Genomic DNA, 144,179 nt, shown 5'->3' on the forward strand with positions numbered 1-144,179 from the left:
GAGCCTGTTTTGAGCCATGTGTTAAGAGTTGTGTTGCTTGAAGTGAGTTTTGCAGGTGATGTGAACTGTTTAGCTCAGGTGACTGTTGGTAGTGCAGACTGTAGTTAGAGTTTTGCACATGTAGCTCCAGTTGTGCTCACTGTCGTTTAGCAATCGAAAAAAACTGTAATGATCCTCGGTTTTGTTTGCTTTATAAGTTCATCCCTCACATTCATTCTCTGTTTGGTGTGTGTGTGTGTGTGTGTGTGTGTGTGTGTGTGTGTGTGTGTGTGTGTGTGTGTGTGTGTGTGTGTGTGTGTGTGTGTGTGTGTGTGTGTGTGTGTGTGTGTGTGTGTGAGACAATGTGTGTGTGTGTGACAATGTGTGTGTGTGTGACAATGTGTGTGTGTGTGTGTGACAATGTGTGTGTGTCTGTCTGTCTGTCTGTCTGTCTGTGCGTGCGTCTGTGTCTGTGTCCGCTCTGCTGCCTGTTTAGACTCACACCTGTTGGGATTATTCCATTAAACCGTGTGTTGGAACTGTGGAAGCCTCAGACCCCGCAACGATTGTTCATTTTCTTGTTTTCTGTTTCATTCAACCAATAACTGATTTGATTGTTCACTTCCAGTTTTAAATGATTGTTGTCCAACTATTTTAGCTTTAATAAAAATAAAAAAAAGATTTGAATGGGAACTCGCGCCTCTTGCCCTCTTCTAAGTGTGTCTTTATTTGGACAGTTTTTCCGCGTTATTTCGAGCTGGTGTAGAATTGAGCACTTGCTATATGAGCAATAATGAAAAATACATTTGTATTGAATTCCACTTGAATTCTAGTGAAGCAACACTTATCAGAGTTTCATCTCTCAGGCTGTCAGACGAGAGGAAGTTAATAACCACAGGAGGAGATGATGATGTTTAAAGGAGGAGCTGTAACTATATCTAATGAAGAGGAAGACTGACAGAAACAGAAAATGGCTGATAAGTGTGATCTGTGTCTGCTGGGACTGATCATTCTCTCTTCACTTCTCACAGGTAAAGAAATCTGTATTTTCTCTAAAGACATTTAGTGGAATTAGTCTGGAAAGAGTTCATTTGAACATGCTCAGTTTATTCTTGCACACATTCACGTTGTGATCTCAGAGTTGTGTATTGATACACACAGATCATACTGTATTATTCCTGATACTGGACATAGTGTCACTCAAACATCTGATGATGAAGAATTATCTTCATATTAAGAGTGTGTCAGTGATTTGAACAGCTCTCTGATAAAGACTAATAGTTTATTCTGGAGAGTGTGTTGTTTGCTTTAAGTCAGGAAAAATACTATGATTTAAAACTTCTGCTTTTTATGCTGGTGTGTTTTATGTTTCATTTATTAATATATATCATAATGATCACTGAGATATACTGTGTTTCAGGAACCAGTGGAGAGGATGTGTTCATCAGTTCTGGTGAAAATGTCTCTCTGTCCTGTAATAAAGCTCTTTCTGGCTGCAAATCAACTACATGGGCCTACTATAACAGATTCAGTCATCCAGAAGAAGTTAAACTGATTATTGGAGGGATAAAGAATAAAGACACAGAGAGACATGAGAGACTGAGTCTGGAGTCTGACTGCTCTCTGAACATCAAGAACGTCACATTAGAAGATTATGGATTTTACAGATGCAGACAATATGTGAATTATAGACCACAAGGACCTGATGCTGATATTTTTCTGCATGTTCTTCATGGTAAGTTTATGATTATGTGGTCAATTTAAAAAGGGCAGATTCTCCCTTTAAACTCAGATGATGATTGAAGAGTCTGTGATTTGTGTCTTGTGTTCAGTTTCAGTGTCTCCATCATCATCATCATCATCATCATCACCTTCATCATCTTCATCCTCACAGACTGAGATCAGTCCAGGCCGCTCTGTGACTCTCTTCTGTCAGTTGTATTCATATGATGGACGTTCCTGTAATGATCGGGTCAGTTCTGAGGGAGTTGAGCTGTTGTGGGTGAATCAGGCTGGTGTTGATCTGAAGACAGACTCCAGATATCAGATATTATCATCATCAGCTCCAGATCAAGATCGCTGTATCATCACTCTGACTACAACACTCCTGAATGAAGATGACAACAGAGAGTGGAGATGTCAGCTTACTCTCAGAAATCAACTCGAGACCTCAGTCAGATACACTGTCAAGTATTCAGGTGAGAAAACACTCTTTTCTGACAGATTTGTGAAAACTTCCACAGATTGGCTCTACTCTTTCTGATGGCTTCATACGTTTTGGAGTTGTAAAATATTAGTGGTCAAAGTCATAAACTGCATAACAATCCTGTAATGATATTAGCTCAAAGGGGAAATATTAATAATAATCCATAATTACCAATTATGATAAATTATGAATATTTGGGTCAGTTAATTAGATTAACTTTGAGGTAAGCCAAATTAATATTACAATCAATTAATCAGTTCCTCTTTGATTATTCTGTTGATTTAAAAATCTTGCTTTCCCCTGTTGTTTAATTTCATGGAAACAGACACCAGTGATTTTGCAAAGAGATCTCTTATTTAATTGGGTTATAAAACATAGGAGGAAGAGACAATGGACCAAGCTAAGGTCTAATTCAGCTTCTCAGTCACCTTCTTTACATTTCCGTCTCTTCCTGATTTTCGGACAAACAGGGCTTGGTTTTTATATCCCTGACCAAGGAAAAAAACTACATCACCATAGGAACACATACATTCAGCAGAAAAACATATGGTTTCCATTAACGTTGGAATGTATTCCCCTTATGCTATGCATATACATTTCAGTCCAGCAGCAGCACACACTCAAGTCCAAAGTCTCCCAAAGTCTCTCCCACATATTCACAAAATACAATGAGTACAAATAATTATGAATGTATATAAAGAGTATAAAAGAGATACATAATACTACTGATTATGAATATTAATAAAAAGTAATAATAATACTAAAAACAACAGTAAATGATGAAATTTGAGTCTTCAGTCCCTCCACTGGAACTACGGCCGTCAGTTCCACCATCATTCCCAGGTTGCGACCCTATAGAAGTGATAGTGAGGAGGAAAAGCAGACCAAGAAATAGAATAGAAGACAGAAGAATAGAAAAAGAAAAGAAGAAAAACAAAATAACAAAGAACCCCAACCATGTTATGTCCCCGTACTATGTGTTAATTTAACATCTATGTGTAAGCATTTAAAAATGAACCCCAATCATCTAAGAAAAGAAAAGCTAATAATTCTTCCGCCAGTGCCTTGACTCGTTAATTACTTAACTCCTCAAGTTCCTGGCCAAAACAACAAACTAAAATAAACGTTGATCTTAAAGGATTCTATCCCTCGGGGTTGAAAATCAATAGGCGGGTGTTCATTGTTTGTGAGGTTGTGTTTTGTATGTAGTGTAGAATGTGTAAAATCTCTTATTTCACACAGAATTTCCCATTCTTGGATCTATCAATATGTCTCGTATTGAGAATAACTTACAACCATCTCTAATCAATGTCAATGGACTTGATTCCTGAAATGGAAGCAGAGAAATAATTAAACATCACTTCTTTATTCCCAATCTTTAAAGCTAATGGATGAACAGTGCTCAGTATCAGGCCATAAGCCGTCATTATCATTTTGTTCATTCACTAAGCAAGGTTTAACTTGTGACCAATGATACCATCTATCTGTTCCTACACCCTTCCCTTTAAGGCAAACACTTGTATCGGTTGTTAAGAGTATCTCATATGGTCCCTCCCATCTAGGCTCTAAACCTTTCCTAGCAATGCGTTTGACCATAACAAAACTGCCTAACTCAGGAATGTGTGGAATATCAGTAGTGGTATGTTTTTCATCCCATTGCTGTTGAGCTTCTCGCACTTTCTTATTATTGTCTTTGGTAGCTTTGTCCAGCATTGTGAGATAATGTCGTAACTTCTCTTGGAACAAAGTAGAATCTCCTCCCGTTCCCGCAGGTGGCGGAGCATCAGGAGGTAGGACCATTGCTCTTCCAGTCATCAGTTCAAAAGGAGTTAGTCCTGTTACTCTGTTTGGAGTTGCTCTCAAGTTCCACAGAATAGCAGGTAATAACTTATGCCAACCTTGGCCAGTTTGCAGAATGGCTTTGGTAAGAGCGGTTTTCAACGATCTGTTCATTCGTTCTACCATGCCTGAGCTTTCCGGATGGTACGGAATGTGAAACTTCTGTTTGATCCCCATCAATTTCATTGCTTCCTTCATCAGTTTTCCAGTGAAGTGAGTTCCATTGTCAGAATCAACTTCATATGGAAGACCCCAGCGAGGAAAAACTTCTTCCACCATTACTCGTGCTGCCGCTTCAGCTGTGCAAGTTCTCGTAGGGAATGCTTCCACCCACCTAGTAAATCTGTCCATGATTACTAGAATGTATTGGTACCCTTCACTGGGTGATAAAGGTCCTGTGAAATCGATTTGGAGGTGTGTCCATGGACCCGTTGGTCTGGGTGCATGTGACATTCGCACCTTTACAGATTTTCCCACATTTGCTTTCATGCAAATTAAGCATCTTCTACAGTAATCATCAATGTCTCTCATCATTCGTGGCCACCACCACGTCTCACTGATTTGAGCTTTCATTGCTTTTGCTCCAGCATGCACTTTTCCATGATACAGCTGCATTAGTTCTCTTCTTGTTCCAATCGGCATCACCACTTGTCCGGTTGGAATTCTCCAGATGCCTTGATCATCCTCTTTTGCTCCTGCTTTTATCCATTGTTCTTTCTCTTCATCTGTCTCTATTTGATATGACAGAAGATGATGCTCAGGATTATCTTTGCTGTTTTCCTGTACCATGGTAACAGGAGTAAGAGGTAGTAAAGCTGCTTCTCTAGCTGCTGCATCTGCTGCCGCGTTTCCTTGACTTTCTTTGGACTTGTCTGATTGATGTGATTTTACTTTGATCACGGCTGCTTCTCTTGGTAAGTGACATGCTGCAATCAAGCGACGAATTATGGAAGCGTGTTGTATTTCGCTCCCGCTACTAGTGATAAGTCCACGTCTTTTCCACAGAGCAAGATAGTCATGGACCACGCCAAAAGCATAACGACTATCTGTGTAGATGTTGACTCGATCTCCTTCTGATAGTTCAAAAGCTTCCGTAAGTGCCGTGAGCTCAGCTACTTGTGCTGAAAATTGCCCAGGAAGAGCTCCTTTCTTCACAACAGTTCCATCAGCTTCCACTACAGCCCATCCAGTATGTCGTTTTCCATCAACGTAATAACTGGATCCATCAACCCATAACTCCTTATCTGGATTTTCAAGAGGGATTGGATTAACAGGACCATGGCTTTCCTCTTCTACTTGTTTTTCACACTCATGTGGTGTTCCCTCATGTGGTTCTAGCATCATTGTTGCAGGGTTAAGGGATGTGTCTCTGATTATTTCAACTCTCAAATCCTTGTTCAACAAAGTTGCTTCCCATTTTGCTCTTCTTGCGTCAGTTATGGTCTTGATGTTTGTGTTGTTCAACAACGTCACTATACTGTGTGGAGTGTGAAGTATGATAGTTTGTGCTCCTATCAAATTTTCCACAGCATCCACTGCCCATGTGGCACCATCGAGAGCTTGTATACATCGTGGTTGACCAATCATTGTGACAGGAATCTTTGTGGAAAAGTATCCAACTGGTCTGTATCGATCACCTGGTTTTTGACACAGTACTGCTGAGTAGGTCTCATTTCCCACCCTGGTCCACAAATGGAATGGCAATCGTCCATCGGGAAGTCCCAAGGCTGGGGCTGATGTCAGTTTCTCTTTCATAGATATAAATGCTTCCTCAGCTTCTGGTGTCCAGGTTATCTGCTCCACTCCAGGCTTTCCTCCCTTGTACAAGTCGATGAGAGGACTAGTGATGCTGGCAAAATCAGGTATATACTGGCGACAGTAGTTGAAAAGTCCCATCACCTTCCGTATTCCTGTAACTGTTAGAGGTTTTGGGAGTTTCCGTAATGCCTCTACACGCTCTGTTGTCATTCTCCTTCCCTCGACAGATATTTCTTGGCCCAAGTAGATAACCTTGGTTTTGGCCAACTGTGCTTTGTCGGGGTTGACTTTGAATCCTCCTTTCCTAAGGGCTTGTAGGACAACATTCAGAGCAAATATATGGCTGTTTTCATCTGGGCTTGCAATCAACAAGTCATCAACATATTGGATGCAAACACTCCCTGAACTCTCAATTTCAGCTTTTCGCTCCGTTAAGAACTGATCCAAAGTTCTATGGAATACCACAGGAGATAAATTTAGCCCTTGTGGGAGTCGGTTCCAGACAAACTGTTTTGCCCCCACTGTGAAGGCCAATTTCTCTTGAGATCTTTCGTCAATAGGTATAGACCAGAAAGCCGACAGTACATCTAATACTGTGAAAATTCTTGCGTTTCCTGGAATATCATTCAGAATGGTGGCTGGATTGGCCACAAAAGGATGCGGTTTTGGTGTTACACTGTTAAGTCTTGTGTAATCGATGGTTAATCTCCATGAGTTATCCGATTTCTTGACAGGCCATACAGGACTATTAGTGGTTGATGAAGATTGTCTGATGATTCCTTCAGCTTCCAAGTCTGCCACTATCTCTTCCACAGCTTGTCTTGCTTCAGGTCGGATAGGGTATTGTTTATGAGGGGCATGTATCGGTCCCTCAATAACAACAGGGTCAATGTTGGCTTTACCGCAATCCAATTTGTGTTTAGCCCAAACATCTGGATATAAACTGCACAGAAGTCCCCACACACCATCTTTTCCCCAATCTCTGATAATTGGTTTTGCTGTACCAACAGACGTTAGATTACATGTGCGATCTTCGTGTGGTATTATTCCAGCTGTTGTAGCGATTTGACGACTGTCGGTAAATATGATCATGTTCAACAGTGGAAGAATGTCCATGCCAATAAGGCTTCCTTGTGAATTCGGCCCTACCCAGAAAGATGTCCATAAGACTTCATCTTCATGTATTTGCAAAGGAACTTGTATACTTTTGCAAAATTTAGTGATACCTCCTCCAACTCCTTCAACTTCCATAGTTTCATCTGTTGTAGGTAGGTTCAGATCTGTTATCGAAATCGCTGCTCCTGTGTCAACCAAAATGTCACATGGGTGGCCCCCTATCAATGCATTGACGAAAAGGCGATTGTCTCTTTTCTTACTAATACAGGGGGCCGCTAATTCCTATTGCGGATGCATAATTCCCTCTATGAGCTGACGGACTTGCGCTTCAGTCCACATCTTCCCTTGAGAGGTTTCATCATTTTTTTTCGCACTGACTTGTTTAAATGATGGACCTTGACCTTCTGCTCCACCTCCTTTAGCCCAACAATCTTTTATTGAGTGGCCACGCTTTCCACAGTTGGTGCAGAAAATCATCCTCTTCTTTGTGTCCATGTTGTATTGAGCTGTTACCACTCCTCTTCGATTTGGCTTGTTTCCTTCTTCCTTGTTTGATCTCGTAGCCATCTCTAAGCGCCCAGCCCATTGTAAAATCTGATCATATGTCTCACCTGGATTGACTCCAAGTGATAAGGCTTGTTGGTATTTTGTACTAAGTCCATCCACAAGTGTGTCAGTGAACTGTACATCATCTCTGTCAGGTTGTTTCTTAGCACAGAGAGCCCATCTCTCGTAAGCATTCCACTTACGCAGAGCATATTCATCTGGAGATTCATCATCTTTTTGCTTAATCAATGTCACTAATGTGAAAGGAATTTTTCCACTGCCCAAGATTTCTTGGATTTCTTTTCGAAACACATCTAATGCTTGCCAAAGACCCAGGGGTCGCCCCTGGTCATCAACCCACAAATTTATCCATTGGGCTGTGGTTATCGAAGCTGGCAAGCGTTCCCATCTGTCTCTTGGGATTTTAGCTTTCACAATGGTGTGTATGTCTTTTAATGTCATTTGATGTGCTTCAACCAGAGAGTCTAATTCTCGCCAAAACTCCGTGTTTGGATCTTGTCTCTTCAGAGGAGGCAAGGCTGTGAGAATGGCTTGACGTTCTCCTGGTGTGAATGGTCTCTCTTCTGTCATCATTTCAGATTGTAAGTCTTCCCTTTTAATAACAGGTGAAGAAAATTCAGGACCGATCTTGTCAACTGTGATCATGTCGTCATCTCTTGTCTCATCATCCCAGTCAGATCCATAATTACGAGCTGGTGTACATTGCAACATGTCTCTGTTTGGCTGGGCTGATTTAGATCTTGTTATTACTGGAGCTGCTTGTGCAGATGCAATGTACATCTTGTCAACTGGACCTCCATTTGATCTCGAAGGTTGAGACTGTGTCACAGGTTTAGATGAACTTGTATATTGTTCAGGCAAAGCTGGATAGATTGGTTTATAAGGAGGAGGCGTTACTGTGGTTGCGGATTTCACTGGTAGTTGTGAATATTTTCTTTCCGCTTCAGTTATTATATTTGTCCAATCTGGATCAAACGAATCATCATTGGTTGTATTTTCTCCATCTGAACATTTAATAGACATGATTTTGTTCAACTTATTAAATGCTTCAATTTGAGGCTTCATTGCTTCAGCAAGTGGAACTGGACCGCCATTTATATCACAACAAATTCCACCTTGCTTTACAATCCAATGAGCTGCCAGTATTGGAAATGCTTGTGATTTTATCTTGTCTTTTTGAGACTCGAACCAGTGTAACTGTGCATCCATATTTGCATTTATGTCAAGTCCTTTTTTCAAAAGCTTAGCTTGTTTCTTGTTCTTTCTTTCAAGGTACCAAGCCGAAATTGTTCTGCTGTTACAGTCACTTTCTGCCATCTTGCAAAGTTACTTTGTGCTGCTCAGAACAGCAGGGATGTGTGTGTCTGTGAGTGTGTTTCTCTAAGGGTGGGGCTATGGTACTCTGCTTCTCTCTCGCTCTCTCTGTATATTATGTGTGTGCGCTCAGAACTGCAAGCCTATGTATGTGTGTGTATGCATATGTGCATGTATGTATGTGTGTGTGTGTGTCAGAGGCTACCCTTCTCTCTCTCTCTCTCCCTTCTCCAAACTACAGTATGTGTGTGCATGAAGGTATGGAGCAAATTCTGAAGGGAGGGGCTGCCTCACTCTTTCTCCCTTTACAGAACAAAAGAAAATTTTATAGAAAAGTTAACTTCAATGTTTTTCAGTATTTTGTTTAGGTTCCAGTTAACTCAAAACAATTTTTTTTATTATTTTTTTTAAATATTTGTGGATTTTCTCTCAGATTAATTTCTTGTTTTCTTTTTCCTTTTTTTTCTTTCTTTAAGCTTACTCTGATCAGTATCCTCAAAATATTTGAACAGCTTTACGGTCAAAGTTGGAATGCACGCGATCCTAACTATTTTAACTCGTATTACTCCAGTGTATTAACGTGCTTTAGAGTTTTACCTGCCATCGTTTTAAACAGACTCGCCACACTTTAACCACTCATGTCAATCGAGCTTTGCTTGTGTTTCACCTCCTCGCCTCGAGTACGAATCTTCCGTGTGTTGGATATATTTTAGAGATTACTCTGCCATCGTTTTAAACAGTCTCGCCATATTATCCAACCACCAATCAGTGACAACCAGCAAATAATAGTTTTACTGTCTTACAGCTAATTCTCCCAAATTTTTGACTAGATGGTCTTTTTTCTAAAAAAGATCCTTCTCAATCCCAGCATATCAAATAACTTTAGAGGTTTACTTTTCAGAGAACTTAAATAAGCCAAATTAAATTGAATTATTTTATTTTTTTATTATACTATGTTTTATATTCTTTGGCAAAACCACAGGCTCCTTAAACAACACAGTTCTTTTTAGCAGTTACAGTCATTGTCTCTAATCATCAGGCAGACTTAGAACTTTTATATAAAGGAAAAAGTCTTACCTTGAAACATTATTTCTGGATATACTATCTTGTTCTTCGTGACGCCAAATTGTTGATTTAAAAATCTTGCTTTCCCCTGTTGTTTAATTTCATGGAAACAGACACCAGTGATTTTGCAAAGAGATCTCTTATTTAATTGGGTTATAAAACATAGGAGGAAGAGACAATGGACCAAGCTAAGGTCTAATTCAGCTTCTCAGTCACCTTCTTTACATTTCCGTCTCTTCCTGATTTTCGGACAAACAGGGCTTGGTTTTTATATCCCTGACCAAGGAAAAAAACTACATCACCATAGGAACACATACATTCAGCAGAAAAACATATGGTTTCCATTAACGTTGGAATGTATTCCCCTTATGCTATGCATATACATTTCAGTCCAGCAGCAGCACACACTCAAGTCCAAAGTCTCCCAAAGTCTCTCCCACATATTCACAAAATACAATGAGTACAAATAATTATGAATGTATATAAAGAGTATAAAAGAGATACATAATACTACTGATTATGAATATTAATAAAAAGTAATAATAATACTAAAAACAACAGTAAATGATGAAATTTGAGTCTTCAATTCATTTATTCTAAGAAAAGTGTATCTTTCATGGTCACTGAAAAATAATTATTCCTTAGTCTGTACAGCGCTTAGAGCATGTAACAAGATCAAGATCGTAAAAGGGACTTTGTATGCAAAAAGAGGATCAGAAACCAAATGCATAATTGTGCACAAGTTTTATTAACTAAATCACAAACATAACTAAACTAAACAAACAAACAAACATACATACATTCATCCATACATACATGCATAGGTAAGTTGGTGAGTGTTATGGAACCGGAAGCAGGTAATAGAACTATGGAAAAGATCGATTTCAGTATGAAAAGAACCATCAGCTGATCATTTTCAGAGCACCTCATTAAATTGATACTTGCATGGTCAGTTGCAATCGTGGACAATTCTTGAAGTGGTTGAAAATTGAATTTAGTGCTGGGCGGTATGACCAAAAATCCACATCATGGTATTTTTCTAAATTATACCGGTTTCACGGTAAATGACGTTTTTTTTTTTTTTTTTTAGCATGACTGGGTGTTAACCACATTTTCCACTGAGTGAGAGAGGAAATACTGCAGTAGATTGACTTATAATGCCCTATTTTATTGTCATGAGTGAATATTATAGAAAAAATCCACACTAGTATTAATACAGGTTTGCAAGGCTGTTTACAAAGAGGTGCCAGCAGGACGCGCTTTAGGAGCGGCCGAAATAGTGGTTTCCCCGGTAACGGCTGTACACAAAGTGGTTTCCCCAGTAACGGCTGTACACAAAGCAGCAACGCTCATAAACGCTGCTTTATCAGGGAAGATAAAGAAAGATTCAATCGTAATAACAAAAAAACTTTTCTAAAGACCGTCAGTTCACTTCAGATACATTCATGTAAAAACACCCACGCCGCGTGAAAAAGGACCCTCTCTAACAGACTGCCGCGCAGCGCCGCGTTCCGATCGTTATTAAAGCGACATACACCGGTATTGCGGTATATTAAAAATTCATATCATAACAAAAATAAACACCGGTATTCGGTATGAACCGGTACACTGCCCAGCACTAATTGAATTCGTTGATGAGTCCGTGGGTGTCAAAAGTCATGGTGCAAGTTGCAGTCGTTTTCTGTATTGAAGAAAAGTCCCCCCCTCCCCCCAGGTCTTAAACCAATCAGAAAGGGGGAATTTCTGGCGGGAGTTTCCTTTGTGGGAAAGATTTATGATGCTGTCTCAAGTAATCTTTTCTGTTCATTAATACTCAGATAGATATAACAAATCCACACTGCATTCTAAGAGAAGGTGATGTACATCAAAGTGTAAGTCATTAAATGAGGATTAATTAGATAGGAGACATGCTACAGGTAAGATTACATTGACCATTGGTGGTATAATAAAATACATAGTATCAACAGATAATAGTATTAAAAGACACAACACACGACAGTAAATCATTCACAAAATGTTCTGGAATGCATGTTCATTTCACGTTAGTCAGTTCATCAATATATGAATGCAGGAGAGTCGGTTTTGCAGATTGTTTCTGTCTTTCCATGGTCTCTCTCTTGCATGTGGTCACATGGTCATGACAACTAGAAGACCTTCTTGCCCTGTTTGGGGGAAGATGGGATTCCAGAGTGGAGTGTGAAGATTTTATGGTACATATGCCAAATAAATGTGTCTGATTTGGTCTCAGTTGTTACAATTCTTATAATTCCCAATATTAGCCTCCTACATGGGTCATACATGATATATTGCATAAATCAGACGAGTGTATCAAAGCCTAGTATGACCCATGTAGGAGGTCGGCTTTAGGAATTATAAGGCTCATGTCCTTCATTCAAGCTGAAGGTTTATTTGCAGAAGCTCAACTGTGTTTCACTCTCATATAAACCAGGAATAAATTATACAGTAACACATTAATACAGTTATACAGTAATACAGTACAGTCTCTTCTCAACTACTGCCATTCTCCTCCTGACAGCTTGAGAGTGAAGTAAGAAGATAATAGATGACAGACTCGTGCACATATTCATCATTTCTGTGATGTGAAGCTCCAGTATTATGTGATGATGATGTTGTGTATATGTGGCATTATGTGTTGAACTGAACTAACAGACGTGATCCACAGATCCAGCTGATACAGCATCAGAAACTGAAGTCAGTGTGACTGCTGTATCATTATACAGAGGTACGACACGTTCATTTATACTGACAGCTTTATAACATTAAACTATCAGTCAGTCTGTAAATGCTTCATCAATAACTGTTGATAGTTGAATACCCTTGACTTCAGTCATGTACAGTTTCTCTTCTTCCTCTCATGTTTCCTGCAGTGATTGTGATTATTGTTGAGATGGCAGTGTTTGCTGCTCCTACTGTGATTCTTCTTCAGATCATCTGTGCAAGAAGAGCTGGTGAGTTTTGAGCCGCACACAATCTGATGATTCACACTCATCTGATCTGGAACAATCTGCAATCATGATAAAAACACATACGAGAGGTCAGTCAATGCTTTTATTTTGCAGGGAGGAAGGACTCGAAGAACCCAGAGGAAATAGAGATGCCCACAATATTACAATAAAATACTGATGAGTTTAGAGCCAATCTGCAGCAATATTTACAATAGCAGAAACTTACAGAGGATTGTTCATTGTTTTATTTTCTTCTTCTCAGAAAACAGAGAAAAAACTTATAGTGACTTGTAGTTTTTTACATATAAAAAGCCAGATTTATTTTCATTTATATGGATTTTATGGATATATTTGCCTACAGTGTTGAAAGTCATTCTCTTGCGCTTCATATGTAAACTGCTTTAAATATAATATTAATACAGTAATGGACAGACTCAGACTGTATAATCTCTCTCTGTTCTGTGTGATGGAGCTGATTTGAGGATTCTTGGATCTTGTCTGTTCATTCCTGTTTTTAGCATCTTTTTTCATTTTGAATGATTGCTATAATTTTCTAAATAAACCTCTGCAGTTGTGTTTAATAAGTCTCCTTTCCTGAGATGTTTGTTAGGAATATGTTAATTCCCCTTCATGAGCTGGTAATGTATCTGTAAGTCCACTGAAGCGAGTTGTAGTTGAGAAGCCGCTTCAATAACCGAGAGCTAGATATTGGGTCTTAAACACCTCACAACACCCTGAAGGACCCACTGAGAGGTCAGACTTGAAGCACTGTTCCTGAGATGCTCTTCTTGGTGGTTAACTGTAAGCAGCAGACAGATCCAGCAAGAGGAGAACTGAGGATTCGGAGGCTCCTCTTGCCAGTCTCAGAGCTTCAATAACCGAGAGCAGGGCCGTCTCAGTTTAGTGGCGCTTCTGAAGCCAGACTGGTTGTTGTCCAGGAGGATGTTCTGTGTGAGAAATGTAGATAGTTGGTCGAAAACGACTCGTTCAAGTGTTTTAGCAAAGTGGTCCAGAAGTTCAGGGAGGCGGAAGTTAAATCAGTGGTGCTTGACAAATACATCCCAGATCTTCCAGAGCATTTGTAGTGTTGATAAAGGAGTCTGAATCTGATATATTTCTCAAGGCTGGAGAGAGTAAAGCAGAACGTTATAATCCATGTGTAGAAACTCCCTGAAGATAGTTAATATCTGCTTTACAGACACTCATGTGCAAATGCAGGTTTATTTTACCAAGCTGATGCTAATAATTATTTTACAATACTTTTAAAATCTGTTTTATAATTCAGGAAACTGCTAAAATAAGGAAGGGAGACTAACAGTAATGCTCTCGTGTGCAAAAGAATATCTTATAAACTGTGTTCAGAGCAGATGTGTGTTGAGATAGTGCGGTTCACAATACGCATGTAAAGCAACACTTCACTGTGGCATCGTGTCTCTATACAGCAACTCTAGCAGGATTTAATCACTCAGTTGATCAGAACAGAGGAAGTTAATAACCACAGGAGGAGCTGATGATGTTTAAAGGAGGAGCTGTAACTATATATAATGAAGAGGAAGACTGACAGAAACAGAAGATGTCTGATAAGTGTGATCTGTGTCTGCTGGGACTGATCATTCTCTCTTCACTTCTCTCAGTCAAGTTTCTTCTCTGACCGTTCTGTCAGTCGTGTCAGTCTAATCTGTCTATTTTAGTGGTGTTTTGTTCTTCCCGCTAGAGGATCCTTGCTATTGTTTAGTATATTTCCCCCCTTAGTTTTCTCTGCTTATTCTGGAGCAATGTAGCTGTTATCTGATTGGCTTGAGTAAACGGTGGGTGGAGTCCACTTATCTGTGGCTTTTTCTGCATGTTGACGCTAGAAGTGTTTCAAAATCCACAGATGCTTGCAGCAATTTACAAAGAGCTTATAATATGAATAATGCTCAACGTTAAGTATGAAGTCAATGAATGATGAACATAAACAACCGCTAACAAATCTGGATAAACAGAATCACACAAGAATTAGACAAAATACAAATCTAGAAATAAGAGAGCAATGAACTAGACTCTTACCTGTCATCCCTATTTATGAGCAAACACTGGAAGATTACACAAGCTTGAATGATTGCAGCTCATGAATGCTTTAGACTACAGTCCTAGCCATGGTTTCTTTTAAAAGACACTTAAGAGGTTTTGGTCAAGTCAAAGCAAGTAGCAATATAACTGAAAAAAAAAACAGAGGTTTACATTTATTTTAAGCAATCTACTTGCAGTTTAAACAAGCAAAACGGCCCACAGTGTTTGCAATGGATGGGTATCGTTAAGGTTTTAATGGTATTACTACTCTTACCGATACTCCTTATCGAACCGGTACTTTAACAGTATTCTTTTCGGTTCTTTTTGTTATATAAAAAAAAGGGAAAAAAAATATTTAGAACATGTAAGAATTGAGAAATTAGGAGATGCCGGACAGTCTGGTTGAGGAGCGATTAGACCCTGAGAGGACAAAAGGACCTCTCTGGAAATTAAAATTTGAACTAGCTCTCGTGCACTATCGAGACTAAAGTCTCACCTCCGAGTCATCCTAATCTACATCTTCTTCCCTCTCCCCTCACCCCCTCTGTTACGTGGCAGGCTGGAACATAGAAGGAAGCAGGATCCAAATGCAGCAGTAGTACTTTTATTAAATAAACTGAAGACTAGACAGACTTAAAAACTCAGACATAGGGAACAGCACAACCAACATCACAAAGACAAGAACCCACAAACACTGAAACAAGACACAGGGTTTAAATACAGAGACTAACAAGCTAAACAAGATAACAAGGGGGCGTGGCTAATGAGAAACACCTGTGGAGACTAATCAACATAACAGGGAACTGCTAAACATAGGATGAGACAGGGGAACACAGACATGAATCTTGACACCCTCTCTCTCATGCTCAGATCATCTGAATTCACCCAAGAAAATGTATAGTATAATGTGATTAACACAGAGTATTTTTCATGTTTGGTATCATTTGAAATGTCTCAGTGCGACTGGTACAAATATCTGATTTCCAAATAAGTAAAACAAAAGGCAATAAGATTTTTAAGAGTTTAGCGATAACTGGCACACAAAGGAAGGTGGTCTCTAGACACATGGTCACACCCCCCCCAAAAGGTGTAACCTCTGAATGCAAATTTCCATTGTTAAAAGATGTTTCCAAGTGAAAGAGGTCCTGACTATATAATGAAATGCAGCAGGGGATTCGGGGCCTTTCTGTACCTCAGATTAGCCTGTGTGGCTGCGCTGTTTCAAGTGCAGTCTGGAATATAAAATCCCCTCATAGATTTTTCATCCTGTGTCTGGTGTTGTCACTAACTCACATACCGGGCCACATATAGTTACAGCTCCTCCTTTAACCATCATCAGCTCCTCCTGTGGTTATTAACTTCCTCTGTTCTGATCAACTGAGTGATTAAATCCTTCTAGAGTTTCTGTATAGAGACACGATGCCACAGTGAAGTGTTGCTTTACATGTGTAATGACGTGATCAATATCAGCCAATATTAGTCATTATCAGTCACTTATTCTGTCTTATTTCTGAAATATGTGGGTTATTGTATTTTGTTGGGTTCATAAAGTGTTTAATGCATATGCAATAAGATTTATCATTTAAAGCTGCCGTCAGCAATGTAGCTGTTATCTGATTGGCTTGAGTAAACGGTGGGTGGAGTCCACTTATCTGTGGCTTTTTCTGCATGTTGACGCTAGAAGTGTTTCAAAATCCACAGATGCGTGCAGCGATTTACAGATGCACAGATAGCGGTTCACAAATAAATGCCAGGCAGAGTTGTGTTTGTGACAAAACACATTTGTTTAATTTTTTTTATTCATTTGTAAATCTCATTTTATTTACTTGTGAGTTTTATCCATTTTTGTGAAACTCTTATATTTATTTGTAAATTTTATCATTTGTTTGTGAATCTCTTTACATTTGTTTGTGAATCTCAATCTATTTATTTGGAATAATGCAACAATCCTAACCCCATACTTTTACTTTGGGACTTTTAGGATATTGGAAATTTCAGTGAAACTTAAGGTGTGTGAAAACCCTGTACATGTCCATACACTTGAGATGCACAGAGATGATCAGATACAGGACATTTCTGATTACACACACTAGATGTGTTCAGAGATTTCCAGTATACCAGCAATTGCTGATGTTGTAATGTTTAAATCCTGGTAAGCATGAGGCCAAGAAAGTTCTCAGTTCTTATAGCTAGGCAGAACTGCGGATCGTAGGCTACCACACAAGTCTTGTACGTGACCATTTAGTACAGTTATAGGCATCGAAAGATGTATATGCTTTAATAGACTTTGGGGAGAGCTGATGATACTGTAGCAGGAAGCATGACCTCTGACCTCCACGATTTTGGAGGCTCTTTTTGTTAAAGACCCTAAAAATCTAAAAACTTCTGAAATGGCGATGCAAAACCTGATGGAGAGCGACTGCCGTTGAGTTCTGGCGATGCTGTGCACAAGCAGCCGGGGGGGTGTGAGTGCGCCACGGGCAAAGAGTGTCGTTTAAGAGCTACGTTAGACTGTATGTTTAAAGATCATTTTAGAGGCCAGATGGTTGGCTTGATGCACAGGATCATGGATGCTGCGTGTGATATGAAAAACGATTGTGCGCAGGATATCAAACATGTAACAAATCTCAAAAATGAAACGGATGTCGTAAGAGGTCTGACAAATTCATGGACAGATGTGACCTCCATGCTTTTTAACGGCAAAGAGCCGATCGAATCCTCAGAAAAGTTCTGGATGTGTTGCGTGTATGTAGTGACGAGTTCGGAGTCACCGAAATACTCTGTATGTGTACATTTGTAACATATCTCTGTGTGTCACAGGTGTCAAAAAATGCAAAAACTGACATTGGTGAAATAGTTGAAAGTCTGGTCAGCTATACCTAGAGCAAAACATGATAGCCTGCCGCGATTTTCTATTCTGGTTAGACCGTCTGTAAATATCGTTATTGTTTTACTTTATGTATGTTATGCCAGTCTATAATTTTCTTCACTACCTCAATGTATGAATGTATACTCAAAAGTATAATGTTGAAATGATTAAGGTCAAAAGGTCAAACCCATCAATCATAATTAATTAAAAAGCCATCAATCATTTTGACACAAGCTGAATCTTAAAACTATTAATAAAACAATCAGGGTGCGCTTTCATGGTCTCCGTGAACTGGAGCGCGTCTCAAAAATAGCGCATCTTGATATTTCAAGCACATAATGTTGTAAGCACATAATAAGCACATAATGTTAGATGTTCTGTTTTGACTACTTTTTGAATTTTGGATAATAATATAATGTATAAAGATATATTTACAATAAAATCGTATATATTACATAAAACATAAAAAAGGACCTCATTGATTAACTTTGCCTGGGGCCCCCACTCGCTCTATTGGTCTCTTGTGTTACTGAGAACATGCTGTGTATAATGGATCCATGTGTGTGTGTGTGTGTGTGTGTGTGTGTGTGTGTGTGTGTGTGTGTGTGTGTGTGTGTCAAGGGCGTAGGTTTGGCCTCAGCTTTGGTGGGGACATCCCCCTCCCCCTCCCCCTGGAATGAGTTTTCTATATGTAATTAAATAATGAACAAATTAATAAAATACACACGTATCATAGTATGCATCCAACACAACAAATCCATTATTATTATCTATTATTATTATTATCCATGATTACAGTATTCCATTAATACTAAAATTGTATCTACTATTCTATATCAAATTCTATTGATATATTCTATTCTTAAATATTAAATTCTTAGGCTACACTCACTCACAAATACATTACATAAATAGAATGTAGAAACGAAAAATGTCTCAGATCCACTGTTTATGTTGACTGCAAGATTCTAAGTTAAGGTCAGCTAATTAACATTCAGTGACTTGCTAACGTAGCATTCTATCATGATAGCGTGACTTCTATGAGTCTATCAGTGCTGCACAGCCTAATCAATACTCTTAACCTTAGTTGAAAGATTGCTGCTGCTAGGTTTAACTGTAACAACATGGTAACACATACTATCACCAATCAATACTATTTTCCACAGTAGAATCTGCATTTGAAAGCCTGGTCAGTCACTACTACTGCTAGTTTATTTGTGTGGCTAGTTATTTTGCCTACTTACACTCTGCTTTATGAAAAAGCTTCGTATGTCACCTTTCTTCTTCTTGGGTGGCATAGCTGATCTATCTACAAAGTACAAAAAGTGGCAAAAAACGGAATATTACAATGTTTTACTCTGGCCTTTGTATGTGGCAGAGAGACAGCCCTGGTAACTTACCGTCGGCGTCGTCGACGCGCGCGCGCACACACACACACACACACACACCACCCGCTCGCTGCCAGTGCAAGCACAAAAGTAGTCCCGGCCCGCGCGTGTAGCCTGTCAGATACACCGCCGCCAATCAAATTACGGCGTTTCTTGTACTGTCGTTGTTTTGGCCGTTGGAATCGATCCAAATAGCAGCGCAAAGATCCAAATAGCAGTTCAAAGGAGCTTGCTAAATATTGGTGGGGACAAATTTGTCATCTCAAAATATTGATTGGGACTAGTACCTAGCGTCCCCCCCTAAACCTACGCCCATGGTGTGTGTGTGTGTGTGTGTGTGTGTGTGTGTGTGTGTTTTAATCAATGTCAAATTGAGTTAAATACTGGTTTAAACAAACTGCATTTAGTCAATATGTTGTTTATTAAATGTCTATGCTGAAAGAGAAGGGCTTTAGAAGAATTTGAGCTAAAGCCCAGTATGAGTAATTCGTTTATAATGGTGTGTATGTGTAATATGTGAGTATTTTCATTTTATTAATTTTTTTTATTTTTTCCAGCTCAGGCTGGAAACCTGTACATTCTTCTATCCTGCTTCCGTTACAAATCTGCGGGGACCAATCACAAACTGGCTTATCCACCTGGCACGCTATTGGAGGGTTTCATCCAATCCAATTCCTTTTAGCATATTTGAAATTTCAGTGAAAATTAATGTGTATAACCTGTGTGTGAAAATCCCGTACACGTCCATACACTTGAGATGCACAGAGATGATCACATACAGGACATTTCTGATTACACACACTAGATGTGTTCAGAGATTTCCAGTATACCAGCAATTGCTGGTGTTATAATGTTTAAATCCTGGTAAGCATGAGGCCAAGAAAGTTCTCAGTTCTTAAAGATTTATTAAAATCCTAAAGCAATCCAACAGTGCCAGATGTTACATAATGGTCAGCATGTACAACACACTTCAGCTCTTACTCTACACCTTTTATAGGTGACAACATGTGGACTACAGCGCCATCTCCTGACTAATACACTAACACTACATTCCCCCATTACTTAAAGGATTAGTTCACATCAAAATGAAAATTTCCTGATAATTTACTCACCCCAATGCCATCCAAGATGTTCATGTCTTTCTTTCTTCAGTGGAAAAGAAATTAAGTTTTTTGAGGAAAACATTTCAGGATTTTTCTCCACACAATGGACTTCAGCGGAGAAAAGGAAGAAGAGAAGAGGATGACACCATTTGCTAAGCGGGGACAGAGCCCGTCTACGGAGAGCCTGTCCACTCCCTATTAAGCCCTATTGTACCGAATTTTGGTTGTAGTACCACCAGAGTTCCACTGGGGGCGCTCGCCATGAGTGCAAAATGAATGGGAGTCAATGGGGCTAGACGGCTAAATTTGTCTCTTTCACCCGATTGCCGTTGAGAAATCTCAGATGTGATTGTAGATTTTGCAAGTTCAACATGGGTTTTAGGTCGAAAGTTGAATGAACGAGTACTTATGTCGTTTTTATTTCTTACAGGTTGAGTTGTTGTTGCCCATAACACGCTAGCATTCTGCTAATGACGTCAGTATTCTGACGTCATTGACATTTTGAAAGACTTTTTTAAAGCAAATAAGTGACTCTAAAAAATCTAACACCCAGCAATATGTAATTTCTTTGCATCTCCTTTCGAATACAACATTCAAATTACTAGACAAAAAATTATATCCTGAGAAAAGTGGATTTTGAGGGGTATACCGCCATTGACCTCCATTCATTCTGCACTCGTCCTGTGAGCGCCCTCATATGGAATCGGAGTGGAACTGCAACCAGTTCAGAAGCCGGAAGTGTAGTGAGAGTGAAACTTCTCGCCATATTAGACATTCTCTGGCGGGGATGTTTTCATTTTCATCCATAACACATACATTTTAAACCGCAAACTACGGAGTATGTTTTGGACATTATTATTTGACCTTGTCAAAGACGAATACATTTTTTAGAATAACAACATTTCTTACTCCAAGTTTTAGGGGTGCTGAGGTGCCCATGATCTGAACTAAATCTGTTTCTTTGAGAAAATACTTTATTTTGTCTCTGATTTATATTTCTCCTTGGTGAGTACCAATTTCTTCATAAGAGATGTATTTAGGTAATGTGGATACTGTTTTTGGACTATTAATGTGAAAAATACATTTGAAAAAGTGATGAGTGATACAATTTTGTTTTTGAAAATGCTTTAAGTGTTTTCTAATACAATCTGTGAGTGCATATAGTTATGTTTAAATGTTTGAAAGATTATATTTGTTCTGTTGTGAAGTGTGTGCCATGCGCTGCTAGCTTTGCTAGCTCTGTACACAGACTCTAGTGTGTTAATCAAGCACATGGTGACTAGCATGTATGTGTTGCCTATATCCAAATAATTGAAAAAGAAATTTTGGTCATTAGAAACTGTTTATTTGAATGAGTTACTGATGATTGTTTTGGCTTTGTTTTTGCAAGGCCGGGTTTTTTCCTGTCCTGGCTGTGGACTCTTATCCTGGGTTTGGACTGGCGAGCCATCCCATCGTTTTGTACCTGGAAACAGAGGAAAAGGAGTTTTCTGATTGGGTAGGACAGAACTGCATACATTGCGTTTTTCAAGTTTACCAGGATTTCCCAGGAGCAACATCTGGGTTGAGCTGTATGTGGGGCAGTCCTGGTACACATCCTAAACCAGTAAACACATCTTGGTATTCACTCAGAATGTCAGTCTGGTCTTTGTTCTCTGCTTTGTACACTCTTTTAATCAGTCTGAGTTTTGAGCTGCTTCTCTTCCTAGGATTGCTAGGGAATCCTCTTCTACAATGTGGAGTTCTAGGTCAAACTAGTTGTCTTTGTAACCACATTTAAGCCTTATTTACCCTTTGTCTCCATCGTGTGGCCAGAATATGTAACTAACGTGCAGTTTGACTCTTCAGAGGTGTTTTCTTGTTAGAGGTTTTCTCCAAGTCTTTAAAGGACAACACGTTCCTCTCTGCTCCTGTGTCTAGCTTAAAGGTAAGTATGCAGTTGTTTATTCTGAATTCTTGAGTCCATTTCTTGTTTTCACTTTCCATGGTAGAGACTGTATTCATTTGTGTCAGCCATTTGCTAGCTGTTTGCTCACTTCGTTCAATTTCGATGGTATGTATAAACAATTCAGCATCTTCTTGTTGTTCAATCTCATGGACTTTTTCCTACAATCTTCTACTGTAGGTTTGCCTTTTTGTTGTGGTGTTTTGCACATGTGGCTAAAATGGTTCCTCTGCGAGCGCTCATTACACATTTTGCCATAAGCCGCACACTTCCTTGGCTCATGTACGTCACCACACCTCGTGCACTCTTCCTTCTCTGTCCCCGTGTGCTTGACATTCGCCTGTCTGACAGCTGACTTTGTTTTCGTGATTTTGTTCACAGCCTCTTCTGCTTCTTCATGCAGCACTTTCATAACATGGCTTTGTGTTATTTCATTGGCACGACAGATATCCGCTGCCTTTGCTAGGGTCAAACCCGTTTCCCTTTTTTATTCACTGTTAGTTTACAAATTACTTAATGTTTTAAAATGGGATATAAAACTTGAGATTAAATATTAAGTCTGTGCATACAAATGAATATGAAATATATTGCTTTGTGAATATAAATATGTATTAAATGTGCAATAAATAATAACAATTATGTAACAGTTGAGGTGTAATGTAATGCCACATGTAAAATCTGAAATATAAAAGTAATCAAGCTGTGCTAGCTGTGTCTCTGTAACAATGGTGACAGAGGCTCATGGGTAATGTAGAGGCTCATGGGTAATGCGGAGGCTCATGGGTAATGTGGAGGCTCATGGGTAATGTAGAGGCTCATGGGTAATGCAGAGGCTCATGAGTAATGCAGAGGCTCATGGGTAATGTAGAGGCTCATGGGTAATGCGGAGGCTCATGGGTAATGCGGAGGCTCATGGGTAATGTAGAGGCTCATGGGTAATGTGGAGGCTCATGGGTAATGTAGAGGCTCATGGGTAATGCAGAGGCTCATGAGTAATGCAGAGGCTCATGGGTAATGTAATGTTTGTTCACAGTTTCCGCTGCAGAATGAGCCGCTTGTGTAAGATACAGCAGAATAACCCCCGGTGTCAAGGTCAAGGTCAAGCTCAAGGTCAAGCTCAAGGTTAAGCTTTATTAAGCTTTACAAACAGAAACAACTGACATATACAGGACATCTCAAAGGTAATAATAATGATTAATTGCGAATTACAAAATACAAAAGTACATAAAATATATAAAAAATAACCAAAGAAATTCCTCTAATCTAAAGTTCTACTATCTAAGGATCTAAAGTTTTAAGTGAAGAAAATTGACATTGAAAATTAGGCAACATTTCATAAAAACACAAAACAAACCAAAAAAATTGACAAAATTATTTTATTTTTCTCTTCATAGTCTGAACTGCGTTAATTTTTTTAACAACTTTCCTACTCAGTAATTTTTTGGAATTTGAAAACAAGACATTGAACTTGAAATTGAGAAACTTGAGGTTGAATAAAAAAAATGTATATTGGAAATTTTTGACTCTGTGTGTCTGTGTTTATAATTTATTTGAAATACTGTGTGTTACTGTTATCTTTTTGTTTTATTTATTTTTTCTTTAATTCTTCAATTTCAAAAGATACAATTCATGCAAAAGAACAAACAAATAGAAAAACACACTTACCTTTTCATTAATTAGCTGCATTCCAGTGGTCTGAGTGGTTAATTGGTTTTATTCTTTTCTTACTATCATCTTTGCTAATTTTTGCTTCAGTGAGTCGATCCAAATCTTCTGATTCTGGTCCATAGTTTTGCTTTTATAGCGAGCTAGTAACTGAGACGAGTGCTACCCGCCGTGTGCTACACTTATCATTTACTTAAACTTTAGATCTGATGAACCACTGACAACTCCTAAACAACTGGTGTGGAAATAATGCAATACTTCTTTTAGAAATGATACATATACCATTAATAAAGTATGAAAATACAATTGTTAAAATACACTATATATATGCTTATCAAATCAAGAACAAGCATTTATAACTGTATTTATAAACTGCTTATTAATGTCTATTAATGCTTTATAAATGATGAATTAACTGTTTACTAATGCTCAGCTAATGATTAATAGCATGCAGTTATTATAAAGTGTTACCTGTGTTTCTTAGAGATTCAAAACCTATACATCATTAAAAGACAAAGAAAATTGCGTATCAATTTCTGCTGTGGTTTTGTTTTCCTTTATTCTCTCTTTGTAGTGTGTGACGGGTGGCTTTTATTTAGCTATCCGGGATGATAAAATATATCTCTTTGGCAGGAATATACCTGTCTGGCGCCCGAATATTACTGATTGATTGTTTGTATAGATATATATTTTTCTGGAGGCTTTGTGACTGAGAATCAGCATAAGACTGAGGGCGGCTGTATCTCGAAGCATCACTGTAGTCTAGCGGTTAGGACTCCGCCTTATCACATGGGAGTCCGGGCTTGAATTTGTCTCAGAAAGTGTTTTGTTTGTTTAAATTGTATTGTTGGGCGGCCATTACACTGTCCAGTCCATATTAATCACTTTCACCCTCTTTTATCCAGTCTAAATAACTCCATCATTCCCCTCTGTTCAACAAAAGCACTGCCCACTTACACGATTATGAAACAACAAAACTTCCAAGAACTCATTTATTTATTTATTTATACATGTGTATTGTAATGATTTTCACGATTAATACCGTTCCAAATTATCTTACATCCTATCCAGGATATATTGATAATCCCGCGGTAACTTCAGAGCCTATCCTGTAGTCGTGTCATTAAGAGTTAGGCGATCAGTCTATACAAATTTGTATTCTATTATGAAGATAATATAAGATATTATAAAGATAATAGATCTCCCCTTCGTATTATAAGTCTACCTGTTTAGGTACCCTTGAACCGTGTTTGCTATACAACAATAACCCTGTCGTAAGCTGCCTCTTTGGCTAGGCTTTTTAATCAATCAAATCTCACAGTGCATACATTTTCTTATCAGAAAAGAATGCTCACCCTCTTTGCCTTTTTCCTCCAGTCAGGATCTTCCTGATCCAGATAGAAGAAAGTGACCCGTACTCAAGAATCCAAGGTCCAGTCAAAATGATTATAATAAATGTTTAACAATATTTATTAAAAGAATGAAATAAAATGAAAAAGAATACTTGTTACAGATTCAAAGTATGAGTACTAACTTAACAGAGTTATATTAGCTAGGCTTAAAGCTTCTTGCATCCGGAAACTGCTGGCGTTCCGGATTGGAGATTGCAAGGAAGAGCAGATGAGTCCTGTCCAGGTCTCATCTTTTATAGTCCGAATTCAGATGTCTTCGTCATATTTACTGTAAGGCACATGACTGCTTATTTCAATGTCACATGTACAACTGCTGATCCCAGCAATTGTAGTCCTGCTATTCCTGTACAAATATGACTCTGTCCAGTTAGTAACTTGTTCTCCAATGATACAACAGTTCCTTTATATTTGTGGACAATGGCCCCAGTCACTGTTCTCTCATGTGACTTGAGCGAGACAGAGATGGACAGCAACTCTTTTATTTCAGTAAAATATTTTTAGATGGTCACATGTTTTAGCAACCCAGACAATTCGTCTGTGGCATTCTTATTTAAAGACTTCTTATTGTGACCTTTTCTGCGTTGACATCGAGTTTGAGGTGTAAAAGGAGTGAAGGAAATGCCACTCCCAGGCAGACCCCCCTCACAAAACATGTCAGTATATTTGAGGTCAAATATTTGTTCTGCAATATATCAGCATTGACCAGCAGGTGTCGCTGTGTGCATTCGAAACCTGGAGAAATCAACCACTTTTACACATATCAGGCTGGAAAGCTTTAAAGCTTCATGAAGCTTCATCTCACCATCACTACCTTCAGGTTCACTTAGCTCAACAGTTATACGCTATATTAGCAATAATGATTATTTTCATCCTTCATTCTGAACCCTGTCTGAAATGACTGGTGTTAGTGGCGTGTCCCTTAAAGGTCCCATATTGTACACCTTTCTGAAGTTTTATTTTATGTTTTGATGTCCTTAAGAATATATATTTGCAGTATAAGTACCAAAAACCATCTCAACATATTTTTACAGCTGTTTTCTCAGGAGCTCTGCCAAGAACAGGTCGATTTTGGCCTGTCTACTTAATATTCATGAGCCTCTCTTCTGATTGGCCCGTTTTTTTCTGAGTGACGCACGGCCAGGCCAACCACAGGTAACTAGGGTCATGTGTGCTGTAGCCTGCTGTGGCTTAGTGATGCTCACAAGTACGGCAAATAACACCTGTAATGATGGTGATAAATTACTTGTTATTAAAGCATAAACATTCACAAACCACTGTTAATTTAACATAAAAGCAAGCATAGGCGACTACGTGCATGGTTTGTCTGGATTGACTGTTTTGAAACTTATATGGTAGTTTCACAGCCCCTAGACCTCTGCTATCATGAAAAAAGCCAGGAAATTTCATTTTTGACAATATGGGATCACCTTTACTTGACAGTAAAACGGCCCCTGTTGCAATTTCTTATATGGCTTTGTCACTTCATATGCATGATGGAAATGTCCATTACGTACTTTTGACAGTTGCCTATATGTGACATTTTACATTTAAATATAAAGGCTGACATTATTTAGGCTTTCAATTCAATAAGCTGACCAAGTCTTGGGACCTCTTGCGGGATGTCATTAATTTGCACCTCCTCATCTTCTGAGAGCCCTAGTGCAGCAGCTTTAACTGCAAACACAACATGTAATGATATAGAAAACATTACTGCTGACCAAAAGCATCATCACTTGTGAACAACAGCATGACTATATTTTACTGACCAGATCGATTCTTCCAAACACGTTGTGCTAGGATGTTCCCGTGCTGGTCTCTAAACATTGGAGACTTCAGTTCCCTTTCTTTCTGTTCTGTTTAGTCTAAAACTAAACACTAAATGATATATATTGGGGGAGGCATGTGCAGAGCCATTTTCTTTGAAATTTAGGTAAATGCCATGATGAAAAACTTTACTTTTGGGGTTTCCAACTCATCAGCCATGGTGTTCGCCACTTCCAGACATTCGTTAAATTGTTTAAATGACTCTGATGCCATTTGCAGATGTTTTTTTAAACAGAAATAATTAAAAGATAAAGTAAAAGCACAAAGAAATACAATAAGGAAAGAGATAAACAAGAAAAATAAAGAGAGATAGAGAAAGAGAGATGGCATTCACAGCTGATTTGTTACCAAAATGTCAAGCTCACTTACTTAGTTCCACATGAATTGCAAACAATCAACACGACTACTTATAAATATATATATAAAAAAACATACTTAAAGGAACCGTATGTAAAAAATGTATTTCAATTAATCATAAAATGGCCCTGATATGTGAGACATAATGAGACATTAAGAAATCATGTTCATTTCAAATACTTATATCACTGACAACAGTAGTCTGGCCAGGATATTGTCATTTAAAAGTGATTTTTCACTTTTTCAGTGAGCCCTCAACTGATGTTGATGTTGTCATCTTGTGTTTTGGCCTGAAGCGCCACCCTCCACCTATCTACCAAATCACGAACTCAGTAGTGTTTCGGCATCCGGGTTGCCAGCTCTGCTCTAGTTGCCACAGCTGCAGCTACAAACATTCCTGCTGGATCCTGCAGCCTATCTGGCAACCTCAAGTCAGGGGGGAGGAGGAGGGGATACACCGCTCTACAGTAATTTGAAAGTGATTGCAGTACCAGTTTTGGCCACAATCTTACATACGGTTCCTTTAAAATTCACAGCTTAGCTGTGACTGTCAGGAAAACGCCTGGCCACGCCTCCCTTCTTCTTATCTTTCTTCATCTTCCTCTTGGTTCATCGCATTTCATTATTCAGCGCCACAAGAACAGCACATGGTCAAATGGTGATATTGTTAACAACATTACCATTATATAAATATATAAATCATGAAGGTTGAAGATGGCGCCGGTGTGTGTGGCTTGCCGTCTACCCATTGCGTTACTTATGTTTTTATTGACTTTGCTTCTTCTACGTTGTCACTCGTTGATCGCTTATGATCAGCAACAGCTTTTAGATATTTATCATGCCATGCCAAAGCTTCTCAGGACTTATCCCGATCTAAACAACTCTGAGTTTTACTCACCCGGCCATCCTATGCTGGCGTGTCTTTGAACTTCCATGCAGGAGACGCCGGTGGAGACGTGGAAAACGGTGAGCGTTGCGGTTCGGTTGAAGTCAGCCTGGGCACTGGGCTTCACCTCGGTGTCGATCTCCACCTCGTCGGATTCAATCCGGCATTATCGGATTTTTCGAAAGGCTGTGGATCAAAATCGTCGGTGGATTCAGTCGATTATCCCCTCTTCACTCTTCTGGCTGACTCGACGGATCTCTCCATGGCTCCGATGCGGGAATGTGAATCATCACAACCTGTGTTCACTTCCGACTCTTCACATGATCCACCACAACTTAGGATGGCCCTCGCCAACGTTCTATCTGTAGTAAACAAAACCTTCATCTGCAGCGACCTCATCTCTTCTAACAATCTGGACTATTTCTTCGCGATGTAATCATGGATAAAAGCAGGTGATATCAGTCCTTTTTCCGAACTGGTTCCCCTGGAGTATGACTTCTTTAACACTCCCCGGTTAACCGGCAGGGCAGGGGGACTTCAAGGGTTTTAAAATGATGTTCAGTGTCGTTTATTGTCAACAGCCACTTTTACGAGCTTTGAAGTTTGAAATTCATTTACATTCCCTCTATCCTATTCTACTCTTGCTAATCTATCGTCCACGTTCATCTAGTAACTTTATCAATGAGTTTTCTGATCTCCTGGGGGATGCTTTGATGAGATATGACCATATTTTAATAATTGGTGATTTTAACATTCATGTATGCTGCCCTGCTTCTGCTTTAGCTAAAGACTTTTTAAATGTAATATCCTCTATAAATGTTGTTCAATGGGTAAATGGTCCCACACACAGTCACGGTCATACATTAGATCTAATACTGTCATACGGTCTATCGGTGGCTGATATTGAAATCAGTGACCTTCCACTCTCAGACCACAGACCAGTATTGTTTTCTACACTTCTTCCAGCTCTACCCAGTACAGCACCATCTCATGTACGTTGGTCTCGCACCCTAACCTCACATTCCCAGGACATGTTTTCTGGCCGGCACCTGGAGGCTGATAATGCTCTAATGTCTGGCTCCCTTACTTCAGATTTAGATGTCAATGAACTGATACAAGACTTTAATGATAAATGCTCCAACATTCTTGACTCCATCGCACCTTGCAAGCTCATCCATCCCAAACATAAGTCTCAGCCATGGATAAACAGTGACATTACGCCAACAGTGCAGTCGACTCAAACAAAAATGGAAGAAAGACATGCTCCAAATATCATTCGAGATGCTGACTGCCTCGTTAAATAATTTTCAAAAGGCAGAAAGGGCAGCAAAGAACAAACTCCTGTCTGACATCATTAAGAGGAATTCACATTGCTCCAGAACTCTCTTTTCAACCATTGACTCTGTTCTTAACCCCTCTGTTAAATCACAGTTTTATGATTTCTCAATCAGCTGACACCCAATCCTATTTTTTCTTGGGTACAGTGGAGCAAATTCAAAATGGTTTCCCTCCAGACACGCAGGGAAATAACTTTGAAATTAAAGTTGATACTGTTGAATCTGACTTTCTGAACATTATCAACAATTGTCTTGCGACTGGGAATGAACCAGACTGTTTTAAAGTCGCCACTGTGACTCCCATTCTTAAGAAGCCCTCACTTGATCCTGCTGTATATGAGAATTATAGACTTATATCCAACCTGCCATTCATATCTAAAATTCTCGAAAAATCTGTTTTTATGCAGCTGCAGAATTATTAGCTCATTCACTCTATCTCTGACATCTTTCAGTCTGGCTACAAACCCCTTCACAGCACTGAGTCTGCTCTTCTAAAGGTCCTCAGTGATATTCTCATGACTACTGATGCTGGGGACACTGTAGCCCTAGTGCTATTAGATCTGAGCTCAGCATTTGATTTCGTTGATCATAAGGTCCTTTTATCTCGACTGGCACTCAAACATCCTCAGCGACCCACCTCACCTGTGGTGTGCCCCAGGGATCGGTTCTGGCACCTCTACTGTTCTCTCTGTATATGTTACCCCGGGGAACTATCATGAGTAGATTTGGTGTGTCTTACCACTGCTATGCGGATGACATCCAAATCTACATACCCATAAAACACAAAGATAGCCAAGCATTTGAAGCATTTCAAAAAATTGGGTTTTTATCTTGATAGCAGTCTTAAATTAAACAAACAAATTAACAGCACAGTTAGCGCTAGTTTTTATCACCTTCGCCAGCTAGCCAATGTTAAATCATTTGTAAGTAGAGACCGCTTCGAGACAGTCATTCATGCTTTCATTTCCACACGACTGGACTACTGTAACTCACTATATGTCGGGCGTCCTCTGTCTGCAATCTCTCGTATTCAAATGGTCCAAAACGCGGCTGCCCGTTTGTTCACCGCCAGCCGTAAACGTGGTCATATTACCCCAATTATGCGCTCTCTACACTGGCTGCCAGTTCGTTATCGAATTGTAAAATCTTAACTTTCACCTACAAAGCTCGTTGTAATCAAGCCCCTAAATATCTCTCTGATTTAATCGTCAATCACAACCCACCCAGATCACTTAGGTCAAGAGATCAGCATCTTCTGTCTGTCCCTCGATCTCGCTTACGATGCAGAGGTGATGGAGCTTTTGCAGTGGCTGGCCCTCAGTTGTGGAATAACCTCCCACTATATGCTAGACCTGCATCTACACTATTTAAATCTGTGCTTAAAACTCATCTCTTCTCTTTCAATCCTGTGTAATTCTACTGCGTTTCTTGTCTTAATTTCTTGTTGTAATTTTTCTAGTAATTTTTGCCTTTTCGTTTTTTTTGTTTTTTTTTGTCATGTACGGTAAGGTTGATTTTAAATGTGCTTTATAAATACAATTAGATTTTATATAAATCATGGTTTTATCATCTGCAGTGCTTTTAAATTTTTTTTAGCTTTTTTTGTTTTTTACTTTGTTACAAAAGATTTATTTATAATTTAAAGTATTTAAAAAAAAAAAAAATTTAATTTGATAAGAGTTTAATTATTTTGATCTTTACTTTCCAATATGGCTTTTTTGAAAGAAGCACATCAAATAGTACAACAAATAGTATTTGTACAAAATACAACAATAGTACACACTACACTGTCATTATTAACAGAAGCGCTAGAGGGCGCTTGACTTTAAAACGTAACTATAGGTGGTAATAAGCTGTTATTACTGTAATAAGCACATACGACCTTCTCTATTAATCACTTTCACCCTCTTGTATCCAGTCTAAAGAACTCTGTTCAACAAAAGCACTGTCCACTTACAAGATTATGAAACAACAAAACTTCCAAGAACTCATTTATTTATTTATTTATGTGTTTATGTCTGTATATGTTTATGTATCAAGCCTTTTTAAACCCTCTAACACACATGTTGGTGCTGTCCCGCTTGTTGCAGATATGATCTGTTTAGTGGTGAGACTGCAATGAAAAGCAAACCCACTTGTCTTTGAAGTACTTTATTCTTGCAAGAAGGCCTTAGTACAGTTAATTCCCTTATAAGGTAAAGCTTGGGACTTTCATTAACATAAGTTTGTGAAAGCACATATTTAGATCATCTACAGATCGTATCACCCTTGTCTTATGCAGCACACACACCAAAAGCTCTATATGGAAAGTTCCCCTGTTCCCTTTGACCCTCTTCGGCTTCACACCTTTTCTATCTGTGAAGCAAGAGATGCTCCAAGTTCTCTTCAAAAACACATGTGGTTTTAACACCCTTAAACATGTCTTGTATCTATAGCTACACACATACACACTCTCTTCCTATGACCCTCAAGTTCGCAGGCCAAGCTCAAACTAGGCTTTAGGTTGAGCTCGCTCTGCAAAAAACACATCTTCATTTGAACATTTTATTTCATTTTCAACCAGCTACTTTTCACACATTCTCTTTTATTTCGAGAACAACTATTACAACTATTAACAAATTTTAATGTCTATACATCTGTAGAGGAAAGTTGAGTGTCACTCAGAGTCAAGACCATTCAAGACCACAGAGCAAAATCCTCAGTGTTAAAGTACACAGTTCAGAGTCTATATGAGCCTAATCTACAGAGAGGACAAAGTTACACTGGTATAGTGTCACTATATAGCAACACATTTAAACACTCGGTTGGTCAGATGAGAGGAAGTTAATAACCACAGGAGGAGCTGATGATGTTTAAAGGAAGAGCTGTAACTATATATAATGAAGAGGAAGACTGACAGATACAGAAAATGGCTGATAAGTGTGATCTGTGTCTGCTGGGACTGATCATTCTCTCTTCACTTCTCACAGGTAAAGAAATCTGTATTTTCTCTAAAGACATTTAGTGGAATTAGTCTGGAAAGAGTTCATTTGAACATGCTCAGTTTATTCTTGCACACATTCACGTTGTGATCTCAGAGTTGTGTATTGATACACACAGATCATACTGTATTATTCCTGATACTGGACATAGTGTCACTCAAACATCTGATGATGAAGAATTATCTTCATATTAAGAGTGTGTCAGTGATTTGAACAGCTCTCTGATAAAGACTAATCGTTTATTCTGGAGAGTGTGTTGTTTGCTTTAAGTCAGGAAAAATACTATGATTTAAAACTTCTGCTTTTTATGCTGGTGTGTTTTATGTTTCATTTATTAATATATATCATAATGATCACTGAGATATACTGTGTTTCAGGAACCAGTGGAGTGACTAATGTGTTCATCAGTTCTGGTGAAAATGTCCGTCTGTCCTGTAATAATAAAACTCTTTCTGACTGCAAATCAACTACATGGATCTACTATAACAGACATTGAGCAGTTGAACTGATTATTGGAGGGATAAAGAATAAAGACTCAGAGAGACATGAGAGACTGAGTCTGGAGTCTGACTGCTCTCTGAACATCAAGAACGTCACAGGAGAAGATTCTGGATTATACATCTGCGAACAATCTGTGAATGGAGAACAAGGACCTGATGCTGATGTTTATCTGCATGTTCTTCATGGTAAGTTTATGATTATGTGCTCAATTTAAAAAGGGCAGATTCTCCCTTTAAACTCAGATGATGATTGAAGAGTCTGTGATTTGTGTCTTGTGTTCAGTTTCAGTGTCTCCATCATCATCATCATCATCTCCATCATCATCGTCATCATCTTCATCATCTTCATCCTCACAGACTGAGATCAGTCCAGGCCGCTCTGTGACTCTCTCCTGTCAGTTGTATTCTGTATTCTCCTGTGATGATTGGGTCAGTTCTGAGGGAGTTGAGCTGTTGTGGGTGAATCAGGCTGGTGTTGATCTGAAGACAGACTCCAGATATCAGATATTATCATCATCATCAGATCAATATCACTGTATCATCACTCTGACTACAACACTCCTGAATGAAGATGACAACAGAGAGTGGAGATGTCAGCTTACTCACAGAGATCAACTCGAGACCTCAGTCAGATACACTGTCAAGTATTCAGGTGAGAAATGAATGAGTCTCATGAATCAGTGTTAAAAGTCATCCTGTGTTTTAACTAGTTAAAATATAATGATGCTTTTGTACAGTATGAATCATCTGAACAAACATTCGTCCTTTACAGCTCCAGCTGATTCAACGACAGCAGTGAGTCCTTCTACACGAGGTACATGATGATGATGATGATGATGATGATGATGATGATGATGATGATGATGCTTTTACGCCACTGATGATGTTATTCACAGCTTCGTCTAACATTATTCTATAGAAATTATGAATGTTACCATATAGATATTTTACCTCACTGAAATATGTAAGAGTTGATTGAAATCACATTCCGGTCGTCATCTGTGCCGATGGCTTTTGTCTTTGTCTATAATTGTCCCCAATCATCCTTTTCAGCTCAAGCTAATACAACAACACCAGACACAGACTCTTATCATTCAAACACAAACACAAAAGGTCACAAAACACATAATTAGCCATTCTCCTCCTGACAGCTTGAGAGTGAAGTAAGAAGATAATAGATGACAGACTCGTGCACATATTCATCATTTCTGTGATGTGAAGCTCCAGTATTATGTGATGATGATGTTGTGTATATGTGGCATTATGTGTTGAACTGAACTAACAGACGTGATCCACAGATCCAGCTGATACAGCATCAGAAACTGAAGTCAGTGTGACTGCTGTATCATTATACAGAGGTACGACACGTTCATTTATACTGACAGCTTTATAACATTAAACTATCAGTCAGTCTGTAAATGCTTCATCAATAACTGTTGATAGTTGAATACCCTTGACTTCAGTCATGTACAGTTTCTCTTCTTCCTCTCATGTTTCCTGCAGTGATTGTGATTATTGTTGAGATGGCAGTGTTTGCTGCTCCTACTGTGATTCTTCTTCAGATCATCTGTGCAAGAAGAGCTGGTGAGTTTTGAGCCGCACACAATCTGATGATTCACACTCATCTGATCTGGAACAATCTGCAATCATGATAAAAACACATACGAGAGGTCAGTCAATGCTTTTATTTTGCAGGGAGGAAGGACTCGAAGAACCCAGAGGAAATAGAGATGCCCACAATATTACAATAAAATACTGATGAGTTTAGAGCCAATCTGCAGCAATATTTACAATAGCAGAAACTTACAGAGGATTGTTCATTGTTTTATTTTCTTCTTCTCAGAAAACAGAGAAAAAACTTATAGTGACTTGTAGTTTTTTACATATAAAAAGCCAGATTTATTTTCATTTATATGGATTTTATGGATATATTTGCCTACAGTGTTGAAAGTCACTCTCTTGCGCTTCATATGTAAACTGCTTTAAATATAATATTAATACAGTAATGGACAGACTCAGACTGTATAATCTCTCTCTGTTCTGTGTGATGGAGCTGATTTGAGGACTCTTGGATCTTGTCTGTTCATTCCTGGTTTTAGCATGTTTTTCATTTTGAAAGATTGCTATAATTTTCTTAATAAAACCTCTGCAGTTGTGTTTAATAAGTCTCCTTTCCTGAGATGTTTGTTAGGAATATGTTCATTCCCCTTCATGAGCTGGTAATGTATCTGTAAGTCCACTGAAGCGAGTTGTAGTTGAGAAGCCGCTTCAATAACCGAGAGCTAGATATTGGGTCTTAAACACCTCACAACACCCTGAAGGACCCACTGAGAGGTCAGACTTGAAGCACTGTTCCTGAGATGCTCTTCTTGGTGGTTAACTGTAAGCAGCAGACAGATCCAGCAAGAGGAGAACTGAGGATTCGGAGGCTCCTCTTGCCAGTCTCAGAGCTTCAATAACCGAGAGCAGGGCCGTCTCAGTTTAGTGGCGCTTCTGAAGCCAGACTGGTTGTGGAAAACGACTCGTTCAAGTGTTTTAGCAAAGTGGTCCAGAAGTTCAGGGAGGCGGAAGTTAAATCAGTGGTGCTTGAGAAATACATCCCAGATCTTCCAGAGCATTTGTAGTGTTGATAAAGGAGTCTGGATCTGATATATTTCTCAAGGCTGGAGAGAGTAAAGCAGAACGTTATAATCCATGTGTATGTAGCAGGGTGGAATAACTCCACCTATTGGGAGATCGTGCGCATGCGTGTGGCTTATTGGCTGCCCTTGTATGGAGTATAAAATAAGTGGGTTTTGGCGACTGGATATGCGTCTTGGTATTGCCATCATGTCATCTGTTGCCGCCGACGGCTTAGGCCGTGTCAATATTGCGTGTCAATATTAAATCGTGAAGCGTCTAATTGTGACTACGTTGCTGTTTTGTCTCTACGTCTAGTTTATAGTAACTGTGTGCACGTTGTTGCGGTGTCGTGACGCCTTGGTCGGGGCTGGCGCGGCTTGCTGGCTGGTCTGTCTTTACCAGCTGCCACCTGCTTGATCTTCTGATTGTGCAGTATATTGAGTCTTTGTTTATGAATGTTTATTTGTTTTTTTTGTTATGGTTCATACTTCATTCTGGGCGTTGTAAGTATAACTGCTGAATCTGAGTGAAGTGTGTGCTTTTAATTTGTTTTTGTTTCTTTTAAGATACGTCATTTGTATTTTGTTGTTTTCTTTTGCTGTGTTATACTTATATTGTTTTCTAGAAGCTTGTTTTGTTTGTATTAGTTTTGTTCTCTGCAGGAGCGGGGGGTTTCTGGAGCAGGGCGGCTGGCTGCTATCGTATGGTGTGTGGTGATTACACCTAGTGGCGTGTGTTTTCTTGCATCCAATCCTCACGTGTGTGTGTGGGTGTGTGTTTGGGTTACTGAGGTTCTTCTAATTGAGGCAGCCAGCCTGTGCTTCTTCCAGGTAGCTCCGCTGCTGGTCAACTAGCTCAACTTAAATATAAGTTTGTTATGTGTGTCTAGTACATATTGTGCACGTTACTATAAAATAACATTTTTAAATATTTATATTTTCAGTGTTGATAAATAAAAGTGTACATCTTTTGTCTTTTCTATATGACCCACATCTCCTCACCCATCCTTTTGATTAATGAACCTGTGTGCCCTTAGGGCTGTTAGTCCCCAGTATTTTGGGGTGGCGTAGTCGACCATTGTTGCTGTTATTGGCGTCTCTGCTGGAGTTGCCCCCTTCCCTCTTGCTACATGTTGAAACTGTGTTCAGAGCAGATGTGTGCTGAGAGAGTGCGGTTAACAGAGTCTCACTCGTTTCACACGTGTAAAGCAACACTTCACCGTGGGACAGTGTCACTAACAGCAACTCTAGCAGAAATTAAACACTGAGTTCGTCAGAACAGAGGAAGTTAATAACCACAGGAGGAGCTGATGATGTTAAAGTCTTTACAAATGCTCACATAATATAAGCATTTTAGAGCTTATAATATGAATAAAAAATAAAAGAGCAATGAACTAGACTCTACCTTTCCCTATGAGCAAACACTGGAAGATTACATAAGCTTGAATGATTGCAGCTCATGAATGCTTTAGACTACAGTCCTAGCCATGGTTTCTTCTAAAAGACACTTAGGAGGTTTTGGTCAAGTCAAAGCAAGTAGCAATATATCTGAAAAAAAGTTTACATTTATTTTAAGCACTTTACTTGCAGTTTAAACAAGCAAAACGGCCCACAGTGTCAGTGTTTGCAGTAAAGAGCTATATTAGAATAACACACACACACATCAGTGTCTGCCATGAAGAGTCGTTAACTTAAGATTTCACTCACTTCTTTCTAAAACATATACATTGTGACTGCTAATAACAAAACTAAGATATGTAACTGTGCTGTCATGCATAAATAACACATTATGGTGAAATATTATAATCACGTCATGATGCAGGCAGTGTTTAAATTAGACCAACATAACATTTTGCAGACTATTTCATTTTCCGTTGATGTCACCTTTGTTCTCATAAATATATTGTAACCTAAAGTAAGCTAAAAGGATGTTAATTGGCTTAAACATGAGCAAAGTGCGCTCCATTTATAATCACTAAAAAGCTGTCACTCATCTCAGACTCACTGCATTGCGATCTCACAGAGTTCTGTTATAATCAATGAAGCTGTCTACACTGCATAATTAAATTGCATAATTGCATAACTTAAACGCCTCTGATTGGCCATCGCGTTCAGGAGATCAACAGACGTGTCTGTGACTGGCTTCAGAGCTCAACGCTGCAAAAACACTGTAAACAGAAACCTTTGAATGCAGCAAACTCCACGTTCTTGAATTGACATCCACAGTCAGATCCAATGCCATGAGGATTTCAGGGTCTGCTGAAAACTGATGTCAGGAAGTTCATCACTTTTGTACTTCTGACTGAAGAAGTCAATGCTACTTCTGGCCTCTTACTGTGAGAGTCAATCCATGTTATGGTGTAACGACAACCCCAGGTTAGGGACTCTTGGTTTATTATTTAAGGGGCTCCCGGAGGACTTTTGAGATCTATAGTCAAAATAGACTTGATCCTCCCTTTGCCAGCAATAAACTTTACTGTGACCTTCCAGAATGATTGTGAACAAAGGCATGACCCTCCCCAATAATTTATTGATTACTTCTGTACTGGTTTGCGCTTGGCAAAGATGTTCAGATAGCCATTGTTTTTTTACACCCATGACAAGCGACTGACGCCCGTTTCACACATACTCCGTTTGCAGTGCGTATGCGGTGCGTATTTCTTTCCGTACCCATGTTATCAGGTCAGAGCTTCACACTGCACGCGGATGCGGTCCGGCAATGCGTTCCAGGAGCGGTGCGTATACAGCAGTATGGAAAGCCAAGAGGGTCAAAAACACGTGAATTAAATACGCGTCGAATACGCATGACAAATCAGCGCGTTAAATATCAACACGTAAATACACGTTAAGAATCAGTTTTAACGGGTCAGTGTCATTGGCTGCTGAAGACTTGGGTCTAACCATTTCTGTGAGCTTAGGGGGGTGTACCATTCATAGACTAGGCTGCCACCATTGAACATACTATAGATCAGCTTATTCAGCCTGTTTATATTGCCCTTTTTTTGTATAACCTATAGAAATAATATATTTACTATATTCACTCATGCCTTTTTGTAAATAAACACATTATTGGACATTCTGGGCTCTATTTTAATGATCTGAAACGCAAGTATCAAGCGTGAAATGCAAGTAATTTTGTGGGCGGATCTCTGGCGCTGTTGCTATTATACCGGTGGGATAAATTACTCTTGCACCTGACACAAATCTAAAATGGGTTGGTCTGAAGTAGCTTCATTACTCATAGGTGTGGTTTGGGCGTAACGTGAAATAGACCAATCAGAGCGTCATCTCACATTCCCTTTAAGAGCAGGAGCGCTTGTTCCATGGCGGATTGCTATTATAACGGTGGATTTGCCAGGAGCGGTTCACAGCCGAGGAGACCGGCGTTCTCGTCAGGGCCGTAACACACAGAGAAGTGACATTGGGGATGGAGAAACACACCCAGATTAGCTTCGGTTAAACAGGCACATGATAATTTGGGTAAATGTGTAAGCTAGATTTATGCCTATTTTTTCACATCTTCATGGACACAACAATGATTTCCCTCGTGTGTTTTATAATATTATATAGGCTTATATATAGTATTTATATGTTTTTATATATATATAATATTTATAATAGTGTGTTATGTAATATTTTTCCTTGTAATATTGTATGATTTGCAAAAATGAAAACGGCTGCTTCTGTGTAGATTAGAGAATCAAAGTGTATGTGAGTTGTGCACACGCTACATTGATTATGGCCAAGCATGCGCCCTTAAAATAGCATATGAAAATATGCGCAACGCACCACTGACTTTAGACTAGCTTCAAAATAGCATCAGGGAACATTTGCGCCAGAACACGCCTCCTCTTTTCGCTGAACCGCCCCCGGGAGCGCAAGTTGATTCCCTAGTTTACCGACGTGCGTCTGTGGAGGGAAAAGTCCGCTGTGCATGGGTGCAAAATAGGCAGTGTTGGGGGTAACGAGTTACAAAGTAACGGATTACAGTAACGATATTACTTTTTTGGGTAACGAAATAAAGTAACGCATTACACTAAAAATATAGGTAACTACACTACTTTACTAAACTATAGGAACGCGCTTTCCTGCGTTACCCAAGCCGTGTTTGCCTGCGTGTAAAGCTCTGATCTGTTTAAGTGGTGTGCGTGCATGCCTGTGTGTGTGTGTGTGTGCTTCCCTGGGCACCGTTGTCATAGAGATCGATGTGAGTGACGTAGCTGCTGGTGCGAAGGGGAGCGGGAAATGGAGACGGAGACAGGGGGTTTCGGCCAGTGGCGATATTCACATTACTTTCAGTTTATTGCTCGAAAGGACAAAAATATTCGTGTGAAATGCACTCTATGCCCAGGCAACAAGTACTGGCCATCGGGACTACCGGGAGATTCCCAGTGGGCTGACGTGCCTTTAGGGCCGACATCTCATTCTTTTTTTCTTTTTCTGTTTTTTTTCTTAACGGACCATAAAACTCGTACATCGACGGCCCATTCGTTTTGCTTAATTGGCGGCGCTGGGTTAAGTAAGTGCGTGCTGGTGTAATGTATTAGTTAAAGTCTGCGTCAGTTTTTTTTCCTGATAGCTGACCGGCCCATTAAACACCTTGGCCCATTGGATCTTTTCTTGATTGACACTGGGCTGGTCCAATCACATCTTTAAACAGACACATCTTTCTCATAGATGAGAAAGTGCAGAGCCTGCGGTAAGCAGAACTATGAGTTACTTTAAAAACACTTAGGCTATGTCATGAGTGTAGGAACCCATTACCCAGTAACACATTATTTCCACATCTGCATAGTTGACGATTACCGTAATTTACTATAAATTTAATGAGACGCGTTTGTAAACCATGTTTTCCGCCAAAATAAAAGCTTGATGCAGTTTCCGTCAAAATAAAAGAGCATGTGCTTATATCTCTTTCAAGTATAGAAATTAGTACAAAACTTTAATTTTTTTTTTCAGTGCATTTGTTTTACAATATTTGTCTATTAGTGTGCTATTATTATTATGGCCAAAATGCCAGGGCCGATTTATTTTTGTCCCAGTCCAGCCCTGATTATGTGTCTACCACCGTGGACATTTTACCTTTATCCAGTTGTTTGTGGATTTTACATTGAGGCATATTTCTTTGTGCAGACATGGATATTGTTCTTTCATATGGTTTTACATGCCATTTTGTATAGGCTACATTTATAAACACTATGCGGACAGGCTAAGTGATGATAGGGCTATGATGTTTGTTCATGTATCTACACAGTAAATTAAGAAACGGGAAAGTAAAGTAATAAGTAGTGAAGTTACTTTTCAAATGCAGTAACTAGTAAAGTAATCTCATTACAATTTACAGAAGTAACTAGTAACTAATTACTTTTTTTGAGTAACTACCCCAACACTGAAAATAGGAATGATACATGCGTCGGTGTACAAAGTCAATTGCTCTGGGTGCGAGATAGGGCCCTCTAGCTTTAACATCAAAGCATTAACATTTGTGTGGGGAAATCAGTTCCAGTGGAGGTGAGCAGTCAATGCAGGATTAAGATACAGACAGCATGTGGACATTCTTGCAGGACCTGTTGGTAGTCCGGCTATTGATGCACTTCAAACTGTAATTAATATTCTGCAACAGTAATATTCTATTGTCTCTAAATAAATTCTATAAATCTCTGGCTGGGCCCTTGGTCAAGCAGTTGTGTTACAAAATGCAACGCGTCACGTGTCAAATGCGAGACACATGCCTCCTCCACTCGCACATCACACCGGGGCTGGGATAATAGGCTTTCAATATATTTATTTTGTTTAAAAATTTATTTTATTTATTTATTTATTTATTTGATATGGACATAACAACAGCATTGGACAAACCAGATACATTGTTTTTAGTGTTATAGCAAAACTGCTAATTTGCAACACTTGTCCATAGGAGGCTACACATTTCACAAAACACAACAAAATACAGTATATAAAACACAATGCAAAACAGTACAATATTTAAGAGGGTAAACAATACACATCATCAATATATAAAAATATTCTATATTCTAAAAACTTGTTGAATTATATTTGTGTAGTAGGCCTACTCCTCCTAGGCCATCCAAAGTTCATTCTTGTTCATTTTCTGTGAACATCACAAACAAGGTTATGTTGTTTAACAGATATTCATTACAATTGCATTAAACATTAACCACATGGTGCGTGGTCAAAATGAACACAGATTGACATGAAAATATAATAATCTCAACATAATTGCATTTAATTAAATAAAATGTAGTAATCTCACCATAAATGTATTTAATTAATTACTACTGTTTTTCACCGTCATCTTCTTACTTTAAATCCGGGGTAAAGCAAGGAAAACTACACTTTACCTCAACAAGGCGACATTATGAACAACACTCGTCTCATTGGTGGAGGTGGGAAAACAAGTTCTTTGTGACATGTGAGATTTATTGCATTAAAATTTAAATGCTAAAGAAAAGGCATGAGAGTCGGCTGTTTTTTCCAATTTTAAGTTTTAATTTAAAATGTTTGCGATTTTAATACAAGTACATGGTTAAATATTTGACCACTTGCTTGAGCAACTTAATATATAAATCTATATAGAAGTAATGCATTGAATAATACGTTGTTTAAATTGTGTTTAAACATGAATATGTCTATTAAAGAGTGTATATGTGTACAAAGAGAAACGCAATGCTGACTAAACTTTTTTTTAATAAAAGTTGCTGATAAGTGGATTTGAAATAAAAGTAGTGAGTAAGTGTGTGTGGTACAGCCGTGGATCAGTCACTGCAAACGCAGCATATGTGAAAGCACTATAGCGTGCTGCTCACACACACCGCACACACACTGCACACGGAGGATGTGTGAAACGGGCATTAACCTCTGCTTTCTCAGCTTACACATCACACTCCACTGTTATGGCCATTTCAGTAGATTTACTCACTGACATTGTTGTGGAAACACAATAAGCATGGAAACTAAAGATGGTAGTATTGTGCAACAGCACACATTCTCTCAGCTGCAGTTCTGGCGCCTCAGTCCCAATACTGTAAAACTCCACGTACATCCACATCACATGTTAACGCAGCGGTAGAGTTACACTCACAGGACTCTGCACTTATTCGCAATCACAAAAGTTCATTATTTGCTCGTGCTTTAAAGCTTTGCCAGGTAAACATTTCATCGGCGTTCTGTTCTGACATGATGCACTTTTTCTGAGCGGGTACGCCCGAAGCGCGCGGGCACTGCCAAACAGCGCCAAACTGGACTTTAGTTGGGTCAGATCCATCTGATAGCGATGGGGGCCGAGACTGAGAGAGCTACATGGAGCTACATAGAAAAATATTTATAATTAAAATAATATTTCTTTTGCTGTTTTCATGAATACAAAAGTTGGGTGACCCTCCCCTCAACAAAGAATAAAAGATATGACGTTCCCCTATTTTTCCTCCGGTGGTCTATTCCATGAATACCGAACGGTCCCTTAGCGGTTTCAAATGGGCCAGAAATGACAACAGACACCTTTTCCCATGGCAAAGATGGAGAAGGTCCAGGTTGTAAAGGTGCAGCACGGACAGTTGTGGTCTTATCAGGAGACAAGCAAACTTCACCATTCACAATCTGTTCCTTAACCGAGCAGTCACATTAACATGTGATGTTACATCCAGTAGCTTTACAAACTTTCAACCAGTGTCTTCATCTCAATTACTTGAAATAATTTCTCAGATGAAATTCACATTCTGTCAATCAGATGAATTGCCTGGACGTCTGTTTAGAGAGGTTTTAGACACTATCTGCCCCATCCTCTTAGCTACAATAAATAGCTCTTTAATAAATGTTTGTTTGTTTTTTTCAGAAAGTTTTAAACAAGCTCGTAGCCCCTATTGAAAGGACATCACCTTGACCAGAGAATGGACACAAGTGGTAACCGCAACAGAACCGTCACGGTGGAAAAAGTGTATGACCATGACTGTCTGCTTGAGTTTTGTCGAGAGCCGGAGGCGGCACGAAATTTGACGGAGGCGGCCGCCTCATAATTCTCTTTGCAGGAAAAACCCTGTATGTATGTATGTATGTATATACACTGAATGATTTTGATACTTGATTTGTATCTCCTTTTTTTCTACTACTTTTCTCTTTATTAATTTTTTATTGATTTAATTTATTATACTGTAAAGCACTTTGGATCAACTACGGTTGTGTTAAACGTGCTCTATAAATAAAACTTGACTTGACAGTCAATCCCAGGCCACCAGTAAAGCTCATGAATGCACACTATTCCCTGATGACCTCCGTGAGCCAGATTCACCAAGACACGTCGCAATGACACAGGAACAACAAGACGAGACTCTCTAAACACACAGTCCTTTTGCACTGGAAGTTCATCACGCACTTGAAAATATGGACGTAGAACAACATCCACGTTCAGTTAATTCTTGGTTTTGTCGTCTGTCTCTTTAAAGCAGGATGGATTCTGATTGGTGTGAACGGGTCTTAACACAATACATTCACAGTCAGACTGAGATCTAGACTAAAACTAGCTGAGAACTAAAACTGCCTTATTAATAACTTTACAAAATGTGGTTGCTAGGGTGTTCTGCGTAGTTGCTAAGGTCTTATGGAGGGTAGGGTGTTGCTAGAGCAGGGCCGTCTCAGTTAAGTAACGCTTCTGAAGCCAGACCGGTTGTTGTCCAGGAGGATGTTCTGTGTAAGAAAGGCAGAGGCTTGGTCGGAGAAGACTGAGTGTTTTAGCGACGAATGGAAGAAGGGATACCGGTCTGTAATTTCCTAGAAGTGCTGGATTTAGAGTGGGTTTCTTAAGCAGTGGGGTTACCCGAGCCTCTTAAACGCTGTGGGACCGGTACCAGTGTGAAGAGAGGTAATGATGATATGAGTGGAGGAACAAATGGCTTGAAGTAGATGAGTGGGAATAGGACCAAGCGGACAGGTAGTAGGGTGATTGGGAAGGATGAGTTTGGAGACTTCTGCCTCCGAGAGCAGAGGGAAGGAGGGGAGAATGTGTGTGTTTGCTGTTAAGATTTGCATGTTGATTTGTGGTGTGGAAAATTGGTCACTGAGAATGCTGCAAAGTTTTGATGTGAAACGTCAACGCTGTGTGAACCGGTGTCTGAAGCATGTGTGATACACACCGATTTCTGATTGGCTACAGCAGCCAGATGACATCACAGGTGCGCTGACAGGCACGAAACATCATCAGCTCTTTTGTCTTCAGAAAGGGAGACTAACAGTAATGCTCTCGAGTGCAAAAGAATATCCTTGTGTTCAGAGCAGATGTGTGTTGAGATAGTGTGGTTAAACAGTATACGCACGTCTCACACGTTTCACACGTGTAAAAAAAACACTTCACCGTGGGACAGTGTCACTAACAGCAACTCTAGCAGAACTTAAACACTGAGTTGGCCAGAACAGAGGAAGTTAAAAACCACAGGAGGAGCTGATGATGTTAAAGTCTTTACTAATGCTCACATAATATAAGCATTTTAGAGCTTATAATATGAATAATGCCCAACGTTAAGTATGAACTAAATGAACCCAGCCGGCATTTCAACGTTGATTCACCGTTGAAACAACGTCAGGTACCATGGTTGAATCAACGGTGAATTACCTTTCGATTTTGCAAAACGGATCAACGTTGATATTATGACGTCGTTTCACCGCGGAAGAAACAACGTTGATTCACCGTTGAAATCGCGACGTCATTTCACTCTTACCTTTCGGGTTATGGTCTTCTGTCGACGTTGAATCAACGTTGAATTACCTTTCGATTTTGCAAATTGAATCAACGTTGATATCGTGACGTTGTTTCACCGTCTTACCTTTCATCATGGGATAATACAATTGTACATTCAATTACAAACTAGTTTGCAGTTGGAACATGAGTCATGACAATGCTGACTGAATTTGTGATTAACGGTCCATACTGTACACTAAAAATTGTTAACTGTCAAATGACTGGCAGCAATGGCTTAATTAAACACATTAAATAATGAGTTAACACATGCTGAAGATTGTAAAACAAGTTTTATTCTGAAAAAACAAGTCTAAAAATACTTTCTAAAACAGATGAAAAACATCTCAAACTTTAAATTGCAGCGTTTTCGAAGTAATGTTAAAAACCTGTAGAAGTAAACATCTAAATGGAATATTTAAAGACAGTTTTTGTTCAATTACAGTAACCCTTAAATTAAACATTTAATATTTAAAATGTACAGTAAAAAAAAAAGTTTTTAAATTCTCAATAAAATGTGACAGCCTTGTGCAGTGCTCCGACAGAGTCCCAGCTCAAGGTCCGATGCCATCACTTCCTCTTCACTTCTTGCCCGCTGTATGCTACTATCCTATAAATAAAAGCAAAAACACTGAAAACAAAATACATCATGTACAAGATTTTCACTTTACAGTTCAATTTGTCGGGTAGAAAACAAAGTATACAACACTATCCATTCTAAAACACATATTTGATGTATTCAGATGTACATTTACACAAGAAATTCTTCAGAGCCCCAAGGTGAAATTGTAAAAAATGTAATATTACTTCAATGTGTCAGTTACGGTTACTATAATCATAAGGTCATGATTTCATCCTTAAAACAGATGAAGAAATCAACAAATTGTGGTGTTGAGCTGAGAGGGTTGAGGTCTGTTGTTCTTTATATCTTTCAATGCAGGTTTATATTGTTTCAACAATTATATATTTCTGTATATTTCTGATAATATTTGTGGAGAAACATTACACTGTTTTAATTCAGAATCCTAACCATACATTGTACTAATTAAAAGTAATTTATTAAATCAAGTAAAAAAAAAATATATATATTTAAAAAAATAAAAAAATAACACAAAAGGCCAATGAATCCGTACCAGAAGTGATAGTGCAATGTAGCAGTTAAAGAATAATCCTCCAACAAATTGCCAGTAATCAGCTGGATCCTTGGCGAATCTGAAGGGGGAAAGAAGAAATTATTCAATGAAAAGTCCTTAAAAAGCAGTATTTTTTTTTTTTTTTTACCATTCCTTTAAACAATCTTAAAATTGATTTAAATTGTAAAAACGTTTGCCATTATAACATTCACACAACATGAACTGAGTAATGTCATCTTTGAGACTGTTAGTATTACATGATTAAAAATGTAAACATACACTTAAAGCATGGCAATCCCATCAGAAATGTGTACAGTATCATAGCAAGGGAAGCACACACACAAAAAAGCCAAATGGTACCAAAATCAAATCATCAAATAATTTTACCTGCAGCCGCATTTATCCTATTATGACACGTCTGAGGGTCTTTCCCTTAATGGTTTCCAGTGATTAAAGAAAGGACTGATGAAGGTGACATGAATCCACTTTCAGTGCGCCACTTCAGCAGAATAAAGACAAAAGGACAAAAAGTTACTCAGACTTTCTATCAGTAACGTTAAATGTCTTACTTTAAAGATGAAAATCATACTTAATACTATATATTAATCCCCGTGTAGGTTTTCGAACAGTGGGTAAAATTGACTTACTGTAGTTGAATGGGTCTTTCTGTTGGGTGTTCTCCCCCGATAAAAATCTTATTCCAATGCTTGATCTAAAAAAAAATTTAAACAAAAATCTTTTCAATATCGTTATCAGTGTTTGAAGAGGTTATGTAAACTTCTAACGAATAAATGACGGTTTTATCACTTTACTCATTCCCACGCTGTTTTACCTCTCATGCGTTTTTAAACTAACGTTAGCTGACAACATTAAACACATAACATTACAACAAAACACAGCAATGTCAGATGGTACTAACTTACATTGAAATACATGCTAATATCGCTACGCTAATGGTGAAGCAATACAAAAACACACACAGAGATACCTATGACCGTTACCCGTGTCCCTAAACGTTAGACTGTTAAGGACTGAAAAATGTTTTCTTACCTGATATCACCAGTATTTTTACAGACCACGTACGACCCCTTCCTCTGTTCACATTCCAGCTTTTGTTCTTCATTGACATATCAACTCAAATTCGCTCAAAATGTAAGAATTCAACAGGCAGATATAAAATAATCCAGGTCTGACCGAGTAATCAACGCAAGCAGCAGCTGCGCAGCTCACCGTCCGTCACCGACCGAGAGTAACGGACGTATTTTCAAACTTAAAATAAGCGCGCAGAGCTGCGCACACTCTCATTGGACAGTTTCCTGGAAGACAGACAGATTAACCAATCATGCTCAAAGTAAAACGGCGAAACAACCAATAACAATAGTTTGCGCGAGTTTGCATTTGCCGTCTGAATTAATATTTAATTAATTGGTCAAATGACATGACAGTGTGAAATGTGAATACTAATGTAATAATGCAATGTGTTAGGCAAGCAGACAAAATTGTAAATTCACACAAAATCACATAAGGCAAAAGGTTTCTGCTGCACTGCTCTCTTGAGGGTGAAAATATTATTGTTAATAATGATAATAATTGTATTTTAACATATATAGTGAAGAGCTGTTATGATAAAAAAAATCATTAAATGCTAATTAATTATCATAATAATACGTTAAAAGGCAGATATTTCTTGTAGTATGTTGTCGAAAACATTACGTTGTTTCAACGTACAGATCTTGTAAAAATTTCAACGTTGATTTAGAAGTGTTTTTGTTAACCTTTTTCAACCATTTAGCATTAAACGTTATTTCAACGTTGATTTAGAAGTGTTTTTGTTAACCTTTTTCCACCATTTAGCATTAAACGTTATTTCAACGTTGTTTCAACGTTGAAACAACAACTGACATTATTTCAACCATATTTCAACGTTGAAGGTCGGTCATGTGCCGGCTGGGAATGATGATCATAAACAACTGCTAACAAATCTGGATAAACAGAATCACACAAGAATTAGACAAAATACACATCGAGAAATAAAAGAGCAATGAACTAGACTCTACCTTTCCCTATGAGCAAACACTGGGAGATGACATAAGCTTGAATGATTGCAGCTCATGAATGCTTTAGACTACAGTCCTAGCCATGGTTTCTTCTAAAAGACACTTAGGCCCCGTCCACACTACTGCGTTTTCGTTGAAAAACAGTGACCTTTTGCTACGTTTGCACCTCCCGTCCACACTAAAACGGCAAAAACGGAGACCCAAAACGGAGAAGTTTATAAACGCTGCCGACCCGTTTTTCGTTTTGCATCTCCGGAGGGCGTTTTAGTCTGGACGGGTCAAAACGGAGGACTTTAGAAACGATGACGCAGAAGCTCACGCTCGGCTCTATGATTGGGTGTCATCGGTCATGGCGTATCCTTCCCTGATTCGTCAGCCACCCATCACATGACCCGTCCCCGGAAGAAAACATACAGTTCCACCTCGTCATCGGTCCATGAAAAGAAATCTCTGGTCTTCGACATTTTTAATCTTTGCAGCGGTAACGTTAGCTACTTTCTTCTTCATCAAATCTGAGGATTAGTCAATCCGTTTCCTGTATACATCGGCACGCGCATGCCCAGTGTTGGTGAATGGTCACGTGATCCGCGTTTTCAGTCGTTTTAATGTGTAAGGATATTAGCTCAAAGGGGAAATATTAATAATAATCTATAATTACCAATTATGATTAATTATTAATATTTGGGTCAGTTAATTATATTAACTTTGAGGTAAGCCAAATTAATATTACAATCAATTAATCAATTCCAATGAACTCTTTGATTATTCCTTTATTCTACTGAAAGTGTATCTTTCATGGTCACTGAAAAATAATTATTCCTTATCATGTACAGCAATTAGAGCATGTAACAAGATCAAGATCGTAAAAGGGACTTGGTATGCAAACAGAGGATCAGAAATCAAATTCATAATTGTGCAAAAAGTTTTATTAACTAAATCACAAACATAACTAAACTAAACAAACAAACATAACTACATACTTACATACATTCATCCATACATACATGCATAGGTAAAGTGGTGAGTGTTATGGACCTCTAGAGCAAGATCTATTTTAGTATGAAAAGAACCAACAGCTGATCATTTTCAGAGCACCTCATTAAATACTTGCATTGTCAGTTGCAATCGTGGACAATTCTTGAAGTGGTTGAAAAATGAGTCCGTTGGTGGGTCCATGAGGGTCCAAAGTCATGGTACAAGTTGCCATCGTGTGGTTCCGACGCTTGCTGAGAGCACGCTGGACGGTGCGGTGATGGTAGGTTTGTAGTCTGCAGTCTGCAGTCTCCCTTTTTGGGAGCATGAAAGCATGGCAGGCAGTGCCCAGGGCCCTGGGCCCCAGTGGTTTTCCCCTCACATCCCACTCTTTCTATCACCAGAACTCACACAAGAATATATATGGTTTAATGTGAATGATTATCATAGAGTATTATACATGTTTGGTATCATTTGAAATGTCTCAGTGCGACTGGTACAAATGCCTCATTTCCAAACAAGTAAAACAAAAGGTTATAAGGTTTTTAAGAGTTTAGAGATAACTGGCACACAAAGGAAGGTGGTCTCTAGACAAATGGTCTCCTACCCCTGTAAGCCCGTCTATTGGTCCAATGAGGGTTTCCAATAATACGGGGAAGGTTTCTCTGCGTATTACTTGTCTTTCCTTTTCGCAACACTGCAAAATTAAATGCAATATATTTTCTCACATGTATTGACTCGTTATTTCATCCGACTCCATCAATGAAAAAGATTTTAATGATATCTGTGCATCATTAAACGTGAACGAATATTTGATTATTCTGTTAAACTCTGGTTATATTTTACCCGCTTAGATCAGGAAACTATATCACTCTGAGGTCCTTCTTTCTCGCAAGGTCTCTGGCACAATTTTGCCAGTTCCGGTCATCAAAATAATTATTTTTAGTTATTAATTGGCTCAATAACTGGGATTTGCCGTATTCACAAATACACAATCAAAGATACGTAAAGAGCCCCCTTGGAGTGCTCCTCTTGAACTCAACTCTTCTTGCAAATGTGGGCACAGAGGTCTCAGGTGTGATCCAACAATTGTTTTTAAATAAATGTTATATCACTATCTTCGATCAAATAAAAACGATCAATTTATGGTATTTTTATTTTTGGGGTGTTTTTGAATTTATTTACCTCTAAAACCATATTTTCTATTTAAATTATGCTTATTTTTATGTTATATTTAATATTTCTTTAACTTCATTAAAAAAAATAATTTCTTTAAATTCAGATAGCTAAAACTTAAAAATGTGTTGACTTTGGTGACATCTGGTGTCTTATGTTGGTATAAAATTAACAAAAAAAGCAATAATATCAATAATATTATAGTAACAAGATGGTTATAGTACTCAATGGCTGCATATAGGCTGAACTCTATAAAACACTGTTATTATGCATTTAACCACGAAAGTATTTGACTTTATCACAAGTTAAAATTGTGATAAAAAAAATAAAAATATTTGTGTTAGGTGAGACTATACAAAGATGTCAAAATATGCTTAGACAAATATGACCATGCTATAAGGAGAAGACAAAGTAGTTGATCATTTATCATTTATTTCAAATAAAAAAACATAAAATTTCAATAACTCAAGAAACGAATTGGTACCAAACAGGAAAGAATAAACAACAATAACTCAAACAAGTAAGTGTAAAGTAAGAATAAACAGGTAAGAACAAACAATAATCTTAGTTATAATGTGTGCATGTGTGTGTGTGTGTGTGTGTGTGTGTGTGTGTGTGTGTGTGTGTGTGTGTGTGTGTGTGCGCACAGCTGATTGATTGGAACAAAAAAAAAAAAGTGGACTTTTTATTTTTATTTTTTTAAACAGCTCTGTTATAGGCTCATTGAATGCTTTGTGTGTGTGTGTGTGTGTGTGTGTGTGTGTGTGTGTGTGTGTGTGTGTGTGTGTGTGTGTGTGTGTGTGTGTGTGTGTGTGTGTGTGTGTGTGTGTGTGTGTGTGTGTGTGTGTGTGAGAGAGTGAGTGTTTGCCACATTGAGAATGTTGTACAGGATCACCCAGGATTGACAAAAATAAAAACCCTCTGAATTACAGTTTTTCCCATTCATTCCTATGGGAGCCCATTTCTGTCCACGAAGGCGAGATTAAGGAGTTGTTGTTTTTTTTACCCACTTAACATTGTAGAATCAAGTCAATTTTTCTTGTGTGTGTTCAGGTGGCAAACTTAGGAAAAGTAGTCAAGTCGAAAAGTAGTCAAGTCTTGTACCGCTCAGATTAAGGACATTATTTTTTTTTTATATCATTTTTTTTATTTTGCCCACATTTGTCCCCAATATGGTTTTAATTGGACATTTCAGTGAAACTTCAGGTGTGTGAAAACCCCGTACACGTCCATACACTTGAGATGCACAGAGATGATCAGATACAGGACATTTCTGATTACACACACTAGATGTGTTCAGAGATTTCCAGTATACCAGCAATTGCTGATGTTGTAATGTTTAAATCCTGGTAAGCATGAGGCCAAGAAAATTCTCAGTTCTTAATGATTTATTAAAATCCTAAAGTGATCCAACATAATGGTCAGCAATTGTACAACACACTTCAACTCTTACTCTACACCTTTTATAGGCGACAACATGTGGATTACAGCGCCATCTCCAACCTAATTAAATGTTGCCATATTCACATCTAAGATCTACTAAGATGTAGCAAGATGGCGCCGGTGTGCTTGGCTGGCCGTCTGCTCTCTGTCCTGGCTTTGTTTTTTATTTTTATTCCTAAAGTTTTTACATTGATTACGTATGACCGTCAATTGCTTTTAAACATAAGAGACTCTATTGAGGCTGTATCAAACACTGATTTGAGATCTGAGAATTTTAACAGCCCACCCCCTCCCTTCTTGACGAATGTCCCGGCCTTTCGAAGCCAGCTGCCATGGAGCTTTCCTGAAAAGAAGCGCCGCAGAAGAAGGGGGAAAAGAGGGGGTATTGCGGTCAAATTAAAGTTGCATCTAACAAGCTTACATCCATCATGCCATGGCTTGGGTCGCTTTGAGTTGGGATGTGGCCGATTTGCATCATGGCGCTCGCTCGAAGTATTCCAGCTCTCCTCGTCTCCGGACACCACGTCTTCGCCGCGGGGGTGTAAATCTCAACAATCTTCGCTCGCTGTGCTGTGCTACACAGACGAACTGCGATTCGGTACAGGTAAAGATGGCTTTGGTAAATTCAAGATCGTTGATCAACAAGACATTCATCTTGCGAGATTTCTTTACCTCAAATAAATTGGATTTTCTGTTAATCACTGAGACTTGGCTGACTGCGGGGGATACAAGCCCCTTTTCTGAACTTGTGCCAACAAACTGCTCGTTTTTAAACTGCCCTAGAACTTCTGGCAGGGGCGGTGGGCTTGCGTCGGTGTTCAAAAGCCGATTTTGTTGTCATACCCTAAAGACTGAATCCTACTCAAGCTTTGAAATACTACTCTTTCAGCTAAATAAACATCAGTTATCGATTGCAGTGGTTTATCGTCCTCCGAAACCAAACAAGGACTTTTTAAAGGAGTTTTCAAACTTTTTGAGCGAAGCTGTTCTTAAATATGATAGGCTTTTAGTTGTGGGGGATTTTAATATTCATGTTTGTTGCGAGTCAAATTCCCTGGCTAAAGATTTTCTTAGTCTGGTTGACTCTCTGGACTTCATTCAAGTGGTAAATGGTCCCACTCACAAACAAGGCCATACCTTAGATCTTGTATTATTGCATGGTATTCCAGTTTGCAAACTTGAAACCCTTGAATTGAGTTTTTCAGATCATATGCCTATTATGTTCACTTGCTCTCTTCCAAATGGTAAAACTATGAAATCTAAGAGGTTATCACAGCAAACTCGGCTTTTTAATCCTTCATCTAATGATGATTTTGCTGTTTATTTTAAGGAGGCCTGTTTGATGTACAACCTTGATTCCTCCTTAAATAATTCAAATGTAGATGAACATCTTTCATTGTTTAATTCCATTTCAAATGATATTTTAAATTCTGTGGCTCCTGTGCGAGAAAAACTACTAAAATCTAAACCTGAACCCTGGTTAAACAGTACCACACAAGAACATAGACGAGTTTGTCGTAGAGCCGAACGGAAGTGGAAAAAAGATAAACTACAAGTATCTTTTGAAATTCTACGTGAATCATTAATTGGGTATCAAAAATCAGTTAAACTGGCAAAATCTCAGTATTTTTCAGATATCATTGCAAAAAATTGTCATAAACCTAAAACTCTTTTTACCATTTTAAACTCTGTTTTAAATCCAAATAGTGCTGTTTCTTTGAATGCCTCAGCTGCAGTATGTGAAGATTTTCTCAGGTTTTTCACAGATAAAATAGTTGACATAAGACAGCGTATAGTATCTTCAAATTATGACCTATCTGTCCCGCATCTCTGCACTCCAATTTGTAATGAATTCCAGACAATCTCTTTAAGCTCCTTTCAAGACATAATTAAGCATTTGAAACCCACTACATGCCCACTTGATATTGTTCCCACTCGGTTTTTTCTTGAGGTCTTTGATGTTGTCGGACCAAGTATTTTAGCTATAATAAATAAGTCACTTCTTACAGCAACCGTTCCAAGATATTTTAAACATGCAATTGTTAAACCACTGCTTAAAAAACCTAATCTCGACCCGGCCGTCTTATCAAGTTATAGACCGATCTCAAATTTGGCTTTCATTTCTAAAGCCTTAGAAAAGGTTGTTTTAGTACAATTACAGAGCTTCTTAGAATCAGACAGTATATTTGAAAAATTTCAATCTGGTTTCAGGAAGCATCATAGTACGGAGTCTGCACTTTTAAAAGTTTTAAATGATATTTTATTAACTGTAGACTCAGGGGACTCAATGATACTTCTACTTTTAGATTTAAGCGCTGCTTTCGATACCGTCGACCACAAAATTCTTATATCGCGCCTAGAAAAATATGTGGGTATTGAAGGTCGCGCTCTGGACTGGTTCAAATCATATCTCGAAGATAGGACTTTTTCTGTTTGTCTTGATGGTTTTTCTTCATCCAGCTGCGCCCTGATGTTTGGAGTTCCTCAGGGCTCCATTTTGGCTCCTGTTTTGTTCTCATTATATATGCTTCCTTTGGGGTCTATTTTTACCAAGCACAAGTTGTCATTTCATTTTTATGCTGATGACACCCAAATTTATTTGCCCCTGAAGCACAACGACAAAACAGCTTTGAGATCCTTAGCTGCATGCCTGGCTGATATTAAGTCTTGGCTTTCTTCAAATTTTTTGCACCTTAATGAGAGCAAAACAGAGGTTATGGTTTTTGAGCCTTCAGGCACCTTTAATTATGATTTGGGAGACTTAGTTTGCTATGAAAGACCCTCTACAAAAAATGTGGGTGTCATTTTTGAATCCTCACTCAAATTTGACAAACAGATAAACTCTGTAGTTAGATCTTGTTTTTTCCAACTACGATTGTTATCTAAAACCAAGAGTTTTTTTAACCTTTTCTGAGTTTGAGAGAGTGATCCATGCATTTGTGTCATCTCGGCTGGATTATTGTAATTCTCTCTATGTTGGAATTAGTCAATCTAATATAAATCGACTTCAGATGGTTCAGAACGCAGCTGCCAGACTTTTGACTGGTACTCGCAAGTTCGAACATATTACCCCTGTACTGCGCTCCTTGCACTGGTTGCCGGTCCACTACAGAATTGATTTTAAAATTTTACTTTTTGTTTTTAAAGCTTTGAATGGTTCAGCCCCTACTTATCTTTGCGACCTTGTGAACCCAAAAACCTCTGTTAGATCTCTGAGATCCTCTGAACAAAAATTACTGATGGTCCCTAGATCTAGATTAAAGCTGCGAGGTGACCAGGCTTTTTCTGTTGTTGGGCCAAAGTTGTGGAACAGTCTCCCGGTCTCCCTCAGATCAGTTTCATTAGAAGCTGCATTTAAATCTAAGCTAAAAACATACCTTTTTTCTCAGGCATATAACTGTTCCTAGACTTTTTAGACCATTTATCAGTGTTCTGATTTACTCATTCTCTCTTTTTTTCTCTTTTTTTGCATTGCGGTCTTTATTATATTTATGTATGTATGTATGTATGTATGTGTTATGCATGTTTTTGTGTATAGGTGTGTACTGTGTGTATATGCGCATGTATGTATATTTGTGCATGTGTACATGTGTATGTGTATATATGCATATGTGTATATCACTTATTTTATACCTTTTTTTAGTATGACATTGTACAGCACAGTGGTCAACTATTGTTGTTTTTACTGTGCTTTATAAATAAACTTTGATTTGATTTGATTTGATCTCCTGACTAATACACAAACACTACATTCCCCCATTACTTAATATCACATCATTACTGTAATTTGTAATTTCACAGTGCATAACTGTATAAATATAGTTATCAGCTGTAACTTGAACAGTAATTTATTGTGTTTCAGCTGTAAAAGTAATGCAATTATTAGTCAGTAATTAACTGTAAACTTACAATTTAATACAGTAATGCAATGTGATGACATAAAAGTAGTAAAAAAAATGATTAAACAATACTTTCCACAATTGATTTTATTTTCAATAAAACTGATACAACAATATCATAACAAACGTTGTGGGCAGGAGTCGGCAACGAGATGTCAGTCCGTAAAACACAGCCAGAGGGAAAGTCCAAAACAATAGCCAGGTCTTAATTTTATGGACGGAAAGACAGGAGTCACGATATAGTTCAATGGGATTATTAAACTTCAGAAAGTGTTTTCAGTGTGCTCTTGGTAAACACCAGCTCCTTTAAACAGACAAACCATTTTAATCTATGATTAGCTGGGTCATCATGTTATATTTCAAGTGATTTTTTGAAAAATGTATACAATAAAAAAAGTTAGTCAATCAATAAAATAATATATTTTAGAATATAATCATGCAGAATTTTAGTTTAGCACTAATACACTTTTAAATGGCATGTATGAAGTACCAAATGCTGAGTTTTTCCCACATTCTGTAATGAGCTTATAAACAATCACCGATAGGTATTATTTTGTGAAACATTGCTATTTAAGCTGTGATAAGATTTAAGATCTCTTATTGCTGCAGCTGCTCTTTAAAATTTGCTGATAATTAAAATCCGGGTCGTGTGAAACAGAAACTGTGGTCACTGTTACTATTTAAATTAGTGCATTTAATGTCCAATGATGCAGATCCAATGATGATTGTAGTGACGATTCTCTCTGACCAATCAGTGATCAGCAGTGTTACACATCACATTTAGCTCCTGTGGAACGACGTAGATGGTACTAAAAACAGCACCAGGTACTATTCACAGTGGACAACCCCCCACAAAGCAAGCAGAGTCGGGTTGAGCCGTAGCGTACAGTGGAAAAGTGCCGTAACAGACTGTATGATCCACACAAAGATCTGATCTCATCTTGAGTCAGTCTGGGATTACATGAAGAGATAGAAACAACTGAGACAGACTACATCCATAAAAACTGTGGCAACATCTCAGAGATACTTCTGAAATCTGCCTCTAAAGCTACTGAAAATGTTTAGGCATTAGTAAAAAAAAACCTGTATGGTGAGGATCTTTTAAACCAGATTATTTGATAATTTATATGAAAAAAATAAAATCAATATTTGGTGTGAACATTCTTTGCATTTAAAACAGCTTTTGTCCTAGGAACACTTGCACAGTTTCTAAGGCAGTTTTGCTGGTAGATTTATTAAAGCATCTTGGAGATGTTGGCACAATTTTTAAGGGAATAATCTCTCTCAAGTTTTTGACTCTTCGTGTAATCTCAGACTGACTCGATGGTGAGATCAGACCTCTGTGAAGAAGACCAAATACCAAATAGGTCTTCAAGGGAGGGTTCAGAGTAAAATTAACCTAGGGTCCTTTGCACCACGGCATCGACCCAAACACCTTCCAGAAGCCTTTTCCCCTTGGCTGAACATTATTACAGTTAGAGCTTATTTAGAGATATCAGCCGGATGGTTTAGTGCAGGTGCTAATGGATCCAAGGCTGTATGTCGTAAATTACCCCACTAATAATGCCCAGAATGATACCAAACTTCTACAGTAGTACAAATAGGTTCTGTACTCATAAAACTAGGCATTGGAAAGTTTGTAAGTACATCAGGAGTTTGTTTAAAGGCACACTTGGGAGAAATTGTGTTTTTGTCAAACAGACCCCTAGAGTCGCTGTGGAATACTTGCACTGCCGTAATTAAACACCCTGTACACCGGCACCAGTTCGGGAAGCGTCGGGCGTGGAACAGGCACAGATAGACGAAGATATTGACCAGGTGTTTCACGATTTCATACAAATATTAGGCTACTGCATAGTCTACTGAACTACTGATGATGGTAATAGGATTATAATAAATTTATGTCAAGTGTTATACTGCTTTATAATAATTATAACATTTTTACATGATTGCAGCTAAATCACAAGTAAATAGTCCATAGTCTAGGCCTACTGTATAATTTCATTTGTGTTTTTTGATTGTAATGTAAACATTACAAAATGCCAGATGACATCAATAAAGTTAAATGTAACGTTACGTCACATTATTTCATAACATTGGCCATTATGATTTGTTCATAGTTTGCAAATTGTGCTCGTTTACACTATTTACAACCTCTAGGCTTATTTATTGTCACGGTTCATGAATCGGCTGTCTCATTTCTGATGTGTGTGTGTGTGTGTGTGTGTGTGTGTGTGTGTGTGTGTGTGTGGTTACTCATTGTGTTGATTAGTGTCGCCAGCTGTGTTCAATCCCCGTTCCCTTTATATGTGCAGTAATTCCCATCTCTTGTTGTCAGATCGTTGTGGCTTCCCCAGTGTCGTGTCCTGTTCCCGTGTTTTGCTCTCGTCTCCTCGTGTGGATTCCCTGTCTTCGTGGACCCTCTTCTTTGTGTACACGTTGTTCTGGATTGTTTATTGTTCCTGGTTCCTGAGCACGTCGATCACCGCACGCCATCACCGGGTTGCCCATTGAAGTCCCTGCGTCATCTCTCCACCTGAGTGTTTGTTTCCCCGACCTGTGCGCATCTGACCAGCTCAATAAAGAAACCTTTTTACTTGCAATTGTATCCGAACTGGGCATCGTTACACCAGTGTTGTGCCTGAACGCGTTCACTGAACGATAGTTCATGAACTCGTTCATATTTTGGGCGAACGTGAACTGAACGTAGGCTACACTGTAAATGATTTCTGTTGTTTTCACAGTATTATTGCTGTATTTTCAGTGAAAGTTTACTGTAGAAACAGTTTACAGTAAGTTGCTGTCAATTTTATAGCTTTTACATTATTTTTGCTGTATTTCCAGCTTTGTCACCGTATAACTATTTACAGGAAAGTTGCTGTCAATTTATGCTTTTCTTTGGTGGGGGGGGAAGAAAATAATTACAGTAATTCTTATACTCCTGTTAAATTGATGACAGTAATATTCCAACAGACAAGCCCGGCAGAGGACATTTTTTGGTTTATTGAGGTTATTTCATCTTAGGAATTTTATAATACATCGTTTCATAAGGTAACCCATAGATTATGGCATTTAGTATAGTTAAAAAAAAGTTTAAATTTGCTTGGGTGTTTTTTTCTTTTTTTCTTTATGGTTGCCAGATTTTGTCACAAACCCAACTAATCTCAAAGGTTATTATAGACAAAAAATTTTGGATGGGAGATGTAGTCCCATCCAATGATCAATAATATAGGCAATGTAAAATAGATAAAAATCGATTTCCATGATTTATTATTATTATTTTGCTTTCTATTTACACACTTAATTACATAAAGAGCGAATCGCACGGGATATACACCTGGCAACCAATCATCTAACCGTCAGCCGTCACACTCGAATTTTCCATTTCATCCTGGCTGAGACTTCGAGGACGGAGCACGCAGAACCTGCAAGAACTAGCCAGGTAAGATGTAAAATTGTATTCAAAATCTTAAAAATTTGTATTTCTAAATGTTTCACCACTACAAATGTGAAGATATATCCGTTTTACCGTTAACTGTTAAGTATCCTAATCGGTGGTGAGTTTGATATAAAGGTAACGTTAAAGTTAAGGTAGGCCTAATGTTAGCTTTTTAACGCGAACATTCTAACGTTAGCCAGTTAGCCAAATACAAGTTATCACAAGGTTTGATGTAAATGTCAGTTATTTTCAAGTTTGGAACAAAGTAATCGAAATGTTCTTGTTTCTGAACACTTGTGTGTAACTTAGGCTAGCAGCTACACCGTGTGCGTGTTGCCTGTCGCGATCTAGGCCTCATACAACAATATGTTAACATATAGCTGCTAACGTTATAACATAGGCCTAACCCTACCGGTAAGTTATGTTATACACGAATTGAACGGACAACCACAGTGTTATTAGTCATATTATACATTTTATAACGTTAGTACGCGATGCACACTTAAAGTGAATACACAGGCAGTGAAAGTCCCGCCGAATGAATTCCCGCGTCTCGGCATCCACAAGTACTTCAGAACGGCACAAATTGACATTTTAAAGATCAGATTTTTATTAGCTCTATAAATCAATTAAAAAGTCTAACCTTTTCTAATTTGTAAGATCACATTAAATACAAAATGTTGCGAAAAATACTCCGTTCTAGTGTAAATGTATGTAATATGTATGTACGATTCAAATTCTATTGAACTCAAAGATCATAGAGACATGAAATCAGCTGTAAGACAATCATATTATATTCTTAAAATGCTCATGCTAGCCACCTTTTTACGTAATAAATGAAATGCACTGATTGAATAATTTATATGAGCATTCAATTATTTCATTTACAAAAAATATATGTTAACTTTTTTTGATATTTTTAAGTTGCAATTTAGTTGTTAGCTTGTAATTTTTTATCTTTGAAATTTGTTTTTGCTCTGCGTAGAAGGAAAGGTGGTCATCCAGTCAGTTAACCCTCAGGATGACTTCACATCTGCCATCTATCAACCTTGGAATTCATCCAGAGGTAACTATTGGTGAATCCATAAAAAAATCATACTGTTTGGCATCAGCAGATCATGTTGAGTACTGGAAAAGTGAACACTTTATCCAGTGTGACCAATTTATGACTGATTTTCATGCAAGATTTTGCAAATGCTATAATTGGATGTCCCTATCTACAGTGAAGTACTATGGTCATTCAAACCCATGCTAACGTTAGAAGTTTATTTTTATGTTCCAAAGCTGGGATGTAGCAAACACTGTGTTAAAGGGATACTCCACTTTAAAATGAAAATTCAGTCATCATTTACTCACCCTCATGTTGTTTCAAACCTGTATGAATTTCTTTCTTCTGCTGAACAGAAAGGAAGATATTTAGAAGAATGTCAGTAACCAGACAGTTTCTGGACTCCAATGACTTCCATAGTAGAAAAAAAAAAAAATACTATGGAAGTCAATGGGACCAGAAACTGTCTGGTTACTGACATTCTTCTAAATATCTTCCTTTCTGTTCAGCAGAAGAAAGAAATTCATACAGGTTTGAAACAACATGAGGGTGAGTATATGATGACTGAATTTTCATATTAAAGTGGAGTATCCCTTTAAACTTGGCTTTTTTAGCAAATGGCTTTTTCAGTATATTTAAAAATATTCTATTTACAGGTTTTTGGTGAGGATAAATCCAGAGAACACAAAATGCAGAGCCAAATTCAGCAGAGCCATAACAATGGCAGGATGGTGCAACGTAAAAGCAGGGCCCTGAATCCACATGTTGCCAACTTCATCAAGGAATTCACCAATTATGACTGGCAGAATTATTAGAGTTAGGTAAGACTTTTAAGTACTTATTCAGTAAAGAGAAAAGATTAGTCAGTGTAATTAAGGTATCAACAAACAAAAGTCTAATTTCAATATTTCATTTGCTTTTAATGGGAAATACCAGCATTACATTTAATCAGGAGCATTTTTACCTTAATTGTATCAATCAGGGTAATTCAGAAAGAATATTCATTGTGAAAGTAATCTCTCTGTGTACATCTATGCAGTGTTGAATATGTTTTTCATTTCTTTCATTGTGTGCAGTTGTTCGAGATTTCAGCGTGCTGAGGATGAGTTTTGCTCCTACATTAAAAACAGAGGTAAGTAATTTTCAGTTATTGAATAATGCACTAAAATTCATAAAAGTAATCTCTCTGTGTACGTCTATGCAGTGTTGAATATGTTTTTCATTTCTTTCAGCATGTACAGTTGTTCGAGATTGCAGCGTGCTGAGGATGAGTTTTGCTCTTTGCTTGGCCCCGCCAAGTCTGGAGTGTTTCTAGTTTAATGAATTCAATTTTAATAAAGAATTTTAAACTGACTTCTGTGTGTTGTCATAATTGACATAACATCTAATAATCAGTAATATAACTGTGTGAATTTTTTTTGCATACACGCCTTTAGCTTTCATTCTTTTATTAAGCGTGTAACAGATTGTAGTTGGTTATATGTTGTGTGTATATATATAAAAATACCATAATCAATTATACTGCATAGTAACTTTACAGTATTTTAAAATACAGTGCAAAAACAAGCACTGTAATTAATTTTACAGCATAAAAATGCTGTAAGTTATTATACAGTATGCTGTTAACTATTGTATTTTAAAATACAGTGCAAAAACAAGAACTGTAATTAATTTTACAGTATAAATATACTGTAAGTTATTATACGGTATGCTGTGAAGTACTGTTGCCAGATTTACAGTAATTTTACCGTGGAATAAAATACTGAAGCTTGCTGGATATTTGTTGCCAGTAAGTTACTGTTGATTTTACGTTAAATTTTTTACAGTGTAGGCCTATACTGTATTACTGCCTCTCTTGTCCAATCTAGTTTATCAAAGTGAACAAATCTTTTTTCGAGTCATTTCGTTCATTTAAGGGGCTATAAATGTTATACTATTAACTGGCAAATTCCCAGAACACATCCACCTACACAATCTTGATCATATTCTGAATTAAGAAATCATTATAATGCAGTCAAAAATCGTTTATTACTTTACCTTCCGAGTCTTTCGTTCATTTGTCACGTGACAGACGCTATGAATGATCGTTCATGAACGACTCACCATTTACGTTACAAATCAAAACAAAAAGCAGCAAGGAGGCGTCGTATGATCATTTAAACGAGTTTTATGACAAGGTCGGTGAGGATGGGAAAAACTGATAAAATAATTGTCTGTGGTTCTATATGGGCTGTGACAATCATTTTGAACAATAATATCTCGCAGCAACATGGAAAAAAAGAACTGTGAACTTAGTTAAAAATGTTGCGTATGAACTATGAACGTGAACTAGTTCATTTTAAAAATTGTGAACTGAACTTTGAACTAGTTAATTTAGAAAGTGAACTTTCCCTACGTTACACTACATCCTCATGATCCGCTTTCTGCAGGACTTTTACGTGCTTTTCCCTAATCACTGAAGTGACGTCAACGTCCGGGTTAGCAGTAGCATGAGCCGTCAGGAAAGTGTTATTTAAATAAACTCCTGATGTACTTACAAACTTTCCAATGCCTCGTTTTACAGTACAGAACCTATTTGTACTATACTGTAGAAGTGTGGTGCCATTCTGGGCATTATTAGTGCGGTTAAGCCATCCGGCTGATATCTCTAAATAAGCTCTAACTTTAATAATGGATCAAGGGACAAAAGGCTTCTGGGGGGTGTTTGGCTCGAGGTCATGGTGCAAAGGACCCTAGGTTGATTTTACTCCGAACTATTCCTTGAATGTTGTACAAACATGCATTATTATAAAAAATAAAGTTATATTAGTTACTTAATTAGGAAGGTACTGGACACATGTAGCTTTGAGCAGTATATACTGAATGATGTTAGTAGGGCCCTCGTAATTTTTTTTTTCTATTTGATTACATTTTAAAAGATTGGTTAAATTGTTTGCTTTATGAATGAAATTGATTATACATGCTGTTTGATGATTAAAATTAAACCATAAATATGGAATCCATGAAAACTAAAACGGAAAAAACTAATTGGAAAAAATAAAGCTGATTTCATAGGGCCTTGCGTTAGGCATTACCTTGGACAATCAAGCGAGGTGTGCTCGGCAATCTGGCCATCCTCTGGACGTCGGCAGCTGTGGCAGATGGCTGTAAAGTAAGTTTTACCACTTCCTGATTGGTCTATTTTTGAGCAAAAAATAACAATAAACATGAAAAAAAAAATGGTAAAAAATCTAAAATCTAAATTAAATGCGTTCAAGTCTTTCGCGACGTTTCTGTAAATAATATTACCTTCTTCAGGCTGACTTGAACTTTAAGAAAAAAACTTTGAGGAACAGTGGATAAATATATATACAATGTATATAATAATATACAATATATATCAATAAACTATATGTATAGAGTACAATAAATGTAGCCTATATTTATATATAAAGATATATCTTCCTCAATAAGATTAACAAGGTAAATGAGCTCTTTGTTAAAACGTGGAGGAGCGAAAAGGCTGCGACCAGTTGCTGTCTGTTGAGAGCATGCAATGAGAGCGCGCTTGAATGCGCGCCCCCTTATATAGTCTGGCTCTAGAAAAAAGATTAGTTTTCAATATGTGGATTTACCGTCCTTCTAAGTGAAATAGCTTCAAAGTTGGACAGCGAAAGTTAAGTAGAACTTAGAATAATAAAGTGTATAGTTGTGTTAGTATATTTATTTCCTGATTTAAGTAAGAAATGAGCTAGTTTCGTTCGTGGGTTCGTGCCAGAGCTTCTAACACAGGCTTCTGGCTGCTGTGTGTTAAATAAGCATCAGATGGCGCTGTCCTCCACAGTCAGGGGAAAGCCTCAGTGATTCACCAGGCTTCATTTCCCCATCCCTAGGTTCATTGTTGTGATTGGTCGTAGTGTTCTCCTATAGGAGGATCTTTGTTGACATCTTTGTACGCATGCGCGAGTGGTTGTGTGGCAACAAAACAAACAGTATTGCGGGCAGTAAAGACGCGACGAGCACTTTCAAGAGAGTTAGCGGGCGAAATCCACAATATATAAGCACTTTAACATCTGAAGACCGGAGGAGGTTTGGAGAGAAGCTCAAAATTTGTATTGGTGACAAAATCGAAGTTATTCAAAGCCCATATGAGATCTGGGATGACAAAAAACGTTGGTCCGACTTGCCCGTGTCTTGGCCACCAATCTGCTGGGGAGACATTTATTCTTATTTAATAGAAACCCCTGGACCCTTCACTCATGAAAGATTAAAGGCTTTCAAAAGTCTGGAGGCCTATGATTATTTTGTTTTTTCGAAAAGTTGGGCCGATCTTTTCTGCCAAACAGAAAGCAGTGATCGTGCTAAAAGCAGAGGTTAGAACAGCCTTTTCTTTTGCTTTTAAGTTTTGCGATCCAGAATAGCCCATTTTGATGTGAGGAACATAGTCTGGGTGCTGTGGATCGCGGTTTGGGACACCTGAATCAGAACGCGAAAACATATGACTCGGTTGATTTGACTCAGTTTTTTTTATTTTTTTATTCAATCTTCTATAAATACATAGTCACTAAGACTTAGGCCTACCATGAACAAAATGAGCCTCACAAACTCGATCAGTAACGTTAGCTGCAGGAATCCAGGCTTTCTTCGGAGCGTCCAGGTTCAATCGCCTAATTGCACGCAACCATTTCTTTCGTTTTTCGCGATCCTTTTCGGAGGGAATTCGAAAAAACTTTTTATCAGGCCCCCAACGAGCCGTACTCGACCACACAGCAAGAGTGAACCATCCTCTTCTCTAAATCCTCCTCCAAACGTGCAAAACAATCAAATTACAGGTATCTAGCGGTGTTTCCTGCCACACGATTCCCATGATGCAACGCGACAAACATAAACAATGACGTCACAAAAGATCCGCCTATTGCCTGCAGTGAGATGTTCAAACGCACGCTTGGTGCCGCCCCTCGAGCTGGCCGATTTTCATCAGTCGACCCCAGACCATTAATCTTTTAGATTTAGGTCTGGATTTCCAGGCTAGGAACTATAGGCAACGTCAGCACATTGAAATAAGCAAGCCACATTATTTAAATGTGAAATGTGTCAAGAAGCTCAGGGCAAGTAATGAACCGGTGTTTGTGTGTTAATAAAGGAGTCTGGATCGGATATATTTCTCAGGGCTGGAGAGAGTAAAGCAGAACGTTATAATCCATGTGGAGAAACTCTTCCAGAAGACATTTAATATCATGTGCAAATACTTTCTGTTTCACCAAACTGGAGCTGATGCTAATAATTACTTTAAAATACTTTAAAAACTGTTTAAGAATTGAGGAGTCATGGATAGTGGATAACGTTTCAGTAGTTAACCAATTTTATCACTAATAATTTAATGATTTTATTTATTGAATTGGACTGCATGCAGGAAACTCTAAAATAAGAAAGTGGAACTAACAGAAATACTCTCGTGTGCAAAAGTAGAGCCTGTTCATCGTGTTCAGTCTGAAGCGTTGAGCGTAAGTGTGTTTGAGCCAGTGTGGTGAACAATATTGTCACATTATGTGCGGTTTAGTGTTGTTTTCATGGACTTTCAGGTTCTTGTCATTTGTCACATGTCTTTGTTCAGATTCCCCCACTCATCTATCTCTGGTCACAGTCATTATTAGTTCATCCGTGTCAGCTGTGTGCTATTAATGATCCTCGGTTTTGTTTGCTTTATAAGTTCATCCCTCACATTCATTCTCCGTTTGGTCTTTGTTTCAAGTGATGTGTGTGTGCGCGCGTGCGTGCGTGCGTGCGTCCGTCCGTCCGTCCGTCCGTCCGTCCCTCTCCTGCTGCCTGTTTAAGCCTCTGTTATACTCCAGTTTGGACGCGTAGGCTACACGACAGTTGCGCACAGCTCGGACGCGGACTACTTGTATTTATACTTTCTGCTTAGGTCCGCTCGGTGAACGCGTTCAACGCATGCGCAGTAGATCGGTCGGGACAGTATAATCGATAATATTTTATATATTTATAGTTTTTATTTGCATTTATGTCAAAACCTAGACACTTTCAAACATCAAAATGACATTTATTAACATGTATTCGTGTCAAAATGACATATAAACATCTTTTCCTATTCTATTTTGCCTGGAAACGCTTCCAACACGCTTGCATAGGCATTGGTTCTATTTCAAGCATGCGTTTTCCGTTTTTTTTCAAATTCGTCGTCCATGTTATTTCCATCTCTTTCGCGGTTTTAACCTAATGAACGCGCGCCCTTTTGACCGCGCGGTCACAAAAAAATGGGAGGCACGCGGCTGTCCGCAAGGAGCCTCCGCGCGCACCCCCGATGACGATTTTTACGTCACACGGACCCTCGCGGTCGCGGAAAGTATAACAGAGGCTTTAGACTCACACCTGTTGGGATTATTCCATTAAACCGTTTGTTGGAACTGTGGAAGCCTCAGACCCCGCAACGATTGTTCATTTTCTTGTTTCATTCAACCAATAACTGATTTGATTGTTCACTTCCAGTTTTAAATGATTGTTGTCCAACTATTTTAGCTTTAATACATTTTTTTTCTTTTTTGAACGGGAACTCATGGCTCTTGCTCTCTTCTAAGTGGAACTTAGTCTAAGTAGGTAATTTCTAAATCACATGTGGTCCTCAGATGATACTAATCCAGTGCGAATAGGGTTTTAGTCTAAGTGGAAAAGTCTTTATTTGGACAGTTTTTCCTCGTTATTTCGAGCTGGTGTAGAATCGAGCACTTGCTATATGAGCAATAATGAAAAATACATTTGTAGTGCTTTTTACAATACAGATTATTTCAAGCAGCTTTACAGTGATAACAGGAAAATAATGCAACAAAGTTTGTTTCCAAAAGAAAATAGCGTCACAGTCCAGCTTAAGTTCAGTGATGGTTCATTTTTGTGGTAAAAAAGTTATTAATTTAGTTCATTTATATACATAGCCGCTCTGGAGAAAACTGCGACGTCAAGCTCAGTTCAGTTCTCATATAATGGTGTCAATGCAGGCAGATCGATATTATTGTTGAATATTAAATTAAATTCCCCCAAATAAGCAAGCCAATGGTGAAAACAGCCTTTCTTTAAGCCAAATCTTTAACCCTCCCCTCTTCCTTCCTGGATGATCAGGATTGCTTCTGAGGCGCAGGGTCCAGCATTATCTTAGGCCCAGGGTCTCTGACGCTTAGGAGGGAAGCGTTTAGACTGATGAGGGTGCTGTTGAGTGTCACTCAGAGTCAAGAACATTAAAACCCACAGAGCAAAATCCCCAGTGTTAAAATACACAGTCTATATATGTCACTATATAGCAACGGATGTAAACACTCGGTTGGTCAGATGAGAGGAAGTTAATAACCACAGGAGGAGCTGATGATGTTTAAAGGAGGAGCTGTAACTATATATAATGAAGAGAAAGAGCTGTAACTATATATAATGAAGAGGAATACTGACAGAAACAGAAAATGGCTGATAAGTGTGATCTGTGTCTGCTGGGACTGATCATTCTCTCTTCACTTCTCACAGGTAAAGAAATCTGTATTTTCTCTAAAGACATTTAGTGGAATTAGTCTGGAAAGAGTTCATTTGAACATGCTCAGTTTATTCTTGCACACATTCACGTTGTGATCTCAGAGTTGTGTATTGATACACACAGATCATACTGTATTATTCCTGATACTGGACATAGTGTCACTCAAACATCTGATGATGAAGAATTATCTTCATATTAAGAGTGTGTCAGTGATTTGAACAGCTCTCTGATAAAGACTAATAGTTTATTCTGGAGAGTGTGTTGTTTGCTTTAAGTCAGGAAAAATACTATGATTTAAAACTTCTGCTTTTTATGCTGGTGTGTTTTATGTTTCATTTATTAATATATATCATAATGATCACTGAGATATACTGTGTTTCAGGAACCAGTGGAGTGGAAGTGTTCATCAGTTCTGTTGAAAATGTCTCTCTGTCCTGTAATAAAGCTCTTTCTGACTGCAACTCAACTACATGGGCCTACTATAAGAGAATCAGACAATCAGGGATAGTTGAACTGATTACTGGAGGAATAAAGAATAAAGACTCAGAGAGACATGAGCGACTGAGTCTGGAGTCTGACTGCTCTCTGAACATCAAGAACGTCACAGGAGAAGATTATGGATTATACAGATGCAGACAATATGTGAATGGAGAACAAGGACCTGATGCTGGTGTTTATCTGCATGTTCTTCATGGTAAGTTTATGATTATGTGGTCAATTTCAAAACTCAGATGATGATTGAAGAGTCTGTGATTTGTGTCTTGTGTTCAGTTTCAGTGTCTCCATCATCATCATCATCATCTTCATCTTCATCATCATCCTCACAGACTGAGATCAGTCCAGGCCGCTCTGTGACTCTCTCCTGTCAGTTGTACTCATATTATAGATTCTCCTGTGATTATTGGGTCCGTTATGAGGGAGTTGAGCTGTTGTGGGTGAATCAGGCTGGTGTTGATCTGAAGACAGACTCCAGATATCAGATATTATCATCATCATCAGATCCAGATCTCTGTATCATCACTCTGACTACAACACTCCTGAATGAAGATGACAACAGAGAGTGGAGATGTCAGCTTACTCGCAGAGATCAACTCGAGACCTCAGTCAGATACACTGTCAAGTATTCAGGTGAGAAAATGAATGAGTCTCATGAATCAGTGTTAAAAGTCATCCTGTGTTTTAACTAGTTAAAATATAATGATAATTTTGTACAGTATGAATCATCTGAACAAACATTCGTCCTTTACAGCTCCAGCTGATTCAACGACAGCAGTGAGTCCTTCTACACGAGGTACATGATGATGATGATGATGATGATGATGATGATGATGATGCTTTAAGCCGTTGATGATGTTATTCACAGAACAGTCTAACATTATTCTATACAAAATATGAATGTTACCATTTACATATTTTACCTCAATATATATATACTGAAATATGTAAGAGTTGATTGACATCACATTCCGGTCGTCATCTGTGCCGATGACTTTTGTCTTTGTCTATAATTGTCCTGCCCTGTCCGTCTCTGACTCTGTGCTCGATCTCTTCTTCAGTCACAGTGATTTCTGGCGCTGCAGTCGCTGTTCTCCTTCTGGCTCTTCTCTGGCTGATCTGCAAAAAAACAGCTGGTGAGTTATGAGGGAAACGCCTTTCTCAGAATTTTGAAGCCAGATAACAGTGCAGCGATCTGAGCTTGTGTTTGTCAGTGGGAACGGCATGAATCTATGGCGAAGCGGTGTGTCTGCGGCAGCCAATCGTGGCTCAGAGCCTGCCGAAAGGGGTGGGGCATCTGCCTATAAAAGCAGCTCATATCCGGCATAGGGATCAGTAGGCATGTCGCGATAATTAAATAACCGTCTGATCGCGATTATTTGATCTAACCGCGATTGTTTCAGGCAACCGTGATTATTGCGCTCTTTTAACCCTCTGGGGACCAAAAACGCGCCCACGCGTTTTGCTCGTTTTTTTTTTTAGCAATGAAAAATAAACACAAAATGCTCTGTTAATTTTGATCTTTCATTTTCGTGTAATACATCAATCGATCCTGTTCAGTTTCTATTTTTTTTCTGTATACTCACAATACAAATAAAGTGTTTTGCTTTTTGACAAATAAAGAAAAACTAACATGATGCTATTTCTGCCTTCTCTCTGTCAGTAAACTCCCATTTGAAACGCGTTCGAAAATTATCTATAACTCCGCGAAAATTCAGTCAAACAGGCAAACAGACCCACGGGCATAAAGCTTGAGATCGCAGCTTTTAAAAGAAGTAATTTATATAAAAAACAAATATTATCAGCTTCTGTAATCTGTATAAAAAGAGAGCGACTCCAGTCGAGCTCATTACGAGCCATTCAAAAGTAATTTGACCACGCCTCGGAGAGCGCGTGCTATTCAAACGCAAATTCTGAGAACCATTTCAGTCTGTGAAACGCCCCCACATCAGCTGTACACAAAGAGGCATAATATAGCCTACCTTATGGAGAAAATTTTCCGTGCTGATATGAGGAGCAGATCCCGCTGAGGAGTGAGGTAGGCTAAGTTATCCTTTCTCAAGTGTTAATGTGGAATAACGTTATGGAATAACGTTAGTGTAGGCCTATGTAAACAAAAAGATGAATCGCGTTTCTATAATATGAATCGCGTTTTCTGTGAGATGAATGAAGGGTACATATTTGTAAAGAGTGTTTAGCCTAAATATGAATCGCGCGTCTGTGTGTGAAAGAATAAACTGCTTTTACAGTTACAGTTACTGCGTTACAGTCAGGCGAAGTATGAAAGACAACATTTTGTTGACTAGATTTGGGTACAGTTTTTACTGTAGAATATACTGTCACATCAAATAAGCTTTTCTGCTCATAAATATAAAATACTATTTTGTCAAAAATAAAGTCATAGACTAAGATGTTCCAATGTTGGCTATATTCAAACTAATGAATACATATGATAAAATGTAGGCCTATAATCTTTTTTTTTTTTTTTACAAAGAAAGAGTACTTTTTTGCAGAAATATTGCTGAAATTGTAATTATTGTTGTAATTGTAACCTTTTTAATAAAATAGCAAAACATATTTACAAGATAGATGTAAGCAAAATCTTAAATGGTCAATATAAGTCTTCTTCAAAATATATATTTTGTCTTTGTATTGTGGCTCAGTCAGTGTCACACCTGAATGAATGGCTAATTATGCAGAGTCATTATGCAGAGTGGGTGGGACTAAGGTGTAAACTACTCCTCCCCCTCGCATATTGGCTTTCCAAGCAAAACCTGTTTTACACCATTTAAATCAATGTATTTTTTTTTGTGAACAATAAAGCAAGACTATTTTCACATAATTTTGAAGCTAGAACTGAAAGGGACAACATCCATTAGTCAAAAGTCTTGTGGGCACATATTTTGTATGAGTTTTGTGGTCTTATTTCAGCAACTTTCATTTTTATTTTTTTAAATAACCACGCATAAACATTATTCTCTTAAAAATACAAACATCTACATACATGTTGCTCGCATATTATGGTAGGCCTGTTTGTGCTATATAGAGTGAATTTACACCTTTGCCATTAACATGTTTATAAATAACTGAAAAAAGCACAAATGTCAGAGCATGTCTGAACATCTCAAGGGCCCCAAAAACAGCTTGGTCCCCAGAGGGTTAAAGGCCTACGGCACAAGGGGGGAGTCATGGACCAAAAGAAACAGACAAGCACTAATTAAGTTTTCCTGCAATATATTCAAAGTCATCTGAAGCCATTCCATAGCTTAATGTTTGGGAGAAGTATATTTCCATAATTTAATTACAGTTCGGAAAACTCGTCTTCCCTCCCCTGCAGCTGTCAATCATTCTCCATTCAGCATTCAAACAGCGCGCCTCGCCTGGTTACGGCAGGGTGCCCGGCAAAACGCTATAATGCTTGATCTGTAGAAAAGGGGCTATGGATTTGCATAAAATGAATGACATTTTCTGGAGTTTGCTGTTTTTAAACGACTCGCTACCGTGTGACTGTTAGATCACACACATCACAAGGACTATGAATTGGCATCAAATGCACAATAATAGGAATTTCAAACTGTGAATAACCAAATGATCAATAAATTGTTGGACGGATATACACTGTACAAAGCGTTCTCCTTCAGCGCTTCCTGCCTGTAGTTTGGGCCTATCGACTCCAAGGTCGTCCTCAAGGCACGGCTATGTGCCCAAAGTGCTCTCTACTCTGTTCAGAGCTCAAGTTATTACGCTGTCAACTTTTCCCGATTCGGAAGACGGGCGTCAACTTCTCTTACTCTGCCCTGTTGGGGCCTTAGGAGTATACGTATATACAGCGCTCTGTCCATTTCAGCGAGTCAGAGCAGCTCTTTGTATGCTTCGGTGGGTTTCCAGTCATGAATCAGAGAGTATCCCCCTGGATAGTAGTGAACACTATCACGTTGGCTTCTGCTTCGGTGGGCCTTCAGTGCCCCATAGGAGTCAGACCACACTCCACCAGAGGCTTCTTCATGGTCCAGTGGTGTCCAGTGGTGTCCAGTCTGTGCGGTGGCCGGCTGGTCGTCGCCTTCGCCAGATTTTACAAATTGAGGATCACTGCGCCGCAAGCACAAATCATCCCTGTCTAGCTGGAGTTCAGCTCAGAGGGAGCTCAGCCCACTATAACCTCTCCGGAGGCTCAGTCCGAGCCCCTTTTTTGCCCTGCATAACTTGCCCTTCCCTAGCTCTACCGCCTAGGGACCCTTACCCAAGCATCCCAGGCTAGGGCCACAGAACATGGCGTTCTGCTCATATAGCACGGTGTGACTGAATTGGTTCCCCATAGAGTCTAGCAAAGATGCAATACGAGTAAACATTTTGAAAAGGAAGCGACTTGGTTACTTGCGTAACCTCAGTTCCCTGAGATAACGGGAATGAGTATTGCGTAGACAGCCGTGCCATGCCACTACATGACTGGCGTTTAACTAAAGAGATACTTCCCCTCTGGAAAGATGAATGTGTATTTAAAATGGGTCATTTATGTAGAAGAAATGTTAAATTATTTTTTAATTTGGAGCTTTCTAGACTGAGAAAGGCCAGAAAATGTATTTTTGGCTTATGTGTATGAAAGACGACAACTCCCAGAATGCACTTGCTTCGCTGCCCTAGGAGGCCACTCCCAAGCCACAACCAAGTGAGCTACTAGTGAGTCTCCGTGAGTTTGCCCGGGATTTCGAGATCGCCCTAAATCTTTGGGATTTGGCTTGTGCGTTCTACAGTCGCCATTCATCATGTTTGCTGTGGTGAGCAGGACGAGGCTGAGGGCCACGGGAGAACGGCGCGAGGCCGGTGGCGTGATTACTGAGCGACACCTGTGAGACGCACCGGTCTCGTATCTCTCACGGAGGAGCGGGAATTATCTTAGCAATGCTAAAACGCACATCAACCGATCACTTGTTTAGTGTGCATGTAAACACTACATTCAGATTCACCAATCGGGATGAATTCAGTTAGACTGTGCATGTAAACAATGAATGGCGACTGTAGAAGTAAAAGCCGAATCCCGGACATTTTGGACAATCTCGACGGCCGGACATGTCTGGGAAAAAGAGGATGGTAACCCCTACTACTCATCTTTCTCCACAGAACAAGAGCCTGCTAGCTTAGCTTCCAAATAAAGATGGCTGACACTGTGTGTACATTCTGTGAGTGAGATCCCTCTATGGGCGGGTTGAAAACATGCGGGACAGCTCCTCCTACTGGCTGTAGTCTTTAACCTCTGGCCAAAAAATCTTAGAAAATTAGGATTTTTTTCCAGACAAAAATACATAAATCTCTCGTCTCAGGGGGATATGAGGGTGGAAAGCACGGTAATTCGAAAATACTACAGGTTTTCTACTAATACAAAGCTTAATGCTAAATCCTGAAGTATCCCTTTAATTAAATATGATTCCTTTGGCGAAATGAGCTGGTTTTATAGGCAGATGCCCCCCCCGCCCCGCCGCGATTGGCTCACACAGACACGCTGCTTTGCCATAGGTTCATGCAGTTCCCACTGACCAGCCAATAGACGCGCTCAGATCGCTGCGGTTTCTAATTAAAGGCTCCAAAATTCTGAGAAAAGGAGTTTCCCCCTCAGCATCTAGCAAAGATGCAATACTCGTTCCCGTTATCTCAGGGAGCTGAGGTTACGTAACCGAGACGTTTTTATCACTCACTTTAATGATTGAACAAAATCTTATTGTTAAGATTCTGTGTTTTGTACATGTGTGTTTTATCATAAATACTCATATTTCATGAGGCACTTGTTTTCAGATAATAAAAGAGGGACTGGCGACTCTGCGGTGAGTTCAGTAATGCAGTGATTTAGATTTGATTACTGTCTTTAAAGCTCAATAAAGTGTCATTCATGCAGTTTAACTGTTTGTTCTGAAGGTCAAAGATGAGAATGATCATACAGGGACGTATGAGACGATCAACATGTCCATTCCTCCCGCTGCAAGAGCCAATGTGAGTCCACTAAATCACCAAGCATTACGTTCAATAATGTTATTTACTAAAAGCTGTTGTGTTATTCTACATATTATAGTGAGAGATATGTCTGTTCAGTAGAGCTGTAGCGGTGCGTCGATGACGTCGACGCGTCGACGCCAAAATTACGTCGACGTCATATTTTTTGCGTCGACGCTTCTTTATTTATTATCTTTTTTTTTTTTTTGCACCATTCCCGGAGGTACAGCTCGCCACACACACACGTCTCCTTTCTCTGCAGAATGCCACAAATCCGCTCAACCAATCACAGCGCACCATTCCACGCATTGTAAACAGTAACGGTGGCGCTCTGACACCCGGCATCCTAGTTTTCCTTATCTACTTTGCACTTTTTGATCAACAAACAAACAAAAAAAAAAATAATTTGATGAACCTGTGGTGGATTCTGCCGTAGGGAAGAAACGTAAGCCATCGAAATCTAATCATTTACTTGAGGAGATTAAGAAGATGAGGCACGCGGGAGGAAGAGAAATGCCGACTGATGCTTGTTCTCACACGACAGCGTCAAACTTCTGTCGAATGCTGACACGTTAACCCCAGGGGATCTTTTAAAAAACTTTCAATTCTTGTACTCAAAGTCAACGAAAACCGAGCAGGACCTAAGCCATTTTACAGCTGATCGCCGTCATAAAAGAAGGTCGCCGTCGTTCAGAAGGTATTTCTAGCGATGGCTAATTGAATGTAGCCTATGTTTAGTCCAGATTAGTATTGACCGAGTTCAGAGGCTGTCATATGTGGATCAACTTACTTTGTTGTGTATTTTCAACAGTTTCAATGTGAAAATTAACTTTTATATTGATTCAATGGATTAATTGCATGAAAAAAAAAAGGATTTATCACATTTATACTATATTATTCAGAAGTAAACATTGTAGCTGACAGTGTGTTTATGTCAGAATGTTTATTTTTAAACCACAACCTTCTAAGTGCTTCTTTTACCAATATATTTAACATATCTTTTGCATTTCTCATCCAAACAACGTCAAACTTAGCACTGCACTTACTCGTGCCCAGACAGCTGTCGAGTTTGAAATCCATCGGAGTAACGGCTCGACAGAGATATGCGAATAACAGACAGGATAAATAATTCCAATTAGTCGTTAGATTAGTCGACTAATCGATAAAATAATCGCCCGACTAATCGTTTAATTAATAATCGTTTACCCCAGCACTACTGTTCAGTGTGTTAAACTTGACTCTCTGCATGTTTGCATTGATGTTTAGGAGCAGACAGATGATGTGACTTATTCTGAGGTCACTTTTTCCTATACAAAGCCAGTAAAATCACTCAGTGTGAGTAGATACCAGCACATGAGTTTGACTCTCAGATAAATTAAGCTCATGCTCTGATAATAATAATAATAATCGCACTGGTTCAAACATTGATGGACAGAATCTGTGCTTTCAGGATCATGATGATACAGTGACTTATGCTGCCGTCAGAAGAAGAGAAGATCAACCACAGGATCAACTTTACGCCTCTGTGAACAAGAGCAAGACCTTCACTAATAAACATTAATGATCCAGATCATGAGCTCATCATATCAGGAGCAGACGGGAAGATTTCATCTCTCTGGGGTTTGGAGGAATTATATATGTGTGTGTGAACGAGCAGATATTTGTTGAATGTCCTGTGAATATGAATGAGATTTATTGTGAATCATCATCTGGTCAGAGTCTCATCTATATCATCACAGCCACAGTAAAGTTAGAGACTGAAGCCCTGATGTGTTTCATACAGGCCAGACTCAATCTAGTGTCTCTCAAGCCTCTTCCATGACTGGAGTCTGTTTATCCGCTGGATTTCTGTCTGAAAACCTTCATCTTCATGCAGAAGCTCATGCTGAAATGATCCTCTTGCTTCAGCTTGTATATCCGCTGTTTCTTCTACAGAGAGACGTCCGTCTGAGAATTACATCAGTGTCTGCTCGCATTATATAGTCATAACATATTAAACAATTTGACTTTGCAGAGTGTATATGTCACAATTAAATGTCAGATATTACTTTTTTCCACTTTTCCACATATTTCATGCAATATCTAACAAATTTGTGAATATTTTGAATAAAAAAGGAAAAATGACATAAAAGCAGATCATCATCATTCAGCTCTGTTGTTGCTGCGGTGTGTCACGTGACAAGCAATGACGCGGCACCATGGAAACCATAAAGTGGTCCATACTTTTTTTGGACAATGTACATTGTTTCTTTCTGTATCTAAACTGCATTGCATGTTTTATTTTGTGCAAATAAACCTTTAACATTTCTTGGTTCGCTTGATTTTTTTGTGGTGGGGACAAAATCAGCCATTTCAAAAAGTGGTGTGGACATGTCCCCAGTGTAAATGACACCTATGGGTTTAACTTGATAATATATGACTGTTATACTGTATAATTTAGATATCTCAACTTAATAATAATACTTACACTATAATAAATTATCATATTTATATTTCATATTATATTTTACATGAGAAAACATAATAGGCCTGCGAACATGAGAAAAAGGCCAATAAAGATTGAGAATCAATGTTCAGAAATGATTAATTATTGTTATATTTTGAACCATGCTGTATAGCTGTGTTTTGTAGTGTGTTTGTTGACAACCTCAAACATTTGTTTGTTTTTAATTATTAAAAAATGCCATTATTTTACATGAAAAAGTTAATAATAGTATTTGAGTTTGTCTTGTGTATTGTTTTGATGAGAACATTTTAATCTGTCATATGTCCATATTACAATGAACCCCACCTATGGGGCATGTTGTCACATTACACTTTCTAGGTTTAAATACACTGAACCTTAAAGGGTAACTAAACCCTAAAACAACTTTTTTTAGTTAATGATCTGTAAGACTGGGGCTTTATTAATGCTGTTCATTGATTCAAGTAATTTTATCTACATTAGTGTTTTAATTCTACAATATATGGTGTAAAACGTCTGAGTGCTGCCCTCTTCAGGTTGAACAGTGGCGACCGCAGTTGAATCTTCTTACTGGAAGTTGTGACGTCAGAGGGAATGCGAGGGCGAGATTACTCGCGACTGCCGGCAGATTTGAAAGATAGTGTGTGTGTGTGTGTGTGTGTGTGTGTGTGTGTGTGTGTGTGTGTGTGTGTGTGTGTGTGTGTGTGTGTGTGTGTGTGTGTGTGTGTGTGTGTGTGTGTGTGTGTGTGTGTGTGTGTGTGTGTGTGTGTGTGTGTGTGTGTGTGTGTGTGTGTGTGTGTGTGTGTGTGTGTGTGTGTGTGTGTGTGTGTGTTCACTCACATTTGAAAGAGAGAATTAAAACGTCAACGCCAAAGTCAATATTGGAGTAATTTCCCAGATGGAAAGAGCTCATGAGGAGCAAAGATTTTAAAACGGAAGTTTCCTGCTTTCTTCTCCACAGGTAATTCAGCCTATTTGTGTAAACTCAAAGTTTTATAGTTGTCTAACCATAGCATGGTTGTGCATAACGCCAGAGCGACCTCTAGTATAACTTCATCCTCGCGTCAATGGTGAAAAAGTATTGTTTACCTTGTAACATAAATCTGTGCTGCGACGGATCTCAGGTGATGAATAGTTTTAAAGGCGCAATTTTTTAAGCTATATAAAAAAGGACACTGTAAATTTGAGTTATTTTTAATTGATTTTACTTTGTACACAGTGTAACGTTAGCCTAATCTGATTATGCTGGGATAGCCGATTCCACGGGTGACGTTTGCCTCCTGACATCTGTCCTGTAGTTTTATTCATTTTAGACGTATTATTGTCATGGACGAAGTCGAACTGGAAGCCGCGTTACAGGAATAATACGGCCACCGTAGGAGTTAAAACGCCCTCGGAATTGAAAGGAACAGAAACTAATATTCACTGGGTAGTCATATACAATTTCATCGCTAGATGGGGGAAAATATCGCACAGTGTATCTTTAAAGAAGACACGTTGTACTCTAAAATCTCCCAGAACTGAGGCAGCTCTCCTTAGATTTCTGTGATAAAAACTGCACAAATCATTAGAAGTTTTATTTTACAGGCTTATTACCCAAACCCAATTAGACGGGAATATGTGCTTAAAGATTTTGATACGGTTGATACCGTTTGTGTTTTTTGTGAAACAAATATTGAAAAGTTAGAGCATGTCTTCTTTTATTGTGATATGAATTGGTTAAGGTCTAGGAGGGTTGAAATGCCACCCCTCACGGTGAAGTTGATTAGGTTTGGTGTTTGTCTGGAAAACAAAGATTGTGAGTTTGTTATTAATTTCTTGTTATGTTTTGGAAAGTTTTTCATTCATAAATGCAGATGGTTTATATCTAAACCCAACTTTAATCAGTGGATGAATGAGGTTTAAACTCTTGTGCAAATAAAAAAAAATCAAAAATCAAAAATAAATCAGAAAGCCCTTAAATTGATTTCTCTTTTGGATACATTTAAATAAATACATTTAAATAAATTTAAAAAGCCCCTTTGATTGATGTATTCTTTGCACTAGAAGCGCACAGGAGCGCAGGAGCGGAAGATCACACGTCATCAGTGAGAGTGGAGAGGATGTGGCGCCTCCTGCCGGACACTCAGAGAAACACTCACACAGTCAAGTCTTCTTCATTTATAAAGGGGTTTAACTATGTAGATTGTTCCAAAGCGGCTTTACATTGATAATAGGAAATTAATTGTTTGGCTTGGGTTTGTGTTGTCTCTATAACAGCTCTAGAATAAAGTGCTTGGGATTGTTTTGGCTTTATAGCAGCTCTAGAATAAAGTTATTGTCCAGCTAAAGTTAGTTCAGGTTCATACAGTGTCAGAAACGGATCAAATGCTGGTGTTTATGCGGGAGCAGGACTTTATTCAGCAAACCATCGTTCCCTCAGACAGATGACTTTGGATTAGAGGCAGAAATGTGGATTATATTGTTAATAAAAGGCAATCCGCTATGAATGGGTGATATAAATTCTCTGTAGAGAAAACCAAAAATATTATCTTTACAAATAAAAAGGTAAGTAGAGATATAAATCTAAAATTATATAATAAAAAGGAATTAGAACAAGTGATAAGATTTTTTGGAATGTGGTTTGACACGAAAATTACATGGATTTCTCACATTTAAACAGCATGTAAGTGAAATGTAAGAGGATTGTAGGTGTGTTTCAGGTCGTGAATGGTGGGGCTGATAGATTGGCACTGAAAACCATTTATTCAACAAAAATATGAGCAAAACTAGACTATGGATTTGTGGTTTATGATCAGATTTTCTTTCAGTTTCGATATCGAGAGGTGACTTGTGCGGACTTGAGACAGCCAGGTATCCCAGAATGCATGTCGCACTAACCAGTCAATAGCATCGGAGAAAATCCGCGTAATATCAAAATACTACTGTTATTGTGTAACAAAATGTAATTTTAAGAGTGTTTCAGGCGAGAATGTAGTTGTGTAAAGCTCAAATCTGTGGTTTATTTATAAAGAGAGCGCCTATTTGAAAAATGCATCTGACGTTTTCGGAGTTGTGAGATCCAGGCGAACACCGGGCGTTCAACGCTCATGAACCCCGACTGGAACAGCTTTTCCTCGGCTAGTCCTTCTGATGTTTGCCGCTGGCTCTGATGTCTCTAGTCTATTGGTTAAACATGAGATATAATTCGTCTTGTGTATAAGTCGATCTTTGGTCTCATTAATCTATAGTATGGCAAATCGTTTTGGCAAAATGAAGTTTCACAACTTTATATGTTTAGGCTATTTAACTTTAACTTTGTAGCCTATTAGAGAACTGACTTATGTTTGAATTGTTTGCTTTATTTCTCATTGTATAGCTTCTTATACCTTTTAGGCTACTTATGCTTTTATACTGGATATTACTGATCATTAAAACTGACATAACAAAAAGAGACAGGGTTGTGTAATTTTATTTTATATATTTTATATATTTTAAAATATAGCCTATAGAATATTTTTTATATTTATTTTAGTACATTCTCTTCACTGTATGTACGTATAATAAAATAAAACGTCTCTGTTTGTTAAATGTCAGTTTTAATGATCAATATGTTTCATATTTAAAAAAAAAAAAGAAAAAAAAAAGCAGGATTGTTTTATATTTCGTTTTGTTACAAATATGCAGTGAAGATAATCAGTGTACGCGTTTGCCTGAACCACATTTATGTAGCCATTAATATGTTTAAGATTTTTTTTTAAATGAATAGAGGCAGAGTTGTATTTTATACCATATTTCGTTTTATTGTTGCCTAAAATATACATAAAAAGATGACCGGAGTAGCCAGAGCGAGCTGAGTGACGCGATCAAGTACGCCGCTGTCCCATTTGCAGAATAACCGGACTCGCATCCTCTCGTCCTCGGGAGTTCGTTCTCCAGAATCGAACTTGGCAACTCCGAACTACCAAGGACGCAAGTCCGAAGTTTGCATACTTGGTATTGACAAAGCCCGTCCACGGAAAGCCTGTTCACTCCAACGCCCTATTAAGTCCTATTGGTTGTAGTTCCACCAGAGCTCCACTGGGGGCGCTCGCCATGAGTGCAAAATGAATGGGAGTCAATGGGGCTAGACGGCTAAATTTGTCTCCCTCACCCGATTGCCGTTGAGAAATCTCAGATTTGATTGTAGGTTTTGCAAGTTCAACATGGGTTATAGATCGAAAGTTGAATGTACGAGTACTTATTTCTTTTCGATTTCTTACAGGTTGAGTTGTTGTTGCCCATAACATGCTAGCATTCTGCTAATTGACATTTTGAAAGACTTTTTAAAGTCGGCATGAAACGGAAGTTGAGATTGTCATTTTTTTTCCTTGTTGTGACGTATATCCGAGTGAAACGGCTTCTGCAATTAGAAAAAATGTAGGGCGGGGCTTGATTTCGTCCATCGGGAATTGATTGGATCGTTGGAGGTTGGGCGTTGCAAACAAAATGGAGGCAGATTTGAATGCCAGTTTACATTCAGTTGTGGAGGTTTCTCTGAGAGGCGGTGCAGAAACGAGACAAACACCGATAGCCGCACCCTCATCGGCTCTGGCCGCACCCTCATCGGCTCTGGCCGCACCCTTTCGCCATGGCACGTGACCGAAAGAGAAGAGAGGTCGTTTCGAGGGGGGAGGGAAGGGTAATGTATTTGATTAAAGATTATAAGGGCACATGAATTTTTTTTAAATAATAAAAATGTACATATCGACTTCTAGAGAAGTCGTGCAAGAGTCAATTGGTTTCAGCCCTGCAGAACTAGTGTTTGCTCATGATGTTCGCACGCCTTTGAGCGTCATTAAAGATCAATGGATGAGCAAGCCTACCTCTCGTAGTGCAGTACAATTTATAAGTGACGTTCACACCCGACTACACAGAGCGCGTGAACTCGCTAGAGAGAATTTAGAGAAGACCCAATCTAGCATGAAAACATGGTATGATCGCAAGGCCAGAGCCCGTTCGTTTAAACCTGGAGACCAAGTGTTGGTTCTCTTACCCGTGCCCGGTTCTGTGTTTCAAGCTCGATTCAGTGGACCATATACTGTTGAAAAAAAAATATCGGATCTGAATTATGTAATTGTGACCCCAGACAGACGAAGACATTCACGCGTCTGTCATGTAAATATGCTTAAACCATATTATACACGTGAAGAGGTTAAAAATAGCTTGTGTGACCTTAACGTACCCGGTCCTGTCGAGGTCCCCGTGTTGCCGTCTTCACTGGTAGATGATGATGATGAGGTGACTCCTCCGTCGCGGTGCGTGATTGAAGGTCGACTTAAAAACTCCGCTATGCTGTCCGGTATTGTAAATCATTTGCCACATTTAACACCCTCTCAAGCAACTGACATATCGTCTGTGATAGATGATTTTCCTGAATTATTCGGAGATGTTCCGACTGTGACCACCGTTCTGGAACATGACATAGACGTGGGTGATAAGGGCCCGATTAAACAGCACCCATATAGAGTAAACCCAGAAAAGCGAGCTATCCTGAAACGGGAAGTTGAGTACATGATACAGAATAATATTGCTGAACCTAGCTCTAGTCCGTGGAGTTCCCCGTGCCTTTTAGTTGGAAAACCTGATGGCACTTACAGGTTTTGCACGGACTACAGGCGTGTTAATGCCATCACTGTGCCAGACTGCTATCCACTACCGCGGATGGATGACTGTGTGGACCGTGTTGGCTCGGCTACATTTGTCACTAAAATCGACCTCCTAAAAGGTTACTGGCAGGTGCCCCTTACACCAAGAGCAAAACAGATATCAGCCTTTGTGACCCCCGATGCGTTTATGAATTATAAGGTTATGGCTTTCGGAATGCGGAATGCACCTGCCACATTCCAGCGTTTAGTAAATATTGTTTTAGCTGGAATGGCAAATTGCGAGGCGTATTTGGACGACATAGTCCTATATAGTACACACTGGTCCGAACACATGACACAACTTCAAGAGCTTTTCCGTAGACTGTCCAGTGCGAAGCTCACGATAAATCTAGCAAAATGTGAATTCGGAAAAGCCACTGTCACTTACTTGGGGCGGATAGTTGGTAGAGGACATGTTTTGCCAGTAATGGCTAAAGTAGCCGCTATTCAGGAGTTTCCTGTGCCCTGCGACCGGCGTGCGTTACGCCGATTTTTAGGAATGGTAGGCTACTATCGCAGTTTTTGTAAGAACTTTTCGACTGTGGTTTGTCCCCTCACTAACCTATTGAGCCCCAAAACTAAGTTTGAATGGACGGAGTCCTGTAACCGAGCATTCGAAAACGTCAAGGCTCTCTTACTGACAACTCCCGTGCTCGCTGCGCCAGATTTTAACAGACCGTTTCAGCTTGCTGTGGACGCTAGCAACGTAGGCGCCGGTGCCGTACTGTTGCAGTCAGGTGCAGACCATGTAAATCATCCCGTGAGTTTCTTCTCAAGGAAGTTTAATTCTGCCCAGCGAAGGTACTCCACTATCGAGCAAGAGACTTTGGCTCTAGTATTGGCTATTCAACACTTCGAAGTGTACTTGGGTTCTACCATACATCCAGTTAAGGTCTATACTGACCATGACCCACTCAAGTTCCTCAGTCGCATGTACAATTCTAACCGCAGGTTAATGCGCTGGAGTTTGTTGCTTCAACCGTTTAACCTCCAAATTGTACATATCCGAGGAGTAGACAATATTGTCGCAGATGCGTTGTCTAGGGTGGATGCTTAATAGTAATAATTTTCTTATGAATTTTTTTTTAATATATACTCGTATATACTCGTTATTTACTCTGAGATTTACTTTAGTTTATTGAGCCTGCTAATCTAATATAAGTCTCTAGCGATGTTTTTTTTCTTTTTTACACATAAGTGTGTATTGCCTATGAGTTGACCTTATACACCAAAGTACTACATTCCTGTAATTCTATTTTGTTTCCATAGGCCTATACAGATACCTGCAAGCTGAACACAGAAGGCTAGAGTAAAAATAAGTATTTCCTATGTTTAGAGTATGGCGACAGGTCACCATTTCGGGGTGGGGGTGTTACGTCCCTCAGCTCCGCTGTGTTCTAATTATGTGTTTGAGTTTCCCCTGCTCTTAATTACAGATGAGCCACACCTGAGCGCAGCCGTATACTGAAGCTACAAAAGCTTTCCGGAAGCACACCTGGAGGCACACAGAGCCTGAGCCAGGAGTCTATGCACTGCCGTGCTGTCGTTGAAGCGTTAGGAGTCCACCCCGGGAAACAAAAGCGTTCCGCCTCAGTATTACTGCCTCTGTTTCTGAACAACCTACTAAATAAACATACCCCTTATGTTGGACACGAGCGGTTCTGTGTGCGTCTCTCCATTTATGTTAGGGGTGGTGTCCGTGTCCGGTGCAGGTGGAATTATCTGGTTTGGTTTACCACTAACCTGACAGACATGGCACGTCTTACAATACTGCCGCACATCACGCTTCAGCCCCGGCCAGAAAAAGTGACGAAGAACACGGTTGAATGTTTTAGTCACACCTAAGTGACCAGAAACATAATCATGCGCGACACTCAGAATTGCACGTCTATTTTCAGTCGGCATAACGATTTGTTCAATGTCATTCCATTCATTACTTTTGTGAGGCGTCCACTTCCGCATAAGTAAGCCATCTCTGACAAAGAAAACAGAACTCTCGCTGGCACGGTCTGAAACAGATTGAATTGTATTATAACATGAAACAAGAGTAGGGTCTTTTTGTTGAGCACTAATGAGTTTCTCTAAAGATAACGAAATATCTGGTTCTATGGTTTTTCCTCCGGTCCTCACATGTACAGGACTACTGCTGCACGGAGCGGAAGTGGGTTCAAGGAGCCTCTCACACTCCGCAGGGTGAGCAACGAAACTGTCACTTAGGTCGATGTCAAGGGGAGGTACTGTATCCCTCATCCTTCGAGTCTGCGACCTAGTGACAACACTGGTGGGAAAAACTTCTGGGAATTTTTGTGCGCACTCATCGGGGCACTCTTGAATGAGCGGCACAGACACAACCTCCGGTGGGACATCGCCACGGCTCCATACGTTTCCACCGGCTAGGTCATTGCCAAGGAGAAACGTGACACCGGGGATTGGTAAAGAGTCTTGAACACCAACAACCACATCACCACACACCAAATCTGAATCAAGACGCACGCAATGTAACGGCACATCAAGAAAACCCATCTCGATTCCTCGAACAAGGACACTACTACCAGTTGCAGTCTTTTCAGACAACGGCACCAAGCCGCGAAGGAGTAAAGACTGTGCAGCTCCCGTATCACGCAAGATGCGCACAGCGACAGCCTCCTCACCAGGCACAGATACGGTCCCATTCGTCAGAAAGGGCTCGTACATGGACTGGGGTTTCTCTGATTTTAATGCTGCACGAAGGACAGGCGACATTTTCTTCGAAGAACTAACGAGACCCATTGGTTTCGTGGACTGTTTTTTTTTTAATATTAAACAGTCCGCCACAACATGCCCGGGCTTTTTACAATAAAAACAGTGTCTGTCTTCTTGCTTTACTGCATTCTTTTTCGTGTCTATATCAGTGGTCGTAGAGGGGTTAACTCTCAAGCGAAAACGTTCCCTGGCGATGTTATGCGTTAAGACATATTCGTCCGCAAGTATAGCAGCTTCAGAAAGAGACTCGGCCTTCTGCTCAGCTAAATAGGTTGCCACAGCGGTTGGCAGGCAGTTCTTAAATTCTTCTAAAAGAATTAGTTCACGCAATTTCTCCTGACTATCAACACGCTGTGATGAGCACCAACGATCAAACAGGGCTGCTTTATCTCGACCAAATTCAACAAAAGTTTGACGCTCCGTTTTTTTAAAGTTCCTAAACTTCTGTCGGTATGCTTCAGGGACCAGCTGATAGCACCTCAGAACTGACGCTTTCACAACATCATAGTCACCGCTCTGCTCCACTGTTAGCGACGAGTAAACCTCCTGCGCCCGTCCCACTAAAACGCATTGCAGGAGGAATGCCCATGCAGTTTTCGGCCAATTTAAATTAGTCGCGACACGCTCAAAGTGGGGAAAATATTTTTCCACATCTCTTTCCACAAAAGGGGGCACAAGTCGGATGTGGCGAGTGACATCAAATGAATTAGGGTCAGAAGGAGCGACACCTTCCCTCTGAGCCGCGATTTCTAACTTTCTCAACGCGAGTCGGTTTTCAAGTTCATGCTCACGTGCCTGTGCTTGCATGCGCTCACGGTCGAACTCAATTTCCTTCTCTCTGATACCTAACTCTCTTAACCGAATCTGCAGCTGTAACGCTTCTGTAGACACGGAGGATTGTTTCTCTACAGGCAGAATGCCCTTACTAACCAAAGCAGCTTGTAAGACGGTCTTGATTGTATCTTTGGTGCGCTTTTCAGCAGAAGTGAGCTCAACCTCATAAGTTGCAGCCAAATTCAGTAACTGCTCTTTCGAAAATTTCAAAAATAACTCGATAGAGGGTTCTTTAACGAATACTTCCTCTGTTGCCATTTTAACGCGTAATTTTTAAAGTGCTTGTTAACGTTTAATTTTAAAGGTAAAGACAGTTAAAGCGCGCACAAAATTTAAATTACAAAAACTACAAATAAACACTCACCAAAGCAGTTTAACTGCGACAAAGCTACGAGGTAGCGAATATCTAAAGTGGTCAAACGAAAAGCACAATATAGGCTACAAACGACCACGAATTTTAATGTCCACCCACAAATTAATCAATACGCTAGTACAATCAGAATTCCAGCGCTCACTAAATAGGCGATATGCCACAAATTATCACAAGCTATACAACTAAACTAAAAGGTATTCTGATAGGCAAAAATGTTGTCCCACTTCTCTAACTAACTATACACAAAACCAAAACAAAATCCTAAATACCTACGCAATCTTCAGTGGCTTACTCAGCTCGAGGCATCTCCTACGTGCCCCCTCCTGAGATATCCACCAAAATAAAATAAACGTCAACTAAACAAAGGAACAGACAATCATAATTGCTCACCAGAACACTCACCAAAATGTTGTAGCCTTCAAAAGTTCCGCAATTCACACTAAAGTCCGACTTAATCAAAATTATTAATCTCGGACGAGCCTCCAATATGTTACGGGCGGACGGACACCACCCCTAACATAAATGGAGAGACGCACACAGAACCGCTCGTGTCCAACATAAGGGGTATGTTTATTTAGTAGGTTGTTCAGAAACAGAGGCAGTAATACTGAGGCGGAACGCTTTTGTTTCCCGGGGTGGACTCCTAACGCTTCAACGACAGCACGGCAGTGCATAGACTCCTGGCTCAGGCTCTGTGTGCCTCCAGGTGTGCTTCCGGAAAGCTTTTGTAGCTTCAGTATACGGCTGCGCTCAGGTGTGGCTCATCTGTAATTAAGAGCAGGGGAAACTCAAACACATAATTAGAACACAGCGGAGCTGAGGGACGTAACAGTAGTGCACAGATAAATCATTTATAATAAACACTACAATAATACATATAAAAAGAAGATTTGTCAAATTTGATTTCATGCCGACTTTAAAGCAAATAAGTGACTCTAAAAACTCTAACACCAAGCAATGTGTAATTTCTTTGCATCCCCTTTCGAAAACAACATTCAAATTACTAGACAAGTAATGTTGCCTTTGGCTTGCTCAGTTGGGGATATTTTGGGAATATTCATTTATTTTTATCAATCAATAAATTCCACTAGAAACAAACCTTGTTGTATTATTTTAATTTAATACTGTGAAGCTGCTTTGATACAATTAGTATTGTGAAAAGCGCTATACAAATATACTTGACTTGACTTGACAAAAAATGATATCCTAAGAAAAGTGGATTTTGAGCGGTATAGCTCCATAGACCTCCATTCATTCTGCACTCGTCATGTGAGCGCCCTCATGTGGAACAAGAGTGGAACTGCAACCTGAAGTTTATTGAGTGGCACTTCTCCCCTCATTAGACTTTCTCTGGTATAGAGTGCCGAAGTTATGACGTCACTTTGTAGGCCAATACACGGAAGTGAGTTAGCATTTTAGCACTTCCGGTTCCCTCGCCCTAAAGTCTATGGGTTTTTTGAATGGGTTTTTGCTAAATCGCCTGAAATAAGGTCTGTGGTTAACAAAGCCTCTACATATTTTCACGTTTTGATCTATGACATAAAACACACCAGTTATAACCTGCTTGTGATTTTTTTAAACTTTATTGTGTCTTAAAAACGGTGGTTGCTAACAAGTTGCTAAAAGGGACTACATCCTTTGGCGGGGACTTTAGACGTCATCATGACAAACAGCCTCACGTTCTTAGAAGTTTACCTTTCAGTTATACATAACGTTATATATTTAGTCTTTTCAAATTATAGTTTTTCCAAATATTGTTGTACACAGAATTCTGTGATATTAAGGTAACCGATTACCAGTTCTTTATTTCTGTGGAGAGACTGTAGTTCGACAATGGTGTTTTGTTTTGTCCTGAGATGCAACCACAAGTCGTCGAATGAAAGATGCTCGTTTTTACCGTTTACCAAACATACAATCAAACATAATACAGTGAAAGATAATCTTTAAAGTTTATTTGGGGCACAATGATCAGGCATATTAATAATCTTAATCACAAAGAAAATAATATTAAGGTTTATATAAACTAACAAAATAATAAACGAATAAATAAAACATTAACAAAAGATTTTAAAAAAACTCAGAGAGGCACGCATAAACAAAATGAGTTTCTAACATTTTTGGAGAAAACGAATGGGTAATATTTCTCATGAAAAAAGTGGATAAGTGTTCATACCATAGACTGTAAAAGATAGGTTCATACACAGCGCAGATCATAATGAGCGAGCGAGTTTGAGGAAGCTTGATGATGACGTTGATCCGCGACCATGGTGTGCTGTAGCAGAGAAGGGCTCTGGCTGTAGTCCGTTGATAGCCTACCGTTAGCATTTTATATCTGACGGCTTTATAGGCCTATGTCACGAAAAAATTGAAGATCGGAAGTACGTCTTTTAGTAGGGCTACGGCTCTTCCGGTTAGCTTTTTACAATGGCGGAGTCCGATAGATACCGCTGGACCAAATCTCTCCGCAACCTGCCTGAAGTCACATATGACGATGTGGTTCGGATGATAAATGAAAACTCTCAAGTGTATACATTTTGGATTAACTTGTAAAGATTATCTTGATAGACAAAACGTGTAAGGGTCACAACTCTTTGTTGAACACAGATCTTATTTTTTTGCGATTTTCCAAAAGTCTATGGGGAAAATGCATAGCTTTTTGATCGAGGGAACCCATGCGCCGCTAACTTCCGGGTTGGCCTACAAAGTGACGTCATAACTTCGGCCCTCTATTGAGAAACGGCCCTTCTTCTTCTTCTTCTTCTGTTGATATTTGCAGCAGACTAGATGCGACAATGGCGTATTGCTGCCCTCCTCAGTTCATTTGAAGTATTACAGTTTTTCTCACTTGTTTACACACAAATACTGGTACTTGAGACACAATGACCACAACATGTAACTCATTCACCAACCCCCTGAACCAATCCTGCTAAACTACAAGCACAATTCCTGCTTTACACTCACATTGCAGCTCTAAAACACACTTTTATCAAAACACTACACACCATTCTCTGCTTTTGGCGCAATGCAGAAAATCTCTCGTTTTCACAAGGAACACACTGACTCATCACATGGGCAAACACCCGTCACACAGTTTTACAATCAGCAATCAGAGCTTTAGAATAAAAGACCGAAACAGAAGAGTGTTTTTTATTTATTTATTTATTTTACTGTGACTGTATACAGTCAATTCTTCTGTTGTTTTGTATGTAGACCACTGTATGTGCAGCTTTGTGTTGGTTGGGATGTACACTGTGTACATTGTTTTTTTGAGAAAAATAAAATATTTGTTACCGTGTATTTGTGTGTTCTGAGTATAAAAACAATATTCTCAAATATTTTACAACACACTTATGTATGTACTGTCTGTAGAAAGTGTGACACTGCACAAAAAAAGGCCTAAGTCATTATGATGAATGAAGAAGTGTTTTCCATTCATCATAATGTTTTACATTGAGCACATCAGTGTTCAACTGGTTATTATAAATGTCTATTCATATGATGGTTTGTGAGTGTCATTTGAAAACAAAATACCATTTTGAGAAGAAATAACATTGTTTTGAATGTAAAGTTTCCTTTTGCAGGAGAATTGGAGGGTTTTGCCCATTGTGTGTGTGTGTGTGTGTGTGTGTGTGTGTGTTTTGATTTGTGTGTCTACTGACCACAAATACCACATCAAAACTTTTTAACGCTCCTGTCAAATAAACCTAGCCTGATACATGATCATATTCTTCAGAAAGACATTGACCTGATGTGCCTCACTGAGACCTGGCACCAACCTGAGGTTTTTCCATCATTAAATGAAGCTTGTCCCCCTGGATACAGTTACCTGCACAGGGCTCGCTGGTCAAGGTGGTGGCCTGCCGGTAATTCACCGCGACGCTCCCAAGCTTTCTCCTCTGTCTCTACCTGATGTGTCCTCTTTTGAATATCTGGCTTTCAAATCAAACCTCCCCTCCAAGATAAACACAGTACTGATCTACCGGCCGCCCAAACCTCACCCATCCGTTATCGCAGAGACTCATGACCTCTTCACCTCCCTCTGCTCTCCATCTTCCAATACTATCATACTTGGCCATATGAACATTCACATTGAAAATCCCTCCTCCCCGTTGGCAGCTGAATTTCTAAATGTACTGGACTGTCTCAACCTCACACAGCATGTTGATGCTCCTACTCACACCAGGGGGCGCACTTTAGACCTGGTCATTTCTGACTCTCCTTCCATCAAAAACCTGTTGGTGTATGACCTGGGCGTTTCTGATCACAGCATCATCTCCATGGACGATTCCTGCCTGTCCCACCTCCCCAAGCCTAAACGTGATATTCATTTTCGCAATATAACAAACATCAACCCTGCCATCTTGTACTCTGATCTCAAACTGCTGGCCTCAGTCAACCATCCATCAGTCAACAAATCGGTCGAAGGCATTTATTTGTACACATAACTGAAACTGTGGAGTGTGTTGTGGTTCTTCATCTGCCAGAGCTTCTAACACAGGCTTCTGGCTGCTGTGTGTTAAATAAGCACCAGATGGCGCTGTCCTCCACAGTCAGGGGAAAGCCTCAGTGATTCACCAGGCTTCATTTCCCCATCCCTAGGTTCATTGTTGTGATTGGTCGTAGTGTTCTCCTATTGCCTGCAGTGAGATGTTCAAACGCACGCTTGGTGCCGCCCCTCGAGCTGGCCGATTTTCATCAGTCGACCCCAGACCATTAATCTTTTAGATTTAGGTCTGGATTTCCAGGCTAGGAACTATAGGCAACGTCAGCACATTGAAATTAGCAAGCCACATTATTTAAATGTGAAATGTGTCAAGAAGCTCAGGGCAAGTAATGAACCGGTGTTTGTGTGTTAATAAAGGAGTCTGGATCGGATATATTTCTCAGGGCTGGAGAGAGTAAAGCAGAACGTTATAATCCATGTGGAGAAACTCTTCCAGAAGACATTTAATATCATGTGCAAATACTTTCTGTTTCACCAAACTGGAGCTGATGCTAATAATTACTTTAAAATACTTTAAAAACTGTTTAAGAATTGAGGAGTCATGGATAGTGGATAACGTTTCAGTAGTAAACCAATTTTATCACTAATAATTTAATGATTTTATTTATGGAATTGAACTGCATGCAGGAAACTCTAAAATAAGGAAGTGAAACTAACAGAAATACTCTCGTGTGCAAAAGTCAGAGCCGATCCTGACCTCCCTGGGGCCCTAAGCAAAATTCTGTTTAGGGGCCCTCATACCTGACCTGTGAGCCATGAACCATTTGCCATTGCCACACAGTCACAGCTGACACCCCAGTGTTCCCACTACAATCCCTCCTTTAACTAGTTCTAGTGAAAATGTAATTCCTGATATCAGAAGACATTGTTACTAGTAAAAAGTTAATTCTTAATATAGAGAATTCACATTTTAAATAGTACAAATTGAATTATTGATATCAAAAATGCATATCCTGTGAATGAATAAAAGCTAAAATGGCGCCATAGCATGTCACTGTGTTTTTAAATGATAAAAGTAATTCTTGATACTCTTGATTCTTGATGGTTATTATTTACTGAGGGATGTGCAATGCATCCATATTGACCAGAATCTCCAGCCAATCAACATTTTAAATTCAATGGAGCCTATCAATTGTCAATGTCAATACATTGCTTTCCATATTGCGTTAGTGCAGAGTTGTAACTAAACCTTGACTTAGCGACTAGATAATCATCGTCTTGTTTTAAAACTATAATGAGGAGTGCCATCACGCCCATATTGTACTGGTCCCAACTCACAACAGATGTTTCTGCTGGAAAGTGCGCGTTTCATTTCATGCACGTTCATATGATCGCATGTTAACGCTCGACGCGGTTATCTTTTCCGAGCTGCAGTTTATAAACAAACACCGTTGTCCTTTGTCGTTTATTAAACATAATAAATCAACGCACATCAACTTAACTTTAGCCTGCTGTTCTTTGCTGACATCAAACTTTGAGAGGAGAGCACACAAGTCTACCTGATAACTGTTGCCGCAATTAACTCTCATGGTGTTTTTTTCTCTCTCTTTTCGTGACCAGAAAGATAGTTCCGCTTCATTTTCTCATCGATATTATAAACATTGATTGACGCGCTTTGACACGAGGGGAGGCGGGGCCTTGAGTAATTTGCGGGGCCCTACGCACTTTGCGTAGTGTGCGTATAGGGCTGATCGGCTCTGGCAAAAGTAGAGCCTGTCCATCGTTAATTGACGACTACTACGGCTACAGCGCGCCGCATTTGCGCGTGATGTGTGTATACCGCAAGCACAGTACAACGGCTGTCAGCCGTATGACAGAAAATTTAGTTTTGCTGACATTTGGCCTGACAACATCTCACCTTAACGAAGATAGCCGACTGAACAAGGACAACGCCCTTTTCTCAGCATCTGACAGAAGTGTCACAAGCTTTCACACACATCTTCTAAAATAAAAGTAGCATCAGAAAAAAAGAGAATGACGTTTGTTGGTGACTGCACACTATTCGACTTCCTCAAAACGGTCTTGCAACCCACCAGTTGAGAAAGATTGACTCTATATTTACTATGTGCATATCAGTGTCTGATGTTCTGCTGAAGCTCATTCGGCACTTGCTCATTTCCGCACTCGTTTGACTTGCGCCTGGCGCTGAGGTGAAGTTGGAGTGTGCGTCTGAAAAGTCTCACGTTTTCTGTGGTCTTAAAGAGACGGTTCAGCGCTTTAAAAAACGCAATTTTTGTTTAGTGTTTAGTGTTGTTTTCATGGACTTTCAGGTTCTTGTCATTTGTCACATGTCTTTGTTCAGATTCCCCCACTCATCTATCTCTGGTCACAGTCATTATTAGTTCATCCGTGTCAGCTGTGTGCTATTAATGATCCTCGTTTTTGTTTGCTTTATAAGTTCACCCCTCACATTCATTCTCTGTTTGGTCTGTGTTTCAAGTGATCCAGACGTGTGCGTGTGTGTGTGTGTGTGTGTGTGTGCGTGCGTGCGTGCGTGCGTGCGTGCGTGCGTGCGTGCGTGCGTGCGTGCGTGCGTGCGTGCGCGTGTCCGTCCGTCCGTCCGTCCGTCCGTCCGTCCGTCCGTCCGTCCGTCCGTCCGTGTCTCTCCTGCTGCCTGTTTAGACTCACACCTGTTGGGATTATTCCATTAAACCGTGTGTTGGAACTGTGGAAGCCTCAGACAACGATTGTTCATTTTCTTGTTTCATTCAACCAATAACTGATTTGATTGTTCACTTCCAGTTTTAAATGATTGTTGTCCAACTATTTTAACTCACGGCTCTTGCTCTCTTCTAAGTGGAACTTAGTCTAAGTGGGTAATTTCTAAATCACATGTGGTCCTCAGATGATACTAATCCAGTGCGAATAGGGTTTTAGTCTAAGTGGAAAACTCTTTATTTGGACAGTTTTTCCTCGTTATTTCGAGCTGGTGTAGAATCGAGCACTTGCTATATGAGCAATAATGAAAAATACATTTGTAGTGCTTTTTACAATACAGATTATTTCAAGCAGCTTTACAGTGATAACAGGAAAATAATGCAACAAAGTTTGTTTCCAAAAGAAAATAGCGTCACAGTCCAGCTTAAGTTCAGTGATGGTTCATTTTTGTGGTAAAAAAGTTATTAATTTAGTTCATTTATATACATAGCCGCTCTGGAGAAAACTGCGACGTCAAGCTCAGTTCAGTTCTCATATAATGGTGTCAATGCAGGCAGATCGATATTATTGTTGAATATTAAATTAAATTCCCCCAAATAAGCAAGCCAATGGTGAAAACAGCCTTTCTTTAAGCCAAATCTTTAACCCTCCCCTCTTCCTTCCTGGATGATCAGGATTGCTTCTGAGGCGCAGGGTCCAGCATTATCTTAGGCCCAGGGTCTCTGACGCTTAGGAGGGAAGCGTTTAGACTGATGAGGGTGCTGTTGAGTGTCACTCAGAGTCAAGAACATTAAAACCCACAGAGCAAAATCCCCAGTGTTAAAATACACAGTCTATATATGTCACTATATAGCAACGGATGTAAACACTCGGTTGGTCAGATGAGAGGAAGTTAATAACCACAGGAGGAGCTGATGATGTTTAAAGGAGGAGCTGTAACTATATATAATGAAGAGAAAGAGCTGTAACTATATATAATGAAGAGGAATACTGACAGAAACAGAAAATGGCTGATAAGTGTGATCTGTGTCTGCTGGGACTGATCATTCTCTCTTCACTTCTCACAGGTAAAGAAATCTGTATTTTCTCTAAAGACATTTAGTGGAATTAGTCTGGAAAGAGTTCATTTGAACATGCTCAGTTTATTCTTGCACACATTCACGTTGTGATCTCAGAGTTGTGTATTGATACACACAGATCATACTGTATTATTCCTGATACTGGACATAGTGTCACTCAAACATCTGATGATGAAGAATTATCTTCATATTAAGAGTGTGTCAGTGATTTGAACAGCTCTCTGATAAAGACTAATAGTTTATTCTGGAGAGTGTGTTGTTTGCTTTAAGTCAGGAAAAATACTATGATTTAAAACTTCTGCTTTTTATGCTGGTGTGTTTTATGTTTCATTTATTAATATATATCATAATGATCACTGAGATATACTGTGTTTCAGGAACCAGTGGAGTGGAAGTGTTCATCAGTTCTGTTGAAAATGTCCGTCTGTCCTGTAATAAAGCTCTTTCTGGCTGCAAATCAACTACATGGACCTACAAGAACAGACATTCAGAAGTTAAACTGATTATTGGAGGGATAAAGAATAAAGACACAGAGAGACATGAGAGACTGAGTCTGGAGTCTGACTGCTCTCTGAACATCAAGAACGTCACAGGAGAAGATTATGGATTATACACCTGCAGACAATATGTGAATAGAGAACGACAAGGACCTGATGCTGGTGTTTATCTGCATGTTCTTCATGGTAAGTTTATGATTATGTGCTCAATTTCAAAACTCAGATGATGATTGAAGAGTCTGTGATTTGTGTCTTGTGTTCAGTTTCAGTGTCTTCATCATCATCATCTTCATCATCATCATCTTCATCCTCACAGACTGAGATCAGTCCAGGCCGCTCTGTGACTCTCTCCTGTCAGTTGTACTCATATTATATATCCTCCTGTGATGATCGGGTCAGTTCTGATGGAGTTGAGCTGTTGTGGGTGAATCAGACTGGTGTTAATCTGAAGACAGACTCCAGATATCAGATATTATCATCATCATCAGATCAAGATCAATGTATCATCACTCTGACTACAACACTCCTGAATGAAGATGACAACAGAGAGTGGAGATGTCAGCTTACTCTCAGAAATCAACTCCAGACCTCAGTCAGATACACTGTCAAGTATTCAGGTGAGAAAACACTCTTTTCTGACAGATTTGTGAAAACTTCCACAGATTGGCTCTACTCTTTCTGATGGCTTCATACGTTTTGGAGTTGTAAAATATTAGTGGTCAAAGTCATAAACTGCATAACAACCCTTATAATCCCCAATATTAGCCTCCTACATGGGTCATACATGATATATTGCATAAATCAGACGAGTGTATTAAAGCCTAGTATGACCCATGTAGGAGGTCGGCTTTAGGAATTATAAGGCTTATGTCCTTCATTCAAGCTGAAGGTTTATTTGCAGAAGCTCAACTGTGTTTCACTCTCATATAAACCAGGAATAAATTATACAGTAACGCATTAATACAGTTATACAGTAATACAGTACAGTCTCTTCTCAACTACTGCCACTGTAAACTGTGATGATGAACACAAACTGCAGGTCATGATCGATATGAACATATGATGTTAATGTCCTACAGGTGATGCGTCTGAACATTCATCTTCTGCAGATCCAGTCGCTTCACCAACACTGACTCCAGCCAGAAGCTCAAACTCTGAGAAGACATCAAGCCGAACTACAGCAGCAGCTCCTACACAAGGTTCATGATCACATGATCACTGTATAAACAGATTTATTTTTATTTTATTTGTAAATATTTGTATTTGATTTTCATCCAAACATTCATCCTTTACAGCTCCAGCTGATTCAACGACAGCAGCAAGTCCTTCTCCACGAGGTACATGATGATGATGATGATGATGATGATGCTTTAAGCCGTTGATGATGTTATTCACAGAACAGTCTAACATTATTCTATAGAAAATATGAATGTTACCATATAGATATTTTACCTCACTGAAATATGTAAGAGTTGATTGAAATCACATTCCGGTCGTCATCTGTGCCGATGGCTTTTGTCTTTGTCTATAATTGTCCCCAATCATCCTTTTCAGCTCAAGCTAATACAACAACACCAGACAAAGACTCTTATCATTCAAACACAAAAGGTACATAATCACAGTGTTTTGTCTGTCTATAATTGTCCTGCCCTGTCCGTCTCTGACTCTGTGCTCGATCTCTTCTTCAGTCACAGTGATTTCTGGCGCTGCAGTCGCTGTTCTCCTTCTGGCTCTTCTCTGGCTGATCTGCAGAAAAACAGCTGGTGAGTTATGAGGGAAACGCCTTTCTCAGAATGTTTGAAGCCAGATAACAGTGCAGCGATCTGAGCTTGTGTTTGTCAGTGGGAATGGCATGAATCTATGGCGAAGAGGCGTGTCTGCGGCAGCCAATCGCGAGCCTGAGCCTGCCGAAAGGGGCGGGGCATCTGCCTATAAAAGCAGCTCATATCCGGCATAGGGATCAGTAGGCATGTCTCGATAATTAAATAACCGTCTGATCGCGATTATTTGATCTAACCGCGATTGTTTCAGGCAACCGTGATTATTGCGCTCTTTTAAAGGCCTACGGCACAAGGGGGGAGTCATGGACCAAAAGAAACAGACAAGCACTAATTACGTTTTCCTGCAATATATTCAAAGTAAATAAAAATACAAAACGAAATAAATCAGAATCAAGTCACAAGATGAGCAAATGTGTGCAAAATGCCTAAAGTTTTTATTACAGATTAATAAATAAAATAAAAATAAAGAAATTATTAAAATAACGATAGTAGCCAGAATTTTCAACTTTGTCTTTTTAACTGCAGAAACAACAATAAATGCTAACCTGGAGGCAGTCTTTTTAGCTAAACATGTTCACAGCATCTAAAAATCAAATTAGAACCGGCTGAAAAGTTTTAAATCACTTGTAGGCTACCTGATCGAGAGAACAAATCCAGTCTTTCACTCTGTCTGTGTCCGTTGGAGTCTTTTCAAATTGTGCTCGCGGATAAAATACATTCTAACATGAAACCCAGTCTATGTGTAAAACGTGTTAACGTTGGCCGGCAGAAGTGCGATCATGGTTTTCCTGATGCTAAATCCAGCCTTGGAGAATATCCTTTCTGATGGTGTACATCCACACTTTAGATTTTCTTATCCCAGACATCGTTAAAGATTTAAATCCTTGCCGCGAAGACGCTCCTCTGTCGGTCACGGATCGAAAGTGAAACTTAAATCTGTCACGGGGTGTTTGGATTTATTCACGCATGTTAAAAAAATATTTATTAAAAGCTTCTTTCTTTGCACATTTTTATATACAGCATTATCATAATAGGCTGAATATTAACGTATTGACATAAAAGCTAGTTCTATGTGAAATCAGACATTGAGCGCCCTCATATAGCCAAAGTGGCATGATCCTCGTTTCATAACACCTCAGCGAAGATTCGACCGTGAGATCGGTAGTCGAATCAGGCTCCTCCAATCGAAGCATCGAATCTTCGACTATTCGGGGTCACCCCTATTACATAGCTTAATGTTTGGGAGAAGTATATTTCCATAATTTAATTACAGTTCGGAAAACTCGTCTTCCCTCCCCTGCAGCTGTCAATCATTCTCCATTCAGCATTCAAACAGCGCGCCTCGTCCGGTTACGGCAGGATGCCCGGCAAAACGCTATAATGCTTGATCTGTAGAAAAGGGGCTGTGGATTTGCATAAAATGAATTACATTTTCTGGAGTTTGCTGTTTTTAAACGACTCGCTACCGTGTGACTGTTAGATCACACACATCACAAGGACTATGAATTGGCATCAAACGCACAATAACTGGAATTTCAAACTGTGAATAACCAAATGATCAATAAATTGTTGGACGGATATACACTGTACAAAGCGTTCTCCTTCAGCGCTTCCTGCCTGTAGTTTGGGCCTATCGACTCCAAGGTCGTCCTCAAGGCACGGCTATGTGCCCAAAGTGCTCTCTACTCTGTTCAGAGCTCAAGTTATTACGCTGTCAACTTTTCCCGATTCGGAAGACGGGCGTCAACTTCTCTTACTCTGCCCTGTTGGGGCCTTAGGAGTATACATATATACAGCGCTCTGTCCATTTCAGCGAGTCAGAGCAGCTCTTTGTATGCTTCGGTGGGTTTCCAGTCATGAATCAGAGAGTATCCCCCTGGATAGTGAACACTATTACGTTGGCTTCTGCTTCGGTGGGCCTTCAGTGCCCCATAGGAGTCAGAGCACACTCCACCAGAGGCTTCTTCATGGTCCAGTGGTGTCCAGTGGTGTCCAGTCTGTGCGGTGGCCGGCTGGTCGTCGCCTGCACCTTCGCCAGATTTTACAAATTGAGGATCACTGCGCCGCAAGCACAAATCATCCCTGTCTAGCTGGAGTTCAGCTCAGAGGGAGCTCAGCCCACTATAACCTCTCCGGAGGCTCAGTCCGAGCCCCTTTTTTGCCCTGCATAACTTGCCCTTCCCTAGCTCTACTGCCTAGGGACCCTTACCCAAGCATCCCAGGCTAGGGCCACAGAACATGGCGTTCTGCTCATATAGCACGGTGTGACTGAATTGGTTCCCCATAGAGTCTAGCAAAGATGCAATACGAGTAAACATTTTGAAAAGGAAGCGACTTGGTTACTTGCGTAACCTCAGTTCCCTGAGATAACGGGAATGAGTATTGCGTAGACAGCCGTGCCATGCCACTGCATGACTGGCGTTTAACTAAAGAGATACTTCCCCTCTGGAAAGATGAATGTGTATTTAAAATGGGTCATTTATGTAGAAGAAATGTTAAATTATTTTTTAATTTGGAGCTTTCTAGACTGAGAAAGGCCAGAAAATGTATTTTTGGCTTATGCGTATGAAAGACGACAACTCCCAGAATGCACTTGCTTCGCTGCCCTAGGAGGCCACTCCCAAGCCACAACCAAGTGAGCTACTAGTGAGTCTCCGTGACGAGTCTGCCCGGGATTTCGAGATCGCCCAAAATCTTTGGGATTTGGCTTGTGCGTTCTACAGTCGCCATTCATCATGTTTGCTGTGGCGAGCAGGACGAGGCTGAGGGCCGCGGGAGAACGACGCGAGGCCGGTGGCGTGATTACTGAGCGACACCTGTGAGACGCACCGGTCTCGTATCTCTCACGGAGGAGCGGGAATTTTCTTAGCAATGCTAAAACACACATCAACCGATCACTTGTTTAGCGTGCATGTAAACACTACATTCAGATTCACCAATCGGGATGAATTCAGTTAGACTGTGCATGTAAACAATGAATGGCGACTGTAGAAGTAAAAGCCGAATCCCGGACATTTTGGACAATCTCGACGGCCGGACATGTCTGGGAAAAAGAGGATGGTAACCCCTACTACTCATCTTTCTCCACAGAACAAGAGCCTGCTAGCTTAGCTTCCAAATAAAGATGGCTGACACTATGTGTACATTCTGTGAGTGAGATCCCTCTATGGGCGGGTTGAAAACATGTGGGACAGCTCTTAGTCTTAGTCTGTAGTCTTTAACCTATGGCCAAAAATACATAAATCTCTCGTCTCAGGGGGATATGAGGGTGGAAAGCATGGTAATTCGAAAATACTACAGATTTTCTACTAATACAAAGCTTAATGCTAAATCCTGAAGTATCCCTTTAATTAAATATGATTCCTTTGGCGAAATGAGCTGGTTTTATAGGCAGATGCCCCCGCCCCGCCCCGCCCCTGCCCCGCCCCGCCACGATTGGCTCACACAGACACGCTGCTTCTCCATAGGTTCATGCAGTTCCCACTGACCAGCCAATAGACGCGCTCAGATCGCTGCGGTTTTTAACTAAAGGCTCCAAAATTCTGAGAAAAGGAGCATCCCCCTTAGCATCTAGCAAAGACGCAATACTCGTTCCCGTTATCTCAGGGAGCTGAGGTTACGTAACCGAGACGTTTTTATCACTCACTTTAATGATTGAACAAAATCTTATTGTTAAGATTCTGTGTTTTGTACATGTGTGTTTTATCATAAATCATATTTCATGAGGCACTTGTTTTCAGATAATAAAAGAGGGACTGGCGACTCTGCGGTGAGTTCAGTAATGCAGTGATTTAGATTTGTTTACTGTCTTTAAAGCTCAATAAAGTGTCATTCATGCAGTTTAACTGTTTGTTCTGAAGGTCAAAGATGAGAATGATCATACAGGGACGTATGAGACGATCAACATGTCCATTCCTCCCGCTGCAAGAGCCAATGTGAGTCCACTAAATCACCAAGCATTACGTTCAATAATGTGATTTACTAAAAGCTGTTGTGTTATTCTACATATTATAGTGAGAGATATGTCTGTTCTGTGTGTTAAACTTGACTCTCTGCACGTTTGCATTGATGTTTAGGAGCAGACAGATGATGTGACTTATTCTGAGGTCACTTCTTCCTATACAAAGCCAGTAAAATCACTCAGTGTGAGTAGATACCAGCACCTGAGTTTGACTCTCAGATAAATGAAGCTCAAGCTCTGATAATAATAATAATAATCGCTGGGGTTCAAACATTGATGGACAGAATCTGTGCTTTCAGGATCATGATGATACAGTGACTTATGCTGCCGTCAGAAGAAGAGAAGATCAACCACAGGATCAACTTTACGCCTCTGTGAACAAGAGCAAGACCTTCACTAATAAACATTAATGATACAGATCATGAGCTCATCATATCAGGAGCAGACGGGAAGATTTCATCACTCTGGGGTTTGGAGGAATTATATATGTGTGTGTGAACGAGCAGATATTTGTTGAATGTCCTGTGAATATGAATGAGATTTATTGTGAATCATCATCTGGTCAGAGCACAGAGTCTCATCTATATCATCACAGCCACAGTAAAGTTAGAGACTGAAGCCCTGATGTGTTTCACACAGGCCAGACTCAATCTAGTGTCTCTCAAGCCTCTTCCATGACTGGAGTCTGTTTATCCGCTGGATTTCTGTCTGAAAACCTTCATCTTCATGCAGAAGCTCATGCTGAAATGATCCTCTTGCTTCAGCTTGTATATCCGCTGTTTCTTCTACAGAGAGACGTCCGTCTGAGAATTACATCAGTGTCTGCTCGCATTATATAGTCATAACATATTAAACAATTTGACTTTGCAGTGTGTATATGTCACACAATTAAATGTCAGATATGACTTTTTTTCCACTTTTCCACATATTTCATGCAATATCTAACAAATTTGTGAATATTTTGAATAAAAAAGGAAAAATGACATAAAAGCAGATCATCATCATTCAGCTCTGTTGTTGCTGCGGTGTGTCACGTGACAAGCAATGACGCGGCACCATGGAAACCATAAAGTGGTCCATACTTTTTTTGGACAATGTACATTGTTTCTTTCTGTATCTAAACTGCATTGCATGTTTTATTTTGTGCAAATAAACCTTTAACATTTCTTGGTTCGCTTGATTTTTTGTGGTGGGGACAAAATCAGCCATTTCAAAAAGTGGTGTGGACATGTCCCCAGTGTAAATGACACCTATGGGTTTAACTTGATAATATATGACTGTTATACTGTATAATTTAGATATCTCAACTTAATAATAATACTTACACTATAATAAATTATCATATTTATATTTCATATTATATTTTACATGAGAAAACATAATAGGCCTGCGAACATGATAAAAAGGCCAATAAAGATTGAGAATCAATGTTCAGAAATGATTAATTATTGTTATATTTTGAACCATGCTGTATAGCTGTGTTTTGTAGTGTGTTTGTTGACAAACTCAAACATTTGTTTGTTTTTAATTATTAAAAAATGCCATTATTTTACATGAAAAAGTTAATAATAGTATTTTAGTTTGTCTTGTGTATTGTTTTGATGAGAACATTTTAATCTGTCATATGTCCATATTACAATGAACCCCACCTATGGGGCATGTTGTCACATTACACTTTCTAGGTTTAAATACACTGAACCTTAAAGGGTAACTAAACCCTAAAACAACTTTTTTTAGTTAATTATCTGTAAGACTGGGGCTTTATTAATGCTGTTCATTGATTCAAGTAATTTTATTTACATTAGTGTTTTAATTCTACAATATATGGTGTAAAACGTCTGAGTGCTGCCCTCTTCAGGTTGAACAGTGGCGACTGCAGTTGAATCTTCCTACTGGAAGTTGTGATGTCAGAGGGAACCAGCTAACCACGCCCTTGCCTACAGAGAGACACGTCTCAGAAGACTTTTGCTGTATGATTCAGTTTAATTCAGATGTCTAGGTCGTTTGCCTGAATGATTCAGTTAACAACACTTTCCAACCGGTAACTGCAAACAAACAAACAAAAGAGTTTTACAACAACAAAACAACTTACAATCAACAAGAGAGTCTCATCTGTCATTCCTTCTCATGATCCACGACACATAACCCCACTCCTGGAGTTCAGGGAAACACACTCTGTATATTAATATTTTATTTAGACTTCGTGATTTCTGAATGCTGAGCCAATTCACCATTCCAGCTTAAATTTGGTTGATAATGCAGCCCTAGATGATCCTTACACACAGGGCCTTAAACTAACTTTTTGCCACACATGCCAATGGCCGGTGACTTAAAGCTACACTGTGTAACTTTTTAAGTTGATTCTTAGCAAAAAACACTTGTTCTATCAAAAGTATATGTGCTCATTCATGTGTAATTACTTCCACCAACTAATAAAGTATTCTCGTAAGCATAAAATCTGCCATTTATAATACACACGAGCGAGTCGCCCGAATGTTGCGCCTCCATCTTGAAAATACATTCGCCAAAGAGGGACAGACCTGGAAACTCAAGCTTCGCCTTTCGCGCTTTACACTCAGTGACACTGAGACGAATGCGAGGGCGAGATTACTTGCGACTGCCGGTGTTACAATATATTCGGTTCCTGAAATATTTGGTTCCAATGGGTGGAGCTATCATGAATATTCACGAGCCCATAGCGTGGGCGGGGCGACAAATACAAGCGAGTGGAACAGAAATTATTAGCGTAAGCGCCTCAGAACGCATTTTGTTTTATGGATTATTTATTTCAAACAGGTAATAAAGTTGAACGAAGTTAAGCTTAAACTACTTGTATATATTTTATAAATAATGAATCATTTTGTAGCATGTGTTTCAGTACTCTGAGTTTACCTGAACTATTACAGACCTGATCCTGTAGGAAGCGTTAGAAGACAATAAAGGTATTTCTCCAAATTTTCCCAGATTAGTTGTTGCTTACATTTGATAGAACTGTTCGTTTCTCATGAATGACTGAGATTAGGATTTTTAAAGGTGTGTGATTGCTGTTCAAATAAATATTTACAAATATATTCTTGTGTCTTTATTCTGTCTCCCAAAGTTGTCTGCATATTATTAAAATAGCCTTTAAATTATAGGCTGATAGCTCAAGACAACATAAGAACTCGGAGTTGCATGTTGCATGCTTTGGATGTTGCTTTATACTGACTCAACTGAAAATCTTTTTGATACACAACCTTTACTTTATCAAAGGTTATCATAAATGTTAAGCTTCAGATGCATTAACAGTTGTTTTCTCTATGTTTTAGAACGTTGGTCAAATTAATTGATAATAATGACTAACCATTAGGCTAATCATAAAAATTAGGCCTACATCTTATCAGTTTAGTAATGTTATCATTCTTATCTTATGTAATCTTTTTGTAAACAAGTGAACACAAAAACACACTGGTGTAGAAGGCATGGGTATACCTAAATATTAAGGAAAGGTATTTTCATAAATACATATTTGAATAATATAGTAAATATTTTTTAGTCCTGCTGTATTAATTTTGTCCTTGATCCCATGTTTTTCTCTTGTCTAACATTCTCGTTTTTACAGATGAATATGAATATAATATGTAATTTTAAGACACTGTATCTTACTATAAAAGTAATTTTGAGTTAATGAGTGAATGCTTTAAAAAAACTCAATCATTTTTACACAGATATATGTTGAGGCAAATGTTTTTGTTTATCAATTTTATGTATGTATATGTATATGTATTTAGGATAGGTAGATAACTTTATGCATAATGTTTTATATTATAAAAATGAATGAATGAATTAATTAATTAATTAATGTATTCTTTTTTTTCTTCTTTAGAACATGATCATTAGTAACAAAACATTTTAACAGAAAATAATAAAATTAAAAGTCTCAGCATGTTCAAAAGAAAGAAAAAAAAAAGAAAAAAGGAGAAGGAAGAAGCTAACTTATATTTGCCTTCCCCTTTTACACATCTAGCTTTGAATCGGCTACTGTTTACTCTTGCAAGATGTCATAATTTATCCTTATTGAGAAAAAACTTAATCATTTGAGGTACATTTGTCTGAAAATAAAAAACACAATATAATATATAAAAAAATAATAATAATAATTTAAATATATGCAAAATGGCAAGAAACAGACTGTATGGTAATTCAAATCAACCTCTTGAAGAGTAAATGAGAAATTTGTCCCATGTCCACCTTAATTTATATACTTTTCTAATATAGACATTTTAAACCTTCTTTTGAGTTGCACAATATGTTTGCTTTCTTTAATTGTTACAGGTGAATTATTCCACAGCCTCACCCCATTGACAGATATGCACATGCTTTTGAGTGTGGTGCGTGCCATTGATTGAGAGAGATTTCCTCTCCTTCTTAAATTATCTACTATCTCTTTCCTTAAACCATTTTTGGATATTATTAGGGAGTACTTTGTTTTTAGCTTTGTACATAATTTGTGTGGTCTTAAGATCCACTATGTCTTTAAATTTTAATGTTTGTAATTTAAAAAATAAATCATTTGTATGTGCATGATAGCCAACATTGCAAACTATTCTCATTGCCTTTTTCTGCATAGTGCATATCGTCTTTAGGGTGGTTTTATAGGTATTGCCCCACACCTCTGTACAATAGGACAAATAAGGAAGAAAAAGTGCGCAGTATAAAATATACATTGTTTCCTGGTTCAATATGTGTCTCACTTTACAAAGTATACCAGTGATCTTTGCCAATTTAGAACTAATGCAATTGACTTGTGGTTTCCAGCTGAGCTTATGATCAATTATTACTCCCAGAAAGGAGTTTTCATAAACTCTTTCTAATCTGGTGATATCACACAGTACTTCAATAGTTAAATCTTCAGGAATTCTACAATTCCTAAAAATCATAAATTTAATTTTCTTTATATTAAGAGATAATTTGTTTAAATCAAACCACAATTTAAGCTTAACCAACTCTTCAGAGACAATCTTCAACAAATGTTGGAGATTCTCTCCTTCACAAAATATATTTAAGTCATCTGCAAAGATTACAAATTTCAACAAATCAGAAGTTTTAACAATATCATTTATGTATAATATAAATAATTTTGGTCCTAGTATTGAACCTTGTGGTACACCATATATTGTATTTTGGAGCTTTGACTTTTCCTCTCCCATCTGCACAAATTGTTGTCTATGTTCCAAATAGCTTTTTATCCAATTTAGCCCTAATCCCCTAATTCCATACGTTTCCAATTTTTGAAGCAAAATGTGATGATCTATTGTATCAAAGGCCTTTTTAAGGTCAATGAATACACCTATAGCAAACTTCTTGTCATCAATACTAGTTGTTAATTCTTCCACCAGGTCAATTAGAGCCAGAGATGTAGAACGATTTGATCTAAAACCATATTGACCATCAGTTAAGATCCCATATTTATCAATAAAACTATCCAATCTGGTGGAAAATATCTTCTCCAGAATTTTGGAAAATTGGGGAAGCACTGAGATTGGCCTATAGTTAGTGTAAAGATTCTGTTCACCATCTTTAAAGATAGGAACGACTTTAGCTATATTCATCTTTGTGGGAAAGGAGCCCAATTTCAGAGAGAGATTGGAAATATATACTATGGGATCTACTATTGCTACAATTAATTGTTTAATTAAAAACATATCAATATCATCACAGTCTCTTGATGTTTTATTCTTAAAGTTATTGACAATATCAAGTACTTCGGTTTTATCAGTGTCTCTCAAAAAAATAGTTGCTGGATTTCTTTCTTCAAAGAATTGTGAGACATCGCCCTCTTGTGGAGGGATTATCTCCTCAGCCAGATTAGACCCTACGTTCACAAAGAATCCATTGAAGCCAGCCACGACTTCATCCCTGTTTTTAATTATTTTACCATTATCAAAAAATTCATTTTGGAAATCCAGTACTTGTTTTTTTCCTTCTGATAATTGAATTTAAAATGTTCCAAGTACCCTTTATATTGTTTTTATTAGTTTCCAGCAGTCTACTATAATAATCTTTTTTACATTTTCTTAAGATAGCTGTTAATTTATTTTTATATGTCTTGTATTTGGTTTCTTTCTCTTCAGTTCTGTGCTTAACAAAACCTTTATATAAAGTATTCTTTTTTTTTGCAGGCATTCATCAGACCCCTTGTAACCCAGGGTTTAGATGGACGTTTAGATGTTATCTCTGATTGCTGAGTTGGACAATTTTTATAATACAAAGTCAAAAAGGTATTTAGAAATGAGTTATAGGCTAAGTCAACATCCCCTTCTTCATAAACATGCTTCCAGTCTTGAGCTAACAAATAATTTTTTAATTTATTCAGGGTGTGATCTGTTCTTAATCTCCTCTGTATATTTATTTTGCTGGTATCTAAATGATCGTGTTTGCATTCACGGAATACAAATATTGGCAGATGGTCAGTGATATCATTTATTAACAATCCACTTTCTAAATTACTGCTCATGTTATTTGTAAAGATATTATCTATTACTGTTGCTGAGTGGGTGGTAATTCTGCTCGGTTTGGATATACATGGATATAGGCCTGTACTATACATTGCATCTATAAACTCTTCTATTGCAGGTGATTTACTCGGATTTAAGAAATCTATATTATAATCCCCACATAAATAAGCAACCTTCTGCTTGGCATTCAAAACCATGGCCTCAAACACTTCTTTAAAGCTTTCAATGCCAGAGTTGGGTGCTCTATAAACACAGCTGACGATAACATTCTTCATTTTACCCATATCGATTTCCACCGTTATACACTCACAAATGTCATCAATAACAGTCGTCATACTTTCAACAATCGTACACTTTAACCTGCTATCCACAAACATTGCAACTCCCCCACCCCTTTTGTTTACCCTATTCACAAAATGTAAATGATAGCCTTCTAATTCAAAATGAGTCCCTTTGTCATGACTGAGCCAGCTCTCAGAAATAGCGACTATATTAAATTGCATGGTATTATGTTGCAAATAGTCTCTGATCTTATCAAAGTTTGCATATAGACTCCTGCTGTTGAAGTGTACAATTGATATACCATTCTCCAAGTTGAATTTTTCCTTGAGTTGGTGTTCAGTATAATAAAAACAATTTCTAGTTACTTGGTCAAAAAAAATTACTTTCCGGGTCTATATCTCGTTCCTGCATAGTAATTGTTCAATGTGGTCGCGAACATTCACCTTCCCAATCTCACACATCCAGATCAGTGCACATACACACCACTGAAAGTGATAATAGAGCAAATCATCCAAGAGAAATCCGACCAAAAAGTTGAGAAGTTGTAATATTAAAATTCGACAGATAGGCATATAGTAAAAAGAAAGTGGGTTCAATATAAGTCTCTGGAACATAAAGAAAAGCACTTGGAAAAACAGTAAGTCAACCATCAGTCTCAACCAAAAAGGGAGAAAAAAACGTGTAGCAGGATTGTTCCAAGTAAAGCCTGTTTTATGCTTCTGCGTCGAATCGACGGCGTACCCCCGCGGACCCCTCTGCGTCGACGCGAACCTCGACGCGACCCCTCCGCCGTAGCTTGACGTGCACCTCCAAAAAATTTTAACTACGCGTCGCGGTGACGCAGACCGCAGGGGCTGTGATTGGTCAGATTATACATCATTGTGACACTGAAGACTGGAGAAATGATTCTGAAAATTCAGTTTTGATCACAGGAATAAATTACACTTTACTGTATAGTCACATAGAAAACAGCTGTTTTAAATTGTAATAATATTTCACAATTATACTGTTTTTGCTTTGTATTTTTAATCAAATAAACACAGCCTTGGTGAGCAGAAGAGACTTCTTTTAAAAACATTAAAAATCTTACCGATCTAAAACTTTTGACCGGTAGTGTATATGTATATATTTATATATATTCTTTTCTTTTTTTTGTTGTTGCTAGAAATAAACTTCAATCAATCAAATCAATGTTTGTTTTGAAAAAAAGTTTGTTGTTTATTTACAATACAATGTTCACGGGTACATCATGGATATCAAGTAATTAACCAAGTTAACATGTTTCCCGTCGAGGCTTCCAACGCAGTTTGGGAAGTTCCAAAGTCGCCAGAAATCTGAAGCAATAGCTTCCCACTGGCTGGTTGAAGGGCAGGGCAAAAATTCGGGCTGCAGCGCAGTCCACAGCGCTTTGCAGACCTCCGATACTATGCGGGACACCGTGGTCGCACCCATTTTGTAGCCCAACCCGGTGATCTGTTGGTTTGCACCCGAAGATAAAATCTTTAAAGTCACTGCCAGTCTCTGAGCGAGGTCAATAGGCATACTGTGTGTAGTCTGATGCTGTATTAACGGCTTTAAACGATGAACAAGATCGTCAAATCGACCTTTCGACATCCGAAAATACTTAAAGTGCATTTCTTCGTCCAAGTCCCTCAGCGGTCGAACAACCGTAACAAATTCGCCAATCCTTCCCCTGTCTTCGTGCACTGGTCGTACAGACCACCTTCGCTGACGTCTTCTTTTTCTTCTACGATTAAACATTTGCAATAAAATCATTTGTTGTTCAACGTTGATTAGCTCCAGCTGCAACAACACTCTCTCTCTTTCGCTCGCCATTGTCGGAAATGAAAAAGCGGAACCGGCGCATGGAACCAAAACAAACTAGGAAAGAGATTCGCGAACCACACCACCCCCCTAGCGTTCTGGCGGTGAAATGCACCGCGATGCAACGCAACCCGACGCAGAACCATAAAACGGTCACGACGCCGTTGGAGTGACGGCGTAGCTACGCCGTGGAGTTGACGCAGAAGCATAATGAGGGCTTTAGTGTAGATCTGCTCACCACCACCAGATTGGGCTCATTATGTGTGAAACAAACCTCTATCAGATAGATCCATGGGCGCCGTATAGGGGGGAAAAGTTAGGACGATTCCAAGGGCCCCTGACTGACAGGGGCCCCAACAAATAAGTAAAAACTAATTTAAAAAAATATATATATTATACACTATACAAATCATCATCATTAAGTATATTTCAAATAATTATACAATGAATGATGTCTTTGATTTTACTTATTTTGGCAATAAAAGGTAAATATCCCCATTGATCAAAAAGTAAACTTTCATTTTGACCGACCACCCCCCTGTATCTGCGTGAAATGGTTTGGTCCTGCGTTAGCGTGCGCGGTGTTTGTGTTTAGTTGTAGTTGCAGACAGTTAGTCGATGCGACGCGTCAGCAACACAGAGACCACAATGTTGCATAGTAAAAGAAAATCTGGTTTTCAAAAAAGGAAAGACAAAAGAAAGGGTGTCAATCTGTAACCCAGTTTTTCACCAAGAAAGGTGGGTAGCCTTTAGTCTGTGCGTGGTATTCTACAGGCCGATGAGTGTACAGTCACTAAATGTGCACATAAATGAATTAATTTTATACCCCCCCATGGATGAAATTCTACGAAACTTAGCATACCCCCAGAGGATGTCAAGTTAATCATACACATGAAATATGGTGCAGTTCTGAACATCTCCACTGAAGATAGGGGCGATTAAAGCAGAATAATATTGCATTTTCATTTTTTATGGGAGGGGCGCAAATCACAAATGAGTGATTATGGGCTAGGTTGATGTGGGCCCTTAAGACCAACATACCATAAAAATTTCTTCATCCTCGGTTCCACAGTTCAGGTAGTTATTTAGGAAAAACTGAATTTTTTGGGGTTTGGGGGGGCCCAGCGCGGGGGGGGGGAGTGGCCCCCGGGGACCAAACGAAATTTTTCCGTAAAAGTCTAGTGGGGCTACATGCCCACCAAATTTCATGTTCCGCGGTGTTTCGGTGTCCCTGGTATCGTTGACGAAAAATTCAGTAGATGACAAAAAAAAAAAAAAAAAAAACCTTTGACAATCCCTATATGACCGCTTTCTCTAGCTATGCTAGCGGCGGTCATAATAATTATCACTTAATTTGACCAACATTCTAACGCATTGCAAGAGAAAACAACTGTTAAAGCAACTGAAGCCTAACATTTATGATAACCTTTGACAGTTGTGTATCAAAAAGATTTTCAGTTGAGCGTAAAGCAACATCCAAAGCTTCCAACAACATGCAACTCCAAGTTCGTATGTTGTCTTAAGCTATCATATATCATATAAAAGCTATTTCAATAATAGCTTACAGACAACTTTGGGAGACAGAATCAAAACACAAGAATATATCTGTAAATATTTATTTAAACATACAATAATTTAAAAAGCTTAATCTCAGAAACGAATAGTTAGGAGTAGTTTAGGACGCGATCTGAGGCGCTCATGCTAATAATTTCTGTTCCACTCGCATGTATTTGTCGCCCCGCCCACGCTATGGTCTCGTGAATATTCATGATAGCTCCACCCATTGGAACCAAATATTTCAGGAACTGAATATATTGTAACACCGGCAGATTTGAAAGATAGTGTGTGTGTGTGTGTGTGTGTGTACACTCACCCACACAGCAGGAGACTCCAATGCGGATCCGTGTTCAAGTCGCCAAACCCGCGTGACTGTCAAATTCGTTTTGGCGCCGCCCAGAGGATCAGCTCCGCCTCCGGGAGGCTCCGTAAATTAGAGCTGTAATCGGGCCTTAAAAGTTCGGCCCGAAAAGGCCCGAGCCCGACAGAGTTTGGCCCGAGCCCGACAAGTACATTTTGATTGACAGCTTTTTAAAAGCCCGAACCCGTTTACAGCCCGACTGTCCAAAAGGCCGTCTATCAGCAGTGATAAGAGTGTCGGAGAATAGCGCGGACACGCGCTTCACACCGCGAGCCGGCACACGCACCACTCGGCGGAAAAGGGAGAGAAAGGAAAAAAGAGACTGCGCCGCACGCACACAGCTTTGTCTTTCGTAAAAAAAAGGAGTAATTTATACATTTTTTAACATCATTTATTCATGACTAACGGAGGCTAGAGGCCACTTGGAAGTTGGAACAAAGAAATAAAATAAGTCCAGAGACCAGCCTCCATTTCACCTCCTCAAGATCCATTTTCACGCTAATCTAAACACATCACCTGACCGCTCATTTACCACGCAACCCGAAGCGCGAGCCCGAGCCCGGCCCGAGCCCGTGTAAAATAATAGAAATTAAGACCGAACCCGACCAAACCCGTCGGGTCCCGTCGGGTCCCGTCGGGTTCGGGCAAAGATCTTCAGCTCTACCGTAAATTCTACTGTCAAACAGCGGGTCCTGAGCGAACCCATATCGGATGCTCGGACGCGGACGCGCCTTTTACTGCAACGGTTGGACTACAGCACGTCACCAAGAGCCGATATCAGTCGAGAATATTTTTGCTGTGACACGGTTGTGTTGAACCCTCTTTTGAGTAAGTATATTGATTTATTGATATATTGCGACATTCACAGTAAACATTGGTTTATACTAATGATTGTAATGACGTTGTTTGATATTAGGACAACTTTAGAATGTTCACTTAATGGTTTAGCGCTAGCTTCTAGCTAGCTGTGCATTAGTAAGTTTGCATTTTGCCAATTTTGGTCTCATGTGTGTGTGTCTGCCATCCTCTTATATAATGAAAATTAAGTTTCGGCATTTTAATCACTGTTTGAGTCGGTTCAGACAACTAATGCCGCCTATTTGAACGTCAAACTCAAAAGTGCGGGCTTCTGCTAATGTTAGTTATACCGTCTAAGTTACATTGAAACCATACCTTGTGAACATAAACATTTCTTGTGTCGTCTGGGGTCTGATAAACAGTAACGTTAAGTTAAATTAATCAAATTCAGTGTCCACAATGCTATATATTTTCCAATAAGCTGAAACTTACGTTTCATATTTCACGGGACCCGTGAGTGCGGATTTCATGTCACGGGCCGGCTTTCGTCGCTGTTTGTCACTTTCCCTATAGGCAAATATATTATAATATATTATGTACAAGTCAATACTGTTGTTATTTGGTTGCCATGACTTCGCGAGTGACGACGTCTTAGAGATAAGAACGCTTTGGGAAACCGGGCCCTGGATTTTTTCTCCTCAAATCCTCACGTCTGTTTCCAGGTTTAAATTACAATTGATTATCTGTCAAAATGACGGAAATCACTTTGAAATAGTATCACGCAATGCTAAAGTTAATGAGCATTTTTGATTAAGGCAAAAATGTAACCTGTCAACCCTCCCGTTTTTCCCGGGATTCTCCCGTATTTTACCTTGCTATCCCGCTATCATCCCGTTTAAATATTTTCCCGTTTTTCTCCCGTATTTTTAATCTTTCTATAAATAAATAAAAATAAAATCCCACTGGGCGCAGACCAGTTAAGCAGAAGCCCCGCCCTCGGCTGATTTCATTGGTTAAGGCTACACTGACGGGTTTAGGGATCAGTGTAAGTGTAGAGCTGACGTAGTTTGGGGGATTAAAGAAGAACAGCAGCATCCCGAGGATGGACGAACATGAGAGCGATGGCACTGGAGACTATGTGTGTCATGTAAATTATGTAATACAGAGATTATGTATTTATTTATGTTAATATCTGCGCAATTATTGTGTATTTAGCCTGCCTCTGTCATTCAGCACCCCTATACATTACAGTGATATTAAACCCGCCCGTTATTGCTGTGGAAAGAATCGCGCTTCTGGGGTTATTCATGAATGACTCCTATTTTAGATGCGCGGTATTATGGCGTTCATAGAGCGAGATTTTCCATTATTGTTTATAGGCTACAGCTGAACGGAAGTTACACCCATAATTCACTCATTTAAAACATTAAGACAAGCTCCCTAGCAAAAATATATTGCTAAAAGAAAGTCACGGACGATCATTTAGATATATTTTTTTGGTCAAAAATAATTTCAGTTTTGATGACTTTGAAATATTGATACAATGTTAGAATATTAATAGGCCTAATGAAAAATAGGAGTGGCTTATTTCAATATTTAATTGACGACAGAAACACACGACGCAGCTCGTAGTTTCTTTTGCGCTTGATATTGAAGAGTTTATTTAGGCAATTTTTTTTATTGCTGCGAGATTGTTTACTGTTGCGGGCTGACATCACTCACGTTGTGCGTCTCTCTCTCTCTCTCTGAGTGTGTGAGAGTGAGAGTGAGAGTGAAAGTGAGAGAGATCTCTGAGAGAAAGAGAGAGAGAGAGAGAGAGAGAGAGAGAGAGAGAGAGAGAGAGATTTCAACAATCGCCAGCCAGAGAGAGCTCCGAACTATAGATTAAACAACAAATATTTACTTAATTCATATTTCCCCTAAACTCAGCTGTTTCTGGCCAAACTTTCGGTGCTCGATTTAAATCATTCGGGGAAATAGATTTAAATGATTAGTCCTAGCGACGCCCGGGCTATATCAAGAAAAAGTATCTTACTGTATGTTACTGCACACTGTAGGCTATTAATTAAAACAAAACCACATAATTGTACTAGACAGGTGTGAAATTAATTATTATTAATGAGGAGAAAAACACAAATACACTGAACCAATGATACAAACCCAGAGAGTCAGAAGTGTTCGGTTGCGCCCCCTACTGTTCATTAAGGACATAACTCACCATTTGTCAAATCTGAATGACGGTTTAGAGATTTTGCTGTATGATTTAGGGCCCTTTCACACCTACGTTGTTTGGTCCGGACTTTCGGACTTTTCAGTTTGGTCCGAATCAAAATTACAGGTGTGAAACCTCCCCCCCGGACCACGGTCCGGACCAAACAGACGAAATTTGGTCCGACGAAAAGAGGTAGTCTCGGTCCGGATCAAACTGAGCAAAGGTTTGGTTCGTCTCTAGTGTGAAAGCATTTTCTGTATGGTTCGGACTTTCAGACTATTTACAGGAAGTTCCGGTGGTTCCATAGCCTAAACAACTGAAGAAGAATATTTATGTGCAGATCTGTCAGTCCTGCCCAACGCATTTCTTCCAGCTGATTCAAACGCGCGCGCGCGCGCGAACACACACTTTTCCTGCGTCCTGCCGGCGACGATAAAATGTCCGCAAACCGAGGACGTTCGTTTGGCGAATTTGAACTCGCCTCGAGTACAGTCGGTGCTGCAGGGAGTGCCGTAATAATAACAGTATAGTGGTGTAATAAACCTCTTGGTTGGGGTTTCTTTTAAGAGGTTTAATTAGATTTCAGTGGAGGACAGAGGGTACACCACACCACAGGCTTTAATGGAAAATATTACTTTATTGACAATGTTCAATTTAGAAAAGTAGTCATTATGTGAAACAGCATTTAGTTCATCAAACATCAACTCAGTACACTCACTAGGACAAACGGCGATACACAAGTGAAACTCCAAACACGTCACTCCACTGCACTCTAGTGGTTAACCTCAGACCAACACAGCACAATATAAATCGTGATCACACAGCAATCAGGTTTTTAAGTCAAAAGTTTTAAGTTTTTAAGGAAAATCAGCACGTCCCTAGTCCAGCATACACGAATTATAATGGCCGTAAACCTCAAAATCTTAAAATACATACACACTCACTCATACATGCTCACAATGGTAATTAAAATATAGAACACTTCCCCGTTTCCATGACACAAGACCCCGACCCGGGGTCTAGGGAAAGGAATCAGCCGTGCCAGGCAGTCCACAACAGCACGCGCTCTCCTAAGCGTTGTTCCCGTCCCCACAGTCACGGCAATTAATCACTGGTTCTGGCCGGAATTAGTCCTCTTTGGCCGTCACAGCTCTCTTTAGAACTTATAAAGTGTCTTTGGGCTTTACGAGGTCTCTTTGGGCAGCACGGCTCTAAACCGTTCCTGGAACATGTGGCCAGCGCTCCTACACCCCAGCCCCACTATTATCTAACTACACAGGTCGGTCTAGCTAGCTATCTTCGTTGCCGGACAAACCCTAACGGTCTCGAGCAACACAAAACGTCCCCATTTCTTTCCCGAGCGCGACAAGCCAGTCCCGTGCTGCTCCCTCTCCGCTTCTCTCACTCTCCTTAAATCTCCTCACTCCAGGTGAGATCAATTATCTCTTCCTTCAGGCCATCAATTAAATGTGCTGCAGAAAGTTTCAGATGGGCCGAACCAAACCAGCAAGACAAATCCCCAGCGTTCATCACAGTGGCAACGATATGCGTCTGTTCATTCATTCTTGTCAAAGTTACCCGCCGAATTGACAACACACTGACGTCAGACGCACGTCCGTTTACAAACCAATCAATGTCAAGATGCAGCCCATATAGATGATGATGACAGGACGCAAGTACGTAATGTAAAGTTCTTTAGTGTGCTCGCATAATTGCAATGTGAAACCAAACCAAAACTAACCAAATGTATACAATGTATCAAAACATGACCTTTGGTTCGGACCTTGGTGCGGACTTTCAGGTGTGAAAACGCCCTTAGTTTAATTCAGATCACTAGGTCGTTTACCTGAATTATTTAACAACACTTTCCAAGCGGCAAACAACAACAAAACAACATACAATCATCAAGAGAGTCTCTGCTGTCATTCCTTCTCATGATCCACGACACATTCACTGTTTCCTTCAGTCTCCTGCAGTTCTCGAACACTTCCTGAACACACACACACACACACACACACACTACATGTGTTAAAATCTACACATGTTAAAACTGACACAACATGTGTTGTCCCTGAGCACACTCACTACATGTGTTAAAATCAACACAACATGTTAAAATCTACACGTGTTAAAATCTACACATGTGTTAAAAACTACACAACGTGTTAAAATAATTTTTAACATCTCTTTTTACAGGTTGTGTTGTTTTCAACTCATTTAAGAGTGCGCGACACTCGCCATTGCTGTGAATGGTATGCAGTGTTTGCTGTTCTCAAACAAACAGGCCAGTTTAAATAATTTTATTTACAATATTTCGTCAGTTGCTACATTTTAATTTAATTCAAAGTGCAAACTCGGCTAACTGTTTTCTCTTCAACTTTTGTCAAAAGCAGCATTAGGGGTTGAAGCGTGAATAACTGAATAATGTCCAGTAGTGAGTCTGTCATTGAGCTTGAGACACTGTCTTGTACTGTGTGTGCACATGCATTCTGTCCTCGACTATTGATTAAACGCTTAATATTTTTACATCTGCCCCTTTCGCTTTATTTTTTTTTAAAAAGACACAATTTGTGTGTTAAAATGACTTACACATTTATTGTGTTAAATTTGACAGCGTGTGTTGTCCCTGAGCACACTCAGCATGTCATTTTTAACACATCTCTTTTTAGAGTGTAGTTTATTTTGCGCTTTATTTGAAGTGATACAGAGCGCGCCGCATTTGCGCGTGAGTTTATTTTGTTTTATTATTGTTGTGAGATTGATAGGTGTGTGTGAGAGAGAGAGAGAGAGAGAGAGAGAGAGAGAGAGAGAGAGCTCCGAACTAAGATTAAACAACAAATATTTACTTAATTCGTATCATATTTCCCCTAAACCCAGAGACCTGTTTCAGGCCAAACTTTCGGTGCTCGATTTAAATCATTCGGGGCAATGATTAGTCCTAGCGACTGTAGTATACACTGTATTAATAAAACAAAACCACATAATTGTACTAGACAGGTGTGTACGGAAGCCCTGAACCGCAAAGAAAAAAAAAAAAAAAGAAGAAGAAAAAAAAAAGAGAAAAAAATCAGAGAAAAAATAAACAAATCATTTCGAGAACGAAGTCGACACATTTCGAGAATACAGTCTGAATGAATGAATATTCATGTAGGCTCCGCCCACTGCCTCTACAGATGCACAACTCACTTTTGCCCCACATTTCACGGTGCACTTGGTGCAAAAGGGAGAGCGCGCGAAACTTGTCACTTAAGCTAAAAACAGTGTTTGAGATTGGTCGCAGCAGATTCAAGCAGCTGTAGTTATGTACTTGTGTTTGTGCTAGAAAAATATACAAGACATTTGTGAGAAAATATTCTATAAGTGTGCAACTTTCATTGGATGAATTCACATACTGATTTGCAGATGAGCAAAATTTCTCCATGACTTCACATTTCTTGATGCGGGTGTGTAAATGCGTTTTGCACCATATTCACTGCAGCAACTGTAGCAAAAATGTGAGCGTATGAGTTTCTTAATTTGTGATTTGTAGAATAGGATTTGTGCACCTGCAATGAAGAATTTGAGAAGGTGTAACTGTTGTGTTGTGTTTGTGGAAGATAAAAAAAAGTCTACAAGTTTGCAACTCTTAAAACATTTCTCTCTGTGACTTCAAATTTACTGATACACATGTGTGGCTATTCTCTACAACTACAAATTTCACTGTCACAGGCGTTCAGTAGTTTTGCACCAAAAATACCTCCATAACTTTCCAAGCGGTAACTGCGAACACACTGAGTTTTACAACAACAAAACAACTTACAATCATCAAGAGAGTCTCTGCTGTCATTCCTTCTCATGATCCACGACACATTCCCACTGTTTCCTTCAGTCTACTGCAGTTCTTGAACACTTCCTGAACACACACACACACACACACACCCTACATCTGTGTTGTTCACCCTCACAAACTCCAGCTTCATGTTCCTCAACTTTACCCGTGTGAAGTTGAGTGTAGAATTCAAGTTGTTCGTGGAAAACGTAAATCTTGAGTCACTCGTGAACGCGCGCCTGTCATTTCAAACGAAAGGAAGGAGAAGAGGAAGTCATATGAGGAAGCACGCGAGAGCCAATGAGCAGCGACATCAGCCAACATCAGCCAATCAGCTGCTGGTGTGGCAATTTTTTAAATGAACGAATGCAAATGCGGAAGTCCGAGGAAACGAAGTCGCTGATCTTGCAAAACTCACTGTAAGGTGGTGTTCATGTTGGCCTGTAACACCGCTGAGCAAGACAGAGTTTAAAGGGGAATCACAGAACTGATTAATACATTATGGGTAAGAAAAAAAGGGAAGTGTCCAAAAAAGGTGAGCACTATAGGTCATAAAATAATAACTCTCAGAATAGCATATGATTAAATGATTATTGATCTAGATCTGCATTAAAGTATAATTAAAAGCTACATTTTAACATTTATTAGGCTTTTAAAAATATAACAACTTATAGGCTAATTTAAGTGAACTTAAAACAATCTTCACATAAACCCATTATAATGTCACATTTACCAATAAGAATATTTAAAAGAATAACCCCAATAAAATGACCCAAAAGTTAACCCATTTGGGTAAAAAAAAAATAGATGTAAAATGTAAAATAAGGTCTAGGCAAAATGCAGCAGCATTCACAAAAGTTTAAGAGAGGAATGAAAAGTTTATCTAAATGAACTCTATAAAGACCATCAGTAAAAATATCATTGATGGTTTTGGGAACGGGAGTCCGAGGATCAGGACTGTGTTTCTGCCTCTAACATCATAACATCATATTCGAAACAATCAAATGCTTTGTAATAGTGAAAAAGGTGCTAAAATATATAGGCTGCATCAATATGCTAATATAGGGTGACCAACCGTCCTGTTTTCCCAGGACATGTTTTCAGGTCCTGTCCTGGCCGTCCTGTCTGTTTTTTGTAAAGTGGTGAAAATGTCCTGGTTTTCATTATTTTCATTGGGCCATTAAGCGTGTACTTTAAATACATGCTTGCCTTTGCACACAAAACATATGAAACCGACTTCGGCTTCGCCCCGTCTTAATCAGCGCGTTCCTCAAATTCAATCCGCAGCGGCAAGCAGAGAGCACGTCAGAATACAGAGGCCTGTGTGTGTGTCTGTGTGTGTGTTCACTGTTCATCTCAGCCTCATTGGTCTGTCACACTGCTCTTCAATGTCAGAATATTTGAAATGACCAATCAAATCAAAGTAGGCGGACTTTACGTTCACAGACACAGAATTTCAATTTTAGCAGCGTGACTTGACCAGGACTCGACGGTCGACGCCTCAGTTTATATGTAAGTAGCTAACAGCGTAAAAAAAAAGCCCAAATGTAAATTCACAGATGATTTACAGAGAAAATTCCCGTGTTTTCGTTTCGGTCGGGATCCGTGTAAAGCAGAATGCTTGAACTGCAAAGCTGGCACGTACGTGTCAGTGTCAAATAAAGGTGCTAGCGATCTAGAAGCCCACCTAAAGAAATTATAGGCTACAAGAGAACATCAGGAGGATTGATACATATATATATATATATATTTTTTTTTTTACTGAAATAGAGTAGTAGATTTTTTATTTTAGTGGTAGATTTTTAACCTATGACCATGAAAAGGAATAGTGTCATGTAAAAGGTGTTAAAAGCTAAACTTTTTTTTTAATAGTAGGCCTATTCTATTGTTTCGGTCCAAACCTTGAATGGAAAGGATGTATTACTTTATGTATTAAAGTACAATAACATAGTTGCAAGGTTGTGAATGCATTTGTCAAGTATTTTTTTTATGCATTCACCCCAACCACGCCCCCAACCCCTTAACCACGCCTCCCAGACCACGCCCCCGGCCATCAACCACGCCCCCGTCCTGTTTTCTGAAAACTAAAATATGGTCACCCTATGCTAATATAATACTGATTATATGTATTTTCTTGTAGGAACCATAGACTGTAAAAAAATATGGACGTAGTGTCCGTGACGTCACCCGTAGGTTTCTGAAGAGCATTTTTGAAGCCTAAAGTGGGCGGAGCCGGCCGTCGCCATCTTGGCCTTGCGTCACTCCCGGATGGGCAGAGGCGGGGCGTGAGCTGGAGCCTGGCTGTATCTGAAACTGATCTGAAATCACCTAGCTCGACGTGATCGAGTTTTTAGTTCAGGCTGGGCATAGATATATGTTTATTTCTATGCAGGCTGGGGAGGTAATTCTATAACGTTATGCAACTGACAGTACCAGGTCTGCGACTGCACAGGGCCTCGCGCTAAAGTGACAGTTGATGACAGTAAAGCCAATTAAAAGTTCATGTTTTTGCCCTTCGAAATATTATAATAGTTAAAAGACATGGCTACATGTGAGACTGTATCGTGATTCTGTACTATTCTACTAGTTGAAAATGTATAATGCAGGAACTCTTAATATTACTCTGAGAGAGTGTGTGTGACTGATTTATGTGCACAACGTTACATGTCAGTCACCTTTTTTATGGTCCGTCAGTGCGGCATCGCTCGTCAAGTTCGTAGAGAGTTTAGTCCATTTTAAATTCTGATTTTGGCCGCCTCTCATATGGGATAAAGTATATTGCCTATGAAGTTCAAGTAAATGCGCTAGAAAATCTGCGCTCATTCGTGGATGTGCATTTATTGCATGAACGGAGAAAGCGCCAACGCCTGCATGATTTCATCTGACGGTACATAAGCATATTATAATCTATCTGTTCCGTGAGAGCAGAACGAACGAGCCATTATTGACGTTTTTAAATCTGAAAACTCCAAAAAGCAACGAAATTGTCAGACATCCATTAGTGCATGTTCACAGAGGAAAACTGAAATACAGCGCTGTGTTCTCTCGAACGATACTCGACGACAACGACGGAATCCTAAGCCGTGGGCGAAGTAACTTAATGGGTGTATTACATTGTATGAAATAATCCCGGAAAAAAGCACAAACACTGCAGAGAAGGCAAGTTCAGCAGCTAACACTTGCTGAGGTGAAGTGACGGCTAGTAACAACAGACGAAACAGCTAGCATTGACATCAGCGACAACCCACCTGTCACTCAAGTGGCCGCACCCTTAATTATGCAGAACTTTAAATATTAATCAACTAAACGGATGAGTTATAAAAAAATTCACTCCCCTCACAGTTGTCATGAAGGGCAAAATTAGCTGTATAGACCAAAGCCACATACAGACACCAGGCTGTAAACACGTTTTTTTCTGCTGTAAAATTTGGCATTTTAACATGGGGGAGATACAGATTTGACTCACTTCTGACATCAGCCTCAAGCGGCCAGTCAACAAATTGCAGTTTAACTCACTTCCGTGTTGGTTTCAAGAGAGAGACGGGGAGGTTGCCGCTTGGTAGGAACAGACACACACACACACAGTGAGTAAAGGGAAAACAACTTGTTCTTCGTTTTATTACTTTGTCAGCATCAGCTAAACAACACGTGACCTGGAGCGCCCTCCAGTGGCAACAGGCTAGACTGAATTACCCAAAAACATCTCAGTTTCTCCCCTCTTAAATATATCCAAACTTATAGAAACACAAGGAGCTCAACTTAAAGCATGGCAATAACGGGGTCGCTTTCTAATGTAACTGAACACTATTAGTTGGTGTCACTCCAGATGAATGTAAACTCAGTTATGAGGTATAGCCTACAACACAAATCATGACATTTGTCATATATTTTCTCTCTTTTTGAACTACCCAAACCTTAAACATTTTATAAGCGTAGTCTGTTATATCTGGTCTGTGGAGCCGGACAGGAAACCTCCTAACGCTTTGGGAAGGTGTCGTCCGAGAGCTGTGTTTCACCGTGGTCTGAAGCACACATACTGTTTCACTGACCGGCGAAGACAATCCCTGTCCAGCATTATCGGGTGTCTGCGATGGAAAGTCCACTGATTGAGGTCATTTCAGGAGGACAGTCTAGCATCTGATCCGTACGTCTTTTCCAGAGTTGCGAATTGCCCAGCTCTGGTCCTGTCTGAGAGGACACATGTGCTGTGTGGGGCATTTCTGTACTATAAACAATCGTATACATTATTTTTATGTAAGTTACAATTTGTAAATGAAATAAAAATTATTTCTGTGCATTGTTTATTTCTGTAATGCAAGTTATAGGCTAACTTAAAGTTATAGGCAATTAATGTGTACATTTACTACAAAATGAATTGTTCTAGGCCTATTCATTTTTACTTACTGTACTTTTTACAACTATTTACAGTATAAGCTGCGTTTATCTGGGATGAGTGCATGTTTCCACTGTCCACCAGCAGGTTCTTAAAAAGACAAATCTTGACTCCACACTGCTGTCTAACTTCCGTCCCATCTCAAATTTGCTTTTTTTTATCTAAAATCCTTGAGAAAGCTGTTTTAAACCAACTTCAGTCATATTTGTCTTATAACTCTATTTACGAGAAGTTTCAGTCTGGTTTTAAATCTTGCCATAGCACGGAGTCAGCCCTATTACGAGTTTTAATGTCATGTTGACTACGGATTCTGGCCAGTTTATGGCTTTGGTTTTGTTAGACCTCAGCTCTGCCTTTGATCTGGTCAACCATAACGTTCTAATATCTCGTCTTGAAACTTGCGTTGGTTTACGGGGCACAGTGTTAGAATGGTTTAGGTCGTATCTTATTGATAGGAGGTTTGTGGTCAATATTGGGCACCATTTCTCTTCTGAGATACAGTTAAGATCTGGTGTACCTCAGGGATCGATTCTTGGTCCAGCGTTGTTTTCTCTTTATCTGCTTCCACTGGGGTCTATCTTTAGTAAATATGGGGTCTCTTTCCATCTATACGCAGATGATACTCAGATTTATATTCCTTTAAAGCGTGGTAATAAGAATGCCTTTAAGCCCATTCTGGATTGTCTGGAGGAGTTAAAACTTTGGCTGGCAACAAACTTTTTGAGCCTCAATGAGAGTAAAACTGAATTCATTTTGTTTGGTCCGACTGAACAATGCGTATACGATTTCGAAAGTACATCTCTGTCACTGTACAGTACCTCATGTGTCAGAAATTTGGGTGTTCTGTTTGACACTAACCTCAAATTTGATAAGCAGATAAGCACAGTGGTTAAGTCTTGTTTTTACCATATTCGTCTTCTTTCAAAAGTAAAGCCATTTCTATCTCTAAAGAAGCTTGAAATGGCTATGCACGCATTTGTAACATCGCGGCTTGACCACTGCAACTCTTTGTATGTCGGTGTTTCTCAGTTTTGTGTTTCTCGCTTGCAGTTAGTCCAAAATGCAGCAGCCCGGCTTCTCACAGGAAGGCGCAAATACGAGAATATTACGCTGGTTTTAATTTCACTTCATTGGTTGCCAGTTAAGTATAGAATCAATTACAAAATCTTAATGTTTGTTTTTTAAATCTTTACACAGTCTGGCCCCTCAGTACTTAACTGATTTGTTACAGCCTTACATTCCATCAAGATCACTCAGATCTACTAATTTTAATTTGTTGTAAGTGTCTAGGACAAGACTAAAAACCAGAGGTGACCGTGCCTTTTCTGTTGTGGGTCCAAAGTTATGGAACGATCTCCCGCTTTACATCAGAACTGCCCCAACCTTGTCTGTTTTTAAGTCTACTCTGTTTTCCTTGGCGTTTGACATCCCTTGAACTATTGCTCTGTGTTTTTGGCCTTAGGAACCTCGCCTGTGCTCACAGCTTGTATGTTATTATGTTTTATAAATTTGTGTCTTTCTTACTGTGTATTTATTTGTAGTATCTATACATACAGCTTGTATGTTATTATGTTTTATAAATTTGTGTCTTTCTTACTGTGTATTTATTTGTAGTATCTATAGTGTTGTAAACAGGGCCGGAGCGTCCATATAGGCGAACTAGGCAATTGCCTAGAGCGGCACTTTTGTAAGGGCGGCAAAATGTGTGCCAATCGGGAATGAACAATTCACAAAATAGGCTATATGATTTGCTGAGCTGCCGCTGCGCCGCCCTGCGCCGCCCCGCCCCCTGCTCTCACGAGTCATGACTCATGACTGAGTGATGGGAAGTTCGGATAATTTTACTGACTCTCTTGTTCGATCTCGTTCATAAAAATGAACGAATCTTTATTTGAGTCATTTCGTTAATTTAAGTGGCTTTAAATGTTACACAGCCAAAATCCCCGATCACATCCACCTACGCATATAGTATATGTAGGCTATATATTTGCTTCCTCTTGGCCTAAAGTGTTCCTGCAACGGGAGTGTTCTCTGGCTAGAGCGCAGAACAGCGGAGTGTGTATGGACAGAAGTGCATGCCTGAGCTTGTGTTTTGGGTTAAGCTGCGTTGCTTTGACATTGTGGAAAATATAACAATAGAAACAAAATATAGGCTATTAGCCTTTTTACCCATTATTATCAATCTAAATTAATCTCGATTTTAATTTAACTTAATTTCGTTTTTCTTTATGTAAATTTCGTTTTTCTTTATTTAAATTTCGTTTTACTTTATTTAAATTTCGTTTTTTCTTTATTTAAATTTTACATTTAGTTTTTTTCTTTATTTAAATTCTGTTTTTCTTAATTTAAATTTTGTTTTTCTTAATTTAAATCTACCCTTTACTGTGTCAGTAATTTGTTAGTCAGAAAAATATAGACTACCTTAAAGTATTGCTTAATTTAACAGACATGTGTGTGTGCGTTTTATATTGCTAGTGCAGCGTGCGTCAAGTATATAAGCCCTGCCCGCTTGAGGTGCGCCGCTTCCCGCTCGCGGTGTTCTGTAGTTTACTAAAAGTGTATTAATTCTGAACGTGTCGTGTCTCGCGTGTCCATCTATATTGCACCACCAAATGCTACACTGTGCACTCCCTTGTGAAGTCGATTGGATGAACAGTTCTCGAAATAATCAAAATGCAAACGGACATATAGACACATAGAGATTCCTGCCTTTATTAGAGAGAAGAATATCTTCAGCACCCTCTCGAAGCTTTGAATATTCGATGTTCATTACTACCGCAGCTTCGAAGCTCAAAAAATGGTATTCGGACCAGCCCTAGGGGCGGCACAAATGTTTTTCGCCTAGAGCGGCAGAAGTGCACGCGCCGGCCCTGGTTGTAAAGCACTTTGGTCAACCTCGGTTGTTTTTAAATTGTGCTCTATAAATAAAGATTGTATTGTATTGTTTGCAGGGCTGATCAGTCGACGGCTGCCGGTCACTGAGATCTTCTCAGAAACAGGGAAGATTAAATCAAATTGTCTCACATACTCAAAAATCAAACCATTAAATATTTTAACATGCAAAACCGTCCTGTGAGCGAAACTCTGCAGGACAACGGCCCTCCAGGACAGATGTGTCCTATCCCTGATCTAGAAGACATATTTCTAGTGTTTCTATTATACTGTTCATATTTTTTTATTTAACAATATCTAATATCAAAATCTAATACTGGTAAACAAAATCAGATTGATAACATGCAATCAATCAATACATAAATAAATTAATTAAAAAAAAACTCTTAAAAACAATGAAAAAGTGTCTCACGGTTAGAATGGGGAAATGTTTTTTTTTTTTTTTTTTTTTATAAATACAAATAATATTAGACTTATTTTTACAGATATGTACCCTATATACTATAGTTTAAATTTAGTGTGTTTTTCTGGCTCATAAGAAAGAAAAGAATGTTGAATATAAAAGACAGTTACATTATAGTTCTTTCACAACTCCTCGCTAAAAAACTTTAATCATTTTATTACCTTGAAAAATGTTGATACCTTTATTGAGAAGTTGCAGACTCATAATCTTCTGACAATGGAAATTTTATATAATTTGATAGCACTGAATATAAACACCATCAGCTTGATAACATGCCAAAACAATTAATACACCTGTCAAAAAATGGGGTTAAAAACAATGGGGTTTTTATTATTTAAAATAGCAGCCTATTTTATTTTCATATACTAATAAAATATTACTTTTTATATTAAGAGTTTATACTAAAATGTATGTTCAGTGTTGTCTTCCGTCCAGTAATGTATGTTTATTTATTTTAAGTAACAATTTCTAATGTTCTAGAAATGAACTTTACCGGTTATATATTTAACGGTTTTAACAAACTTCATCGGTTATTATAAACATAAACAAATGTTCCTTGAATCTTTGTGTGAAATAGTGGTTGTTTTATTATGTAATTTTTCATAATGATGAACTCCTGTTAACAGAGACACATATAGTTATCAGGGACACATGTAGATAAACAAACTTCAGCTGTTTAGAAGTAAACAAACACAAGTTAGTGACACACAAAAACAGGTTTGTCGCACACACTGAGATGTACACACCAGGGGTCTGTTTCAGAAAGGAGGTTCAACCAACTCTGAGTTAAAACTTGAACTCTGAGTTGACTTACCCTGAGATGGGAAACTCTGAGTTTTCGGTTACAGAACAGCTGAAATTAGTTAGTTCAATCAACTCTGAGTTGACCTACTCTGAGTTAAGCGCGTGCACCACAACTATAAAAAGCCATTATCAATGGAGCACAGATATTATGAGTCACCATGGCAACAGCACCAGACAAAAAGAGGTCTGCATTTTCTCACCTTTACATTTTAATTAGTTATACAGTGTTGGGTGTAATTAATTACCAAGTAATCTAAATACTGTAATTTAATTAAAGGGATTACTCTTAATTCTTCTGTAATTTAAAGTAAAATCTGATGTAATTGCATTAGACTATAGAACAATTCTGTATATTTAACATACATTTTTAAAAGGTATATTTTTTATGTAACCTTCTCCCTCTACACACTTTGGTCAATTCAAGAATAATTCATGCAATTGTTTATTTGAAAGCATTAAAAGTGCAGTTTCTTGTCTCTCCTTGTATTGTTGAAATGGTTGAGGTTGATATGGGATTTAGTAATTAGTAATAAGTAGACATTAATCTAATTACAGTGTTGAAGATGTCATTTGTAGTTAGTAATACAAGTAACTTACCCAACTGTTATAATATCAGAGGTGAAACTGGAAGAACATTGTTATTCAACCTAATTTTAATGTTCATGTGGTGCAATCCTGCAGGCATTAAAAGAACATGGCAGCAGCTGAAAATTAAATATGAAAACATAATTCAATCAAGTAAGGCTTGAGCATATCATGGGTGTAGGCTACCTGACTTTACATTTGACATAAATAACTAAAGCATCCAGTGTCTAGCAGTGCAGCAGCATTTTTGGCTGAGGGAATTCCTGGAGGGACTTCAGAGCCAGTCACTCCCGAAGATCAAAGGGCCTCATAAAATGTAAGAGGTGTGTTATTTTTTTATATAGACTATTTTTGATATTTCCATTTATTTTATTTTGGTTTGGGTTTTTGTTGGTCCCAACAGATTCTGATGGTAATATCTGTCTTTTGGAGCCTCCTGTCCCAACAGAACCCCAGGCAGTTGTAAGTAACCTACTCAATACACCATTGTGACAAATAGTGTTACAAAGTGTAGGCTATACTCGACCAAATGCTCATCTTCACAGGACGATGGGGATAAAGAGTTTCTGCTGCCACAGAGAGGCCTACAGTGTCTACACATCAAACAATCTACACATTCAGATTTTTTCACATATTTATGTGGAGTAGCCTATAGAATCAAAGTTTAAATCTAAGTATAAACGGATATTCTTATCTCCCCCCTCCCCCAGAGTGTGGAAGAACAGCAGGAGGACGGTCCATCAACTTCTGGTGCACAGATCAACACAGTTCAGTGATTCTCAGTAAATGCCAGTTGAATTCTGTAGAATTTGTTTACAACTACATTATGTAACTCTAATCTACTACTGTATTTTCAGTTGCCAGTTAAGGAGTTATATAGACTTCATCTTATTTAAAAAAAAAAAAAACCCAGTAAAAATAGCTATATTTCATTTATTAATAAAAGGTTAATTTTATTAATAAAAATGTACTGAAAGAATGAATGAGGTGTTTAAACACTACTTCCTCTTTAAAAAAGGGGAGGAGACCGATAGAAACTCTGGGTTTCCCGAAGAAAACCTGCTCCCGACCAGGTTAGGTTCACAGAGTAAGTTACCATGGTAACTGACTCTGAGTATAAGTTACCTCTCTTTCAGAAACGGGCTTGACTTACTCTGCTTTCTCAGGTTTAACATACCTCCCATTCTGAAACAGAAAACTCAGAGTTTCCCTCATTTCGGGGTTAACATACTCAGAGTTTTCACTTAACCTCCTTTCTGAAACAGGCCCCTGGAAAAGCGTTTCCAGACATGATGTAATCATCAGAGTCACACTGAGAGTGTGTTTGTTGACGGACTCGCGCTGATTCTGGAGGGTTTGTTGTTGTTTAGTTCAGATCTGTGTGTCCAGCCTGTGGATCAGCCTCGCGCTGCGCAGGAGCGGAAGATCACACGTCATCAGTGAGAGTGGAGAGGATGTGGCGCCTCCTGCCGGACACTCAGAGAAACACAGTCAAGTCTTCTTCATTCATACAGCGCTTTTAAAGCATAAATATTAAGAATAAAGTTATTGTCCAGCTAAACTTAGTTCAGGTTCATACAGTGTCAGAAATGGATCAAATGCTGGTGTTTATGCGGGAGCAGGACAGTTATTCAGTTATTCATCAAACCATCGTTCCCTAGACAGATGACTTTGGATTAGAGGCAGAAATGTGGATTATATAAAATGCAATCAGATATGAATGGGTGATTTAAATTCTCTGTAGAGAAAACCAAATATATTTTCTTTACAAATAAAAAGATAAGTAGAGATGTAAGAGCCACCAGTAAGTCTCCTATGTGTTCTGTATGGTTTCATTCATAAATATTTACTGCACTCGGATTGTAGGTGGTGGGCGTGTCCACCGGGGTTTGGGCAGAAGTGATAGTGGTTTATTTGTTTTGCTTCACGGGCTCACCTGAATTCAATGGGGATTTGACGGAGAGAGGGAGTGAGCCTGGGAGCGAACACTTTCTGTTGACCGCAATTTTAGCCCTCAAACAGCACTTTTATCACCTGGTAACTGCAGCAGCAGTACCATGTATTTTTACGTGTTGAAGTACAATAAATGATTAAATTTGGATCAACGAGTGGAAATGAGTTTCTGCGCGTCGCAGTGTATTCAGATTCTCAGTGTTTAGTCCCTCGCGGCTGCGGGACTATGTTTTGCTTCGTCCACAACCGCTAACAAGAGATATAATTCTAAAATTAGATAATAAAAAGGAATTACAAAAGGTAATAAGATTTCTTTGAATGTGGTTTGACACGAAAATTACATGGATTTCTCACATTTAAACAAAATGGATAAGAGGATTTTAGGTGTGTTTCAGGTCGTGAATGGTGGGGCTGATAGAATGGCACTGCATTTACTCAGCAATAACAAGAGCAATACTAGACTATGGATGTGTGGTTTATGATCAGATTTTCTTTCAGTTTAGATATCACGTCATGCTGCAGCTCCAGAAATGGGCTGGCTTAAGGCTATTTATAGAATGTCTCATGAAATATCTCATATGATGCAGAACTGCAGAAGAAGGAGAAGCTACACAACTTTATTAATACTAATGGCCGAATTTCTCTCTAATTTTCCTCATTGAGATTTAGACAGACTTGAACATCAGCTCGACTCCTGGTGAGTTTGCATTTCCGGGTTTTATGCAGACGTGTTGATTTACTGATAATAAGGAATGACAAACATATTGAGATTGTTGTATTAATTGTTGTTCTAGGAAGTATTTTCCTGCGCTGTGATCTTTCTGCAGTGTCATACAGTATTGGCGACGGGGTCTGAATCTCTTCCTGGTAAGAGAATATCCCACAGGATTTATTAAAGCAAAATAGCGGAGCTCCTAATGAGACAAGTGATGATGATGATGATGATGATGATGATGGAGAAAATATGACTGAATGGCGTTTCATTCGAACGAAAAACCTTTTAAATATAATAGACTAAAGACCAAATTCATACTATCCTCGCATTGCAGCTTGTAATTGTGTATTTTTTATTCGGATGGGAAAGCAGTAGGTATAAGTCAAGTCAAGTCATCTTCATTTATATAGCGCTTTTAACAATGTAGATTGTTTCAAAGCAGCTTTACAGAGATAAACGTATAATTTAAGGTAAGATTGTTTTGGCTTTATAGCGGTTCTTTAATAAAGTTATTTTCCATCTAAAGTTAGTTTTCATTGATTGGCTTCCGTCGCAACGATCATTTGTTATTAAATTAGGGGCCGCTAAGACGACACCATTCTCTCTACACAAACTTTAAACGCGAACCTGTGAGAAACGCTGATGGCGTTCACATGCGCATTAAGAATTGGTTCTACAGTTATGTGCGTTTGAATACATGTGTGCATCGGGGTCGCAGGTTTGTAATTCCCTACAAACCAAGCCTAAACAAATTACTGGTGTTTCCTTATAGTTTTGATTCAGAATTCTATTTTATTTTATCAATTCGGGGTAGATACGCAAATCGAGTTTTCCCGACGACGCTTTATCTGTAGAGTGGGAAAGGGATCCTCCATAGGGAGAGACTAGTTGGCACTTCAGCACTGCGTTGTCATCGGGTACAGGCCAAGGGCCTTCATCACATCTGGATACGGCCTGGATACAGCCTGGATCCGGCAGGCTGCGGGAAAACCTCGGGATAAACAAAGACACTAAAATTAGTGTAGATGCCATTCTTCTCATGATGTAACGAGTACATCAGGATTTATGGGAAGTATTCCCGGTTCCAGCTGACCTAATCTAATATTGAATTATAGAAGTCTATAATGTATTATGTGAATGCTATATAGCCTATTAGCTATCAAATCTATCGTCCGACTGTGGCCTTCTTTATATCCAAATGCAGAGATGGACTTTGCCACAGTCAGGTTTATACAAGTTTTTAAAAGCAAAGACAAGTTTCAATAAAATGGGGCAAAATGTTTTCGCACTTTAAAAAAAGCGAAAAAATGTTTTTCACAATTTTAATCACATTTCCTGCATTTACATACCTTTAGGGACTGGTGATACAAAATCCAGGGAAAAATTAAGTTAATTATAATGATAAATTCTGCCAAAAAGATTAAAGTAGGCTACTAAACTATAAGAAAAATATGTCTTACTTTATTGTTTAATAGGGGCCAAGACTTGAGAGAATCATTTTATAAAGTAAAAACTGTTCACCATTAATGTTTTGTGTGCAAATAAAATTTAAATAATGTGAGAATCAATTTCCAGTGTAATATAGAAACAACATAAATACAGCATATTTTAAATAATTGTTTAATGGCATATTTTTTTTATGAATGAAGGCCATCACTGCAGCTGATATCTCCATGAAAAAGATTTTTTACTTTTGAAAATTATAACAACTTTTAATGTAAGTGAACTTAAAACTATCCTCACATAAACCCCAAAATAATTTTATATATATAAAAAGCTTTTTGAAAAATAAATCATTAAATGGCATTTTCTGGGGAGTTTTGTGCAAAGAAGTGGAGAAATTGAGTCTTACATGATATGTAAAAAACAGCAAGGTTAAGAGCATATACTTTGCGTTGTTGTAGTATCAACAGGTATTAGGACATTTAGCATTTACATTACTGTTAATCAGCAGTGGTGGAATGTAACGAAGTACAAATACTTAATTACTTTACTAAAGTACATTTTTCACGTATCTGTACTTAAGTAGAATCAATAGTGCATTGGCTACTTTTGACTTTTACTTCGTTACATTTTGCAGCAATTATTATACTTTATACTCCACTACATTTCTACAACGTTTTGTTACATTTTCGTTACATTTTCTGATCAGTTTTTCCCCTGCCAAAACAGGGTCAGGGATAAAAAAAAATCTCTTGGTTTCGGTGCTGACGCGTTCATGTAACATGTGGGTGGCGCTTGCAAATAAAGCACCTAAAAGCTGTCACTAAGAACCGGCAAAAGTAATGATTATGAATATGTAAAATATAGCAAGGAGACATTTTAATTGTTTATTAATAAACAAGTGTTTTCTGTGTCAGTGTCAGCTGCAAAGATGAAGTTGACGATGCTGACTCGCGATCTTCGCAGTAGTGAACGCACCAGAGAGAAATGCACATTTCATACGGATTACACAAGCAGCAGTCTGTTTTCTTTCGTTTTGAATTGTTTTGTTTAAAAGTAGACATTTCAAGCTTTCTATAGATATATTCCTCAGGTCTGTGAGGCAAGTATAACCTTATACGCTGAGTTTCGGTTCATTTATGAGACGAGCTCCAGGTTCACGCGCCGGCGCCTCCGTGTCGTGATTATCTATTTTCTACTATATTAAATCCAGGCAATTGGTTGATGAAACATTGATTAAAATTAAGATACAATTAATACAAAACGAAATTCATTTTAAAGAAAGGCTTTGTGCTTTCTGTTTGAGGTCTCAGTGAAAGTTTTAAACAGTCTTTTAGTGCCGCTTTCAGAGCGGTCACGTCCGTAATATTGTTTTTTCCTCATAAATGTGAACATGAAAAATAAAATAAAATGAATATGTTATGTTCTGTGGAGAGCCGACCTTTCTTCATCCGGTGGGTAGTACTTTGGTTTGCAGTGGAATTCACAGAATTACCCAAAAATATTATGCCACCTAAAAGTTAAAGATTTTTTTGTGTCACATCCACGGCATGTGTAGCCTATTTCCCTCATATTAAATATAAAACGCATGTGTAGACTGATATTTTTCTAATGTCTGGACTCCTTTATTAAGGGAGTATGGATATATAAACAGTTTTAACATATTGGTATTAAATGCATTTTCTGAGAATTTATATTTCAAGTTACAGAAAATTTCACGTCCATAACGCTGGAATTGACATCACTTGATTACACATTGTATTATGATATAGTGACCCATACAATGTGCCAAACATATTTTCCTTACCTTGTCATTCAAGGCCAGGACACTTTTTGTACAACCAGCGTTGTGCTGAACTTGACCAAATTGATCCGCAGCGGCGGTGGCCAGCAGCTCGTGATTTAAAAAATCAAAAACAAATTCCAAGGCTGTAGAAGGTTCTGGAACTTTTGCGCGCTTCCACGATTTTATTTCATCCAGTGACATGCTGGGTTTTATCTTCATTCAGGAGATTTTGGGTAACTGCACAACTGACATATGACTTTGAGCACACCGCCAACGGTGTGTGTGTGTGTGTGTGTGTGTGTGTGTGTGTGTGTGTGTGTGTGTGTGTGTGTGTGTGTGTGTGTGTGTAACCATAGCGACAAAATGACCAACTTTCGGACCCTGCACTTACGCATTTGGCATAAATTATGAATTAAATTAGATTAAACCTTATTAAAGCTGCAAGCGTTCTTTAGTCAAGAGCAGTGAGTGATTTTCTCTGTTCCCTTTGTTCTTTGGTTAACTTTACTGACACACAGAATTAGTGGCTGCTGTCACTTTAAAATCTGCCGCTGCTGACAGGATCTCGCGCATCTCATTGTCTCATTTACTCTTGTTCATTTAAGACTGTATTTTACTAATTTAAGACTGCTTTTCTGTTATGAGGATACTCGACAAAACTGACATTTTGACATAAATGTGTGTGCTATTCTCAAAAGAGAACTTGTAATAGTTTATGATCATATCTCGATCATATCATGATTAATACCGTTCCAAATTATTTTACGTCCTACCTGGATATATAAATAATCCCGCGGTAACTAAAAGTGCCTATCCTTTAGTCATGCTATTTAAGAGTTAGGTGAACAGTCTCTACAAATTCGTATTTTATTACAAAGATAATAAGGATTATAGATATAATAAATTTACCCTTCGTAGTATAAATCTACCTTTTTAGGTACTCTTCAACCGTGTTCGCTCTACAACAATAACCCTGTTGTAAGCTGCCTCTTTGGCTAGGCTATCAATCAATCAAAAGCACACACTGATTATTCATATATCAGAAATAATGCTTACCCTCCTGTCGTGTCTCTCAGTTAGGATCTCCCTGATCCAGAGGAAAGAAGGAGGCAAGTACTCAAGAATCCAAGGTCCAGACAAGATGATTTAGAATAAATGTTTAACAATATTTATTAAAAGAATCAAAATTGAAAAGAACATTTGTTACAGATTATCATAGAGTACTGAACTAACAGAGAAATGCTAGCTAGGCTTAACAGCTTCTTGCTGTCCAGATTGCAGGGGTTCTGGATTGTAGGTTGCAAGGAAGAGCAATTTAATTTCGTCCAGGTCTCTTCTTTTATAGTCCGTATTGAGAAATCTTCGTCATATTTACTATAAGGCACATGACTGCACGGGTCTTATGATGACTGTCCAGTCATCAGTTTGCTCTCCGAAGATACAACAGTTCCTTTGTATTGGTGGACAAAGACCCTTGTCACTGTTCCCTCATGTGACTTGAGAAAACCATCAATTGACAAAAACTCTTTATTCAAAATCATATTTTTAGAGGGTCATGTGTTTTAACAAACCAGCTAGTTCGCTGGGAATACCCTTGGTTATAGGCTTCTTATTGTGACCCTTCCTTCTCTGACGTCGAGTCTGAAGTGTAGGTGAAGTGAGTGAAATGTCACCTGCATATGGACTTTCCTCAAAATCCTCAACACCCCCTCTTGACATTGATTGAGCTTCTTTAATTCTTCTAAACTTGTTCAATCTAACTCTAGGTTTTCGTTTCGGTTTACTTACAAAATCTCTTACAGCAAATCTATCCAGTTTGCTTACAAAATCAGTACAATACACGCTAGGTGTAACTTGATCGAATTCGATCTCATACAGGCGATGACTAATTCCATCATTTTTACATATCATCACTTTTAATGAGTTGGCTTGATTCTGACTCATCCCTGCTTGAAGACACCAGGTTCTCAGACTCTGGATAACCGCCTGCCTTTGCCCCGTTTTGAGTGCTGGCTGCCACTGAAATTCGTGTTTGTTCCGCCAGACTTTCGGCAGTTTGTCCAGATTTAACTGGTTTACTGCGAAGATGAGTCCTCTTTCGGCCACGTCCAGGGTTAAAGGTACCACCGCCCAGTTCCCAGGGGCCTTTGGTAAGAGGACTACCTGCTGAAACATACACACAGCTATATTTAAATTTTTGTCCAGCACTTTCGGGTTGGCTTGGGTTATCCAGGATCCAATGCCTGTAAATAATTCCTATTATTGTTTTCAAGCCTCCATTTTTCTTTTTCTTTTGGTATATCCTGGGTTCCAGGAGATACCCAGTAGCTGTATAACTGTTTCTAGAACCAGCCTGTATCGATAAAATTTCACCGATTTTACAGCACCTAAATTTCATCTCAATACACCATCTGAGGAAGCTCTTTGACACCCAAGGACCTCTAACATCCATTCTTCTTCCTCGTTGGGATATAGCCACTACCCCAATTTCATCCATTTTCACATTTTGTATTGCAGTACAGTTTGAACATAGATCTTGCCATTGACCCATCAAAAAACATCTTATTCTCAAACCTCCTGGAAGCATTCCACATATATCACAGTTTCTTTTAACTTCAACTACATTTTTCCCACAACTTTCATTTGAGATGCCATCCAGGAATCTCTTCCTCTGCTGTCCAGGGGTTGTTGTATCCTTAATTACAAGTTACAAAAAGGGTTTGTCAGCTCAATATTGAGACAACATTCTTTACCAGCTTTTATCAGTTTTGTTACATAAAACCAATCATTACTAACTATCATTATTGCTATAACACACATTATATGATCATTATAGTAGCTTGCAATAACCATTATCATAAATGCAGTTGCAATTACAGTTATTTCATAAACAGTCCTTTTTGTACCTTCCATTTCTACTCTCCTGGTGGCAAGTATCATAAGATACATAACCATCAATAGTGTAGAAGAAAATGCTATGTACTTTACAGATTGGAGCTCAAGATAATACTTCAGTAAATCACATGCAACAAGTATTATATTAAGTATTTCCAGTCCGATTAAGCTCCTAAGTCCAAAAATGGATTTTATCTTAGGGCCTTTCGCAACTTGTCCGAGTAATATACCTGCCAGATTTAGCCTCTTTTCCAAATTAAATGAGGCTATGTTACATATTGCAATAGGAATTTGCCATAATCCTTGTAACCCCATAAACATCAATATCCAGTAAAGGATCAAAATGACATTATAGATTATAATTTGAAATTTATTTACCGGCAAGTCAGAGCAAGTTGCATTGGATTTGTTTCCCCAATTTGGTCTGGTCATTGATTCCATGGTCAAATTTTTCAAAGAAAGCTCCTTAGTAGGTTCGATCAGTTCAGTCTGCTGAATTTCAGAAGAATGGAGTGATTTTTACGAGCCCTTAACTTTTTATGTTCTGTATGCTAGCCGCAGGCAGTTCTCCTTCACTCTCATTCTCTGACTCGGAGAAATCAGCTGACAGAGGAATCTTTCTGTACTTGGCTTTGTTAGCTAGCTGTTTTAGCTTCCTACAATGTATGCATATTTTCACTAATTTGATTAGGATACTTATCATTACAATGAATACTATCGTACCTCCCACACAGTACAGCACAGTTCTTATTATCTCCCATATGTCTGTCATTACACTCCATACATTTGTGGCCACTGCCTTAATTTTTCCTCCTATATCTTGAAATGCTGTTTTCGCTATTTTTCCGATCAATTTGATTAGGGTTACCTCTGAAGGGCTTCTGGTTTTCGACCAATAGTCTATCCTATGTATCCAATGCCCTCCAATACTCTCTCCCTCCAGGTAGCTGTCAACAGGGTGTAGTAAATCTTTCCATTCACTTATATAATTAATATAAGGTATAATAGCACATATTTTTCTGATTTGCACTTCTCCTGTCATTTGTTTTAGAATCAAGGGAGTGATTTTCAAGTTCTCTCCTACCCAGAGGGCGCCTTCCATGGCTTCAAAGTTGCATGACATGTGATTCCTATCAATGCCTCCCTTTGTCTTCCTAGCCCCATAAGACTGAAAGATGGGGGCACCAAAAGTTGCATGCTTCCAATTATTAAATAGGTCTCCAGTGCACAAATATTTCGTCTCTACTCTATCACTCCAAAATTCTATTTTCTTCGTATCCATTCTTTGACCTACCATCAATACTTCTGTTCCTAAATCAAATTCCTTAACACACTTCATGTTATAAGCTAATCTTTTTCCTTTTGAAGATTTTACTATATTTATTTCTTGTCGTCTAGTACATGGCTCTCCATACCAGTCTGTGACATTCCATTTTTTGTTGAAATTTCCTTTAGTAGGTCTGATATATATTTTACTCCGAGTCCCCCATGAGTAACTATCCGGATCAGATACTTTTAAATAGTAACCACTTTCCCATTGACCAATCCTCTGGGATTTATAGGAGTTTACAATTTTGTGTGAACCTAGATACTTCATATGCACTGGCCAAATGAGATCAACTTCTTTTTTCCCAGTATGTTCATCCTTTATATCTTGATGTCTTCCGTGGTATCTTACGTAACCATTAGGTCTTTTAGTAATAGTATAGTGTTTTAAGGCTTCCCCTCCCTGCATCATGTATAGCAACAATGCACTCCTGTACTGTTGATCTATTACTTTCGTTGTCAGGTATTTTGCTATTCCTGATAATGTTATAAATTTTTCTGGAATCCCTGCATTCGAAAAATATTCTAGGGTGTATGGATGTCTATAATTGCCATTTGCTCTTTTCTTTCCCTCTAATGTGGCCTTCACGGTCCATGTAGTTCTATCTGTTTCACTACCTGTCCCTTCTGTGAAATTATAGTTTTTCATTATCCATTTACGCCACATAGTAATAGTGTCTTTTTCATATTTTTCCATAAGGGTTTGATTCCAGGGAGCTTCAGCTTTTATGACACAATACCAAACTTTCTTCTCTGGGTTTAATTTACGAGCACACTGTTTTTTGTGATCAATAGTTGACCTGTCTTTGTTACTCGGCCAAACCATTTTCCCTAACCATGGACAACCTGGAACTTTATGGCACATAGGCGTAGCTCGAGGCTTATTGTAGCAGTTTATCCACTCTGTGGTTTTTGCGGGAATTATTGGTTTGGTTTCATGGATTGAATGAATTATAGTTTTATCTCCGAACTCACTCATACGAATCCAACGATCTATTGGTTTTGGCCCTGCGCGTTGCGCTGCAGGTGTTAGTGGACTTGACTTTGGTGACTCCGTTTCTTCGGTCTCCTCCATATCATCTGCCACTTCTAAGTCATCTACCACTTCTAAGTCATCCGCAACTTCTAATTTGCCTTGATTCACTTCGTCTAATATTTTTAATCTTTTTATATTTGCTTTTCCTGTCTCACAATTCCATTCTAAAGTGGAGATTGTTTTTCCATACGAATATGTCCACCATACTAGATCGAAGTTTATCACACTAATGTTTTTAGCTGCAGCTTCATCTATTTTCTGCCCTTTTAATAACACGTGTGTTTGATTCAGCACTTCAAGTTTATTCCATTTCATTACGGTTATCCCTCTCTCTGTTGTGGGGCCATACTCTGCTACTGATTTTAGAAAACTTCCTCCATTAGTACAATTCCAGTATTCTGGATCTATGTCTGCTATCCAGTTTCTCATTACTTTAGCATTATTTTCAGAATTGTATACTATTCCCGCTAAAGTCAGAGGTGAACCTTCAACCATTATTGTTTGATTATAGCAGTATAATTCAACTATCTTTTCCATTTTAGTACAAGGGTAGACAGTATAGGTTTCTTCTGTTTCCTTTGTTCCGAATCCAGCCAATATGGATATAAGGAGAATGAAAGCCATACTTATTCCTGCCATGACTTCCTGAAATTTCTCAGCCTTTTCCTCATGGATCCTTCTGTATATGGTTTTCAGCCTCCGGCCTCTTCCCCCTCTAGCCATGTTGCTGTGGGTGAGAGAACAAAGAATTGCCTGTCTGACCCTAGAATTGTTTTTTACGCAGCCAGTCTCTGAGTTTTTGTTTAATAGGTTTAACTTCAGTTATCCAATTAATATTAAAACCCTGTATGGCAAATCCAATGCCCATATAACTCCTGGTACAACAGAGATTCACCATCAGTCTTTTAATCATAGATGCATCATTTTCTCGATACTTAATTTTATAACAGGCTTGCCCAGTCATGATAATTTGACTTCTGGACATCCTAGTGATGTCAGTCTCTCTTACTCCCACTTCCCATGCTCTGGTTTCCCAGTTATGTTGTTCAATTAGGAAGTTCATTTTTTTAATTTCCGTAATAATCAATTGTTCGGCTGAGCTGCGTTCATACTGTCCCTGTCTTTTTACAAAAATGGTTTGCTTTGGTTCATTTAGATTATGTGAGATAACTCTTTCCCACGCATCTAAACAAGTGATCTGTCCCAATATTTGGCCTAATACGGATCCAATCTCTAGAGGGTCGGTATAACAGGGATTACCAAGCCCTGACAATTCACAGTATCGATATAGCCATGCTTGTTCATCTTCTTCCATTAATTGTAGTGGATTGCTAACCCATGAGGTCATTATCTTACCCTGGGAAACACATCCCATAGCTAATTTCGATTTCCGGGTTAACCAGACTTCTTTTTTACTGACAGTCTGTAGCCATTTCCGTTCTTCTAGCTTTTCACATCTCTCGCATAGTTCTAGTTTAGAATCTCTAAACGTACACGAACATTTCGAGCCTTGTAAAATAAGTTTTTCTTCACATAAATTACAGGTTCGGCAGACACAATTGGTTTCTCCACGTTGTATCTTTTGAATGACCCATTTTTGTTTACTTAGTCTGCAGTTTCCGCACACTGAAATTTCGCCCAGGGCGCAGTGGCCGATTCTATTCTCCGGATTGTACCAGGAAAAAAGGTTTTGTTCTCCCATGCTAGGGAGTGTTCTTAAGCTCATTTTGGTTGGTCTAGACTCATTCGGACCTTCCCAAAGTAATTCTGCCACATCTGTTGCTTCACAAATACAACAGCTTGTGAATGGTATCAATCTACTAATGGTACCATCAGGGCAGTCTTCATGCCATTTTTTAACTCTTAGCAGTGCATATGCTTCATTTTGGCACCTGACCCATCCTGTTTTTGATTCAATAATGGACTCAAATACTACCTTCTTCATGATTATGCCTTAATTAAGTCCCTCAAAGACCAAATTCCGTTATTTTCTAATTGTACAGTAGTATTTGAAGTAACTCTCGTAACCGTATCCACGGTTCCAGTTTTCTGCCTAAATCTCTTACCTCTGATTTTATGCAGTATTATTACTTGGTCGCCTACCTTAAATGGATTGGCGCTAAATTTTTCCTGCTCAGGCTGATCTTCAATTTTGAGTTCACTCGGTTTGATTCTGTAATTTAGAAAATGTGTACATTGATTAATCAACGTATCCCATTCGCCCACCTTTTCGTTCTTGATGAAAAATTGTTTACATCTTTTAACAGCGTTTTCTGCAATTCCATTGCTTTCCGGCTGGTATTTCACACTTTTTATTAATTTGACTCCAATTGTATCACAATAGTCTTCAACTTCACGTCCTGTAAGGTTCGGTGCATTATCCCCTCTAATTCGTTTAGGTGGTCCTCGAAACCTTATCCATTCCTTAAGTGCTTCTACGACTACCGAGCCAGTAGCTTGTTTGCACGGATATATCTGTAGAAAATTAGAACAGTTATCCACTATTACTAAGAAGTAACAGTTCTTCATCTTCGTCTGGGGTCTGACCGGTCCACCCCAGTCCACTGACACCTCCTCATTCTCTTTATCTGTTTTTATTGATCCGTATTCATTAAACCTGCTGGTCATAACTTTTCTACATTCAGGACATTTTTTCCTGATTTTCAGGTAGGTTGTTTTTAGATTTTGTATGTTAAGCCCTGTGGCTTTACAATACTTCGCCATATAAGATAGGCTGGGATGCATTAAATCCATGTGCAGTTTTTCAACAATATTATTTTCACTTGTCTTAGTGATAGCTTTAATAATTTTTGTTGTTCGAACTGTCTTATGTCTAATATATTTGTCTACCTCCGCATTACCTTTCGCAGCTGATGTAGTTTGCACTGTGTGACTGCTTTGGTGTAACACCTGCGGTCTAACTTCCTCTAATAATATTGCTATTTCCTTCCATAAACTGTCCTGTTTTAATGGCTTTCCCTTAGCAGTGCAAAAGCCATTCAGTTTCCAAGTGGCAACATATTCTGTCAGTGCTTTGTAAACATAATGACTGTCCGAGACAATAACGGATTCCATTGTTTGTGTTGCCTTCATATGCCTTAGGGCTTCCACCACGGCTTGCACTTCAGCCAGTTGTGCTGAGTCTTCATTAGACAATTGCCCCTTTTGTTTGAATACTATTTTTCCTTTTTCCTTTCTAATGAAGCCCCACCAAACTTCCTCATTTTCTTTAGAGCCATCTGTAAAATAACAAATATTAGCCCCTTTAGGGATTTCTGTTATTTTGTCTTTCTTGTTAAGTTTACTTTGGCCAAAGATAATTTGAGTGTCCTGCAACAATTTACTCCACTTTGCCCATGTAAATTGATGAATTTTAGGTGCCTCACTCACTAGGTTTTTAGACTCCCTCATCAGTTGAGTGATGCCTTCACCTTTTGATTCTACAATTATTTGTTGTTCAAGGGCTAGTGTTTTTATTGGTATCAAGCATTTAGCAATACTAGCTAAGATGTCAGCTGCTGATTTTGGTTCTTGTTTCAGCTGATTAGCAGGTTTTGGGTATGACATGAACTGTATTGGATTTTTCCTATCTTTTTCATTGTACAATACCAGTTCTATTTCATCCGCAGTATTTTCAACACTTACAACCAATTTTTGATCTGGTTCTCGTCTCGCTATTTTACCTGAGGTCAATGCTAAATCAATTAATTGTAGCCTAATATCTTCCAATTCTTTGCTCCAATTAAATTCATTTCCTTTTGTGGCTCCATAAAGAGGTTTAGCTAGTTTAGCGTATCCTGGTATCAGATCCCTGATAAAATTCATGTGTCCCATGAAACTTTGTAAATTTTTTAGGCTTTTCGGGCTGTTTTGTCTCAAATCCTCCAATTTTTCTTTGGTAGTTTTTGAGAGTCCTCTATCCATCCCTGTCGTAGCAAAGCCTAAAAAATCCACTTCCTCTTTACCTATTTCGATCTTTTTGTAACTGGGCTTAAAACCTGCATTTATCAGTCTAGTTAACACTTCATCCAAGATTTTCAGGTGTTCACCTGGATCATCGTTTATAATTAAAAGGTCGTCAATATAAACTGTTACCGGCAAACCTGTCATTAGCGTGACGACAATAGACTGGAAGGCGTTAGCGGAATTTAAATATCCTTGCGGGAGCCTTGTGTAACAATAGGCTTTCGATCGGCAGGTAAACGCAGTTTTAGCCATACTATTTTCAGTTATTGGAACTGTCCAGAAACCGTTGGCTAGGTCAATTTTAGTCAAAATTCTACCCTTAGGTAAACCATTAGTTACATCTTTTGCATTAATTAAGTATCTCCTGTCTGGTTCTGATACTTTATTCAAAGATTTGAAATTATTAACGACGCGGTAAGAATTATCAGGTTTAAGTACGGCCTGAAGCGGTGAATTAGTGATAGGGTTTTCTATTTCTTTAATAACTCCTAATTTTTCTAATTCTTTAATAGTTTCTTCAATTTCAGGTAAAGCTTTTTTATTAATTGGGTATTGCCTTTGTGGTTTATGCACACCTCCCTTGATTTCATATTCATATTCTTTACCCAAAAGGCCTACATCATTCTTAAATCTAGCTGCACCACCTTTATGTTTTTCAAGAATTTCTCTTAATTTGTTTTTATCAAGCATGGTTTCTCGCACCATTCTGTCTATTTGCCCTTTGAGGTCGACCATTTTCATCCATCTGACCGTTAATTCTTTATTAATTTTACCTACAATTTTAGTTGCATCCTGTAATGTCATGAGATTCTCTGATTGATGAGGAATAATGGCTATGTCTTTCCACATATACCAGTCAGTATCAATTGGACCTTGAGCTTTATTAAAACTGTATACCCTCATCATGCCTTTTTGTTTAATGGCATCCTCAGGTAAGTCAGTAAGGCAGCTAATCTCGGCACCTGTATCGAGAATGAATGTCCTACCATTGTAATCTATATAAAAGAAACCTTCATGTTCTTTAATTAGATCAGATTGGATGGTCGCTTTTCCTTCAGGGATGTCCTATTTTTGTGCTTTTTCAAGCTTGTTGTTTCTCACATATTTAGGCTTAGACTGTCCAGTACTGTACGATTTTTCTACAGTCGCTTTTTGTTTGCCCCTTTGCTCTCTGATTATGTTTCGTTGTTCTTGAGTCAACCTGTCCCATTCTTCTTTAGAGACATATGTAGAGCTGGTTTGCTTACTGGCATTTTTAATGAATGGCGGTCTTTGTTCCAAGTTAGGCTTTCTCTGCACTCCTCTGCTCTGAGATCTGCCTCTCCTTTGGAAGTCAGTAGGTCTGAATTGGTCCCTTTGTTCTCTGAAACTTTTG

General features: G+C 38.9%; 1 protein-coding gene and 2 long non-coding RNA genes across 3 annotated transcripts; 2 read left to right on the top strand and 1 right to left on the bottom strand.

The window, feature by feature from the left end:
- The first annotated feature begins 865 nt into the window (after positions 1-865).
- LOC309489522 (uncharacterized protein) lies at positions 866-102,041 on the top strand. Its single transcript, XM_082158327.1, has 13 exons — positions 866-1,010; positions 1,400-1,714; positions 33,413-33,781; positions 68,555-68,866; positions 68,944-69,300; positions 96,546-96,665; positions 96,762-96,803; positions 97,021-97,074; positions 97,155-97,229; positions 100,988-101,016; positions 101,108-101,182; positions 101,324-101,392; positions 101,508-102,041. Exons 1-13 carry the CDS (start codon positions 950-952, stop codon positions 101,616-101,618), a joined length of 1,989 nt encoding a protein of 662 aa, XP_082014453.1. The 5' UTR covers positions 866-949; the 3' UTR covers positions 101,619-102,041.
- LOC309508693 lies at positions 45,981-47,672 on the bottom strand. The gene is made up of 3 exons (XR_014209677.1): positions 47,016-47,672; positions 46,629-46,707; positions 45,981-46,105 (listed from the first exon to the last, which is right to left on the bottom strand). It is a non-coding gene; the product is annotated as an uncharacterized lncRNA (long non-coding RNA).
- LOC309478511 lies at positions 58,892-62,015 on the top strand. Its single transcript, XR_014199020.1, has 5 exons — positions 58,892-59,617; positions 60,600-60,680; positions 61,319-61,483; positions 61,739-61,794; positions 61,895-62,015. It is a non-coding gene; the product is annotated as an uncharacterized lncRNA (long non-coding RNA).
- Positions 102,042-144,179: the final 42,138 nt, after the last annotated feature.

The sequence above is a fragment of the Leuciscus leuciscus genome (assembly GCF_965113295.1).
Source record: "Leuciscus leuciscus genome assembly, chromosome: 1".
NCBI lineage: Eukaryota > Metazoa > Chordata > Actinopteri > Cypriniformes > Leuciscidae > Leuciscus > Leuciscus leuciscus.

Coding starts and splice junctions, on each gene's coding strand:
- LOC309489522 (XM_082158327.1), top strand. CDS start 950: ATGGCTGATAAGTGTGATCTGTGTCTGCTGGGACTGATCATTCTCTCT. Junction 68,867..68,943: donor TTATCTGCATGTTCTTCATG/GTAAGTTTATGA, acceptor TCTTGTGTTCAG/TTTCAGTGTCTCCATCATCA. Junction 69,301..96,545: donor ATACACTGTCAAGTATTCAG/GTGAGAAAATGA, acceptor AATGTCCTACAG/GTGATGCGTCTGAACATTCA.